General features: G+C 39.2%; 2 protein-coding genes, 1 long non-coding RNA gene and 1 other non-coding gene across 18 annotated transcripts in view; 3 read left to right on the top strand and 1 right to left on the bottom strand.

The window, feature by feature from the left end:
* The window catches only part of YME1L1 (YME1 like 1 ATPase), a 44,048-nt gene extending 31,748 nt beyond the window's left edge, over positions 1-12,300 (top strand). Inside the window, exons 12-19 of one of the 2 annotated variants that reach the window (XM_032243816.1) lie at positions 468-530; positions 1,353-1,465; positions 2,691-2,846; positions 5,689-5,840; positions 6,943-7,069; positions 7,153-7,226; positions 9,007-9,093; positions 10,637-12,300. In XM_032243816.1, the coding sequence (XP_032099707.1) occupies positions 468-530; positions 1,353-1,465; positions 2,691-2,846; positions 5,689-5,840; positions 6,943-7,069; positions 7,153-7,226; positions 9,007-9,093; positions 10,637-10,780 (916 nt within the window). In that variant the 3' untranslated portion in view covers positions 10,781-12,300. Of the gene's footprint in view, positions 1-467; positions 531-1,352; positions 1,466-2,690; positions 2,847-5,688; positions 5,841-6,942; positions 7,070-7,152; positions 7,291-7,602; positions 8,078-9,006; positions 9,094-10,636 lie in introns of those variants that run through there. The other variant, XM_032243817.1, reaches the window with a different exon arrangement.
* A 13,896-nt stretch (positions 12,301-26,196) lies between these two features.
* ANKRD26 (ankyrin repeat domain 26) lies at positions 26,197-119,651 on the top strand. 14 transcript variants are annotated; one of them, XM_032243804.1, is made up of 34 exons: positions 26,198-26,615; positions 31,893-32,007; positions 32,170-32,343; positions 33,004-33,110; positions 41,569-41,639; positions 48,376-48,406; positions 51,909-51,981; positions 53,357-53,417; positions 53,510-53,712; positions 58,238-58,277; positions 59,014-59,075; positions 61,719-61,812; positions 64,844-64,942; positions 65,541-65,572; positions 65,664-65,736; positions 69,557-69,627; positions 73,975-74,159; positions 76,676-76,837; positions 79,341-79,374; positions 80,164-80,305; positions 85,232-85,445; positions 87,050-87,233; positions 87,788-87,925; positions 89,233-90,189; positions 91,891-92,043; positions 95,328-95,398; positions 95,740-95,833; positions 98,109-98,221; positions 100,282-100,411; positions 110,547-110,837; positions 112,227-112,444; positions 113,841-114,069; positions 116,885-116,930; positions 118,083-119,651. In XM_032243804.1, the coding sequence occupies exons 1-34, from the start codon at positions 26,374-26,376 to the stop codon at positions 118,214-118,216; spliced, it is 5,043 nt and encodes a 1,680-aa protein (XP_032099695.1). In that variant the 5' UTR covers positions 26,198-26,373; the 3' UTR covers positions 118,217-119,651. The 14 variants fall into 14 exon arrangements, with proteins under 14 accessions (XP_032099703.1, XP_032099704.1, XP_032099695.1 ...); XM_032243803.1 differs by having other exon boundaries at positions 58,238-58,361; XM_032243801.1 differs by having other exon boundaries at positions 58,238-58,367; positions 76,679-76,837.
* LOC116527269 lies at positions 40,067-40,172 on the top strand. The gene has a single exon (XR_004258463.1). It is a non-coding gene; the product is annotated as a U6 spliceosomal RNA (small nuclear RNA).
* A 2,564-nt stretch (positions 119,652-122,215) lies between the features above and the next one.
* Positions 122,216-125,249, bottom strand: LOC116527072. The gene is made up of 2 exons (XR_004258375.1): positions 124,256-125,249; positions 122,216-122,305 (listed from the first exon to the last, which is right to left on the bottom strand). It is a non-coding gene; the product is annotated as an uncharacterized LOC116527072 (long non-coding RNA).
* Positions 125,250-144,179: the final 18,930 nt, after the last annotated feature.

The raw sequence follows: 144,179 nt of genomic DNA, 5'->3' as shown, positions 1-144,179 counted from the left end.
CATTTCTACCAAAAATAGAAAAATTAGCTGAGTATGGTGGCAGGCGCCTATAACCTGGCTACTTGGGAGGCTGAGACATGAGAATTGCTTGAACCTGGAAGGTAGAGTTTGCAATGAGTGCTGTTGTACTCCAGCCTGGGCGACAGTGAGACTCCGTCTCAAAAAAAAAGTCAGTGGCTTGTACCTGGAAATTAGGGAGAAATTAAAAAAAAAAAAATGAAAAATAAAAATAAATTAGTCAGGTATGGTGGCATGCACCTGTTGTTCTAGCTACTTGAAAGGTTGAGGCAGAAGTTTAGCCCAGGAGTTTGAGGCTGTAGTGAGCTATGTTTGCACCTGTGCACTCCAGCCTAGGCCACAAAGCGAGTCCCAGTCTCAAGAAAACAAACCAGTTTTGTGTAGAGCATTTCTACATGTGTGCTGTGCTTCAATGTTAGTGAAAAGATACTATTTTTTTTCCTATATAGTTTTAAACCCAATGAAGGAGTTATCATAATAGGAGCCACAAACTTCCCAGAGGCATTAGATAAGTAAGTATTAAAAGAAGATTTTTGTGAAATAGTGTTACATGCTAGAAGAAGTCCATTGCAAAAGATCACATTGTATGATTCCATTTATATGCAACGTCCAGAATAAGCAAATCCACAGAGACAAGTTAGCGGTTACCAGAGGTTAGGGAGAATGGGGAATGGCTGCCATTGGATATGGGATTTCTTGTGGGGGGATGGGAATATTCTAAAATTAGATTGTGGTGATGGTTGTGCAATTCTGAATACATTAAAAACCACTGAAGTATCCACTTTAAATTCTGTTACATGAATTACATCTCAATAAAACTGTTAAAATATTTTTGTGGTATGTCATGAAAGCTTTGTATAGAGAGCATTTTAAAAATAAATTGACTATAGTATTGTAACTAGGTTTAAAGTTACTATGAAAAAAGTTTTATTGTAGAAGTTACTCATATTTTCATTTGATCAGTAGTTTGTCACTGCCTAACACTGTAGTCTAATAGTCTGTACTTAGCACTCGAGATGGATGTGTGGTTCTCGTAATAGTTTATTGTAGAATTATTTGTTCCTGGACTTAGTTACTTACATGCTTTTGTTTCTGAGGGGTAGGCTACCTAGGTACACACATGTGTCTGAATGAACCTTTGTTCTACCTTCTGGTTATTGACACTGTTACTTAAGCCATGTTTTAAAAGGAACTATCTGAATATTTATGTACAAAAGTCCATCTGTTCTCTGGCTGCCATTGGGTTCCCATTCATGTTATTAGGGCGTTAATCTTGTTGAGCTTTAGCATAGTCAGTTTATTAATTTATATTTTCCTTGTCATTCTTCCTGTAGTGCCTTAATACGTCCTGGTCGTTTTGACATGCAAGTTACAGTTCCAAGACCAGATGTAAAAGGTCGCACAGAAATTTTGAAATGGTATCTCAATAAAATAAAGTTCGATCAATGTAAGTCTAATTCTATCGAAGCAAACATTATGATTTCTATAAAGTGGTAATATACCACTCTCCCTGTTTGTGGTTCTTTCATGATAAATGTATTAATATTAAAAGGCCAGTTCATTTTTATCTTTTGTTTTTCCATCAGTATGTTCATTTAAGTCTATCCCTTAGTGTATACTCAGGAGATGCTATTGTTTTAAACTCTGATTCTAAAGAAAGGTTTTTTAGAGTATTCAGAAAGATAATATTTGAGGAGATATATATATACATATATATAAATACACATTTTTAAGATGAATATAAAATGCAAAATAACAGAAAAAGCTGCCGAAACAGTAGCTCATGATATATTCAATATGGGGCCAAAAGAGAAGAAAGCAAATTATAAAACAAAACACAATTGAATTTATTTATTTATTTATTTATTTATTTATTTATTTTGAGACAGAGTTTCACTCTTGTTACCCAGGCTGAGTGCAATGGCACGATCTCGGCTCACCGCAACTTCCGCCTCCTGGGTTCAGGCAATTCTCCTGCCTCAGCCTCCCGAGTAGCTGGGACTACAGGCGCATGCCACCATGCCCAGCTAATTTTTGTATTTTTAGTAGAGACGGGGTTTCACCTTGTTGACCAGGATGGTCTCGATCTCTTGACCTCGTGATCCACCCCACAATTGAATTTATTACCCACTTGAGTAATAAATGAAATTATTAAAGCTGCAGTAGTTTCAGAGATACTGAATCAATTCATTAAATGATATGTTTCCTACAATAAAGGCAATTTTTAGTCCAAAGTATTTCCAAATGAAATTGAGAGAAAAAAAATATCTAAACTATGTCTCAGAATAGCTAGGTATTTTCTCTCAGAATTTTTTTTTTTTCTTTTTTTTGAGACAGGGTTTCACTCTTTTGCACAGGTTGGAGTGCAATGGCACAACCTCCATCTCCTGGGTTCAAGCAAATCTCCTGCCTCAGCCTCCCGAGTAGCTGGAATTGCAGGTGCATGCCACCATGTCCAGCTAATTTTTCTATTTTTAGTAGAGACAGGGTTTCACCATGTTGGCCAGGCTGGTCTGGAACTCCTGACCTCAGGTGATCCACTTGCCTCAGCCTCCCAAAGTGTTGGGATTACAGGCATGAGCCACCTGGCCTGGCAGGAATGTGAGTTCTTTGTGAAGAGCTTTCTTTTACCTGTTTTGGACTTTTAGTGTTATGTTTTCTTTTTACATTAGCCATTGATCCAGAAATTATAGCTCGAGGTACCGTTGGCTTTTCTGGAGCAGAGTTGGAGAATCTTGTGAACCAGGCTGCATTAAAGGCAGCTGTTGATGGAAAAGAAATGGTTACCATGAAGGAGCTGGAGTTTTCCAAAGACAAAATTCTAATGGGTAGGTTTCCTTCTTTTTTTTTCTGTCTTTTACTTTTCATTGTGTTAGATAATTCATTTGGGGGCAAATACTCTATTCAAACAGCTAAAGCCATGTTGAATCTAATCTTACTGTAAAACTTCACTGTCTGGGTTTTCAAGATTTGTAACAAATGATTTTACAAAATTCCTAATTTAACAGTCAAACAAAATGCCAGTAAACTAACATTTTCTTGACAATACTCCTGTCAGTGATACAGACTGATTTTATAGTGTACCACATTTATTAGTTTTGTCTCTTTCTTAGAATACCTTTTTTTTCTGACTGGAAAGGTTAAAAAAGTGATGGGAACATGAAAATACATACTTGACAACACCATAATTTGGCCCCTTATAAAACAAATATATACTAATGGCTTATATAATTATGTAGTTATACTGCTGGTGGGGAGATGGGGCACATATACATTTCCTCTTTTCTGACGTTGCTGATAAAAAGAATGCTTAACTTTATCCCGTGCTTAATTTTGATTTTAAATCTTGGATTGGCTTTAAAAACAGGTTAAGATATTCTTGTTGAATTGGAAGTTTATTTTATAAAAATAGAATTAAGTTTTCCCTTTTGATGTAAGAATTAAGATGATAGTTTTGACAGTTTTGGTTTGCAGATAAACTGTTACAGTTTGTATGTGTTACAGAATGAATTCTGCCCATTTAAAAAAATGTTTACTCTGTTTAAAATATTTATAGGTTGGGCGTGTGATGGCTCACACCTGTAATCCCAGCATTTTGGGAGTCTGAGGCAGGAGGACCACTTGAGCCCAGAATTGTTGGAGCCCAAGATCAGCTGGGCAACATAGCAAGACTCTATCTCTACCAAAAATTTTAAAAATTAGCTGGGCAGTGTAGCATGCGCCTGTGGTCCCATCTACTCAGGAGTCTGAGGTGGGAGGATTGCTTAAGTCCAAGAAGTTGAAGCTACAGTGAGCTGTGGTCACACAACTGAACTCCAGCCTGTTTAAAAAGAAAAACAGAAAAATACTAAAGCTAGGCACAGTGGCTCACAGCTGTAATCTCAGCACTTTGGGAGGCCAAGATGGGCAGATTACTTGAGGCCAAGAGTTCAAGGTTGTAGTGAGCTATTATTATTATTATTTTTTTTTTTTTGAGACGGAGTTTCACTCTTGTTACCCAGGCTGGAGTGCAATGGCGCGATCTCGGCTCACCGCAACCTCCGCCTCCTGGGCTCAGGCAATTCTCCTGCCTCGACCTCCTGAGTCGCTGGGATTACAGGCATGCGCCACCATGCCCAGCTAATGTTTTGTATTTTTAGTAGAGACGGGGTTTCACCATGTTGACTAGGATGGTCTCGATCTCTTGACCTCGTGATCCACCCGCCTCGGCCCCCCTAAGTGCTGGGATTACAGGCGTGAGCCACCGCGCCCGGCGTACTGAGCTATTATAAAAGTGACTTTAGGCTAGGTGCAATGGCTTATGCCTATAATCCCAGCACTTTGGGAGGCTGAGGCAGGTGGATCATGAGGTCAGGACTTTGAGACCAGCCTGGCCAACATGGTGAAACCCTGTCTCTACTAAAAATACAAAAATTAGCCAGGCCTGGTGGTGGGTGCCTATAATCGCAGCTACTTGTGAGGCTGAGGCAGAAGAATCACTTGAACCCAGGAGGCAGAGGTTGCAGTGAGCCAAAATTGAGCCATTATACTCCAGCCTAGGCGACAAGAGCAAGGACTCCGTCTTTTTTTTTTGAGATAGAGTCTTGCCCTGATGCCCAGGCTGGAGTGCAATGGTGCAATCTTGGCTCACTGTAACCTCTGCCTCCCGGGTTCAAGTGATTCTCCTGCCTCAGGCTCCCGAGTAGTTTGGGATTACACTTGCGCGCCACCATGCCTGGCTAATTTTTTGTATCTTTAGTAGAGATGGGATTTCACCATGTTAGCCAGGCTAGTCTCGAACTCCTGACCTTGTGATCCACCCACCTCGACCTCCCAAAGTGTTAGTGTTGGATTACAGGCATGAGCCACCATTCCTGGCCAGGACTCTGTCTTTAAAAAAAAAAAAAAAAAAAAAAAAATGACTTTAAGGAGAATTCATTTTTTATTTTTTAATTTTATTTTTATTTTTTGAGACAGTGTCTTGCTCTGTCACCCAGGCTGGAATGCAGTGGCGCCATCTCAGCTCACTGCAACCTCTGCCGCCCAGATTCAAGCAATTCTCATGTCTCAGCCTCCAGAATAGCTAGGACTACAGGCACACTCCTCCACACACAGCTAATTTTTGTATTTTAGTAGAGACGGGATTTCACCATGTTGGTCTGGCTGGTCTCGAACTCCTGACCTCAGGTGATCCACCCGCGTCAGCCTCCCAGAGTGCTGGGATTACAGGCATGAGCCACCGCGCCCGAGAATTAGTTTTTTGTTTTTTAATATTAATCCCATGTCAGATACAGTCACACCTCAGTATCCACTGAGGGGGCGGGGATTGGTTCCAGGACCCATGTAGATACTAGAAGTTAAGCATGCTCAGTGTCTTTTATAAAATGGTATACTATTTGCATATAACCTACACAATTCTCCTGTATACTTCAAATCATCTGTAGATTACTAATACAATATAAATGCTCTAAATAGTTTTGTTATACTGTTGTTGTTTTTTTTAATTTGTATTATTTTTTATTGTTCCTCTTCCCCATACTTTTAATCCTTTCTTGGTTGGATCTGTGGATGCACAGCCTACTGATAGGAAGGGTGGAGTGTGTTTGATTTGCAGACAAGAATGTGTTTTGTTGATTTAAATATACCTTTCTAGTGGAGTATTTTATTTACTTAATTAAATTTTTATCTTAGGTCCTGAAAGAAGAAGCGTGGAAATTGATAACAAAAACAAAACGATCACAGCGTATCATGAATCTGGTCATGCCATTATTGCATATTACACAAAAGATGCAATGCCTATCAACAAAGCTACAATCATGCCACGGGGGCCAACACTTGGACATGTAAGTTTTTTGTAGTTTTTTTGTTTTCAAACATAACTTTACAGAAGCTTTTGTAAGAATAGCTGATTAAAACATTTACAAAGAAAATTTGACTACATCCTACATTTTTGATACTTCTTTCACTTTCTGATTTGTGAATTTTATAAAGACTATTTTCTTAATATTGTTCATATTATATATTTACATTATAAAATTTGAGTAATGACAGCAAACTTTAATTTTTTTTTTTTTTTGACACGGAATTTTGCTCTTGTTGCTCAGGCTGGAGTGCAATGGCACAATCTCGGCTCACTGCAACCTCCGCCTCCTGGGTTCAAGCAGTTCTCCTGCCTCATTCTCTTGAATAGCTGGGATTACAGGTGCCTGCCATCATGCCCAGCTAGTTTTTGTACTTTTGGTAGAGATGGGGTTTCACCATGTTGGCCTGGCTGGTCTGGAACTCCTGACCTCAGGTGATCCACCCGCCTCAGCCTTCCCAAGCGCAGGGATTACAGGTGTGAGGCACCACACCCTGCATTCTTAAATATCTAATTGCTCTGCTGCCCCCAAAGAGAAGACATTAGTAAGTGATTCAGTAGTTTCTCTAAGATTTTTCTCATTTAGTACAGGTTTATCAGATCTTTCAAAATTGTAAACATTTAAAAAATTTCTATGCACTTGGGGAGAAAACAGTGCTATTGTAGCATTATCCACCTATTGTTACTGCTTTATAATGGATTTTTAAATTTTCTAATTGCTGATTTTTCATCAATCCCCTGATGACCAGCTTTCAGCAACATGGTATAAAGTACTTTAGTGAGAGCTAAATGATCATTCTCATTTTTATTTTTTTATTTCCCCCAGTCTTATGGTGCTGAAATTCTGATTTTTTAATGTAACTATCTCAGAACTGTATTAGAATTTCTTTTCTTTAAATTTTTATGTTGTTTTATAGAGATGGGCTCTCATGATGTTGCCCAGGCAGGTCTCAAACTCCTGAGCTCAAGTGTTCCTCCCACCTCAGCCTCCCAAAGTGCTGACACTACAGGAATGAGCCACTGCACACAGCCTGTATCTGAATTTCTTTTCTTATTTTTTATCTGATTGATTTTTAATTGTCTAGGTGTCCCTGTTACCTGAGAATGACAGATGGAATGAAACGAGATCCCAGCTGCTTGCACAAATGGATGTTAGTATGGGAGGAAGAGTGGCTGAGGAGCTTATATTTGGAACTGACCATATTACAACAGGTTAGCTTTAAAGAATGGTTTTAGTTCAAATTGTATGTGATCTTAAAGATGTTTTAAAAAATTGTTGTATGTTTTTATTTTAGGTGCTTCCAGTGATTTTGATAATGCCACTAAAATAGCAAAGCGGATGGTTACCAAATTTGGAATGAGTGAAAAGGTAATAGGTTATTTCAATCATTTTCACGTATCAAATTACATGCCAAGTGTTGATTTAAGAGATGGTTCTGGGCCGGGCGCGGTGGCTCAAGCCTGTAATCCCAGCACTTTGGGAGGCCGAGGCGGGTGAATCACGAGGTCAAGAGATCGAGACCATCCTGGTCAACATGGTGAAACCCCGTCTCTACTAAAAATACAAAAAATCAGCTGGGCATGGTGGCACGTGCCTGTAATCCCAGCTACTCAGGAGGCTGAGGCAGGAGAATTGCCTGAACCCAGGAGGCGGAGGTTGCGGTGAGCCGAGATCGCGCCATTGCACTCCAGCCTGGGTAACATGAGTGAAACTCCGTCTCAAAAAAAAAAAAAAAAAAGAGATGGTTCTGATTATAAATTGGTAACATTTACTTTTTCTCTCTCTTACTCTAATGGATTTGAGGCTGCTTATTCTGAGCATTGTTATTCTCCGAATAAGGAAAAGGAGGCTTTTCTTAGCTCCTCAGAATGAGCTGCCCAGACAGTAATGATTACTTCATGAGTTAAGTGATAAACCAAGGCGAATTCCTTAGCCTTTCCATATGGCATAAAAGAGCCTACTTTCAGAGTTGGTTACTTTACCATTTCCATATATTTCATATTTTCATCTTCTCATTGGTGTTGAAGTACCATTATACTCTGTGAATTACGGATTTCTATATTTGAAGTAGCTGCCAAGGTTTTTTAAGAAAGTACTGAGAACCAGACTTAAAATGATTTTAGGCTGGGTGCAGTGGCTCACACCTGTAATCCCAGCACTTTGGGAGGCTAAGGAAGGTGCATTGGTTTAGCCTAGGAGTTCTGGACCAGTCTGTGCAACATGGCACAACCCCATCTCTACAAAAAATACAAAAATTAGCCAGGTGTGGTGGTATGTACCTGTATTCCCAGCTACTTGGGAGTCTGAGGTAGGAGGACTGCCTGAATCCAGGAGGTCAAGGCTACAGTGAGTCATGGTCGTGCCACTGCACTCTACCCTGGGTAACAGAGCAAGACCCTATCTCAAAAAAAAAAAAAAAGATTTAAAATTTTCTCTTTTGCCCATACTTTTACTATTTTGATGTTAGTGGTTTTGTGGGGTGTTTTTGTTTTGTTTTGTTTTCAGATAGAGTCTTGCCCTGTTGTCCATACTGGAGTCCAGTGGCATGTTGTTGGCTCACCGGAGCCACTGCCTCCCGGGTTTAAGTGATTCTCCTGCCTCAGCTTCCGAATTAGCTGGGAATTACAGGCATCTACCACCACACTGGCTAAATGTTAGTCTTTATACTTTCAGAAGAATGTGGAAATTTCTTTTCCCTCAAACACTGTTTGTTTATTTTTTTAATTTTGAGATGGAGTCTTGCTCTGTTGCCCAGGCTGGAGTGCAGGGGCATAATCTTAGCTTACTGCAATCACTACCTCCTGGGTTCAAGTGATTCTCCTGCCTTAGCCTCCTGAGTAGCTGTGATTACAGGCACACACCACCATTCCCAGCCAGTTTTTGTGTTTTTAGAAGAGATGAGGTTTCACCATGTTGGCCAGGCTGGTCTTGAACTCCTGACCTCAGGTGATTCACCTGCCTCCGCCTCCCAAAGTGCTAGGATTACAGGCGTCAGCCACTGCTCCCGGCCTTAAATGCAGTTTTACATTATACTTCTTTCTTGTCTCCCATATATTTGCTTCCTTATATCTAGGATAGTACTTTGTCTTTTAAATATGTTGTTGTTTGGGGGTTTTCTGTTCAATCACTTTCTTCCTTTTGGTTTTAGCTTGGAGTTATGACCTACAGTGATACAGGGAAACTAAGTCCAGAAACTCAATCTGCCATTGAACAAGAAATAAGAATCCTTCTAAGGGTAACGATAATATTTTTCTGTGCTTATTTATTTTCTTAGGAGCAATGTACTTAAATAGTTAGGTTGTTAAAAAATAACAACTGAAGGCCCTCTGTTCACTAGAAACATCATTTTATAAAATAAAGATAATAGTAAGTCACCATGGTGCCTGGGGAAAACATTAAAAAATAAAGATAATAGGTGCACCATTTTAGCTATGATTTAAATGTTATTAAGGCACCTCTCTCTCTGTGCATAAAATGGGACTTATTTTCTCCTGGACATGGCCTAACAACAGTTATATATTGTGTGGTTGTAAAAATTCAGTCCTCAGTGTGAGGGATAAAATAACTACACATGAGGTACAGTGTACATTACATGGGTGTGGGTACACTAAACTCCTAGACTTTATCACTGTACAATTCATCCATGTAACCAAAAACCACTTGTACTCCATAAGCTGTTGAAATAACAACTACATATATAAAATTTTATATACATATAAAATTCAATTGTACTTTAGCTGCAAAAGTGTAAGAGGTAATGGAATGGGAAGAGTATTGTTTATTCAGTCTTGTTTTCTCACTCTGACATGTATTCAACGAATAATTTTTTGTCTTTTTTATATGGAGTCTTGCTCTGTTGCCCAGGCTGGAGTGCAGTGGTGTATGATCTCGGCTTATTGCAACCTCCGCCTCCTGGGTTCAAGTGATTCTCCTGCCTCAGCCTCCTGAGTAGCCGGGATTACAGGTGCATGCCACCATGCCTAATTTTGTATTTTTAGTAGAGATGGGGTTTCACCATGTTGGCCAGGCTAGTCTTGAACTCCTGACCTCAAGTGATCCACCCACCTCCCAAAGTGCTAGGATTACAGGCATGAGCCACCACGTCCAGCCAACAAATAATACTTTTTAAAAGTTTTAAAAAAGATTTACTAGAGATGAGGTTTTGCTGTTTTGCCCAGGGTGGTCTCAAATTCCTCAAGCAATCCTTCTGTCTTGGCCTCTCAAAGTGTTGGGATTATGGGCCTGAGCCATTGCACCCAGCCAACAAATATTGGTTATTCACTTTGGTCCCAGCAGTGTACATGTACTGATAATACAGTATAAATGAAATTCCCTTTTACTACAGTGTCCTTTATAGAATAATACAGAGAAATATGTAAGGGTAAATTCAGTGGGATCAGTTACAAGGTACTATGGTAAACCAGGCATGGTGTAATGGATGCTGGGATTAGATTGGTGAAAGTGGAAATGGAGAAATTTGGGTTGGTTCAGGAAATACTGAGTTAGAGTAGTTAAGGATGTGGAAAGTTTATACGATGGAAAGATTCAGAGAGTGTATAGAAGAGGTGGTCTCTGCCTTCTCAGAGGTTTATTCTCTTTTCCTTTCTATTTATGTTATAATGCACAAATTATCTCTACTGTAGAATTAAGATTCTTATGATTTTATAAATATAAGCAGATTTCATATTTTTTAGGGTACATACGGTTTTTCTTTTCCCATTGACTGTTTTTGCATGCTTACATTTGCTGCTGCTTATGTATGTCCTTTTCTATTTCAGGACTCATATGAACGAGCAAAACATATCTTGAAAACTCATGCAAAGGAGCATAAGAATCTCGCAGAAGCTTTATTGACCTATGAGACTTTGGATGCCAAAGAGATTCAAATTGTTCTTGAGGGGAAAAAGTTGGAAGTGAGATGATAACTCTCATGATATGGATGCTTGCTGGTTTTATTGCAAGAATATAAGTAGCATTGCAGTAGTCTACTTTTGCAACACTTTCCCCTCATTCTTGATGTGGTGTAATTGAAGGGTGTGAAATGCTTTGTCAATCATTTGTCACATTTATTCCGTTTCGGTTATTCTCATTATGACACCTATTGCAAATAAGCATCCAGTGGCAAATATATTTTTAAAAAATAAAGAACTATCAGGATTGAAAACAGTTGTTTGAGGAATGTCAATTAGTTATTAAATTGAAAGTAACTAATGATCTTTTGGTTGGTTACTCTACTAGATGGGATAAAATTGTGCCTTTAGCCTTCTATATTTATCAGTGGAAACTTAATTAAGATGCAGTAATTATGATCCAGATTGACCATAAATAAAATGTTTTTTAAACCTAAATGTAGAGAATTGTAAACATACAGTTGGGATCAAAAGCAGACTCGGAAACAGAGTCGGGCATGTAACCTTTTGGCATGGTGCAGTGGCTCACGCCTGTAATCCCAGCACTTTGGGAGGCTGAGGCGGGTGGATCGCTTGAGGCCAGGAGTTCAAGACCAGCCCTGCCAACATGGTGAAACCCTGTCTCTACTAAAATACAAAAAAATTGGGCTCAGCATGGTGACTCATGCCTGTAATCCCAAAACTTTGGGAGGCCAAGGCAGGCAAATCACCTGAGGTTGAGAGTTTGAGACTAGCCTGGCCAACATGGTGTAATCCTATCTCTACTAAAAATACAAAAATTAGCTGGGCGTGTGGCAGGTGCCTATTATCCCAGCTACTGTGGGGGCTGAGGCAGGAGAATTGCTTGAGCCCGGGAGGTGGAGGTTGCAGAGAGCCGAGATTGTGCCACTGCACTCCAGCCTGGGCAACAGAGTGAGACTCTGTCTCCAAAAGAAAAAAAAATTAAGTAAAAATTAAATACAAGAAAAAGCCAGATGTAATGTTGCACACCTGGGATCCCAGCTATTTGAAAGGCTGAGGCACAAGAATTGCTTGAACCTGGGAGGTGGAGGTTGCAGTCAGCCAAGATCACAAGAGCCACTGCATTCCAGCCTGGGCAAGAGTGAGACTCTGTCTCAAATGATTATAACCTTTCAGAAATACAATGTGCATTTTCGTGTTCTCTTTTTTTCAGCATTACTGTCACTCTCCCTAGTTAATTGTATTTCAGAGAAGCAGTATTTTGTTAAATAAATAACCTCATTCTGAATAATGTCCCTCATTTTGGCTATAATTATGCTTGGTTTCAAAAGCAAAATTAAACAAAAATCTTAGTCCCCTCCAGAGTGAACTTTCTGTTACCCTGGGTTGGAAATGCCAAGTTGTGTTTACTTTTTATTCAGATTTTGTGAATATGAACATTTTGTTACAGGATTTACAGATGAATATTTAACTCAATAGAAAAATTATTTTAGAGCACATTGTATTGGTTTTACAACCAGATTATATTCTTGATGTTGACTTTATTAAAATTATCTACAATTTCCTAATAACTTAAGCTGTATATGGTCTTCATTGAAGAAGATGGATATTGTTACAGGAAGTTTGTTTTCATTATATTCTTGACCTTTTGGGGATAATCTTAAATCTTAATGTAATTTCAAACTGACAGACATGTTGCCAGCATAATACATGGAACTCTCATATACCCTTTATCCAGATTTACCAATTGTTTTCATTTTGCCCGTTTTTTATTGCCCAAACCTGTTCTGTCTTCCTCTCTGTATGTACATACATACACATATACAATATTGATAAAGTCTTATCTGACTTAATTTTTTAAAATTATTTGAGAATCATGTTTTAAGCCTGCAGCAGCAGAACATGTGAATATTTTTAAGTGATAGAGATGATACTACCTTCTGATTACGTCCCATGAGTTAAAAATAGTTTTATATTTATGTGTGTGTGTGTGTGTGTATATATATATATATATATATATATTTTTTTTTTTTTTTGAGATGGATTCTCACTCTGTCGGCAGGCTGGAATGCAGTGGCACAAATTTGGCTCACTGTACCCTCCACCTCCCGGGTCCAAGTGATTCTTTTGCCTCAGCTTTCCAAGTAGCTGGGACTACAGGTACGTGCCACCATCCCAGCTAATTTTTGTATTTTTAGTAGAGACGGGGTTTCACCATGTTGGCCAGGATGGTCTCGATCTCTTGACCTCATGATCTGACTGCCTTGGCCTCCTAAAATGCTGGGATTACAGGTGTGAGCCACCATACCCACCCAGTAGTTACATATATATACAGATTTTTGTTTGAACTTTTTTGTTGATATAATTCCATTCAATGATTTTCCAAAATCAAAAATATTTCTGTAATCTCCGTTACAATAATCATGTATTTGGTATGTGCGTGAATATATATCACCTTTAACTTAAGATTATTCACTTTTTTTTTTTTTTTGAGACAGAGTTTTGCTCTTGTTGCCCAAGCTGGAGTGCAATGACGTGATCTCAGCTCACAGCAACCTCTGCCTCCCAGGTTCAAGCGATTCTTCTGCCTCCCAAGTAGCTGATTTACACAGGTGCATGCCACCACTTTAGTATTTTTTTTTTGACTATTTTTTTGAGATGGAGTTTTGCTGTTACCCAGGCTGGAGTGCAATAGCGTGATCTCGGCTCACCACAACCTCCGCCTCCTGGGTTCAGGCAATTCTCCTGCCTCAGCCTCCTGAGTAGCTGGGATTACAGGCACGCGCCACCATGCCCAGCTAATTTTTTGTATTTTTAGTAGAGATGGGGTTTCACCATGTTGACCAGGATGGTCTCGATCTCTTGACCTCATGATCCACCGGCCTCTGCCTCTCAAAGTGCTGGGATTACAGGCGTGAGCCACTGCGCCCGGCCACTTTAGTATTTTTAGTAGAAACAAGGTTTAACCATTTTAGCCAGGCTGGTCTCGAACTCCTGACTTAAGGTGATCTGCCTGCCTTGGCCTCACAAAGTGCTGGGATTATAAGCATGAGCCAGTGCATCTGGCCTACTTTTTTTTTTTTTTTTTTTTGAGACAGTCTCACTCTGTTACCCAGGCTGGAGTGCCGTGGTGTGATCTTGGCTCACTGCAACCTCCACCTTCCAGGTTCAAGTGATTGCCAGCTTCCTGAGTAGCTGGAATTACAGGCATGTGCCGCCACACCAGCTAGGTTTTGTTTTTTTGTTGTTGTTTTATTTTTAGTAGAGACAGGGTTTCACCATGTTGGCCAAGCTGGTCTCGAACTCCTAGCCCCAAGTGATCCTCCTGCCGCAGCCTCCCAAAGTGCTGGCATTATAGGTGTGAGCCTCTGTCCTCAGCCAAATTTACTATGTTTAACAAAGCATCTGTTATCTTGGTATTTCTTTTTCAATATGATTTTTGGTCGTGTAATATGGCTTAGTTTTTACGCACTAGTGTTAGGCTATTTAGTCATACTATTTGTCCATAATCATTATCAAAATTAACACTGTTAGTACTGGAGGAACTAATCCAGGGATTTAGAAGAATTATCTACACTATTGCTAAATTAATAATAGGGGCTGGGTGCAGTGGCTCACGCCTGTAATCCCAGCATTTTCGGAGGCTGAGGCGGGTTAGGAGGATCACTTGAGCCTACAAGTTTAAGATCAACCTTGGCAACATAGTGAGACCCAGTCTCTACAAAATAAAATATTAGCTGGGCGTGATATCATGTGCCTATAGTTTCAGCTACTCAGGAGGCTCAGGTGGGAGGATAGATTGAGCTCAGGAGGTCGAGTCTGCAGTAAGGAGTGGCACACCACATCACTCCAGCCTGGGTGACAGAGTGAGACCCTGTCTCAAAAAATACATGAATGGGGACACAGGTAAACCCTTTCTAGACTTTTGTTGATTAGAGCTGTTATTTCCCCTTTTATCCTGTTGAAAGCATTCTTAAATGATTACGCCAAAATTCAGGAATGACCTTGTGAGGTTCCTCTTTGCTGTCCTCATATTAGTTAACTGTGAGGTTATATCCTTGGTTCTTTTAGTTTCTCTCCATATTTCTCTCATCTGCTGATGCTTCTTAATCTTTCCTGCCAGCCCCTTTTTGTTCAGGATGTATTTCCAGCTACTTCCTCTGTTTCTCTGTAGCATTCGATTTATACTTTTGTAGCAAGCTGTTCTCTGTTGTTTTGATGTCTGCGTTTTCACATCTGATGAATTCTGGGAAGCTTATTTGAACACCTTTTCATCTCTAAGACTAAATGGAATGCTGTAAAGGTGGACGCCTAATACATTTTAGTAGGTATTTCCCTCACCATAAGGCAGAGCACTGGAACAGATGAAACAGACTTTCCAAGGAAGGTTAATATAATGCTATAGGGAATAGGAGTATTATATGACTTTTTCATCTCGAAAAGTATCCTAATGAGTATCACAGTAAAAAGGCCAATGGAATGTCTTCTTGGAAACTGATTTCTTTAAGAAGGGAAAAAAATACTGGATAGGATTATGAGCCAGTATAACATACTATCTGTCACTTAGAAGGGTTTATCAAATGGATATAAAGAAATTTAAGATCTCTAGCATGTGAAATTATTTAAGGTGTTTTAGATTGATTTCACACAAGATGTATTCTATCTTTGATCAGCCAGTTATTGCCATTCAGATTCTAAATGATGTATAAGTTCATTATTAATGAAAGTTCCTTAAAATTCAGCCTCACAGGACTAGAGTTACAGCAGTCTTTCATATACCTGTATCTTAATGCTGGAAGACTTAAGACTTGATTGTAAGACTAGAAAAATATGTTGGACTTACAGAGAGTGGGGCAGATGGAGAAGCAGTTACATGGGACTCATGATATTTAAAGACTTCTGGTGATTAATCATTAATTTGACATCCATGTCAAGTACTTTACGTACCAAGTTTGTACAATTAAAACCCACAGGTTGCCTGGACACGGTGCCTAACACCTGTAATCCCAGCACTTTGGGAGGCCGAGGCAGGCAGATCACATGAGGTCAGGAGTTCAAGACCAGCTTGGCCAACCTGGTGAAAGCCCGTCCCTACTGAAAATACAAAAATTAGCTGGGTGAGGTGGTGTGTGCCTGTAGTCCCAGCTACTCAGGAGGCTGAGGCATGAGAATTATTTGAACCCAGCAGGCGGAGGCTGCAGTGAGCTAAGATTGTGCCACCACACTCCAGCCTGGGTGACTGAGTGAGACGCTGTCTCAACAACAACAAAAAGGCCCACAGGTTCCATTGACTATTGATTATATAATAGTGACCATGTAATTAAAGTGGGTGACCATGTTCATGCTTTTCCTTAGGAAGAAAGTAGTATTTCTGGATTTTGTTTACTGGATACCTAATGGAGTCTTTAAGTTTAATAGATGTACCATTAGCAGTCAGATAAATAAGGAGGCTGCGTGCGGTGGCTCACGCCTGTAATCTCAGCACTTTGGGAGACTGAGACAGGTAAATCACAAAGTCAGGAGTTCAAGGCCAGCCTGGTCAACATGGTGAAACCCCATCTTTACTAAAAATACAAAAATTAGCTGGGCATGGTGGCAGGCGCCTGTAATCCCAGCTACTTGGGAGGCTGAGGCAGAGAATTGCTTGAACCCAGGAGGTAGAGGTTGCAGTAAGCTGAGAACATACCATTGCACTCCATCAGGGTGACAGAGTGAGACTCTGTCTCAAATAAATAAGAAAAAATAATAATAATGGGTTGGGCATGGTGGATGACACCTGTAATCCCAGCACGTCTGGAGGCTGAGGCAGGAGGATCTCCTGAGCCCTGGAGTTCAAGGCCAGTCTGGGCAACGTAATGAGACCCTGTGTCTATTTATAAAAATTAAAAAATGAAAATGAAATGGAGTATTTCATGTTATAAAGTGAAAAACGCTAGATGTGGTGGCTTATGCCTGTAATCTCAGCACCTGGGAGGCTGAGGCAGGAGGATCACTTGAGCCTAGGAGTTTGAGACCAGTCTGGGTAACATAGTGAGACCCTGTGTCTATTTATAAACATTAAAATGAAGGTCAGGCACGGTGGCTCACGCCTGTAATCCCAGCAGTTTGGGAGGCCAAGGCGGGCGGATCACTTGGGGTCAGGTTTTCAAAACCAGTCTGGCTAACGTGGTGAAACTCCATCTCTACTGAAGGTACAGAAAATAGCAAGGCATGGTGGCAGGCACCTGTAGCCCCAGCTACTTGGGAGACTGAGACAGGAGAATCAGTTCAACTTGGGAGGTGGAGGTTGCAGTGAGCCAAGATCGTGCCACTGCACTCTAGCCTGGGCAAGAAAGCAAGACTCCACCTCAAAAAATAATAATAAAATAAAAATGAAATGGAGTATTTCATGGTATGAAGACATAAAAAAAGCCGGGTATAGTGGCTCATGCTTGTAATCTCAGCACTTCGGGAGGCTGAAGCAGGAGGATCAGTTTAGCCCAGGAGTTTGAGGCAACCTGGGCAACATGGTGAAACCGTGTTTCTACAAAAAATACAAAAATTAGCTGGACATGGCAGCAGGTGCCTGTAATCCCAGCTAGTTGGGGGAGCTGAGGCAGCAGAATCACTTGAACCTGGAAGGCAGAGGTTGCAGTGAGCAGAGATCATGCCACTGCACACTAGCCTGGGTTAGAGAGCAAGATTTTGTCTCAAAAAGGAAAAAAATTATCTTATTTTCCTGTTTCCCATATCTCATGTTTCTTTTTATGTACTGTTCTCTGAACCTACCAAATGATCAAATCAAATGGAGAAATGTTTTTGTATTTGAGTAAATTGATGTCTACTGGCTAGGGCCTATATTTAAATAGGAATGGTTATAATGCAAAAAGGACGAATCATGTGGACTCTGAGGCGATGGATGGTGAGGGCCTCTCTGTAGTCCCCTTTTCTTACGGAAGAACTCTGTAAGTGGACACATTTTACTTAAATGTGCTTGTCTTTCATGCTGCTTCCTCTTTTCTGCTCTGCAGAAATGATTTTGCAATAAATCCTCAAATTTTGCCACTGTTGTCCTGAGGCACGTTAAAAACCAGTTTTTCTTGAGCCTGAGATGCTTTTTCAAAAAGAAAAAAAGATGCTACACTAAAGGAGCTGCAAGAATTCGTTGGCATGTAAAGGCATGAGCCAGGGCGAGTACCACTGGAATTGGATTTAGAGGGTGCTCGATCAACTAGGATGGAATATCAGACTGGATAAGCAAGAATTCATTTACATGGAAGGTTTTTGGGGGGGACACAGGATTTAATACTCTAGCAAGTGGCCCAGGGGATAGAGGAAACGCTTCTAGGTTCAATCTTAGAAGAAAGCAATTGCCAAAGCTGTGATGGGAGATCCCCACATTGCAGAGTTCCAGCACCTACCGAGTGTCCTACATTTTACTTTGATACTGACATTAACTACCCAGAGTTAGTGTAGACTCCACAGGTCAAATGTCTTTTTTCTTTTCTTTCTTTCTTTTTTGTTTTGAGACAGAGTCTTGCTCTGTTGCCCAGGCTGGAGTCAGTGGTGTGATCTCGGCTCACTGCAGTCTCTGCCTCATGGGTTCCAGTGATTCTCCTGCCTTAGCCTCCTGGGTAGCTGGGATTACAGGCATGTGCCACCACACCCGGCAATTTTTGTATTTTTAGTAGAGACAAGGTTTCACCATGTTGGGCAGGCTGGTCTGGAACTCCTGATCTCAGGTAATCTGCCTGCCTTGGCCTCCCAAAGTGCGAGGATTACAGGCGTGAGCCACCCCCCCACGCTGCCCCGGCCCACAGGTCAAATTTCTTAATCCAACAACACACCAGCTACAATCCTGGCTTCAGGCTACCTGTACTACTGCACAACTTGACTAGAAATTTGGGGGTTTCTGTGACTCCTCTTCATATTCAATAATGTACTAAAATGACTCAAAACTCAGGAAAGGGCTATACTTATGATCACTCACTGGCTTATTATGAAGATACCAATGAAAAACCAGATGAAGAGATACATAGGCCAGCAAGATCTGGGGGTGACGAAGGTAAAGCTTCCATGCCCTCTCCAGGCCGCCACTCTCTCAGCATATAGATGTTTTCACCAACCAGGAAGCTCCCTGAGCCTCTTGCTTCAGTTTTCACAGAGAGTTTTATTATTGTAAACATGATTAACTAAACCACTGGACTGAAATTGATGTCCAGTCCCTCTGCCCTCCTGGTAAATTATGGGGAATGAAGGGGACAGGACTGACAGCTCCAACCTTTTAGTCACATGTTTGCTGTCTCCCATGACTCTCCTCCTTCCTGAATCTGAATCTATCTAGGCCCTCTTTCCCTCAGTGAATCAGCTCATTAGCAAAAAATAAGTAATCGTCAAAGACATTCATTATGAATAACAAGGACACTAATTCCCTGTATCAGGAAATTTCAAGGGTTTTAGGAGCTCTATGCCAGGAACTGGGACAAAGACCAAATGTTTTTTATTATAATGTCCTTTGATAGGTATTTATTTATTTATTTAGAGATAGTTTCGTTCTTGTTGTCCAGGCTGGAGTGTGGTGGCGTGATTTTGGCTCATCACCTCTGCCTCCCAGGTTCAAGCAATTCTCCTGCCTCAGACTCCTGAGTAGCTGGGATTACAGGTGCCTTCCACCACATCCAGCTAATTTTGTATTTTTAGTAGAGACGGGCTCTCTCCATGTTGGTCAGGCTGGTCTCAAACTCCCAACCTCAGGTGATCAGCCCACCTCGGCCTCCCAAAGTGTTCAGATTACAGGTGTAAGCCACTGCGCCTGGCCTGACAGGTAATTATTAAGGAATAAAGAGGCTCAGGGAAGTGTCTATGTTGGAATGAGTATGTTATGTGAGGCCAGAAGATCCAACAAGGATTATGTTTCTGGGAGGGTCCAAGGAACACACCAAGGCCAGCAGAATGCAGTAAGGTTGGAGGGGAAGCCAAGGCAGTTGTGAAGACGGTGAAAAGAACATGGTGTCCCTAGACGAAACATAGATGTTTGTGCACTAAAGGTGCTGCTTAATACCTATAACCAGAAAAGGTAAAAATGGAGGAGCAAGAAAATGAGAGCAATTGACCCAATAAAAACTCATAATCCCTTGCCAGTTTTCAGATCAAGATCTAAGTGACTGAAGTAGATGCGTCCCACAAGGAAGGGCCCTGCAATACCATGGCCACTATATATTATGATCATTTCCCCAGTCTTTCTCTTTTTTTTTTTTTTTTTTTTGAGACGGAGTTTCGCTCTCGTTACCCAGGCTGGAGTGCAATGGCGCGGTCTCGGCTCACCGCAACCTCCGCCTCCTGGGTTCAGGCAATTCTCCTGCCTCAGCCTCCTGAGTAGCTGAGATTACAGGCACGTGCCACCATGCCCAGCTGATTTTTTGTATTTTTAGTAGAGACAGGGTTTCACCATGTTGACCAGGATGGTCTCGATCTCTTGACCTTGTGATCCACCCGCCTCGGCCTCCCAAAGTGCTGGGATTACAGGCGTGAGCCACCGCGCCCGGCCCTTCCCCAGTCTTTCTCTAAATGGACCTAAAGTCATTTACTTGGATGACTCTACACTGGGGAAAGGAAAACCCCTAGATATTTCAAGGACTTTTAGACATAGGGTCTGAGATGACATTAATACTGGGGTATCCAAAACATTATCATACCCTGTTGGAGTGGTGGTTTATGGGGACCAGGTAATAAATTTAAAGTCTGTTTCATAGGGTCTGAACACTCAGCAGTGGTCCTTTCCTGAGTCTCTGAGTGTATGACTGGAATGAATATACATGGCAATAGAAGTACCCCCATTGTGAGGTACTTGGTCTGTGAGATAAGCGTTACACAGTATAAAAGTCCAGGTGGAGGCTAGGTGTGGTGGCTCACGCCTGTAATACCAATACTTTGGGAGGCTGAGGTGCAGCATTGCTTGAGGCCAGTAGTTTCTGACCAGCCTAAGAAACAGTGAGACCCTATCTCTACAAAAAAAGAAAAAATTAAAAAATTGGCTAGTTATAGTGGCATGCAACCTAGCTACTTAAGAAGCTGAGGTGGGAGGATCCTTGAGCCTAGGAGTTCAAGGCTGCAGCAAGCTATGATCATGCCATTGCATATCTGGGCAATAGAGCAGGAAACGGTCTCAAAAAAAAAAAAAAAAAGTCCAAGTGGAAACTGCTAAAACTCTCTCAAACCTCAATCCCCAAAGTTAAGAAAATTAAGAAAATAAATTTTAAAAAAATTACATTACAGCTGGGCATGGTGGCTCACACCTGTAATCCCAGCACTTTGGGAGGCTGAGGTGGGTGGATCATGAGGTCAGGAGTTCAAGACCAGCCTGGCCAAGATGGTGAAACCCTGTCTCTACTAAAAATACAAAAAAATTTAGCTGGGCCTAGTGGTGGGTGCCTGTAATCCCCACTACTGGGGAGCCTGAGGCAGAGAATTGCTTAAACCCGGGAGGTGGAGTTTGCAGTGAGCCAAGATCACGCCACTGCACTCCAGCCTGGGCAACAGAAAAAGACTCCATCTCAAAACAAAAAAAATAGCATTACAGGAGAGATAGTGGGGATAGTGCTACCACTCAAGACGCAGGGATGGTAATCTCTGTCTTATTTCTATTTGATTCACAGGCTGGTTCCTTCAGCAGCTGTTGAAGTATGTCTGAAGACTATTGTAAACTCAATCAAATGGTAACCTCAATCATAGCTGCTGTTCTGGATGTGGTATTGCTGCCAGAACAGATTAGTACATGGTATATATATGTACATGGTCTATGACCATCGATTTAGCAAATGCATTGTTTTTTGTTTTTATTTTTATTTCGTGAGATGAGGTCACACTCTGTCACCAAGGCTGGAGTGCAGTGATGTGATCACAGTTCACTGCAGCCTCTACCTCCCACGGTCAAGCAATCCTCTCACCTCAGCCTCCCAAGTAGCTAGGATCACAGGTGCATGCCACCATGGCAGACTAATATTTGTATTTTTTGTAAAGATGGGGTCTCACCATGTTACCCAAGCTGGTTTCAAACTCCTGGGTTCAAGCGATCTGCTTACCTTGGCCTCCCAAAGTGCTAGTTACCGGCACGAGCCACCGCACCCAGCTACAAATGCATTCTTTTCTATTCCAATGATAAAAGAAGATCAGAAGCAATTTACATTCACATAGTATGGACAAACTCTTCTTTCACGTATAGTTTTGCCTCATGATTATTAAGTTTTTTATATATTAGTTTGCTGTCTTACAGGCTTTGATGCCTCATGATTTTATTAACTATTTCACCTCTGTCATATGACATTGCAAAAATATCTGGACCACCTGAACATCCCTAGAAGATCACACTGATTTGTTATGTTGATAGCATCATGCTGATTAAATAAGATGATCAACAAGTGGCTACAGTGCTGGAGGCCTTGGTAAGACACATGAGCTGTTACTTCAGTGAAGCTTCCAGGAATCCAGTGGTCAGGGGCCTGTCAGGATAATCCTTCAAAAGTGAAGGACAAATTGCTGCATCCTGAATACGTTTTTACAAAGAAGAAAACATAGCAACTGGTAGGCCCCACTGGGTTCTAGAGGCAGCATATTTTACACCAGTGATTCTCAATGTGCACAGGCAGGGGAGCAATTCGGGTCCCCAGGGAACATCTGGCAATATTTGGAGACATTTTTTATTGTCATAACTGAGTATGTCACTGATATCTAGTGAGTAGAGGCCAGAAACACTGCTAAACATTCTATCCTACACAGGAAATCCCCCTCTACCCCCACAACAAAGAATTATCCAACCTAATATGTCAATAATGCCAAAGTTGAGAAACCCTGGGTAATGTTTTGATGTATATTGGTTTTCATTCACATTTGCTGGCTCCTAACTCCCATAACCCTTGTTACAATCTTTTGTTAGAAGATTGAGGATGTTAAGCCTCAGGGTCAGGTCTCCGACCTTCTCCTGCCCTCCTTTCTCTCTAATGTTCCCCCACCTTTCTAATTCAGGGTCCCACTCTATACCCTGGGTAAAGAAGGCTGATGTCATAATGCTTGTGTAAAAACCCAGAAGACCAGGTTCAGGGAGCTTCCCAATAGATGAACACATGGAGGTTCCTGGAGGGTGGCACACCCAGGGAGAGCATGGTAACTCCACATCCCTTCCCCCATACCTCGCCCTATGCATCTCTTCATCTGCATCTTTTGTGATATCCTTTATAATAAACCAGTAAACGTAAGTAAGGATTTCCCTGAGTTCTGTGAGCTGCTCCAGGAGAATAATCAGACCCAAAGAGGTGGTTGTGGGAACCCCAACTTGAAGCTGGTTGGTCAGAAGTTTCAGAGACCCTGACTTGTGACTGGTGTGTGTTGGGAGCAGTCTTGGAGATGGAGCCCTCAATCTGTGGGATCTGATACTATCTCCAGGTAGACAGTGTTGGAACTGAAGCTGAGGATACCCAGCTGGTGTCTGCTCCGTGGTGTGTGGGGAAACCCCCCTCCCTCCTACCACATTTGGTCTCATAAGTCTTCTCCTGTGTTGAGGGTTGTTGTGATGTGACAGTAGAGGAGAAACATGGTTTGGGGAGAGTTTTTCCTCATACCCTCTGTCCGATACTTAGGAGTACCCCTTAGGTCATATGTGTGGTGACACTAAAGCCTGCAGGATTTGAGTGGGCCCAGAGCGCGAAAGAACTCTGTAGTAGGTCCAGATGTGTTGACATAGCCCTGCCACTTTGGCCAAAGGATCCAGTAGACATTAGGGTGTTAGTGGTATCAGTGGTGGGGGAAAGTTGCAGAGTGATCTTAGGGTAGGCCCCAGTGGGAGAATCCTAGAGCAGGCTCCCAGGGTTCTGACAGTGAGTCCCTGTCAGGGGATTGCCTGTAGAGGAGTCCTGTGCCTGACGGAAATGGCTTGGCTTTGTATCTGCTTTGTGCTCAGTCATTGGCTGGAAGCAGCCTGGCAGAATCAAGGCCCTGGGGAAAGCACCAGCTGGAGGCTACAGTTCAGTTGTGCTCTCCACAATACGGTCTCCTGAAGACAGATCTGAACAGTGCAACTCCCAGCCTCTGTATCAAACTGTATCAATCTGGATCCAGTGACAACACAGAAACCACACAGCAATTTAGTGTGGTTTAATATAAAGAATTACTAAGCTATGAGACGAGAGTAATTATAAAGATGGAAAGAGAAGTCTGAAGGGTACCTTAGAGGTGAAGGAGAGTACTCAAGAAAGGGTTAATTTCGGAGGGGGGTTCAAACACTGATGAATGAGGTGGGATTGCAGCCTGCTAGGTGGCAGAGAAGTTTGACTCCATTTGAATGTTTGACTTCTCCTTGTATCTGATGACCAACCTCATTTCATCTGCATCCCAGTAGGTTGTTTCTGCCTGTCCAGACATGGGGGCGTGGCCCTGGCCCAGGTTCTGGTGTGCTGCTGGGTAGCTTCTTCGTGTTCCTTCTACACGAAGGAACTGTGTAGTGCTCTGCCCAGGCTCTGCATTCCTAGAGCATGCAGTTCTTTGACTACCCTGAGCTCTGGCCCCAGTCAGTAACCTTTTTAACATGGACAACATGGTCTTTGTGAGCAGGCTCGTGACAGCTTCCTCCCCCTAGGCCTTGCACTGCTCTGTGGGGAAGAGGGCTTCCCGCCTCCTCACACCATCTATGCACCCATCTATCAGATTGGGCCCCTGGTACTCCAGAAAGGTGCTTCCTGCTTGCTGGGTGACTGTGGACCAGCTCTGGCCATGGCAACCACACCTTCTCCAAAAACACCTGAATCCTCAGCCTTGTGGAGCCACCCATTTTAAGTTGTTCCTACTTTGGCTATTATCTCGCCCTAAGAGAGTCTTTAGATTTCTCTTTTCACTTTTATACTACTGTTACAGTTAATAATTCTTTCTCTTTGAGATGGGGTCTTGCTATATTGCCCAAGCTGGTCTCAAACTCCCGTGCTCAAGTGATCCTCCTGCCTTAGCCTTCCAAGAGCCTGGAACTACAGGTGTGTGCCACTGAGCCTGGCTAATTTTTTTTTCTTTTTTGAGACAGAGTCTCACTCTGTCACTAGGCGTCAGGCTAGAGTGCAGGGGTGTGACCTTGGCTCACTGCAACCTCCACCTCCTGGGTTCAAGTGATTCCCCTGCCTCAGCCTCCCAAGAAGCTGGGACTACAGGTACGTGCCACCACACTCAGCTAATTTTTGTAATTTTAGTAGAGATGGGGTTTCACCATGTTGGCCAGGCTGGTCTCGAACTCCTGACCTCAGGTGATCTACCTGCCTCGGCCTCCCAAAATGCTGGGACTTGACTAATTTCATAGATCACGTTGGGGAATGTTTAGGAGGAAACAACTTTCTAGCTAGGCTAGTGTAGGAGGAAAATTCTTGGTGATCATATTGGGAAACACTCTCCCACATCAAAACCATTTGATCTAGCTAAGATGGAGAGGCCTGAGAAGTGTTTTGCTTTTGCTCATTTCCCTCTTGCCAATAAAGACACCTGCCCTAGGGCCAGCCACCTTCTCTGCAGGGACCCTAGAGCTGTCCAGAGCTACGGAGGTGCATTCCAGCAGCAATTTCTGCTGAGACTCAAAACACTTGGCATCTGCGTTGGTAATTCCAATTTGTTGTCAAATTATTCAATCTAGGCTGGGCACGGCGGCTCACAACTGTAATCCCAACACTTTGGGAGGCTGAGATGGGAGAATCGTTTGAGCCTTGGAGGTGGAGACCAGCCTGGGCAACATGGCGGTCTCTACAGAAAATGCAAAAATAACTGGGTGTGGTGGTGCGTCTGCAGTTGACTACTCGGGAGACTGAGGTGGGAGGATCGTTGAGTCCAGGAGGTGGAGGCTGCAGTGAGCCGTGACTGCACCACTGCACTACAGTCTGGGCGACAGAGCGAGACTGTCTGGAAAAAAAAAAAGAGACGCAATCTTCGAAAATTAAAAGCAAAAAATAAAACGTAAGGTTGGGCCCAAGGCAGAGGGGGTGGGCGGAGGCACGCAGAAACGCTTTTTCATTTCTTCTGGAGAATGTGCATTGGTTTCTCCTCGTAAGTTTGCACTTCACACTGCCACGATCTCCGAAATCCTGTGCCTTCTGTTGTTGCATCTGCTAAGTTCTGATGGAGACCAGCTGGGACCCAAAGGACGTGGAAAGGGAATAAACTGAGAGATACGGAGATTGAGGGAGTTTCTTAGGGGAGTTTTCTCGGAGACGAGGTTCCTTCGGCATCTTAACGCTACTCCAGTCCCATTCATGCGTAAAGGCTGCTTCCCCAACAGGCGCGAGGCTTCTTCTTGCAAACGTCCTGAACGCTCAGCCAAACTCCCACCGACGTTTGTTTGACGGGAACGCCGGGCTAGTCCCAAAGTCACCGAGATTTGCGAGTGACTGGGCCTTGCACATGCGCACGGAGCACCCTGGGCCGCCGGGCCTTCCTGCGCACGCGCAGGGACCCTGCCGTCTGGAGCGCGCACGCGCACTTGTGTCTAGCGGCACCGCTAGCTTAGTAACCCCGCCGGGGAGATTGGAAACCGCGGAGTTTCCGTGTGGAATCTGCGGCTAGCAGGGACTTGCTATGTTGGGCGCCGGAGGGCGTTAAGAGCCGAGAGAGAGACGAGGTGTCTCTGAAGACCGGTCGCCTGGACCATGAAGAGGATTTTTAGTAAGAAGGGCGAGTCCCCCTTGGGTTCCTTCGCGCGGCGGCGGAGGAGCAACTCGGGCGGCGGGGGCGAGCCCGGGGACGGCGCCTACTCGCAGCCCGGGTACCACGTCCGAGACCGAGATCTCGGCAAGATACACAAAGCTGCCAGCGCGGGTAATGTGGCGAAAGTGCAGCAGATTCTTCTGCTCAGGAAGAATGGCTTGAATGATAGAGACAAGATGAACAGGTAATAGGAACCACAAGCCCGGCGTGGGTTCCGCGGGAGCAGCCGGGCAGGAAGAGGAGCGCAGCCTGTGGGACCCTCCCCGCCCCGGCACCTGGGGCCTGGGTCAGATTCACGCGCGCTCCGCAGCCCCTGGGACGGGGACACCTTGCAGGGCTCCAGCGCTCAGGCCGCCTTTCTGAGCAGCAAAACAAAAACAACTCCATCTGGTTTCCGATCTCCCCTAATTCCCCTTAGAGAGGACTTCATTGACAATTTTAAAGTGAATTAGTGAACAAAAGTACATACAGCGTTTTATTTTTAAAGTACACATTTAAGACAGGGTCATATACTTTATTGAAAGGTGCATAATGAGATAAGTAGTTCCCGTAATATAGCAACTTCTGGGTTCAAAATTATTTCTATAAAATCTATTATCCTTCAGGCGCGGTGGCTCCCACCTGTAATCACAGCACTTTGGGAGGCTAAGGTGGGAGGATCGCTTGAGGCCAGGAGTTCGAGGACAGCCTGGACGTTATAGCGAGACTCCCCCATCTCTAATAGCCCCCGCTGCTTAGAAGGCTGAGGCAGGAGCATCATTTGAGCCCACGAGTTCTACGCTGCAGTGAGCTATGTTAGTGACAACATAGCAAGACCTTATTTTTCAAAAAGAAAAATAAAATGCCTTTAGGGAGTAGTTATACATGTAATTTATTTTTTTCAGCATTGCTTAAGCAATGTATTAAGAAGAACCCATAGAATGGATTTTATAAATAAATGTCAGTGCATACATGACCATTGACAGTGGCAATAGTGGCCTTGCATGGTGTCTCACGCCTGTAATCCCAGCACTTTGGGAGGCCAAGGTGGGCAGATATCCTGAGGTCAGAAGTTCGAGATTAGCTTGGCCAACATGGTGAAACCCCATCTCTACTAAAAATATAAAAATTAGTCAGACATGGTGGCAGGAACCTGTAATCCCAGCTACTCGGGAGGCTGAGGCAGGAGAATCGCTTGAACCTGAGAGGCAGAGGTTGCAGTGAGCCAGGACTCAGCAACTCAGAGACAGAGTGAAACTCTGTCTCAAAAAAAAAAAAAAAGTGGCAATAGATATAGGAAGTATGTTGGTATATGAGGATATACTTTGGTATCTCAAGTGAGAAAAAAATCAGTTTGATTACACATGCAAACAGACTGTGGTCTTGTGTTAGTTGAAAATATGTATGAAACGTAAAATTTGTTATTTCTGGGCATTTGTATAGTAATTCAAACTTTCCCCTTTTTCTTTTCTATGATTTCTGCAATGAGTGTATAGAAAAGTTCCAGTGAAAGTTTATTATTAATGAGTTAAATCCTTGGGAAGAGCAGGAATATGAATCTCACACAGATAAAAATAATTTCTTCTTTCTCTCTCTCTCTCTTTCTTCCTTTCTTAACTTTCGTGGATTGCTATCCAAATAAACAACTTTTATCCTTTTCAGAAGTAAAGGGAATCTTGGCTGGGCATGGTGGCCCACGACTGTAATCCCAGCATTTTGGGAGGCCAAGGCAGGAGAACTGCTTGAGCCCAGGAGTTTGAAACTACACTGGGCAACATAGCAAGACCCTGTCTCTATTAAAAAATAAAAATTAAAATTAAAGGTAAAGCAGATTTTTTTTTGTTCACACACCAAAAAGTAAGAAGATAAAAAACAAAATAAAAAGAAAGTAGAGGGGGCCGGGCTCGGTGGCTCAAGCCTGTAATCCCAGCACTTTGGGAGGCCGAGGTGGGTGGATCACGAGGTCAAGAGATCGAGACCATCCTGGTCAACATGGTGAAACCCCGTCTCTACTAAAATTACAAAAAATTAGCTGGGCATGGTGGCGTGTGCCTGTAATCCCAGCTACTCAGGAGGCTGAGGCAGGAGAATTGCCTGAACCCAGGAGGCGGAGGTTGCTGTGAGCCGAGATCGCGCCATTGCACTCCAGCCTGGGTAACAAGAGCGAAACTCCATCTCAAAAAAAAAAAAAAAAAAAAAAAAAAAAAGAAAGTAGAGGGAATCTTTTTACCTGTATTTATAGATTTTATGTATACATTTTATTATATACGTTTTTATTATAGATTTATTATATTCAAACAAGTACAATTATTTTAGTTGTGTCCTTATGACAATAAAAATACCAAATATAAATGATAATTAGGCTGGATGTGGTGGCTCATGCCTGTAATGTCAGCACTTTGTGGGGGCTGAGGAAGGTGGATCACTTGAGTCCAGGAGTTCGAGACCAGCCTGGCCAACATCTTGAAACCCTGTCTGTACTAAAAATACAAAAACTAGCCAGGCATGGTGGTGCACACCTGTAGTCCCAGCTACTTGGGAGACTGAGGCAGTAGAATAGTGTGAACCTGGGAGGGGGAGGCTACAGTGAGTTGAGATTGCACCACTGCAATCTACCCTGGGCGACAGAGCGAGACTCTCAAAAAAAAAAAAAATTGCAAAAGAATAAAACAATTGCTCTGCTTTATTTATTTATTTATTTTTAATATTTTTTTCTTCTTTATAAAGACGGGGTTTCACCATGTTGGTCAGGCTGATCTTGAACTCCTGACCTCAGGTGATCCGTCCGCCTTGGCCTCCAAAGCGCTTGAATTACAGGCGTGAGCCATCACTCCCGGCCAAGAATTGCTCTACTTTATAAAAGTTTTATTTAACAATATTGAACTCCCTAACGATTTTTCCATTCTTTCAATCCATTTATTCATCAAACATAACCTGAATATCTGTTCTGTAGCAGACATAGTCTGTCGCTTTTTTTGGTAATGGAGTCTCCCTTCTTTGCCCAGGCTGGAGTGCAATGGTGTGATCTTGGCCCACTGCAACCTCCACCTCCTGGGTTTAAGCAATTCTCCTGCCTCAGCTCCCCAGTACTGGGATTATAGGCACGTGCCACCATGCCCAGCTAATTTTTGTGTTTGTAGTAGAGATGGGGTTCTACCATGTTGGCCAGGCTGGTCTCAAACTCCAGACCTCAAGTGATCCGACCGCCTTGGCCTCCCAAAGTGCTGGGATTACAGGCCTGAGCCACCGCGCTCAGCAACATAGTCTACTATCTCTCAAGACCTTTCCATCCTCAAAAACTTCGTGTTTACATACCTGTCCAACCTGAGCAAGTTGAGAGATTTAAAATTAGACTGTTAGAACAATCTCAATCGAAACTTTTCCTCCCTCCTCTTATTTATTTTTTTGAGATGGAGTCTTGCTCTGCCACCCAGGCTGGAGTGCAGTGGTGTGATCTTGGCTCACTGCAACTCTGCCTCCCAGGTTCAGAGATTCTCCTCCCTCAGCCCCTGAGTAGCTGGGATTACAAGCCTGAGCCACCATGCCTGGCTACTTTTTGTATTTTTAGTAGAGATGGGGTTTCACCATATTGGCCAGGCTGGTCTTGAACTGCTGACCTCAACTGATCTGCCAGCCCTGGCCTCCCAAAGTGCTGGGATTACAGGTACGAGCCACCACGCCAAGCCCCTCCTTTTAAACAAGTGTTCCTGAAGGTAGAATATTGTAAGAGATAACCTTCAACTCCTTTTTGGAAAATTTATGTCTTAAATACTGATATTAGTCATTGGAAATAGCTGCATATATTCTATAAATATAAATATTGAATAAAATGAGCCAACCTCTTCATTTGAATCCTGAGTTTCCTTTGGCTTAAAGTTTTTGAAAACACATTAAGAATTACTTTGTTTAAAAATTTATTTTTGAATTTAAAAAATGCTCCCAATTATAGTTGTAATAAATCATGAATCACAAGTGGCATTCCAACGTCAGGGACGTTAAAATGTGAGAAAATGAGCATCTTAGAAAAACTGAAATACAGTGTTATCTCTGATTTTTTTTTTTTTTTTTTTTTGATAGACAGGATCTCTCTCTGTTGCCCAGGCTAGCATACAGTGGCACGATCACAGCTCACTGCAGCCTCATCCTCCTGTGCTCAAGCAATTCTTTGGCCTTAGCCTCCCTGGTAGCTGGGACCACAGGAGTGCACCACCATGCCTGGCTGATTTTTAAATTTTTTGTAGAGATGGAGTCTTAATATGTTGCCCCGGCTGGTCTCAAACTCTTGGACTCAAGCAGTCATTCCACCTCAGCCTCCCAAAGTGCTGGGATTCAGGCATGAGCCACCATGCCTGGCTTATCTCTGATCTTTAAAACATACTGCCAGCTAGGTATAATTTTATCATTTTATTTAATTAAAACATCTTTGTTAAATAGTAGTAATAGTAATTATATCTAACAATTGTTGAGCTGTTATTTGTGCTAGGAGCTGTTCTAAACATTTTGCATAAATTCTCATTTAAGCATCTGAGTGGTGTCTAATGACATAGCTACTGTTTTGATCCTCATTTTACTGATGAGGAAACTGAGGCACTTACTAAGCCATAAATGACAGAGCCTAAAGTAGGATTCAACTCCCAAGTTGAAGTGAATCCAAAGGCCAAGACTTTTTTTTTTTTTTTTTTTTTGAGGCGGGGTTTCCCTCTTTTTACCCAGGCTGGAGTGCAATGGCACGATCTCGGCTCACCGCAACCTCCGCCTCCTGGGTTCAGGCAATTCTCCTGCCTCAGCCTCCTGAGTAGCTGGGATTACAGGCACACGCCACCATGCCCAGCTGATTTTTTTTGTATTTTTAGTAGAGACGGGGTTTCACCATGTTGACCAGGATGGTCTCGATCTCTAGGCCAAGACTTTTCTATTCTAATAGGTTGCTCTTTCATTAATATGGTGAGTAGTTAGAGCTAATAAATATAGTACTTCTTTTAGAAGAAAATTAAATACTTGTTTTGAAGGCAGAGGAATAACGTGTATTAGTTCTCATGCTGCTAATAAAGACATACCTGTTAATATATGGGTAATTTATACGGAAAGAGGTTTAATTAACTCACAGTTCAGCATGGCTGGGGAGGCCTGAGGAAACTTACAATCATGGCAGAAGGAGAAGAAAACATGTCCTTAACATGGTGGCAGCAAGGAGAAGTGCCAACCAAGAGGGGCCCCTTTATAAAACCATCAGATCTCGTGAGAAACTTACTCACTATCACAAGAGCAGCAGCGTGGGGGAACCACCACCATGATTCACTTACCTCCCACGGAGTCCCTCTCACCACACGTAGGGATCATGGGAACTATAATTCAAGATGAGATTTGGATGGGGACACAGCCAAACTGTATCAACATGCTATTTAATGTTTATAATTTTGTGAATCATTGTATGTTTTGAGACAGTGCACTACAGTTTATAAAAGTCCTGTCACTCTCATAGGACAGCTCTGCATTTGGCCTGTGCAAGTGGTCATCCAGAAGTAGTAACTCTCCTGGTGGACAGAAAATGCCAGCTCAATGTCTGTGACAATGAAAACAGGACAGCTCTGATGAAGGTATATAGTAGCCAGCTTTTTCAGCATGAGATGAATTTGATTTAAATATATAGAATGAAAATGAATTTATCTCATTAAAATATAACTAACTGGTGAAACCTGTGGAATGCTTATTTTGCATTCCTAGAATTTACGATCTATTTCTTGGTCTAATACTGGCAGGCTGTTCAATGCCAGGAAGAGGAATGTGCAACTATTCTGCTAGAACATGGGGCTGATCCAAATCTTGCCGATGTCCATGGCAACACTGCTCTCCACTATGCAGTCTATAACGAGGACATGTCAGTAGCAACAAAGCTGCTTTTGCATGATGCAAATATCGAAGCAAGAAACAAGGTATAAATCAACCAGCTTTATTTTTACAGTATTTGAAATGCATTTGTTTCAACAGTGACATATGTAAGGGTTAGTTTTTCATATTTGGAAGCTCAAGCATTCCCTGAAGAGAAGTATTTTAAAGTAACTTAATTGTCTAAGATTTTACTTTAAATGTTGATACTTTTAAAGAAACATTGGGCAGTACACCTTTCTTTTATGCATTTATTGTAAATATTTGTGAAAACACAATTTGTTAAAGGCAATTTTTTATTTTTTTATTTTTTCCGAGGCAGAGTCTCTCTCTGTTGCCCAGGCTGGAGTGCAGTGGTGCAGTCTTGGCTTACCACAACCTCCACCTCGTGAGTTCAAGTGATTCTCCTGCCTCAGCCTCCGGAGTAGCTGGGACTACAGGCATGTGCCACCACACCTGGCTAATTTTTTGTATTTTTAGTAGAGACGGGCTTCACTATGTTAGCCAGGATAGTCTCGATCTGCTGACCTCATGATCCACCTGCCTCAGCCTCCCAAAGTGCTGGAATTACAGGCATGAGCCACCGTGCCTGGCCTTATTTGTTTTCTATTTTATATGTTTCAGTTCATAGGATCTGACATAAGGTTTTCAGTTCAGCTGAGAAATAGGTAATTTTGTGCATTTTAAATTGTTTCGCTGTCTTACAGGATGACCTCACGCCACTTTTACTTGCAGTAAGTGGAAAAAAGCAGCCAATGGTGGAATTTTTAATAAAGAAAAAAGCAAATGCGAATGGAGTAGATAAATTGGAAAGGTACAGTCTTTTTTTTTTTTCTTTTTTTAAACCTGCATGTTGCATGTTAGAGGTTTTTTAAACCTGCGTGTTTTGTGTTAGAGTTTTTTAAACCTGCCTGTTGTTCTAGAGGGGCAACAGTGATTCTGTTGCTGTTTCTCAAGTTAGAAATATTAAATTAATAAGGTTAACACAATTATGGGAATATAGTGACAAATAGCAACACAAATCAGGTAGAAAAGCAGTTTGCTTGGATTGGGCAATATAAAAGAAGATTGTACAGTAGGATTCATCTTACAATATTGACTGATGTTTGTTATTTGTAAACTCATGTTTTTGGTCATGTGATCTGTTAGCTCCAGAGCTTTCTTATCAGTTTTATTAGTTTTATAAAATGTGGAGTTTAACTTTTGGTTTACTTTTTAACTCAATATTGAATTTCGTAACCCTTTTATGGTGGTGTTCTAATCTCTGCTTTTGTACTTTTCCTTTAGAAATGCTGTATTCAACATGAATAGGAGTTTGAAATCATTTTGTCTTTTGGGTGCTTCTTTGCCTTAAGTTCCTTTCTTTGAAGAATACCAATGTTAAGTTATCCCTAAGTGATTATTAATTGCTATTACCAGATACTATAGTTTCATTATTTTTTTCCTTTTCTATTTCTAGTATATTTTGATGTTTTTATTTTTAGTTGGTGTGGGCATAGGGAAGAAAAACAGCTTTAATTGAATAAGCTTTTCCTTTACTGAAGACAAGTCATAGATGGGTGATAAAAAGAAAAGAGGCTTTAAAAATCACACAAGACTGGATTTAATTCCTTGCTTTCCCACTTGCTAACTGTGTAAATTTGGGGACCTTACTTATCTCCATATATGTTCTCTGATATGAAAAGGAGGATACTAAATATATCCTTGAAGGCAGTTGTATTTAAGTAAGACTATATAGCATTTGATTCATTGCCTAGCCCACACTTATTGGCATTATTATTATTATTTTTGAGACAGAGTCTCTGTCGCCCAGGCTGGAGTGCAGTGGCGTGATCTTGGCTCACTGCAGCCTCTGCCTCTCAGGCTCAAGAAGTCCTCCTTTCTCAGTCTCTCGAGTAGCTGGGACTATAGGCACATGCCACCACATCCGGCTAATTTTCATATTTTTTGTATAGATGGGATTTTGCCATGTTACCCAGGCTGGCCTGAACTCCTGGGTTCTAGTGATCCGCCTACCTTGGCCTCCCAAAGTGCTGGGATTATAGGTATCAGCTGCTGCACCTGGCCACCATTATTATTGATACTGTTTTAAGCCTGCAGATAGCTCTTATCTGACCCCTAGCTGACTTTGAATTGTAATATGTTATATCAGACTAGAGAAGAAATCGAGAATTCTTTATTTAAATCTTTGTCTACTTTATTTTTATTTTTTGAAAAAGAAAGAGAGAAAGAAAAAGAATGAAAGAGAAAAAGAAAGAGAAAGAGGTAGAGAGAACGGGAGTCTTGCTTTATTGCCCAGGCTAGAATGCAGTCTAAAAATGGGATTAAAAACCTCTTTTATGCCAATAATTGTGCTTAACAATGGAGACAGGAAGAATTAACGGAGGAAAAAAACAAGCAGCCAACCAATATTTCATTTAAACCTGTGAAATGCTATGCAATTACTGAGGAGTGATTTACTTCCAATTATGTAGTCACTTTTAGAGTAGGTGTGATGTGGTACTGAGAAGAATATATGTTTTGTGGATTTGGGGTGGAGAGTTCTGTAAATGTTTATTAAGTTTACTTATTCCAGGTCTGAGTTCAAGTCCTGGATATCCTTGTTAATTTTCTGAGTCGTTGATCTGTCTAATATTGACAATGTGATGTTAAAGTCTCCCACTATTATTGTGTGGGAGTCTAAGCCTCTTTATAAGTCTTTAAGAACTTGCCTTATGTATCTGGGTGCTCCTGTATTGGGTGCATATATATTTAGGATCGTTAGCTCTTCTTGTTGCATTGATCCTTTTAACATTATGTAATGTCCTTCTTTGCCTCTTTTGATCTTTGTTGCTTTAAAGCCTGTTTTATCAGAGGAGAGAATTGCAACTCCTGCTTTTTATTTATTTATTTATTTTTGCTCTCCATTTGGTTGGTAAATCTTCCTCCATCCCTTTGTTTTGAATTTTGTGTATCCTTGCATGTGAGATGGGTCTGGATGCAGCATACCGATGGGTTTTGGCTTTTTATCCCATTTGCCTATCTGTGTCTTTTGATTGGGGCATTTAGTCGATTTAAATTAAGGATTAATATTAATATTAATATATGTGAGTTTAAGACTGCCATTTAATGCTAGCTGGCTGTTTTGCCCATTAGTTGATGTAGATTCTTCATTATGTTGATGCTCTTTAGCTTTTGGTATATTTTTGGAATGGCTGATACTGGTTGTCCCTTTCTATGTGTAGTGCTTCTGTCAGAAGCCTGGTGGTGATGAAATCTCTGAGCAATTGCTTGCTCATAAAGGATTTTATTTTTCCTTCACTTATGAAGCTTAGTTTGGCTGGATATGAAATTCTGGGTTGAAAGTTATTATTATTATTTTTTTTTGAGACGGAGTTTCACTCATGTTACCCAGGCTGGAGTGCAATGGCGTGGTCTCGGCTCACCGCAACCTCCGCCTCCTGGGTTCAGGCAATTCTCCTGCCTCAGCCTCCTGAGTCGCTGGGATTACAGGCACACGCCACCATGCCCAGCTAATTTTTTTTTGTATTTTTAGTGGAGACGGGGTTTCACCATGTTGACCAGGATGGTCTCGATCTTTTGAACTTGTGATCCACCCGCCTCGGCCTCCCAAAGTGCTGGGATTACAGGCTTGAGCCACTGCGCCTGGCTGGAAAGTTATTTTCTTTAAGGATGCTGAATATTGGCCCCCAGTCTCTTCTGGCTTATAGGGTTTCTGCTGAGAGATCTGCTGTGAGTCTGATAGGCTTCCCTTTATGAGTAACCTGACCTTTCTTTCTGGCTCTCCTTAGCATTTTCTCCTTCATTTCAACCCTGGTGAATCTGACGATTATGTGCCTTGGGATTGCTCTTCTTGAGGAATATCTTTGTGGTGTTCTCTGTATTACATGGAGTTGAATATTGTCCTGCCTTGCTAGGTTGGGAAAGTTTTCCTGAATAATATCCTGAAGAATATTTTCCAGCGTGGATTCATTCTCTTTGTCACATACAGGTACACCTATCAAACGTAGATTGGGTCTTTTCACATAGTCCCATATTTCTTGGAGACTTTGCTCATTCCTTTTTACCCTTTTTTCTCTAATCTTGTCTTCTCGTTTTATTTCATTGAGTTGGTCTTCGACCTCTGATATCCTTTCTTCTGCTTGGTCAATTTGACTGTTAACACTTGTGCATGCTTTGCGAAGTTCTCGTATTGTGTTTTTCAGCTCCATTAATTCACTTATGTTTCTCTCTAAATTGTCTATTCTCGTTAGCATTTCATCAAACCTTTTTTCAAGGTTCTTAGTTTCTTTGCATTGGGTTAGAACATGTTCTTTTAGCTCACAGAAGTTTCTTATTATCCACCTTCTGAAGCCTGATTCTGACAATTCATCACACTTATTCTCCATCAGGCCTTGTTCTCTGGCTGATGAGGAGCTGCCATCCATTGAAGGAGGAGAGGCATTCTGATTTCGGATGTTTTCAGCCTTTTTGCGCTGGTTTCGTTCCATCTTTGTGGATTTATCCACCTGTCGTCTTTGTAATTGCTGACTTTCAGATTGGGTCTCTGAGTGGGCGTACAGCTTGTTGGTGATGATGTTATTTCTGTTTGTTTTCCTTCGGTGGATGCCCCTCCCCCACAGAGCTGGACCTTCCCGGGTTCAGCTGTGTTTGCTGTGAAAATCTCAACAGTCAGCGTTTCCAATTGCTGCTTTTTTGTGGGAGTGGGACCAGCTGAGCCTGATCACCTGGCTCCCCGCCTCGCAGCCCCCTTTTTTTCTTTTCTTAATTGAATGGTCGATTCTCTCCCAGGTGCCCCAGTCGCCCACCGGAAAGGAGCCGGGATCTATGCAATTTTCCGTGTTGCAACTGCGCTGGCTGAAACAGCGGCGCTGAGATTCGTGGGGCTTTTCTGCCCGGTAATCTCCTGGTCTGGCTCCCCGCTTCAGTCCCCTTTTCAGTCAGCTGAATGGGCAACCCGGAGCTCCAAACACCAACCAAAAGGGCACCCAGTCCTGCATACTCTGTACTGATTGCTGCCCCGCCGGAACGCCATTTAGCCGCGCTGGCCAAAAGAGTTGTGCTGGTGACCCGTAGGGCTCCTCCGCTGGTAATCCCCTGGTCCATGGGCAACAATAATTCATCTGGAAGTCTGGCATCTGCTCACTCCCTGCGCCTTCACTGGGAGCTGCAATCCTGAGCTGCTGCTAAACGGCAATCTTGGATCCCTCTCCTGTCTAGATAAGTAAACTCAGCATAGGTTTTTGCCCATCAAAAGACTTCTATTGGCCGGGCGCGGTGGCTCACGCCTGTAATCCCAGCACTTTGGGAGGCCGAGGCGGGTGGATCACAAGGTCAAGAGATCAAGACCATCCTGGTCAACATGGTGAAACCCCCGTCTCTACTAAAACTACAAAAAATTAGCTGGGCATGGTGGCACGTGCCTGTAATCCTAGCTACTCAGGAGGCTGAGGCAGGAGAATTGCCTGAACCCAGGAGGTGGAGGTTGCGGTGAGCCGAGATCGCGCCATTGCACTCCAGTCTGGGTAACAAGAGCGAAACTCCGTCTCAAAAAAAAAAAAAGGCTTCTATTATATTATACCCCAGTGAGACAACAGGCCTCTTTTTTGTCCTTTCCTTTTAGCCTTGGTGATAATTTACAAAGATGAACACTTGAGCACCCAAGATGCCTATGTCTATTAGTAGATGTAAACAGTTAATTCTACACAGACAGGCAAGATGGTAAATTGATAAAGTATATAAAATTATCTATATATATAACTTTATCAAAGTTTCTAAGTGTGAAATTAACTCTTTTATTTTGTTTTTATTTATTTATTTTTTGAGACGGAGTCTTGCTCGGTTGCCCAGGCTGGAGTGCAGTGGCACGATTGACTCACTGCAACCTCTGCCTCCCGCATTGAAGCGATTTCCTGCTAATTTTTGTATTTTTAGTAGAGATGGGGTTTCACCGTGTTGGACAGGCTGGTCTTGAACTCCTGACCTCAAGTGACCTGCCTGCCTTGGCCTCCTAAAGTGCTAGGATTATAGGGATGAGCCACGATGCCTGGCCATATCTCTCTTATTTTAGAGCACCCCTCATGCCTGCTCTATTTTATGAATCATCAAGTATAGTCAGGCTTTTTATTCGGCAGAGTTTTGATATTTTTTCTTAATATGTCTAGGGATGGACTACAGAAAAATGGTGTTGTTAGTGGTTTAGTATGTAAATATTTACCATAAAAGGCTAGTTAACACTAAATAGAGGTTTAAAATAATTATAATGATTGCATCTTATACATCAGTTGAGATTTCATAGTTTGGTTCAGGTAATTTTGGAATGGCAGTGAATTAGTCTGCTTCATTAGCTAGAAATCAAGCAAAAGGATAGACTAGTTAGAAGCAGCAATGACTGTAGGATTCTTTTGTTTTGTTTTGTTTCTGAGACGCAGTCTCACTCCGTCACCCAGCCTGGAGTGTGTGGCATGATCAGAGCCTACCACAGCCTCAACCCCTGGACTAAGGAGATTCTTCCACCTCAGCCTCCCAAGTAGCTGAGACTACAGGCACATACCACCATGCCTGGCTAATTTTATGTATTTTTTGTAGAGATGGGGTTTTGCCATGTTGCTTAGGTTGGTCTTGAACTCCTAGGCTCAAGCAATTGGCCTGCCTCTGCTTTCCAAAGTGCTGGAATTACAGGCATGAGCCACTGTGTCCAACTGGGTATATGTAGGATTTTTTCTCTCTGGATTTTTACGAACTTACTCCATAGGGACCCCAATATTGTTAATTTCATTCCAATTATAACCCCTATGCATGGGATAAAAATAGTATCACATGTTTAATTTTTCTAATTGGTTATTTGAGTCTTGAAATGTCCAGTTTAGCAGAAAATCTTGAACTGTCCCATGGGGGCCATCTGCTATGCCCTCCACCTTAAATTTTTCAAGAACCGAAGGGGTTCCTTTAAGTGCAAGGAAGGCAGTCCTCTTTTGTAAGTCAGAAGGAGGGGAAAAAAGGACATTCTAATCATTTTTTTGTTACCAGTGATTCTATGGCTGCATTGTTGCCATTGAAACTGGTCCTGCAGTCTGGAAATGACTGACCTTTGCTACCAGGATGCTCTTACTGATTGAGATCGCTCAGTCTTCGTGGTGATTCATATGTAGACTTCGAAGTTAGGACTTTTTTTTAAAGTTCACATATGTGTGTTTATAGGCTCAGCCATTGTTCCCAAAGCACTAGCACCCTGCTCTGGCAGCTGGCCTCCTAGCTTTAGCCACACACGGATTGATCCTTCCCTCCACACTCAAACGCTTAATGTGGAGACCATATCTGAGCCTTGACTTTCATGGTAAGTTAGCCATTGAGGCTTTTGTTTGTCTTTTCTTTAGCAAATATTAGTTGGGATTGTTCTGTCAGAGAGGTTCAAATCGTGTTTCAGGAAGAGAACAGAGTTTCCTTTCTTCTTCGCTAACAGGTCTGTACTTCAAAGCCCTTTTATATTCTGTGTAGCACCTTTTCTTAGGCAGTGAAAGGTTCTGTATTGCCTTTCCCTAGAGCAGTGGGTACCAACTTGTGGTTGGCCCCTCAAGTGATCTGTTTTTCATAATGAAAATCTCCCAAGCTACTTGCATCTCTACCTTAAATTTTAAAAATATTTTACAATTGTACCTCACAAGGAAGCCATTCAACAGAATTCTCTGAGCCTAAAGTAGGTTAGTTGGATTGAACAGAGCTAAGCTTCTTCCATGACTCATCAGTGTCCACGTATAAAAGTAGGGCTTTGTGCTTGCTTCAGCAGCACGTATACTAAAATTGGAACAATACAGAGAAATTAGCATGGCCCCTGTATAAGGATGACACACACATTCTTGAAGCATTCCATATTTTGCACAGTCCCTGGAAGGCCATTTTACTATTTGCTAACAGTGTGAGTTAAAGCAGAAGAGTGGCACCCAGTATTGAAATTGTGATTTTCATGACAAAAATATTCATTTATAAGGTGACCTATGAAATGAGAATGGAGTTAACACGTGGGATGTTATGTGTAAATATGTTGTTAGTAGGTATCGCAGAAATGAGAAAATGTCAATTTGTGTCTCCTTCATGAAACTTAAAAGTAGGGGCCTGGTGCAGTGGCTCATGTCTGTAATTCCAGCACTTTGGGAGGCCAAGGTAGGAGAATTGCTTGAGGCCAGGAGTTTGAGACCAGCCTGAGCAACATAGCAAGACGTTAACAGCACAACAAAATAATAAAAATGAGCCAGGTGTGATGGCATGCTCCTGTAGGCCTAGCTACTCAGGGGGCTGAGTCAGGAGGATTGCTTGAGCCCAGGAGTTTCAGGCTGCAGTGGATTATGACAGTGATAGAAGCACTCCAGCCTGGATGATAGAATGACGGCCTGTCTCTAAATAAAAGTAGGGTTTGTTTTCCACATCAGTTGGAATGATGGACATGAAAATTAAGCATCATTCTAACAAAGATCTGCTGGTTCAGAGTTTGAGGAGGTAGATAGAGAAGGAATAGTCATCATCTAAGCCAGGTCTTGACGTCTGTTAGTTTTCTGCCCTTGCTATGATCAATTAGTTCACTAATAGGGGGCAATTATGTTATCTAATTTAATGAGATACTATATTTAAAAGTGAATTCGGTTACAAATTATGAAATTCACTGAGATTGGAAACCATAAAGAATGGAATAACTAATAACCAAAATTAGGACTTAGTAAATTTTCTGAAAATGGCAACATTTGAATATTAGAACTTTTGGAGAAACACTCAATGGGTTTTATTTGGGACTCCAAAATAGTTTTAGCAATAAAATTCAGGAACAAATTATTCCATTTCTTTACTATTTCTCTGAGCATTTAAAAAATGTTATCTTGTTAAGTCTTTATAACCCTGGTGAAATAAGGCAGTAAAATCCTTATTTTTTAGAAGAAGATATTGAGCCTAAGAGAAGCGTCTTGTCCAAGAACCAACAGCTGTTGGTTACAGAGCTAGGACTTCTGGGATCAGGACACTTTCCATTATGTCAAGCTAACTCTAGCTAGTTTGCTCGGCGACACTGCCCTCACTTCATAACTGTTTCTCATTACTCTTCTTCTTATTTAATTTGAAGCTTAACAAGAAATTTTGTAGAGCTTATATATTTGAAGTATATGGGATAAAGTTCTGCTATTAGCTCTGATATTGGCTGAAATACTTTTAAGAATTTGAGATATTTGGTAAGTATTTTTTGTATCAGTATTAAAATAATTTTATTTATTACATTTTTCTGTATGTAGCAGTCACTACCTGATTTCAGAATGCAAAGAAGAAAGGATACCTAAAAATTCTTCTCAAAATAGTGTTTCAGGTAAGACTTCTGATAGTGAATTACTCTTGGTAATAGTATCATGGATAAAATAGTAAAAGTAAGGGAGTGTTGATCACAGAAAAGCAGTTTTAAAAAAATCAGTGTATAAGGTACATGTATATTTTTTCTTAATTTCTCTTAGTAATCTAGAATTCAGAATTATTTAAGAAGTTACATCGGCCGGGTGCAGTGACTCACACCTGTAATCCCAGCACTTTTGGGAGGCCGAGGTGGTGGATCATCTAAAGTTGGGAGTTTGAGACCAGCCTGACCAACGTGGAGAAACCTCATCTCTACTAAAAATACAAAAAATTAGCTGGGTGTGGTGGCACATGCCTGTAATCCCAGCTGCTCGGGATGCTGAGGTAGGAGAATTGCTTGAACCCGGGAGGCAGAGACGTCAGTGAGCTAAGATTGCGCCATTGCACTCCAGCCTGGGCAACAAGGGCAAAACTCTGTCTCAAAAAAAAAAAAAAAAAAAAGTTATTTGTAGATATTTATGATGTCAAATGGTACTTTGTGAAAAAATTCATTTACTTAATTATCATCCCTAAATTCCTATATGAAATTTTTGTATAAATAAGAAAAAAGGTTTTTAAGTTAGTATGTTTTTTTTTTTTTTTTTTGAGACGGAGTTTCGCTCCTGTTACCCAGGCTGGAGTGCAATGGCGCGATCTCGGCTCACCGCAACCTCCGCCTCCTGGGTTCAGGCAATTCTCCTGCCTCAACCTCCTGAGTAGCTGGGATTACAGGCATGCACCACCATGCCCAGCTAATTTTTGTTTTTTTAGTAGAGACGGGGTTTCACCAGTTGACCAGGATGGTCTCGATCTCTTGACCTCGTGATCCACCTGCCTCGGCCTCCCAAAGTGCTGGGATTACAGGCTTGAGCCACCGTGCCCGGCTAAGTTAGTATGTTTTATGTTTTCTTTATAATCACATCATGATGAACTGGACTTGTTATAAAAATGGATCTTTAATTTTTATAATAAATGGTTTGTGTTTATTAAATGAATATTAATTACAATTGACCCTTGAGCAGTGTGCATGCTAGGACTGGTGATCCCCTGTGCAGTTGAAAATCTGCATTAGTTTTTGACTCCCCCAAAACTTAACTACTAATTGGCTACTGTTGACTGCAGGCCTTATGATAATGTAAACAGCCAATTAACATGTGTTTTGTATATGTAGTATTATAGTAAAGTAAGCTACAAGAAAGAAATTATGATTAAGAAAATCATAAAGAAGAAACATATATTTACTACTCATTGAGTGGAAGTGGATTATCATAGAGGTCTTCATCCTGGTTGTCATCATGTTGAGTAGGCAAGAAGTAGGAGGAAGAGGAGAGTTGGTCTTGCTGTCTTGGGGTGGCAGAGATGAAGAAAATCCACATATAGGTGTACTTGTGCAGTTCAAACCTGTGTTGTTCAAGGGTCATTACATAGTGATTTGTGTCACTAAAGATGAACTATCTTTAAAACTGGGAACTCAACAATACCTTTCTGGTACCATAAACAAATGGCAATAAGAATTGCAGAACTTAGCTAGTGTGCACCAATATCAATAGGAGATTATTATTATTATTATTTTTTGAGACAGAGCCTTGGTCTATTGCCCAGGCTAGAGTGCAGTGGGGCGATATCGACTCACTGCAACCTCTGCCTCGCCAGTCCAAGCGATTCTTCTCAGCCTCATAAGTAACTGGGATTACAGGCGCATACCACCATGCCCAGCTAATTTTTGTATTTTTAGTAGAGTCAGGGTTTCGCCATGTTGGTCAGGCTGGTGTCAAACTCCTGACCTCGTGCTCCGCCCACCTTGGCCTCCCAACATGCTGTGATTATAGGAGTGAGCCACTGTGCCCAGCCAGGAGATTATTTTTTAAAGATACTGAATACAGAAGTCAGAAAAGCAATTCCTTGTTGAGAAGTACAAGTCATGTTGCATATTCTTATACCAACAAAATCTCATTATTACTGACTTTATTCAGCATAAGTTGAAATAGAATGAGGTATATTTACTTTGTTAGAACAAGAAGTGTTCTTCTGTCTGCTGGATAATTGTCGTAATAACAGTAATTTTGTTAGAACAAGACACTGTTCTCATTAGCCAAAAGATTATCATAATCAATATTCAAATATCCCAAGTCTGGGCTCAATGAATAATAATGAAAGTGCAAAAATGTCCAATGAGAGACTCTAAAAAAAGATGGGAAATTATTAAAGTAAGTAAGAAATGTTTCTTTCTTTTCTTTTTTTTTTTTGAAGTAGAGTCTCACTCTGTTGCCCAGGCTGGAGTGCAGTGGCACGATGTTGGCTCACTGCAGCCTTCGCTTTTCCAGTTCAAGCAGTTCTGCTTCAGGCTTCCAACTAGCTGGGATTACAGGTGTGTACCACCATGCCCAGCTAATTTTTTTTTTTTGTATTTTTAGCAGAGATGGGGTTTTACTATGTTGGCCAGGCTGGTCTTGAACTCCTGATCTCAGGCAGTCCACCCACCTTGGCTTCCCAAAGTGCTGCGATTACAGTTGTTTGCCACTGTGCTGGGCAGAAATGTTTTCTTTCCCTTTTTTTTTTTTTTTTTTTTTTTGAGATGGAGTTTGTCACCCAGGCTGAAGTGCAGTGGCATGATCTCGGCTCACTGCAACCTCCACCACCCAGGTTCAAGCAATTCTCCTGCCTCAGCCTCCTGAGTAGCTGGGATTACAGGTGACTGCCACCAGGCCTAGCCAATTTTTGTTAGTTTTAGTATTTTTGTATTTTTAGTAGAGATGGGATTTTACCACGTTGGCCAGGCTGGCATCAAACTCCTGACCCCAGGTAATCCACCCGCCTCAGCCTCCCAAAATGTTGGGATTACAGGCATGAACCACTGCGCCCAGCCAGAAATGTTTCATCATAACAAAAATGCTACTATGCCACCTGGATGTAACACCTAATGCATTGGATAATCTGAACTGTTTGAGGACATCTTTAATTTAGTATATATTTGTCAAAGGACTTTTATTTTTATTTTATTTTTTTGTTGATGCACAAAAGCAGAAAAGAACTTTTATAGGTTAGGTTTTGCAAGTTTCAAGAAACATGAATATGGAACAGATATAGTTTTGGTCTTTAAAGTTTTCATAATGGAATAGAGCTGTTCCTATTTTATTTGTGTTTTTTCAATGGAAATATTTTAATTGATTTCTATAATTGTTTACTTAACAAATAACCATCAAGTGTCTTTTAGGTACCAAGCATTTTTTTAATATTGCAGAATGGAAACATTTTATTTCTTTTTTCTTTTTTTGAGAAGTAGTTTCACTCTTGCTGCCCAGGCTGGAGTACAGTGGCATGATCTCAGCTCACTGCAACCTCTGCCTCCCAGGTTCAAGCTATTTTCCTGCCTCTCGAGTAGCTGGGATTCCAGGCATGCACCACCATGCCTGGCTAATTTTGTGTTTTTAGTAGAGATAGAGTTTCACCAAGTTGGTCAGGCTGGTCTCGAACTTCTGATCTCAGGTGATCCACCCACCTCGACCTCCCAAAATGCTGGGATTATAGGTATGAGCCACCATGCCCAGGATATTTTTTATTTTTTTCAAATCAACAACAGCTAACCACAAAATAAAAACATTTAAAAAATAGAATCAGGCGCTTTTCACAATCGTTGTAATTTTTATTATTTACTACTTTATTCAGGGCTCATTGTGTGTAGATGTCCTCTGAGAGCTTATATTTATCATTTATTATGTATTTATTATGTTCAATATGTGCCAGACACTTTATGGTAAAGAATTAAAGGTTTAAAACAGTGTGTGGGATATAAGTTAAGCATGCAGAGTGAGTAGAAGTTTGCCAGGTAAAAAGTCAGAAGAATGATCCTGAACAGAAGGAACGTCTGACAAGATTGCATGTTTGGCAGAAGGAATAGCAAATGTAAAGCTCAGACGCTTGAGTAAACTTCACAGAGTTTATGGGTGTTCGATTTTGCGAGTGCAAAAAGTGTAATATGGAAGTGGTTGGGAATGAGGTTGATGCTTAGCTATGGCAACCTTGTGAAAGATGTTTTTTTTTTTTTTTTTTTTTTTTTTTTTTTTTTTTTTTGAGACGGAGTTTTGCTCAGGCTGGAGTGCAATGGCGCGATCTCGGCTCACCGCAACCTCTGCCTCCTGGGTTCAGGCAATTCTCCTGCCCCAGCCTCCTGAGTCGCTGGGATTACAGGCACACGCCACCATGCCCAGATAATTTTTTGTATTTTTAGTAGAGACGGGGTTTCACCATGTTGACCAGGATGGTCTCGATCTCTTGACCTCGTGATCCACCCGCCTCAGCCTCCCAAAGTGCTGGGATTACAGGCTTGAGCCACCGCGCCCGGCGAAAGATGTTTTTTAATAGTTCAGTGTAGATCTTAGCCTGTAGGCCATGGGAAATTTATCAGTTAGAATGCTTTTGGCTGCAAATAATGGGTGACCTAACTAGAAGTGGTAAAGTAATAAGAACCAGAGTTGTTTTGGTGGTTCAGTGATGTCATTGTATCCCACTTGTTGTCCCTCTTTTAGCTGTGCCATTGGCAGTGTTTTGTTCACATCTCCTTTCATGGTTGGTTGATTAGCAACAGCTCTAAACATCATGTTCTCACAAAACAATAGCTCTAACAGCTAGAAGGGCTGCTTTTCTTCACATTTCTTTTAAATAGGAAGAAAACTCAGAAGCTTACAGTGGACTTCCTATTTCATTTTATTATTTTATTTTTTTCAAGACAGGGTCTCACTTTGTCACCCAGGCAGGAGTACGGTGGCCCAATCACAGCTCACTACAGCCTTGACTACCGGGCTCAAGTGGTCCTCTCACCTGAGCCTCCCAGGTAGCTGGGACTACAGGTGCACACCACTACGTCTGGCTAATTTTTTATAGAGACAAGGTTTTGTCATGTTGCCCAGACTAGTCTCAAACTCCTAAGCTGAAGCCATCCACACCCCCCTTTGCCTCCCAGAGTGCTGAGATTATAGGCATGAGCCACCATTCCCAGCCTCCTATCACATTTTATTAGCTGGGTTACATCACATGCTCATTTTTAAACCAGTCACTGGGAAAGCAAATGTAGTTACTTTGATTAACTTAGAATAATCATTTCTCTTGTGGAGCTGGGGATGGTATTGGGATGATAAATATCCAAGTAGACTTGTGTTTTTCCAGCAAGAAAGATTAAAGAATGGCTATTGGATAGGGAGTCAGCAATGTTTGCTGCAGGGATTCATTGGAGAATTTTGAGCAGGGGAGTCACAAGATTAGACCTGAGCATGAGGCATTCTGGCTGTGGTATAAAGCAGGGATGGACAGCTTTTCTGTAAAGTGCCAGACAGAAAATATTTTAGGCCATGTAGTCTTTGTCATAGCTATTCCCTCTGCCATTGTAATGTGAAAGCAGTCATAGATAATACGTAAGTGAATAACATGACTGTGCCTCAATAAAACTTTATTTATAAAACCTTATGGCTGGCTGAGTTTGGCTTGTGGCCTCTAGTTTGCTGGCCCCTCATATACAGGATAGATGGAAGGTAACCAGGTAAAGAGACTGGTAAACAAAGGAAGGTTTTGCAGTAGTCAAAGCCACAGTTTCCTTGTCACTAATCCTTGGATTAGTATTCATCCATTATGAGGTTTTTACCATCCATGGTGAAATACATAAAGTTAGGAAGCTCAGTTTATTCATTTTATATTATTTATTCTTTTAGAGATAGGCTCTCACTATGTTGGGCTAGGCTGGTCTCAAACTTCTGGCCTCAAGTGATCCTCTGGCATTGGCCTCCCAAAGTGCTGGGATTATAGGCATGAGGCACCATGCCTGACCAGTTTATTCATTGTAAAATGTTGGTCTTTCTCTTCACGTTATGACTTTTTAAATTAGTTTTGCTTAAATTTTTTTTTTTCATTTAAGAAATAACATTAAGAGTGCATTTTTTTTTTTTTTTTTTTTTTTTTTTTTTGTGAAAGTCATCAGTTAAGATTCCATGTTTAAGAGATATAAACGGCCGGGCACAGCGGCTCATGCCTATAATCCCAGCACTTTGGGAGGCTGAGGCGGGTGGATCACAAGGTCAAGAGATCGAGACCATCCTGGTCAATATGGTGAAACCCCGTCTCTACTAAAAATACAAAAAAATTAGCTGGGCATGGTGGTGCACGCCTGTAGTCCCAGCTACTCGGGAGACTGAGGCAGAATTGCTTTAACCCGGGAGGCGGAGGTTGCGGTGAGCCGAAATTGCGCCATTGCACTCCAGTATGGGTAAAAAGAGTGAAACTCCGTCACAAAAAAAAAAAAAAATAGATATACTAAGTAAATATTATATTAAGTAAATAAGTAACATAAAGTAAATGTTTATATTTCCAGGGGTAGTGGAAATGTAAGGCAGAGGCAGAAAAGAGGTTAGTTAGTAGGATTTCGTGATTATTGAGTGTAAAAAGTTAGGGGGCAGAGAGAAATCTCAGATGATTCATAGGTTTCTAGGCTGTTCACAAGCATTTAAACTGAAATTGTCAGGTGAGTAGAGAAGAGCAGCAGGTCTGCAGGGAAGATTAACTTTTTTCTATGCATGTGAATATTTATATAGGATATTAATTCTATTATAGCGTCCAGATACGGTCTCAGAGGAATGCTTTATAACAAAGCACGACAGTCTTATGCTTTCTATATTATATGTTTTTCTATTGTTGATTTAAAATGTGTTTTACTTTTCTCTTTTTTGTAGCGGATGAGAGCTCTGAAGATTCCTTAAGCAGGTAGTATTTTACAGATTAAAAAAATATATTAACTAAAGGAATACAGAGAAAAGAAACTTATCTGTTGAGTACCCTACTCTGAGCTAGACACCTTATTATGTGCTTCTCCATATAGTCATCCCAACAGCTTTGCAAAGTATCTGTGCTATTATAACCCAATGGTGTAGTTCAGAGAGGTTCATTAATTGGCCCATGACCTCACGTTAGCAAGCAACTGACCCATGATTTGACCATCAGCTCGCTTGGCTCCCAAATCCCTTCTCTTGCCCCTCAACATAGATTGATAGAGACCTATGCAGCACTGGATCAAGGTACAGGTCCAAATCAGATCAATTCAGAGAGCTACATTTAGTTACATGTTAACTGTTAGAGTTTTTCTTAGGAGCCTGGTCAGTCCAACAGTTTGTCTTAATATGTTTGATAATTGCTGTAGTAACTAGTACTTTGTCTTTATCATCAAAGGTTTTAGGCCAGATCTCACCTAACTGTGGCCACAGGGCCATACAGTTTACATAAGCAAACGAGACAAGTCTTAGAAAGGAATTATTTTACTGTAAGTGAAGGCTGTCTACATATAGACCATATTGTGTTAATTATACTTAGCATCTAGTTAGAGGATGTTTCTGATTTATGTCTCTACCTACTGACTTCTCAGTTTGGCGTTCCTTTAGGCTAGTACCCCAGCTCCATCTGAGTTGTGTAAAAGATATGATTTTGTTTCTCTTTAAAAAAAAAAAGAAAACTGCATAGTATTCTATGGGGTGAGTTGTGTGTGTGCGTGTGTGTGTGTGTGTGTGTGTGTGTGTGTATGTATATATATACACACACATATATACACACACACCCACCCACCATATATATATAAAACATATATATGTAACATATGTATATAAAATGTTTTATATATATATGTGTGTATATATATATATATAAATATGTGTGTATATATATATATAAATATGTGTATATATATATATATATATATATATATATAAAACGTTTTCTTTATTCAGCCAACAGTGTTCTATTATTTTTTTCAATTTCTGCCAGCTAAGTATTTCTCATTTTCCTATCAACAGAATCAAAAGCATATGGAATTTTAGGATTTTAAGGAATCAGACTAATCAAAATGCCATTTAGTACTGCAATCTGTATTTAACATTTTGGTCAAATGGTTCAGATGGAGAACCTGAAACTCAAAGAGATTAAATTGATTTATTTGGATATGACATCCAAACTCATTTCAGAGCACAGTACTCTTCCTTCTTTATCATCCTACAGGTTAATATTTGAATAATAGAAGGGTGAGTGGGCCAGGTGCAGTGGCTCACACCTGTAATCACAGCACATTGGGAGGCCAAGGAGGGTGGATCACAAAGTCAGGAGATTGAGACCATACTGGCTAAAATGGTGAAACCCCCTTTGCTACTAAAAATACAAAACATTAGGCTGGCATGGTGATGTAGTATTCTCAGCTACTTGGAAGGCTGAGGCAGGAGAATTGCTTGAACCTGGGAGGCGGAGATTGCGGTGAGCCAAGATGGTGCCACTGTACTCCAGCTTGGGCGACAGAGCGAGACTCCATCTCAAAAAAAATAAAATAAAATAAAAATAAAGGGTGAGTAGATATAGTGAATCCAGTGGAAGAGCAAAGAATGGAATTAGCAGAGGAAGGCCAAGTTTGAAGAGAAACAACACTGGGTTGGATAGGAACAGGGCTTTTGGAAAAGAGATCAGAATATTGAGGTTTCTGACAAATTTGATAATGATAAATGATAGGAATGAAGCATAAAGGATATTGGGAATTATCTAGAAAGGCATATTAAAATAGGGGGTTCAGGGGAGTCCTGAACAGGTTGCTGCTTTTTTGTATAATAGGAAGAACTGACAAACTTTCAAGGTTTCTACGGAAAAATGTTAAAATAATTTGAGCCACTGGGGAGAGTCTCTACAGCCAATAGGAATGTGCTATAACTACTTCGACCTCAATTTATAGAGTGGTGGCTTAAGTACTTTGGAGCTGGAGGGTGCTGAACTACATAGATCTGTGGCCCAGGGAAGGTGTCCCCTCACCTCTGCCTCATTTCCCAATTCTCTGATGTCCTTCCCATGGGCATGTAGGGTAGTGCAGGAGTAGGATTGGCTGGCAAGTCAGTCATGGAGCTTCAGTTGGGTAGTTGGTAACATGGCTATGCTGGTGGCGGATGACTGAGACTCCATTTAGCTTGTTTTCCAGGAGCAGGAAATAGAGAGCTCCTACTCTTGGGCATTTGAGACCATCCTTTCAGGAATTTGTGCTTTCGTAGGATGAATACTTAAAGGTTAGAGATGCCAGGGACCCCTGCAGAAGAGGGAGCCCATAGGAGGAAAGGTATTTAGATACTTAGAGAAATATAGGTGCAACTACCAGGACCCTTTCTCCAGCAGTCTTTTCTTTGGGTATCTGAGTTCCTATGAAGATTTTTAAGGGCTTGGTAGTTTATGTGGTCCGGAATAAGGCAGGACCTCTGTAGGGAAAATAATGGATTTTATAACTTTTAATGTTTTAATGTTTCTGGGATGAGTAGTCCCAATAATAGCACATACATTTGTATTTTGACTTTTGTCCTTCTAGCTTTCAGACATTTCAGACATTTCAAGGGACTCCCTATCCTGTTTTAGGGTAAAGGGAAGCAGTGAGGCCTTAAGTGGTTTCCATGTCGAAGAACTGCCATTTTTGAGTGACACAGATTAGTCTTTGAACTGGAGATAGATAGTGGAGAAGGGACAGTGTATCTTTCTACCTGGCTTTTTTTTTTTATATTTTTTGAGACAGTGTCTTGCTCTGTCACCCAGGCTGGAATGCAGTGGTGCAGTCTCACCTCACTGCAACTTCTGCCTCCTGAGTTCAAGCAATTCTCTTGCCCCATCATCCTGAATAGCTGGGATTACAAGCATGTGTCACCACGCCTGGTTAATTTTTGTATTGTAATAGAAACAGAGTTTCACCACATTGGCCAGGCTGGTCTCGAACTCCTGGGCTCAGGTTATCTTCCTGCCTCCACCTCTCAAAGTTATGGGATTACAGCCGTGAGCCACTGCATCTGGTCTCCACCTTGTTTTAGATTATCAGGTTTGTTCTGGTTCAGGTAACAAAAGTTATATCAGCCATTAATTGGATTTTCAGTTCAGTCTTCAGGACGGACAATTTGTGAAGACAAAATATTCCCAGGCTCTGCCAATATCTTGGCTGTCACTATTTGTTATAGAACTAAGATTGAGTCTTTATTGAATATTTAATAGGTTTGGAGAGGTGGAGGTAGCAATAGGTAACTAAAATCTTTTTCAAAAACCGAATTTTAATTATATCAAGAAACATCACTTAATAGTTGACCTTTCACCATATTTTTGTTCTTATTTTTTTGGAGAGGGCATCCAGATTGAACTAGGAGGTTTTTGTTTTGTTTTTAAAGAAATTTAAAGAAATTAATTCACTCATTTTTTGTATATTTTTATTCTAAAGGCTTTCTGGCAAACCAGGTATTGATGATTCATGGCCTACCTCAGATGATGAAGATGTCAATTTTGATATCAAGGTAAAGTGCTCTCTCATGAAATTCATGTTTTCACTCTGAATCTAGTTTCGTATAGTATTCTCTTAAAATTTGGCAGTGGTCTACTTATCACCGTTTTCTATTTGTAATGGAAAAGTGGTCAGAGGAAGCCATTTTATAGAAATATAACCAGCTGAATTCTTTTTTTTTAAACTTTGCTAAATAACAAAGGATTGATAAATAATGTGATAGAGTGGGGATTGCAAAAAAAAAAAAAGAACGCACTGGAAAATACGTAGTGATAGGAAAATTGTATTGGGAAAAGATTTCCTACAGTAGAGGAAATACAAAATTTGGTCAAAATTTGTATGGATAAGCACTCCTACTATGATTTTAAAATCTTTTTTCATTTTTCTCTGTGGTAAGAATGTTACAGCTTTCAGGAAGTAGTAGATGACCATGTTTAACTAATTGGATGACTTAAAATTAAACTCTTTACTACAGAAGTGTTTTTTAAAAACTGATTCTAAATCCTAATCAGTATTATCAGGGATCTCTTATGAACCAAAGTCTGTGTTACAGATCTGTGCTTCTGCATGTGCCTTAGTATGCTTAAAGCTTTTCCTTTTCTTCCTTGACTTAAGCTCACACTCGATTAGTCATGCCTCTCTTTTTCTTTCCCCCTACACTTTCATCTTTTAAAAATGATTTATCTCAGCCTAGACTTTTCCTCGCAGCATACATTTCTTCAGTGACTGTTATTTCAGTCCATGTTTGTCTTCATTTGTAGCATATTTAGGTGCACCTTTCTATTTTGTAGCGATGTGTGGCTTTTATTCAGCAACCATTGACTCACAAGGATTATTTTTGTTTTTTTCTCTCTTTCTTGTAAGGAGCTGAATTTATATAATCATTTTTTTTTTAGCTTTTTGACAAACAGAATAGAACCAGCCTATAGTATTTGCAATGCCAACCCACTTAAGTAAGATATACTAAGAACAAAATGCTTACAGTTTCTCTCACAAGAAGTAATTCATGCAAATATAAATCATGCATACACATTTCAGAAAATATGTAATTAATTTAAATGTCTTAATGTTTGAATTTTATAATACTCTACCTAGGAATAAATTTTTATTCTAGGCTAATGTGGTTAAGAAAATAATTGAACAGATATCATAGTATTTATGTAATAATCAGCTATGGGTAAAGGTAATAACCTTTGGAGAATATCTGTATCGTCTCACATAATCCTTACCCCATGAGAAGATGTAGTAAATAGCAGAATTGAGGTTTAAAGCTACATCTGAGTGACTCCAAAATCTGTTTTTTGTGTTAATTGTGACTATTACAATTATTTTATCAAATTTGATACTTGTTATTTTTAAAACTTGTTATTCTTATTTTTGTTTTCTAGAATGTCCCAAAACCAAGCTTAGCAAAGCTAATGACTGCTTCTCAGCAATCCAAGAAAAACTGTAAGCTGTTTGAAGACTGCTTATTCTTTTGTTACTCATTGAGTCTTAATTACATATGTTTTCATTTACTCTGTATTTTGTTTTTACTGTAGTAGAAGCAACATATGACATTGTGAGAACAGGAAATAGAACTTCGTTTGAGGATAGAGATTCTGATAGTCAAGATGAAGTTGTGATTGAAAGCCTTCCTACAACATCAATCAAAGTCCAGGGCTTTTCTCATCCTACCAATCCATTACCTGACCCTCTTCCGAAACTTTCCCACAAGTCGTTAGCAAACCCTGGTCTTACAAAGGTACGTTGTTTTTAAAAAAACTTTTTTCCCATACCCTTCCCTTGCCCCCACAATCCACATAATGATGCATCTATTGAGATGATCATATGGTTTTTGTTTCTCATTCTGTTTATGTGATGAATCACATTTATTGACTTGCATAAGTTGAACCATCCCTTCATCCTTGGAATGAAACCCACTTGACCATGGTGAATTATTGCTTTTTGATATGCTGTTGGATTTGTTTTGCTAGTATTTTCTTGAGGATTTTTGTATCTTTATTCATCAGAGATATTGGTCTGCAGTTTTCTTTTATTGTTATGTCCTTTCTTGGCTTTGGTATTAGGATGATACTGGCTTCATAGAATGAGTAGGAAGGATTTCCCCCTTCTCAGTCTTTCGGAATAGTTTCAGTAGAATTCTTACCAGTTCTTCTTTGAATGTCTGGTAGAATTTAGCTGTGATTCAGTGTGGCCCTGGGCTTTTTTCTTGTTGGCAGTTTTAAAATTACTGATTCAGTCTCACTGCTTATTACTGGTCTATTCATGATTTCTATTTCTTCCTGATACAAGCTAGAGGAATTATGTGTTTCTAAGAATTTATTCATTTCCTGTAGATTTTCTAGTTTGTGTTCATAGAGGTATTCACAGTAGTTTTGATCTTTTGTGTTTCTGTGGTATCAGTTGTAATATCTCCACATTCATTCCTACTTGAGCTTATTTGAATCATCTCTCTTTTCTCAGTTAACGTAGCTTGTGGTCTATCAACTGTGTATCTTAAAAAAAAAAAAAAACTGCCGGGCGTGGTGCCTCACGCCTGTAATCCCAGCACTTTGGAAGGCCTAGGCGGGCGGATCACCTGAGGTCAGGAGTTCGAGACCAGCCTGGCCAACGTGGTGAAAATGTGTCTCTACTAAAAATACAAAAAAATTAGCCGGGCATGGTGGCGGGTGCCTGTAATCCCAGCTACTCAGGAGGCTGAGGCAGGAGAATCACTTGAACCTGGGAGGTAGAGGTTATAGTGAGCCAAGATCATGCCATTACACTTCAGCCTGGGCAACAAGAGTGAAACTCCAACTCAAAAAAAACCCCAAAAAACCCAACTTTCGTTTCATTTTGTTTTGTTTCATTTTGTATTGTTTTTGGTTATAAATACATTTAGTTCTGCTCTGATCTTTGTTATTTCTTTTCTTCTCCTAGTTTTGGGTTTGGTTTATTCTTGTTTTTCTAGTTTCCTAAGGTGTGATGTTAGCACTGATTTTCTATGTCACAGAGGTTTTGATAATTCATGGCATTGTTACTTATTTCAAAACATTTTTATTTTTTATTTTTTTATTGTTTTTGAGATGAAGTCTCGCTCTTGTCCCCCTGGCCTCCCATTCATCATCTTAGGAAAAAAAAGAGAGAAAATAAATTTCAGTATAAACTTTCTTAGAGAAATGAATCCAGCAATTATTTGTTTCTGTAGATATTTTGATTTATCTTGTGCTCGTAATTAATATCTGTATGTAATGGACACATATGCACACACAAAATGAAAGTGATCAAAATTTATTATTGTTTTCTAAAATAAACTACCTCTTATAAAAGGAAAGATTGCCAAGGAAATTTATGAAATTGTCTCTGGAAGATATTTTTTACTTTTAAAAGTGTCTCCAGCAATGAGGACATTTTATATTATCATCAGGAAGCTTTGTTAACTTTAGTATCATAGTTATTAAACTTTGCTTATAAATTTGTTCATCTCTAAAACTCAGAATCCTGCCGACTTGATTTCTTAGTCCTTTTCTCTCTTCATGTAAATACTGGTCTTGCTTGATAATCATAGCTGTATTTGAAGACTCTTAAATCTTCATCTTGGATAATCATAGCTTTCTTTTCTTTCCTTTTGTTTTTTTTGAGACGGAGTCTTGCTCTGTCGCCCAGGCTGGAGTGTGGTGGCAGGTCTCAGCTTACTGCAACCTCTGTTTCCCGGGTTGAAGCAATTCTTGCGCCTCAGCCTCCTTAGTAACTGGAACTACAGGTGTGCACCACCACACGTGGCTAATTTTTGTATTTTTAGTAGAGATGGGGTTTTGCTATGTTGGCTGGTCTCTAACTCTTGGCATTCAGTGATCTGCCCACCTCAGCCTCCCAAAGTGCTGAGATTACAGGCATGAGCCACTGCACCTGGCCTTGTTTTTTTTTTTTAAATACAGAGTTTCTGTCAGCCAGGTTGGAGTGCAGTGGCATGATCAAAGCTCACTGAAGCTTAAATCTTCTGGGTCTGGCTTTAGCCTCCCATGGGACCATGGGCATGCACCACCATGCCCAGCTAGTTATTTATTTTTTGTAGAAATGGGGTCTCGATATGTTACCCAGGCTGGTTTCGAACTCCTGGACCCAAGTGATCCTCCCACGTTGGCCTCCCAAAGTCCTAAGATTGCAGGTGGGGCCCACTGCACCCAGCCTCAAATGTTGAAATACGCAACTGAAACCTTGAATCCCATGTTTTTTTCCTTTTTGTCTTTTCATTTTCAAAAGTTCAGAGTTCTGTTTAGGTTCATATTATTCTACCAGTTTACTGTATTTTACAAATATTTATCTTCTTAAGACCATATGCTTTTCCTGAAGTCATCTACTTCTACTCCAAATGTATTTATCGAAATCTGTCTTCTAAGTCCCCTGGGTGGGCTGGGTGCAGTGGCTCATGCCTGTAATTCCAGCACTTGGGGAGGCTGAGGCTGGCGGAGCACTTGAGCTTGGGAGTTGGTGACCAGCCTGGGTAACACGGTGAAACCTTGTCTCTTAAAAAAAAATCCTGAAATTTTTCTTTTTTTTTTTTTTAACATATTTTTATTTATAATTCTATTTCCCAGTGATATTTTCTTTTTTTTTTTTTTTTCCATTTATTTATTTTATTGCATTTTAGGTTTTGGGGTACATGTGAAGAACATGCAAGATCGTTGCATAGGTACACATGTGGCAGTGTGATTTGCTGCCTTCCTCCCCATCACCTACATCTGGCATCTCTCCCCTTGCTATCTCTTCCCAACTCCTCACCCCCCACCGTCCCTCCCCTTTTTCCCCCTAACTGACCCCAGTGTGTAGTGCTCCCCTCCCTGTGTCCATGTGTTCTCATTGTTCAACATCCGCCTGTGAGTGAGAACACCTCCACAGCTTCTGCACGGCAAAAGAAACAGTCATTAGAGTGAATCGGCAACCAATAGAATGGGAAAAAATTTTTGCAATTTACCCATCTGACAAAGGGCTGATATCCAGAATTTACAAAGAACTAAAACAGATTTACAAGAAAAAAGCCCATTCAAAAGTGGGCAAAGGATATGAACAGATACTTTACAAAAGAAATTTTTCTAAGTCTCCTGGATGCCTTGAATTTTATATTAATATGTCCCAACTGAAGACATTGTTTCTGACCCTTTCCCGACTCTTTGTAAACTACTCTGTCCACTGGTTTCCCTATCCCGGTAAATTACACATAGGAAGTAGCACTGAAACATTGAAGCAGGAGAAATCTTGCACTACAGTTTTCCCTCAAATTATGAATCCAGTCACTCACCAAGTTCCTTATTTTCTACCTGCTTACTATTTCTCATATCTTACTACTACAACTTACTTTTTTTTTGAGGTTGCCAAAAGAAAATGTGACCACTCCACTGGTCTCTCCCTTGACACATGAGGATTACAATTTGAGATGAGATTTGGGTGGGGACACAGGGCCAAACCATATCACTGCACTGGGTCTATCTCATAGTATGGACCTGTCTTTGCAGCATTTCCTGAGCTTCCCAGGTGGAACTCACTGTTCTCTTTTGTGCCGTTACTGTCCTTTATTCACTTCAATTTTAGAACTAATGAATTATACTTTTCTGTTCTTCTTGTTTTTGTTTATCTCTATCCCCACTTGATTACTATAGGGAAGAATCTGTCCTCTGATTCTATTTTTAGTTTTTCCCAGGATAGTGCCTGTGATGTGATAGACACAATAAGTGCTTATTGTCTTACTGACTGGTATCATTTGGATGTGTGTCCTGCCCGAAATCTTATATTGAAATGTAATCCCCAGTGTTGGAGGTGGGACCTTGTGGGAGGTAATTGGATCATACAGGCAGATTTGTAGTGAATGGTTTAGCACCATCCCCATTGGTAATGTCTTTGAGATAGCAAGTGAGTTCTCATGGGATCTGCTTCTTTAAAAGTGTGTAGCACCTCTGATCTTGCTCTCTTGCCCTGGCCCTGCCATGTGAGACACCTGCCCCCTCTTTGCCTTCTGCCATGATTATAAGCTTCCTGAGGCCTCCCCAGAAGCAGAAGCTGCTATGCTTCCTATACAGCCTGCAGAACCATGAGCCAATGAAACCTCTTTTTTGCATAAATTACCCAGTCAGGTGTTTCTTTTAAAAAAAAGTATGCCCCCATCTTGGATGACCAGGTATTTCTTTATGGTAGTTTAAGAACCGACTAGTACAGTGACTGATTGAATGGGTAAGTGAATAAATATAGTGTTTTCTGAAGTTTTTTTTTTTTGTTTGTTTGTTTTTAAATAGGAAGGAACAACAAAGCCAGCCACTGGAAAAAAAGAAAATGGTCTTGATACTATTGAAAGTCCTCCACTAGAGCAAACAGATAATGACAATTTGACTTATGTTGATGAAGTGCCCAAAAATAATAGAAGTGGTAAGTTAGTGGATGTCTCTGAATATTTTTCTATCCTTAAATTCTATTGTAGGGGCCAGGTCATGGTGGCTCACACCTGTAATCCCAGCACTTTGGGAGACCAAGATCAGCAGATCACCTGAGGTCAGGAGTTCGAGACCAGCCTGGCCAACATGGTGAAACCCTGTCTCTAATAAAAATACAAAAATTAGCTGGCGGTGGTGGTGTGTGCTTATAATCCCAGCTACTCAGGAGGCTAAGGCAGGAGAGTTGCTTGAACCTGGGAGATGGAAGTTACAGTGGGCTGAGATCACTCTACTGCAGTCCAGCCTGGGCAACAGAGCAAGAATCTGTCTCAAAAGAAAAAAAAATTCTATTCTAAGACAACCAATTAACATATGCAGACTCAAATATTATATTCATTTAAAAATATTTTTATTTTGCTGTCTTTATTCATACTGCCAATTTTTTCCTGAGACTGTGTCAACCTTGTGAAATGCTTTTTTGCTATTATTTTTATTTTATTGAAATGTTCATGAATGGAGATAGACTTGTATATATATTTAATTTTTTTGTTAATTTTATTTTCTATTTTTGTATATATATGTGTTTAAAACTTGTAATACTAAATATTCTCATGAATATATCTGTGTATAACATTTTATAGATATGATGACCGCATTAGGATTAGGACAAGAGGAAGACATAGAATCACCTTGGGATTCTGAGGTACTATCTATTGTTACTGTTATTTTAAAATATAAGCATTGGGTGATGTTAAAACATAAAAGGGATACTTTGACTTGACTTTTTTACCTCTGTGTAGATCCATAAGGAACTTCTTTCTTATATTTTTCAATTGGTAATTAATAAAGTATGTGCTAAGTATATGACTGCAGCATAGTATAAATTCTGCTAATTTGCAAGATTCATTTAAGAATCCAGTGTATTCAATAACAGGTGTCATAAAATTAAAAAAAAAAAAAGAATCCAGTGTAAAACAAAATAAAAACAAACAAACAAACAAAATAGAATCCAGAGTAGGAAAGTGCAAAAAAAAGAAAAAAGAAAAAAAAGGCTTAGAAATCACAGTGGATCAGTGTGCATTCTGAAGTTGTTTATCTAAAAACTAGAGAATTATTTCAGGTCAACCTATGGTCAAATGTATGACTCTATGTTATGTATGGATGAGTAAAAGTCCTAATGAAATTCAGAGAGAAACAGTTTGGAATGCAGTTTTTTTTTGGATAACTTGGAATTTGAAAAGATAACACCTGGGCCTTTAAAGTATTAATATATACTTGTATGGATCTGCAAGGAACATTTCAACATTTCAAGAGAAGGAAGAATGTGGAGAATGCTGACAGTTTGGTTGAGTGGTGTTGTAATAAGTAGAAATGATTTTCAAAATCATTTTCAATGACTTAATAAATATTGAGGGTACTTTTTGTAAACCTGTAGGCAGTACTGTCAAGAAAAGAATGGGAGGCCGGGCACGGTGGCTTAAGCCTGTAATCCCAGCAGTTTGGGAGGCCGAGGCGGGTGGATCACGAGGTCAAGAGATCAAGACCATCCTGGTCAACATGGTGAAACCCCGTCTCTATAAAACTACAAAAAATTAGCTGGGCATGGTGGCGCGTGTCTGTAATCCCAGCTACTCAGGAGGCTGAGGCAGGAGAATCGCCTGAACCCAGGAGGCGGAGGTTGCGGTGAGCCGAGATCGCACCATTGCACTCCAGCCTGGGTAACAAGAGCGAAACTCCATCTCAAAAAAAAAAAAAAAAAAAAGAAAGAAAAGAATGGGAAAGTTGGAACAGGCCTGTGGATTTCTAATTTGGAGTATAAGTTTCAGTAGACAGTTACTGGAGATATCCTATAGGAATATAGTGAATTGACACTTGAGACCTTCCTAATGAGATTTTCAATGTTTGACCTTGAATAAATTTCTGTTTATTGAGTACTGACTATGTGCTAGGCTGTTAGACACCGAATGTACAAGGTGAGGGCTTATGCTCTAGCAGCATAAACTGAAAAACAAGTAAACCACAAACACTTACAAGTCACTGTAAGTACTTCAGATGAAGAAAACAGAGAGCATTAGGTTAGGGAAAATTGAGGGAGTTTGTAGTTAGGATGGGGATTGGAGTGGGAGTGAAGCTCTGTAGTCAGAGAAGATCTTTCTGAGTGTGACCTTAGATTGCCAACTAAAGGAAGAGAAGGAGCAGCCATGTGAAAGGCTAGCAGGAGGGCATTCTGGACAGAGGGCACAATCATCACATCTGTTTATCATTTTGCTCTTAACATCTTGGAATGACCACGAAGCAGGAAGTGGAGTAACTCATCATTATTTTTATTATTATACTGCATAGAAAAGAAAATGTGCAAATAAATACCTGGCACATTTCAGATGCTTAATACATAAATGTTATTATTATTCTATTTTTATGAAAGCTTGCTATACTTTGAAATTATTATTATTATTTTTGTTATACTTTAAGTTCTAGGGTATATGTGCAGAACGTGCAGGTTTGTTACATAGGTATACACGTGCCATGGTGGTTTGCCACATCTGTCACCCTGTCATCTGCATTAGGTATTTTTCCTAATGCTATCCCTCCCCTAGAAATTATTTCTTAATTGGGAAAGAGTTGTATACTATATCTTATATTTGCTTGTTTTTCTTTAAACATAAAGAAAAGTTTTTCTTACTGCTTTGTCATTTTAGTCAACCACTTTCCTATCAGTAAAAGTTTTATCACAAAGTATTTAGATTTTTCCAAGCTTTTGTTTACCTAAATGAAGCAGCTTTTGCAGTGTTCTGTTTATACTTACCATGACATATTCCAAAGTTTTTTATTATGCCAAATATCTTAACACTAAAAATTTCTGTAATTAGAAATATTTTAAATGTTTAATGCTGTAGTATAGCAAGAATGTTCTATTTTTTAAAATACACTTTTTTCCCCCTCTTAATCAGGCAGCCTCTGAACCAGAATAGGTTCAGAGAAGCTCCCCTGAATGCCATCTTATTTTTGGTGGGGAATATAAAGTAGAATTAAGTCTTTTGATATTAGTTCCTTGTTGGACTATGCACATAAGTGAATATTTTATCTGTTAATATGTGTCCTTGGTCATTCTGTGTTTGGTGTGCAGAGTCAATAGCCATCTAAAGATGAAAGATAAGCTTAATCTAGAGAGCATATGTGAGGTTCTTTGTTGAAATGTTTTGGTTTTCAGTACACACTTATCTCATTTTTAAGTCTAATTGCTTTTAAAATAGGAAATTCATATTATATTTGAAAGTGATTAAAGATCTTTAGTGACTCATTCTTCTTGTAAAATTGAAACTCATTATTGATATAATTTTAACAGAGTATCTCTGAGAATTTTCCACAGAAGTATGTTGATCCTTTAGCTGGGGCTGCAGATCAAAAAGAAAAAAATATAGGAAATGAACAAGCAGAAGGTAAGAGATATATTTTATTTTAATAAGGCCATTGGACAGAGTGTTTATATAAAAACATGATTGTTGATATATTCTAATAGCCAAAGAAAATCACCTATTAAATGGATAGTAAGAATAAAGAGAGGTGAAATTGTGATAAGTTGTATATCTTAGGTGTCAGCAACAGGTTAAATTGCCACTGTCACTAAAGGAGCTGAATTGTTAGATCTATTTCAAAATACATTAAGACATGAGGAGAGCCAGGAAGTAAGGAAGAGGAGATGAGTAAAAGAGGAAATGAGAATGAGGAAGGCAGAGAGTATAGAGAGTGAATGAAGAACAAAGACGCAATATATGAAATGGAGAGTGGCAAAATAAAATAATTATAATAGTACATCAGGCCGGGTGCGGTGCTCACGCCTGTAATCCCAGCACTTTGGGAGGCTGAGGTGGGCATATCACTTGAGGTCAGGAGTTTGAGACCAGCCTGGCCAACATGGTGAAACCCCATCTCTATTAAAGATACAAAAATTAGCTGAGTGTGGCGGCATGCACCTGTAATCCCAGTTACTCGGGAGACTGAGGCAGGAGAATTGCTTGAACCTGGGAGGCGAAGGTTGCTGTGAGCTGAGATTGCATCACTGCACTCTAGCCTGGGTGACAGAGTGAGGCTTTGTCTCAAAAAAATAAAAAATAAAATAAATTAATTCTTTAGAAAATGGAAAGGCAGGGTATTAGAAAGGTAGGAAGAGTTTAAAATGAGCTTCCAGTACCAAAACTTGTCAGAGAAGTAGAGCAAAATTTTTGCACTCTTTCTATCCTCCTCACTGTTGGGAAGGCAAGGATGGAGGTACTGGACCATCTTTCTGACCTAGATGAATACAAGCATATGTGGTCAGCCATATGTGTCTATAATTTGATGTTATAGAAAATGTAATTTCAGGCTGGGCATAGTGGCTCATGCCTGTAATCCCAGAACTTTGGGAGGCCGAAATGGGTAGATCACCTGAGGTTAGGAGTTTGAGACCAGCCTGGCCAACATGGTGAAACCACTGTCTCTACTAAAAATACAAAAATTAGCCAGGCATGGTGGTGCATGCCTGTAATCCCAGCTACTTGGGAGGCTCGGGTAGGAGAATAGCTTAAACCCCGGAGACGGAAGTTGTAGTGAGTCGAGATTGCACCACTGCACTCCAGCCTGGGCAACAGAGCGAGATTGTCTCAAAAAAAAAAGAAAGTGTTGCTTTATAGGATAATGTCTCAAAGGCCAAAAGAAGGTAATTGGAAAGAAGAGAGTAGGGTTGCTTATGGAGAGATCAAGGAAGCCATACTCTGATAAAAAGCCCATGGCAACTCTATGTCTTGTAATACAGTTTCAGTTTGGGGGACATGATAGGGAGGAACTTGATGCCAGATTCCAGAAGGATACGCTAATTTGAAAGAATGTCGGGCTGGGCATGGTGGCTGACAGCTGTAATCCCAGCACTTGGAAGGCCGAAGTAGGTGGATCACGAGGTCAAGAGATTGACACCATCCTGGCCAACATGGTGAAACCCCATCTCTACTAAAATACAAAAAATTAGCCGGGTGTGGTTCTGCATGCCTATAGTCCCAGCTACTTGGAAGGGCAAGGCAGGGGAATCACTTGAACTCTGGAGGTGGAGGTTACAGTGAACCGAGATTGCGCCACTGCACTCTAGCCTAGTGACAGAGCAAGACTTTGTCTCAAAAAAAAAAAAAAAACAAAAGAATGTGGAGGTACAGTCGGTATAGACCAGAGCTTCTTAAAATTTAATAAATCAGCTGAGAATCTTGTTAAAAATGCACATTTTGATTCAGCAGGCCTGGAGTTCTACATTTCTAATAAGTTCTCACGTAACGCTGATGCTTCTGGTCCTTGGACCACACTCTGAGTAGTAAGGGTGTAGACTTCCCTGTAGAGAAATCTGAAAGAAGAGTCACTGGACAACAATTCAAGGCATAACAGATCAAGTTAAAACATTATTTTTCTTTTATTTCTGAGCACGTTTCTAGCTAGAGGGTTAGGAACAAAGAGATGGAGAAATAGAAATTATAGCTATAAGATACTATTGTTAAATGAAGAAGAAAGAAGTGCTGAAAATATTCCATGAAAAGAATGTAGAAGGGGAGGAATCAAGACCACAGATCTAGAGATTACTTTTGCAAAAGAAGAGACATTGTCAGTGGGGAAAGAGAGAGGAAAGAAAAAAGTTAGCTAGGTTATTTTGGAGTTAATAGTGAGGAAACTCGAAACAACTCATTTCAGATGGCTTCAGTATATTTACACTTAGATGATTAGATCATTTCTGCTTCAGAAATTATGGGAAGCATGCTAGAATTGGGGTAAACTCCAGTGATTCATGTCTCCTCTCTATAACTGTCAGATATCAAAGATATATGTTGCTTTGGGCTGGTTATGGTGGTTCACCTGTCATTCAGCACTTTGGGAGGCCAAGGTGGGTGGATTGCTGGAGCCCAGGAGTTTGAGATCAGCCTGGACAACATGGCAAGACCCCATCTCTACAAAAAAATTCGAAAATTAGGCATGGTGGTGCATGGGCCTGTAGTTCCAGCTATTCAGGAGGCTAAGGTGGGAAGATTGCTTGAGCCTGTAGGTTGAGGCTGCAGTGATTGATGAGCCATGATTGTGTCACTGACTACAGTCTGGGTGACAGAGTGAGATTCTATCAAAAAAAAAAAAAAAAGGTCTGTGTTGCACTGATATTAATTAATCAAATGAGTTTAATTTAAATATAGAAGCATTGACTTTTTTCTTAAGGAAAGTTACTTTTTGATATGATAGCTGTTTCATAAAATCCTTTAGAGGCTAACATATTTTAGAAATGAAAAAATTACAGTTAATAATTCTTTGAATACTAAAATTGTTATTTTCAATAAACACTGCATTGATTTTAAAAACTGCACTAATTTTGAAATATAAAATATTAATAGCTAATAATTCTGTGGCAATTCAATTTTTTCTTTTGATAAATATTTTAATATCGAAAGCTTATTGTACATTATTTCTTAGGTATGTTTTATATACCTTCTTGCATGAGTGGATCAAGAAACTTTAAGATGGCTAAACTAGAGGATACAAGAAATGTAGGCATGCCAGTAGCCCACATGGGTATGGAAAAAAATGAGTATTTTTGTTAACTGTTATTCTACAAGTGTATATCCAAGCTGATCAGTTCACAACGCTTTCTCTAATGAGAAATGAGTTATATATTCAGCTAAAGTGGCATCACAACTGTGTGCTTCCCAAATTATAGGACAAATTGAAGAACATGATAAATACTTGTAGTATAATGGTATAAATGATTCTGATGTGTTGCATTAAAGATATTCTGTAGCATTTTACCATCGGCCTTGACATTTTTCCTCTCAGGATCATGCTTTGCTCCTCTGATTAAAGATCACTTTTCTCCGCATTGATGAGCCTGCTCACATTGGCATATGTGCACTTTTCTATTTTAGTTATAGTCACTTGGGACAGAATCCCATGTTCAAATCAAAACTGCATGTTTTATTAGACCTATGTTCCTATGTTTTTCTTCAGTACACTTCTGTCATGTTGCTGTTCTAACCAAAATGAAAAACATCCCAACAGTTAATCATTTTCAAACCAAGCATGATGATTCACGTCAATACTAACACTGCATGAATTTATGATTGACTTTGTCATATTTGCATATAATTGATTATATGTCCCTTTTGCTTTTTAGAGTCTCCTGAGAGATATCATCACTTGACGGTAATAAGTTTTATATTTTTATCTTGAATTATCAAATGCATATTGTATAAAATATAAATTATTTGTTAATCATTTTGTTTCAAAACCCATTCAGCCTACCATTGAAATGAAAGATTCTGTTCCAAATAAAGCAGGAGGAATGAAGAATGTACAAACACCCAAAGCAGGTAAATGTTGCAATACATATTTACTCTGGAAGGAAGTACATTAAAATATTTGAAATGTTTGAAATGCTCACAGTTTTCCTATTCCTAATTCTTTTTACCCTGAAATTTGATGGAAGGATTTCTTTTTTTTCTTTTAAATTGAGACAGAGTCTCACTCTGTTGCTCAGGCTGGAATGCAGTGATGTGATCTCAGCTCACTGCAGCGTCTGCCTCCCAAGTTCAAGGGATGGATTCTCCTGCCTCAGCCTCCAGAGTAGCTGGGACTACAGGCATGGCCACCACACCCGGCTTATTTTTGTATTTTTAGTAGAGATGGGGTTTCACATTGTTGGCCAGGCTAATCTTGAACTTCTGACCTCAGGTGTTCTGCCCACCTTGGCCTCCCAAAGTGCTGAGATTACAGATGTGAGCCACTGCACCTGGCCTGATGGAATGATTTCACATAAACAATGTAGATGATATTGTTGGTATTCACATTTGAATAAAATATATTTACAAGCAGAAGAATAAGAAATTTTTAAAATGTAATCTCTAACTTAGATGTTCCCACTTTTATGTTTTATACCCTAAAGTTTCCAGTTTGGAATCTCTATGCTTGTTAGGGATTCACAGAGGTAAATTATGAGACACTAAGATTTCCCCAGTGTTTCAAATGCTTATTGGAATTCTAATCTTTACCTGGAGGAAAACTTTACTTGCAAACATGTCAATAATTATATTTTAGCATTAATCATTTCATCTTAGTGTTATTAAACTGATGATCTAAAGCCAATCAGGAGTTCTGATTAGCAGATTATGTGTGTGTGTGTGTGTGTTACCTTTGATTATTAAAAATAATGAAAGTAATTTTTTTTTTTTTTTTGAGACAGAGTCTCACTTTGTCACCCAGGCTGAAGTGCAGTGGTGTGATCTCAGCTCACTGCAACCTCTGCCTTCCACGTTCCAGCAATTCTCCTGCCTCAGGCTCCCAAGTAGTTGGGATTACAGGCATGCATCACCATGCCTGGCTAATTTTTGTATTTTTGTTAGAGACAAGGTTTCATCATGTTGGCCAGGCTGGTCTTTAACTCCTGACCTCAGGTAATCTGCCCACCTCAACCTCCCAAAGTCTAAGATTACAGGCATGAGCCACCATGCCTGGCCAGTAATTATTATTATTTTTATATATATTTTAGGTTTTGGGGTACATGTGAAGAACATGCAGGATTATTGCATAGGTACATACATGGCAATGCGGTTTGCTGCCTTCCTACCTATACATATGCTTGTTTGCTCTTATTTCTTCATGAGCTTGGTAGATCCAAGAAGCAAGACTTTTTTTTTTTTTTTTTTTGAGATGGAGTCTTGCTCTGTCACCAGACTGGAGTACAGTGGTGCGATCTTGGCTCACTGCAACCTCCGCCTCCTGGGTTTAAGCAATTCTCCTGTCTTGGCCTCCCGAGTAACTGGGACTACAGGCCCATGCTACCACACACACCCGGCTTCTTTTTTGTATTTTAGTAGATACAGGGTTTCACCATGTTGGCCAGAATCGTCCCGATCTCCTGACCTTGTGATTTGCCTGCGTTGGCCTCCCAGAGTGCTAGGATTACAGGCATGAGCTACTGCACCTGGCTGAAACAGGACTTTTAAAACAAAATACTTTAAATGGAATCCCTCAACACAGGAAGACATGAAACAGAAAAAGCATGAAGGAAACAACTTAAACAGTTCCTGTAGATCATTTCACTTCTCATTTAATACCTTTTATAAAGTAATGAATAGAGTCTAGTTCTCTACGGACCCAGATATATACATTTATTCATTTAATAAGAATTCACTTTATATTGTGCACTGATATTGTATATCCTAAATATTTTTGGAAACATTCCCTCAGTTTAGGCCTGCATTATCCTTGTTTTACAATATTGTCTTCTAATTCATTTCCCTTTATTTATTCATATGCACCTGAAATTCATCCTCCCCACAGTATTTAGGGTGGTCTGTCTCCAGTGCAGATAGGACCATGAGTCCCTCTTGAAAACATAAATATTCAAACATCGTAAGATTACATATCAGGCTATTATCATCTGACTTCTGCCTAACTCTCCATCTTTAGCCCTTCCCCTTTCTGCCCTTTTCTCTGGGATTTCTCAACTGATGGTGATGCTCTCCTCTCCAGTGCTTGTATTTTAGACAAATACATACGCTATTTGAGGCTTCTTTCCCTCTGTCATTGCTGTCTTGCATGCTGTTACCCTTTCCTGCCCTCTACTCCCTTTAGCCTGGCTAACCTCACTTTATAAGTCTCAACTCAGGCATGATCTCTAGAAAAGCCATCTTTGACGCCTTTTATTTACATTCTTTTTTTTTTTTTGTGATGGAATCTCACTGGAGTGCGGTGGCATGATCTCGGCTTTCTGCAACTTCGGCCTCCCAGGTTCAAGTGATTCTCCTGACTCAGCCTCCTCAAGTAGCTGGGATCACAGGCACCCATCACGACACCCGGCTCATTTTTGTATTTTTGTATTTATAGTAGACAGGGGTTTTGCCATGTTGACTAGGCTGGTCTGGAACTTCTGGCCTCAAGTGATCCACCCACGTCAGCCTCCCAAAGTGCTGGGATTACAGACATGAGCCACCGTGCCCGGTCTTCCTTACATTCTTTAAACCCCAGTGCTTAGCACTTAGCAGGAACTCAATAAATAATTATCAAGTAAAATAGATAGACTTTTTATAAGATAACTTGAAAGATCGTCCCCTACAGTCTGAGAGCAAGGGCATAGACATATGGAGAAATAATTGACAGTTCAGGTGGAAAAGATACAGTACAAAGATAAGGTACGAAGGCAGCCCCAAGGAAAGAGACACCTGTTTATCTGGGGAAAGATAGCTATAATAGAAGAAAACTTCACATAGCAGTCTGAGTCTTAAAAGATGAAAAGAAATTTGTCAAAATTTCAGATATAAGGAGCGGGATGTACAGTGATAAAGATGTAAAAAGTAATAGTAATTTTGGAACTCATTAATAATGAACAACACTCTGTACCTTGTTAAAAAGGTACTGTTGGCCAGGTGCAGTGGCTCATGCCTGTAATCCTGGCACTTTGGGAGGTCAAGGTGGGTAGATTTTCTGAGCTCAGGAGTTTGAGATCAGCAGGGCCAACATGGCGAAACCCTGTCTCTACTAAAATACAAAAGAAATTAGCTGGACGTGGTGGCGTGCGCCTGTAGTCCCAGCTACTCAGGAGGCTGAGGCAGGTGAATCGCTTGAACCCAGGAGGCGGAGGTTGCAGTGAGCTGAGATTGAGCCACTGCACTCCAGCCTGGGTGACAGAGCAAGACTCTGTCTCTACATTAAAAAAAAAAAAAAAGGTACTGTTAGAGAGAACATTTACAGTGTTACTTTATGTATTTCCACTATGTCTTAAGATTTTGTTTTGTTTCTGACAGTTTTGCTCATTTACGTTGGGTGAATGAATTTGTGAGGCATTAACCTGGTATCATCTAGTGTTGCTAGTCTCCCCAAGTGGTTTGTTGAAGTTTTGGATAATGGTTGAAGTTTTAATTAGATACTTCATTAAGTTGATAGTTAAAATTATTTCTTACTGGGAAGTAAATGTTCCACTAAAGATTAGGCTTCATTGAAACTTTTTGTGATTGCGCCACTGCACTCCAGCTAGGGTGACAGAGTGAGACCCTGTCTCGAAAACAAATAGAAAAAAAACCCCTCTCAGTTTATAAAATACAAATAAATGTTATTTTCTGTTTCTATAAAGACTATACCTTTTACCTAACTGCTCTAAGTAGTTCATTTAACTAAACATTTGGATTTTTTCAGCTGAACATGACTTAGAAGTAACATCAGAAGAAGAGCAAGAAAGGAAAGGAAGTGAAAATAACCAGTCACAGGTATTCAATTTTTTAAAAAACTTCTGGTTTAATATTGTTTTCTTTGCCTTAATGATGTAACATAGTCCAAATGAAATTGCCTTTCAGACTAGCCTTTTAGAATCAATAGATCATTATTTAATACTTAGTATTAAAAACATTTTGACCAGATAAATATTCTTAGAATGTCTAGTAAACTATAGCTAATCTTTTGTTTTTGTTATCGTTACTTTTTACCCTTGAAATTGAAGCCAGAAATTTCCTGAGTATTGTTTCCTCTTTCATTTTTATAACTTCCTTACGTGATAAAGATGGTAGCATCAAATATTAATAATAATCAAATTATTATTAATAATATGATCAAATAGAATCATATTATTGAGCAGTAGAAAATATGAACAATTTAACACTGATGGCCACTGAGTTGGATTTATTTTAAAAGAGGAATCATTCCCAGTGGTTTAGGATTTACATTCTTTTTGTTTTTGGATGGAGTTGCCCTCTTGTTGCCCAGGCTGCAGTGCAATGGCATGATCTTGGCTCACCACAACCTCTACCTCCTGGGTTCAAGCAATTCTCCTGCCTCAGCCTTCCAAGTAGCTGGGGTCACGGGCATGTGCCACCATGCCCAGCTAATTTTGTATTTTTAGTAGAGATGGGGTTTCTCCGTGTTGGTCAGGCTGGTCTTGAACTTCCGACCTCAGGTGATCTGCCCACCTCGGCCTCCCAAAGTGCTGGGATTACAGGCAAGAGCCACCGTGCCCAGCCAGGATTTATATTCTTATATTACTGGTCACTAATTCCAAGGTTAAAGGTTTATTCTGCTTTGTGGTCTCTGTTGACTTCAGCTCCTACATTCAGGGAAAGAATGGGGTCATAAAATCAACCCAGTTATTAAGAGAATCAGAATTAATTAATAACTGAATTAATTCCTTTCAGAATGGGATCTTTCCATTGTTAGGATATAAACAATAACTTCTGATTATTTCCATCTAGGAAATCAGTAAATACTACGGAATTTTTTAATCTACTATTAATGAAGCTTATGTAAGAATTGGACTTAAGCGGATAGTCAATTCAGATTCATAACACCACATTATAGTATATAATTTCAATTAAAATGTAAGAATTTGCTTTTTGTTCTGATTGGTGTTTATTTTGGCTCCTAATAATTTAAAGTTTCTCTGCTCTCCAGTGAGAAATCTTTAGAAAAAGTACTTAAATACACTGTAGGGGCTCAGTATTTGATGTATGATAAGATAAAATCTTTTTAAGTCAGGATGCCTTTATAATACTACAAATCATCTGCTAATTTATTTTCAGTAGATTTAACACATAATTAATTAAGTTTAATCCAAAGGAACAGTGATAAAGTTAACTTTGCTGGTTCATGTTTTTCTCCTATTTTAGGCTAAGGCAAATTAGTTTTTGCTTCTTAGTTACAATCCAGTGATTTAGGAGTAACTAAACATAGATGAAGAAGTTTAACAGTTCAGTTTTAATTATTTCCTAATTTTTCTTTGTTTATACCTGATTACTTAAGGATAAAGTTATTTTAAAAACATGCACCCTGACAGAAGAGACATCTGAAAAACAAAACAAGCAAAGTAATCTTCCACTTTCACAATGTCTGCAAAACATGTCTCAAGAACCAGAACTGAATAAGGAGTGTGATAGAGAGGATATATCTTTATATTCAGGACTTCCTTGTGTGCAAAATGATGAAGAAATACCGACCAAACAAGGCAAATTAGAGTGGAAAAATAATTTAAAACTCATCACAAATGAGTTAAAGCAGAGCTGTGGTGCAACTTATGAAAAATACAAAATTACTGCTTGTCCTGGGAAAGAGCCACTACATGATAGCTCTAAAGGAGGTGCAGATTTTAAGGAAATACCCTCTTCTTTGACAAATAATATACTTGATTGTGATGAAAAAGATTCTACTATCTCTGTAGTATTCCACGCATTGCCTGAACAAAAAGAACCCAGTCTTGAAAATGTCTTTCCATCTCTTTCATACTCTGGGTCCCCAGAATATGTTTGCCAGTCATTTTCTAAGCCTTATTTAAATGAAAATAAATTAGTCGGAGGAAATAACAAACCAGACACTGAGCATGTTTTTAACACAGATGAGAATTTTTATAATGATACAGAAAATAAAAAAGTAAGGAGCCCACAAGTAGTTACAGGTGAAATGAAAGAAGAGTTTGATATACAAATAACAAAAAATATGAACCAAAATGCCACTAATTGGAAATTAGACATTGGACATGTGCCTCGGTCTAGTGATCCAAAAAGACCTTTTGATTTGATCTGCTCCAAAGAAATGAAGCATATGATTCAAATAAAAAGGCATAGTATTTCTGCTGGTACAGATGCTTACAAGAAAACAAAACCAATACAGAACTTGTTCCAGAAGCCGTTATATGATAATTGCAGTGCTAATAACTATCAAAGCATGGAACCTGAATTAGAAAATGTGAGGTCTTCTCCACCACAAAGTGACAGAACATCAAAAGTATCTCTAAAAGAAGAATTACAGCAAGATATTCAAAGGTTTAAAAATGAGATAGCCATATTAAAAGTAGAGTTCCGGGCTTTGGAGAAAGAAAAATTTCAACTTCAAAAAGAGGTAGAGGTTTGCTTGCTGCTAACTCTTTGTTTTTTCTCTATCAATTATCTGATCCATTCTGATTTTCTGCTTATGAAGAGCTCATGTATAAAATGGCGTTACCTAAATAGGTAATCGTATGTAGAAATAATTATTTCTGTTAAGTAACGGGAGTTAAGGAAAACATTCTCACAATCATTGTTCCTTAATCAACCTAAGAAGTCTATCAGTCTTCCAAGTGGCATATGGACTGGGAAAACTAATTTAGCCATATATCATGTGACCTTGTGAACCAGGATAAGCGTAAAGGAAATTACTTTATGAAAGGTAACAAGTGCTAGGGTGTTTTTCCCCTATTGACCTAAAGATGAATCTTGTATTTAAACAACATGGCAATACAGTGGGAAAGAAGCAGTGACTGAGAAGAGATGTAAAAACGTATCTAGCCTTGAGTGTTATAACAAATATTCCCAGGCAAAAGAACCTATTTAATGTGCTTTCATGTGTGCAAGTTTATCTTTTTGACTCAAACTGTTGGAACTTATAATTCCATTATGATCACTTTAAAGATTTTTGGCAACAAATACATATACTTTCACATATTTTAAAATCATCAGTCAGATATTTCTATTGAATCAGACCTTTACATTAGGTTGTTTAATAAAGTATGATAAGTTTGGGGATGTAAACCATATAACTAGCATAAATCCTTGGCCAGAAATTTAGTATTTAACTCCAAAGTAGAAAGCTGAGTTCTGTACATTGAGTCTTAAAGATAAACAATAATCTGCAGATAATCTTCTTTAGAAGTAAAAGTAGATGAGGCCTCCCACACTATGGATTAAATTACCTCCCTGCTATGGCATTAAATTACTTTGCCAGTGTCACACTTTTAATTCATCTGATTAAATGTGATGATTTTATCTGGTAATTTATCTGATTCAGCATTATGGAGTTATAGCATCGCTTTTGGTGCCATAAAATGCTAGATAATGCCACTTTAGGAGCTCTGGATGGATCATTTAATCTTTCTTGTTTTACTCTCATTATCAGTAGATAATGGGGCTAATGTAGATAATTAATACTTATAGTGTATATTTTCCAGCTATAAAATTGTATGGTTATTGAATGTGAAATTTGGAAAGCATCTCATTTCCCAGAATTCCACACCAGCAACTCAGCAGTTTCACTCTGTTTTTTATGTTGTGGCAAACTTTTGTTTCTGTATTTCACTGAACACCTTCACTTTGTTGATATCCCAGGATCCAAATGAAAAAAGAATTATAAAAGACACTGGGGAAAACAACAGCTGAGGGCAGAAAGGGGAAAGATTGCTTTCTTTTCCTGGAGCAGTGTTACATCCTCTAAATCTGGCTGTGTAGTATGAAATCAAGGCGGTAAAGGCAGAAGATGCATCTTGTATCTTTTTTCTCTATTTCTACCAGTAAAATGGGGTGAAAATTCATAGTAGATAGTGAAGATTGGTTGGGAATAAAAGCGCAAAATTAAGAAGAGCCCTTGAAATTTTGGAAAATTCTGTTTCACTCAAACAGAAATGAAGCAGAATTTATAAAAATTTCATGGATAAAATTCTGAGAATTATAGCTTATAATTGTATAACACTTATATATACAATGATCCTATTTTTATTGGCTAAAGTCACCACAGTTAAACTGAGTCAAATGATAAACTCAATGAAAACAAATTATTTAATAAAGCAATAGCAGTTCCTTAGTATCAAACTTTCATTAAAGGTTGAAGAAGAAAGGAAAAAACACAGAAATAATGAAATGGAAGTATCAGCAAACATATATGATAGTGCTACTGATGATGAAGATGATGAAGATGTTGATGATAATGATGGATTAATTCAAGAAAGAAGGAGTAGAAAAACTGATGATCAACAATTTCCTAGGAAGGAAAATAAAGAGTATGTTAGGTAAGCCAGTAGCATATTTAACAGCAGAGAATTGTTACTGTGCTATAAAACTAATTCTAATTTGGACTAAGATTCATGATTAATAAATTTTATACTTTTACCATGCAAGGGATATGCAACCATGCCTTGTAATTAGAAAAATGCAAATTGGCCGGGCGCGGTGGCTCAAGCCTGTAATCCCACCACTTTGGGAGGCCGAGGCGGGTGGATCACGAGGTCAAGAGATCGAGACCATCCTGGTCAACATGGTGAAACCCCGTCTCTACTAAAAATACAAAAAATTAGCTGGGCATGGTGGTGCGTGCCTGTAATCCCAGCTACTCAGGAGGCTGAGGCAGGAGAATTGCCTGAACCCAGGAGGCGGAGGTTGCGGTGAGCTGAGATCACGCCATTGCACTCCAGCCTGGGTAACAAGAGCAAAACTCCGTCTCAAAAAAAAAAAAAAAAAAGAAAAGAAAAATGCAAATTAACAAACAATGAGATACTTGTTTTTCTAATTTTATTGATATTTTATTTAAAAAATAATACCCAGTGATGGCAAATGTGAGAAAAAAGGCATTCTTATACACTGTTGGTAAATGAAATTGATAAATCCTTTTTGAAGGATAATTTGGCATATATCAAAATTTCAAATATTCCCTGTCTTTAACCTAACAGCTTCACTTCTGGAACTAGATTGTACAGGAAAATATGGCTTACATAAAAAAACACACACACACACACACACAAGTTAAGGACATTTATTATATATTATGGATAATATACAGTAAGCCTATATATAATATGTACATAACATGTTAAAAATAAATAATATATGTATGTTAAGAATATTTATATAAACATGTTACATAAATACATATGTATCTTAAGGATATTTATTATAGTATCCCTAATGTTGGACTCTCAAATTAATCTGAATAGTGCCAAGGGATTGCACAGAGGGATCTGTAGTCCATGTAAACATTTCAGTATATTGAGTATCTTTAGGGGCTCATGCTCAACTCTTAACATAATACAGTGGGAAATTTCAGTCTCTGTAAATTATGTAGGTGTGTGATAGTGATATCCTTGTGCATGTTTTTACCCTATAAAAAAGTAGTTATGCCTGGGCACAGTGGCTCATGCCTGTAATCCCAGCACTTTGTGAGGCTGAGGCAGGTGGATCACTTGAGGTCAGAGTTCCAGACACTTAGGCAGGAGGATCACCTGAACCCTGGAGGTAGAGATTGCAGTGAGCCAAGATTGTGCCACTGCACTCCAAACTGGGTGACAGGGTGACACTTCATCTCCAAAAAAAAAAAAAAAAAAATTATAATTTTTCTGCTGGTAAATCCAACTTTTTATATTAGGATTAGATACTAGGCTAAAAGTCTATAACAGTTACCAATTCTTTATTTTTTAGATAAGAGTTTTGCTCTTGTCGCCCAGGATGGAATGCAGTGTCGCAATCTCAGCTCACTGCAACCTTTATCTCCCAGGCTCAAGTGAATCTCCTGCCTCAGCCTCCCGAGCAGCTTGGATTACAGACCTGCACTACTACACCAGGCTAATTTTTTTGTATTTTTAGTAGTGACAGGATTTCACCATCTTGGCCAGGCTGGTTTTGCACTCCTGACCTCGAGATCCACCTGCCTTGGCTTGCCAAAGTGCCAGGATTACAGGCGTGAGCCACTGTGCCTGCCCATTATTTTATTTTCAAACAAAATCATAACTAATCAGAATATAGCTATTTTAGAACTGCATATATTAGCATATAGGGTATTCTAAAAGTAAGGTTTTTTCCCCTACCCAGGATATTTTCCTGATTTCTTCTTCATGTTACATGTGCCTCATGCTATTTTAAAAACTTCATTAAAAAAAAACCGCTTTGTTTAAATGAAACATTATCATATTTAAAAACAAAACCAAAGATTAGCCTAAATCTAATTGCTACTTCCATGTCTGAAGGTCATTGCTTGTAGGCAGTGAGCTCCAGCCTTTTACTGTAGCATTCAAGTTTAGCGTAGCATTCATCTCTGTCTAGTTTCTTTCTCTTTTCTTTTCAAGCTCCTGGGAAACATCTAGATGTCATATGCCTAATCTATGCTCACCTTCTACTCTCTAAGTAGAATGGTTTTCTCCCACTTTTTTGTCTTGTGAATTCTTCGTTTATTTTGCCTTTTCTGTTTTAACGCTGTCCTTGTGCTTAGATATAACTTTTCATATATCAACTCTTACATATCACATTTCATCATAATGGTATTATAAAATTGTGGTTTTCGAAGTGAGGAATATACATTTCCTCTTATGTTGCTGATAACATAAGTTGATAATTCGTAAGTTTTTGAATTAATGAGTGAATTGAGGTGGGGCAAATGTTGGAATTTTATAAACATTATTTTTTTATTCTTTGTCAGAATTATTAGAAAACATTGGCTTTTAAATGGATTTTTAATTTTAATTTTTTTTCCTTAACTCTTTCTGCATTTTGTTTCTTTTTTCTTATATAACTGTCATTTCCCATGGATTTTTTAAAGTAGTGGTCCTGCCTTGCAAATGAAGGAAGTAAAGAAAGGAAAACCTACCTCAAAAGAATCTGTGAATTCACTGGTGTTTGAGAATGCCAGCTTACTAACTGGTGGCCTGCTACAAGTGGATGATGACAGCAGTTTAAGTGAAATAGATGAGGATGAAAGAAGGTAAAATCTATAATTTCTTTATTTCTCTATGGAGGAAAAACAAAACACAAGCAAAATAAAATATTTTTCTATGGAGGAAGGTTAGCGGTCATTTTTTTGCTGAAAATAGAATAATGTAGCCTCCCAAAGCCAGAGAATACTCTTCTATATCCAGACTGCTGAAAGGTTAAGATGAGGACGAGTGACTTTGATAAGGAGCAGTTTCAATAAATGGTCACCTTGGAGCCCTGACTGTCGTGGATGAGCATAGACAGCATTTGAGAGAACTTGGATGGAAAGGCAATAGGTAAACGGGTGGTAACTGAAGAAGAATGTGGGATTCAAGGGAGTCTTCCTCCTTTTTTATTTTAAAATGGAAGCTTTTAGAGTATATTTATATGCTTTTGGGAGTGAGCCAGTAGCAAAGGAAATGCTTATGAAATTTAGTTTTGTTTGCATGTTTAATCATCAGAAAGCTTGAACCATTATCTTTTAAAGATTTATAATAAACTAATTGTCCTTAGAACTTCTGTTTATGTAGTTTTTCACTAAGAGGTTGTTCATTTAGAACTGTTTCAGAAATTGAATATTCTAATATAATAGAATGTGTCAATGATATAACAGTTAAACTCTCATATATGAATTTTAAAAAATTATAATAAACATACAAACATGTAGGCTATACTGAATTGAATTTAAACATTTCTTGATGATTGAAGATATCAGAGTACTTTTGACAGTAGTATCACAAACAGCTATGATTTTCTAAGACTAAAAGATCAGATATATTAACTTAATAGTTGTTTAGATTCTGGGGAGAAGGGGAGGATTTTGTTTATATACTGTAGAAAATTAAACTATTGACAACCTATCACAGACTATTACTTTTAGATTATAAAGTTCTAAAATATTAAAAACCATGTTGCCTTATGCCAATAGTGTCATTAACATGTATTGTATGCTCAATAAAGATTTTTTTTTTTTTTTTTTTTTTTTTTGAGTTAGAGTCTTGCTCTGTTTCCCAGGCTAGAAGGCAGTGATGTGATGTCAGCTCACGACAACCTCCATCTCCCAGGTTCAACCAATTCTCATGCCTTAGCCTCCGGAGTAGCTGGGACTACAGGTGTATGCCACCATACCTGACTATTTTTTGTATTTGTAGTAGAGACAGGGTTTCGTCATGTTGGCCAGGCTTGTCTTGAACTCCTGACCTCAAGTGATCTGCCCACCTCAGCGTCCCAAAGTGCTAGGATTACAGGCGTGAGCCACCACACCCGGCCTCAATAAGGATTTTTGAATGCACGAATCGAGTTGAGTAGATGAATGAATGAACGTTGATGAATTTCTTTAGAAAAAATAAATGTTTAGCTTATTGAAAGTAGGTTTCCAACTTGGCTAGATACAAGGTCTTTTATTTTTTTTTTTTTTGAGATAGAGTTTTGCTTTTGTTGCCCAGGTTGGAGTACAATGGCGCGATCTCTGCTCACTGCAACCTCCGCTTCCTGGGTTCAAGCGATTCTCCTGCTGCAGCCTCCCGAATAGCTGGGATTACAGGCGTGTGCCACCACTCCTGGCTAATTTTGTATTTTTAGTAGAGGTGGGGTTTCTCCATGTTGGTCAGGCTTGTCCCAAACTCCTGACCTCAGGAGATCTGCCCACCTCAGCCTCCCAAAGTGTTGGGATTACAGGCGTGAGCCACCGCCCCTGGCAGGTTTTTTTATTTTAAAAAACATTTGCAAGATTCAGAAATTACTATTTATAATTATAGCTGGAAATAGAATGATAATATAGATTCATCTGCTGTCATATCGCTTAAAAATACCTGAAACTAAACATTACTTTCACAGGACAGCAAAATTTGTTTTGGAGCTAGAATTGTTGGGTTTGAATTTTGGGTCTGCTACTGACCAGCTATATGTGGTTGAGCAAGTTACTTGGCTTTTCTGTGCCTAGTTTCTTCCTTTATAAAATACTTAATATGTTATCAACCTCACAGAATTGTTACAAGGATTAAAATGAGTTTAACATATGTACAGTGCTCAGAATAATGCATAGTACTTGCATCGTGAGTTCCGAAAAAATCTACCTAATATCATCATTCAAAAAGGGTTACATGAGGAGTCATGTAAGGATGTTAAGTAATATGTTCCAAATAGGTTCTAGTGCCAGTAAAAGCTTGTTTTTATTGAAAAGGACAGTAGCAAAGAAACCTGGGATGTTTCTGTTGAATAATGCAAGTAACACTATGGTTCCTTTTGCTTTGACTGTCAGAAAGCTTGAACTAAATTTGTTATGATATTATTAGTGTATTTTTCTTGTCCCTTACTGTTACTCTTTCTCTTTATAGTTTAATACCTCTTGTAGAAAGTTATTATATATCTGTAAAAAAGATTCCTGTAAACTTTATAAATAGGGTAAATAAATTATAAATGCAGAGATTTTATTTAAAAAAATAATAGTTTTAGATATTCCTTGTATTTTACATATTAACTATTTACCTGAAAGGTATTTTTTTTCTTTTTAGGCTTACTAAGAAAACATCTAATGAAAAGAACAAGGTACTGTAAAAAATAAATTATCAAAATCATTGTTTAAAAAAACACATTATAAAAGATAAAGTGGGCAGGGCACAGGGCTCACACCTATAATCCCAGCACTTTGGAAGCTAAAGCAGGAGGATTGCTGTCCAGGAGTTTGAGACCAGCTTAGGCAACATGGTGGGAGCCCTGTATCTACAAAAATTAAGAAAAAATTAACCAGGCATGATGAGTACACCTATAGTCCCAGCTACTTGGGAAGCTGAGGTGAGAGGATTGCTTGAGCCCAGGTGTTTGAAGCTGCAGTGAGCTGTGATCATGCCACTGTACTCCAGCCTGGGTGATAGAGCAAGACCCAATACCACAAAAAAAAAAAAGAAATGAAAAAAAAACCAGATAATCTTTTGTTGTAAAGACATTTACTTTAAAAAAGTTATTAAGAAGCATTAGCCATTGATAAAAATATCCTTTTTTTTTTTTTTTGAGATGGATTCGCAGGCTGAAGTACAGGTGCCCATCACCACCGGCTAATTTTTTTGTATTTTTACTAGAGACAGGGTTTCGCAGATTGGTCAGGCTGGTCTCAAACTTCTGACCTCAGGTGATCCGCCTGCCTTGGCCTCCCAAAGTGTTGGGATTACAGGTGTGAGCCACTGTGCCCGGCTTAAAGATAACTATCCTTTTAACAAAAATGAGTTCTTTTAAGAAATACATGTGTTTTTGCTCATATAGAAAGATGGATAATTACCACTTCTGTATGTGCTATAAATATTTTGGGGACATTTTCAAACAGTGTTACTTATTTTATAGGTCAAAAACCAAATACAGTCTATGAATGATGTTGATGACTTAACTCAGTCATCTGAAACAGCCTCAGAGGATTGTGAACTGCTCCACTCTAATTACAAGAATTTTATGTTGCTCATTGAACAACTTGGAATGGAGTGTAAAGGTGGGACCATTGCATAAATTTAAGGTCTTTTTATGTATCCCATTGTAATGTATGTACACTTTGCGTGCATTATGTTATGCTTAGCATAATGTATGTAATGTAATAAAGTGTAATGTATGTGCACTTAGCATACATTATGCTATGCTTAGCACACTTAGCATGGCACCCTTTACCTTAGAGCGCTGATGTGTTTTAGCGATGTTGATCTAACAAATATGCTTTATGTTAAAATAGGATGAAAACAATTGAATATTGTACACTCTTAGCCAAAGACCTAGGAAAATTCCTCTGTACTTTTCTCAGTGTGAATGGCACTCCCAGTCTATTTGTTGACTCTGCTTCTCTCCTGTATCTTTACCCAAGGTCAGGCTACCATCGTCTCCCCACTGGAATACTACAATAAGCTTATAACTGTTTTCCCTGCCACTCTACCTCCTGAAACTATGTCTACTCTGTAACCATAATTATAAATTTCCCAAAATTCAGACCTGATCATAATTACCCCCTTGCTTAAAACCCAGCTATCACTTCTCATTGCTGTAACGTTAAAGATCTGAATCATCTGGCTTCACCCTGAATTATTTCATACCCTTCTTTCTCTGTGTTCCAGCCACTTTCTTAGAAGTTTGTTCTTGTAAGCAATAGCTTTAGTTATGTGTAATTGATAAATGATGAACTGCACATATATAAAATGTTCAATTTGCTAAGTTTTGACCTATGTATACACATGGGAAACCATCACCGTAAGCAAGAGAGTTAACATAGCCATCATCCACAAAAGTTCCCTTATTCCCCTTTATGTTTACTTATTAAACTGCTAAATTGTTCTCTAAGTATTTGTATGTACTATTTGCCATTTCCATCAGCAGTATATGACAAGTACATTTGCTCTGTATTCTCGCAAACACCTAGTTTGCTGTTTTTAAAATTTTAAAATTTTTAGCCATTCTATTCTGATAGGTGTATATTGTGGATATCATTATGGTTTCAATATATGTTACCTTAATGACTAATAATGTTGAGCATCTTTCCATGTGCTTATTTGCCATCTGTAAATCTTCCTTGGTGAATTGTCTTTTCAAATCTTTTACTGTTTAAAAAATGAGGTGGTTGGGGCTGGGTGAGATGGCTCACACCTGTAATCCCAGCACTTTGAGAGGCCGAGGTGGGTGGCTCACCAGAGGTCAGGAGTTTAAGACCAGCCTGACCAACACGGAGAAACCCCATCTCTACTAAAGATACAAAATTAGCCGGGCGTGGTGGTGCATGCCTGTAATCCCAGCTACTCAGGAGGCTGAGGCAGGTGAATCACTTGAACCCAGGAGGTAGAGGTTGCAGTGAGCCAAGATCGTGCCATTGTACCCCACCCTGGGCAGCAAGAGCGAAACTCTGTCTCAAAAAAAAAAAAAATTATGTTGTTGGGCTGGCATGGTGGCTCACACCTGTAATCCCAGCACTTTGGGAGGCTGAGGTGGGCGGATCATGAGGTCAAAAGATTGAGACTATCCTGGCCAACATGATGAAACCCCATCTGTAATAAAAAAATACAAAAATTAGCTGGACATGGTGGTACACACCTGTAGTTCCAGTTACTAGGGAGGCCAGGGCAGAAGAGTCACTTGGACCCCCCCCAGGAGGCGGAGTTTGCAGTGAGCCAAGATTGCGCCACTGTACTCCAGCCTAGTGACAGAGCAAGACTTTGTCCTCTCTACCCCCCCCAAAAAAGTAGGTTGTTTTCTTACTGGTTGCATTTTAAGAGTTCCTTTAAAAATTTATTATTATTATTTTTTCTAATGGAAAAGTTTTTAGTTAACAATAATCATGCCTTGGATGGACCTCATTGGTGGCCCGGCATGGTGGCTCACGTCTGTAATCCCAGCACTTTGGGAGGCCGAGGTGGGCTGGTGACTTGAGGTCAGGAGTTTGAGACCAGCCTGGCCAACATGGTGAAACCCCGTCTCTACTAAAATTACAAAAATTAGCTGGGCATAGTGGCAGATGCCTGTAATCCTAGCTACATGGGAGGCTGAGACAAGAGAATCGCTTGAACCTGGGAGGCAGAGGTCTCAGTGAGCAGAGGTTGTAGTGAGCCGAGCTGGAGCCACTTTACTCCAGTCTGGGTGATAGAGTGAGACTCTGACTCAAAACAAACAAACAAAAAACCTCATTGGCTACGATGCTGCCACTGTGCAAAGCTGAAGAGTTCTTTATATAATATATTCTTGATGTTATTCCCTTTTTAGATATGTTTTTTTGCAAAGATTTGTTCCCCCAGTTTGTGGCTTGACTTTTCATTCTCTTTTTTAAATTTAGATTTTTAATTTTTTTTGTTGACTTTTCATTTTCTTAATGGTATCTTTTGGAGACCTGAAGTTTTTAATTTTGATGAAGTCCAATTTATCTGTTCAATTATGGATTTTGCTTTTTGTATCGTATTTAAGAAGTCTTTGCTTAACACAGGGTCACAAAGATTTTCTTCTATGCTTTTTTCTAGAAGTTTTATAGTTTTAGGTCTTTTTATTTATTTATTTTTTTTGAGACAGAATCTCATCCTCTGTCACCCAGGCTGGAGGGCACTGTCACTACAACCTCTACCTCCTGGGTTCAAGTGATTCTTGTGTCTCAGCCTCCCGAGTAGCTGGGATTTGCAGGCATGCACCATCACACCCAGCTAATTTTTTTTTATGCTTTTTAATAAAGGTGAGGTATCGTCATGTTGGCCAGGCTGGTCTCAAACTCCTGACCTCAGTGATCCACCCACCTCAGCCTCCCAAAGTGCTGTGATTACAGGTGTGAGTCACTGCGCCCGGCCAGGTTTAGGTCTAATATTTAGATCTGTGATCCATTTTGAGTTCATATTTTTGTGTGGATTGAAGTATGGATTCAAGTTCGTTTTTTTTGGAATATCCAGTTGTTCCAGCATCGTATGTCAAAAAGGCTAGTGTTTTTTCACTGCATTTGCCATTGTGCCTTTGTCAAAAATAAGTTGGCTCCATACATGTGGGTCTACTTCTGGACTCTGTTGTGTTTCATTGATCTACAGATGCTCCTGAGTTATCTCAGTTTTTTTTTTTTTTTTTTTTTTGGCTTATTAGCTATGACTCTTAGTTTTGCTGTCTTAGTGGTTGCTTTAGGATTTATAGTATATGAGTTGAACTTACCACAGTCCACCTTCAAGTAGTATTATAACATCATATATGCTTTAATTTTGTTATAGTTCTGGTGTATGGTATAATTATAATAGTATGCTTTCATTTTTTTCTGTCCCAGCCATATCCTTTCTGAATCTGTGGGATTACAATTTTTATTAAGTTTAGAAAGTTTTGGCCAATTTTTCTTCACATTTTTTTTCTGTCTGTCTTCCTCCATTTTTGGGGGCTTACATATTAGCTGCTTGGATTTTTTTCCATAGTTCACTGATGTCTCAAAGTTATGAATCTTTTCTTTTGTGATGGTTAATCTGTGTTTATTTTCATCTAATTTAGTTTTCATCTTTGACATTGTAATTTGCATCTCTACAACTGCAATTTGGTTTTTAAAAACTATCTTCCATGCCTCTACTTATCTTCTTGAGCTTTATTGTGGGGTACAGTTGAGTTACGTATAAACAGCTTGACTTTTTTCAATCTTGCTTTTATGATTTGGGCTAATTCCCCACCCCTGAGGCAATATCTTTCTGATTATTCACTGTCCTGAGAAGTATGAGTTTTTCCAGCCTGACCATGGGAATGAACACTTTTCCTGGTGCTGTGGGAACACCAGGCAGGATTTCCTCTCCTTTTTTTAGGTGGGGTTTCTTTGCTTTCAGGTAGTTTCCTAGCATACATTCACTGTTCATTACTCTGCTCAGTACCCAAGAGGGGATCTCCGCAGATCTCCAGGGTTCTTCCTCTGTACCTGTCGCTCCTCTCCAGTATCCTGTGATCTTTATCTACTTTGTGTTTATTAGACTCTCAGCTTCATCACTTCAACTCAGGGAGTCTGCTGGACTCTATGTAAGTTTTTCCTCCCTGCGTCATGGCCTGGAAACTCTGAAGGCCAGGCTCTGGGCTTTCCTAAGACTTACTTCCTTTGTTTGTTTGTTTCTTTTTTTTGAGACAGTCTTGCTCTGTCATCCAGGCTGGAGTGCAGTGGTACAATCTCGGCTCACTGCAACCTCTGCCTCCGGGGTTCAAGCGATTCTCCTGCCCCAACCTCCTAAGTAGCTAGCATTACAGGTGTCTGCCACCACACCTGTCTAATTTTTGTGTTTTTAGTAGAGACAGGGTTTCACTACGTTGGCCAGGCTGGTCTCAAACTCCTGACCTCAGGTGATCCACCTGCCTTGGCTTCCCAGAGTGCTGGGATTACAGGCATGAGCCATTGTGCCTGGCCACTTCCTTTGTTTCTTGTCTGTCAGGGATCATTGTGTTCATTGCCTGAGTCCACTGTCTCGAAACTCAGTGTTTCATGTATTTTGTCTGTTTTGTTTTTGGTCGTTTCAGAAAAGAAGGAAAGTCAGTTCTTGAAGCAGACTGCAGTAGAGTGTCAGCACATGCCCCAGACTGGCTGGAATGCTTTCCCCCCCTTTGCTTAACTGCTGCCTTCTCATGCTTCATTTCTCAGTGTAGCCACCTCTCCCTTAGGGAAATCTTTCCTGGGCCCAGTATAGGTCAAATTCTCTTTTGTGGTCATTAGAACTCTTGTTTTTGTACAGCATCTATCTGAATTTATAATTGTCACTTTTTTTGTCCTTGTTTCTTCACTGTACTTGAAGCTTAAACAAGAGCAGAGGTCTTGTCTGTTTTGTCTGTAGAGCTTAGTTTAATGTCTTCCACATTGTAGGCCCTCAGTATATATTTGGTCAGTGAATGTTATAGTATACAGTTTGTTATACTTGAAAAGTACTCATATATTTATTCCTATCTTGTTTTCTCTCTGTTACAGATTCTGTTACCCTATTGAAAATCCAGGATGCAGCTCTTTCATGTGAAAGATTATTAGAACTTAAAAAAAATCACTGTGAACTGCTTACAGTAAAAATTAAAAAAATGGAAGATAAGGTTAATGTACTACAGAAGGAGCTATCTGAAACAAAAGAAATAAAATCACAGTTAGAGCATCAGAAAGTTGAATGGGAACGAGAACTGTGCTCTTTAAGGTACAATAGCCTAGTTTTAAAGAAATGTTTATTTACTTTGTACTAAAGATATATAGGAGTATTCTTGTAATTGCTGACTTACCTTCTGGGGCTTAGCAGGGAGGAAGACTTCTTAGTCTTGTGAAGTGTGAAATTCTTGGAAATAATATAACTAGTTCTTAACTATGTACTTCTACTAAATATATATTCTTTTAAATCATTTTAATGGGTATGTAGAAGTCTACCGTATGGAAATCTCATTATTTATTTAATAGAATGAGTTTTGGGTTGGAAATTTTTTGTATTATAGTTAATGGTGGAAGGAATACTTTTTTATAAATCTTTTTCTATATTTCTAATTATTTACTTTGAATACATTCTTCAATATAGAATTATTTGTTTAAAATATAGGAATTTTTTTCAAAGAGGCCTTTGATCCAAATTTTTTAATTGTTCTCAAGAAAGTTTATGTTAATTCACATTTCAATCAATAGAGAATGAAATGGCCATTTTTTTTCAACCCAGAATACTAAGAAAATTTTTATAGCTTTACTCTTAAGATGCATGAATTAAAAAATAGAATGGTTAAGTGATTACGAAAGTGATCTCTCTCTCATACACAGATAAAACGAATTCAAAGTTCTATGTTGAAAACACATATTATTCTTTATGGGTTACCTAAATATTAGATCCTGTTTTGTTCTAAAAGAGATTTTAAAATTGTTTATGCAATATGTAATAAGAAGATAAGTTGAAAGTGTTACTAGAAAAAGAAACATAGAAAGAAAGTATGGGGTAACCAATATTAGGCTCCGTAGCCCAATCTTTAATTATACTAATCTGTAGATATATGTTGTAAGAAAGACATCTGAGGGTGTTTTCTTAACTATAATAATTTTTAGGGACACTTGCAATATTTCATAAAAACAAAAATTTATTTCTATTGAATATATAAATATTTAAATAAACAGTAACTTATTTTTAGTAAACTGTAAATTATCTTTCCTAATTGAGGGGTAATTATGACTGTTTTAAGAAAGGATAATTTGCTTTTTTTTTTGAGATAGAATCTCACTCTATTGCCCAGGCTGGCAGTGGCGCGATCTTGGCTCACTACAACCTCTGCCTCCTGGGCTCAAGTGATTCTCTTGCCTCAGCCCTGCCACCACATCAGCTAATGTTTTGTATTTTTAGCAGATATGTGGTTTCACCATATTGGCCAGGCTCGTCTGGAACTCCTGACCTCAAGTGGTCAGCCCATCTTCCACCTCCCAAAGTGCTGGGATTACAGACATGAACCACCAGCACCCAGCCAAAAAGATAATTTTCAACTTGTATCTTTACTGAATAATTTCCAATATCCTTTTCCATAATATTTACCAGAGGTACTCGTAACAGAAACTTACCAGTTGGCAGAATGTCTCTTCATCACTTCCTTTCAAGTATATATGTTCTGTGGAAAAGACCGAAGTGAGAAATTAAAAACCTGAGAACTAGAAAGGAAAAATATTCAATAACATAGAAATTTTATTAGGGTAATAAACCAACATATGAAGTGGCAGATCACACATGAACTTTTTGTTTTCTAACAAAACAAATTTTAAGATAAGCATATTTAACTGCAGATTTAGCTTAAACCAAGAAGAAGAGAAGAGAAGAAATGCTGATATGTTGTATGAAAAAATTAGGGAACAGTTAAGAGGGAAAGAAGAGCAATATAGGAAAGAAGTTGAAGTGAAACAACAACTTGAACTGACTCTCCAAACACTGGAGATGGAATTAAGGACTGTAAAAAGTAATTTGAATCAGGTAAATTAATTTTTGGTAAAAATTTTATATTCTTAACCTTATTTCATCAGTATTACTTGTAACATCCTTTTGATTTAAAATATATTATGTAGGTTTAAAACAAAATATTATCTCATCTTAAACTGAACTATTACATTTATAACTAAAATTATTCATGATAAATCTTGGCACATAATAGATGCTCAGCCTCTGTTTTCTGAATGAAGGAATGGAGGATACTTTGAGTATAATCACTAAAATAGATGTTAATTTAGGCATTTTATGTTAAAATACAGGCTAAATAGCTCTAAAATTATGGTGAAACTAGTAAAATGTTTTGTGAAGACATTTTATTTTGCAATTCTATATTTGTCTGCATTTAAGAACTGTTTTTGCTCTTTGATGAATTTAGCTGTCATTTATGCGATTAAATTTGAGTAATTCTTGAGTAATAAAGGTTCTTGTGTTTTACTATGCTATTTCCTTTTTATAATATTTTTTTAAAATTCTGCTCTTGATTAACCTTTTAGACTTTAAAACAATGCTCATAGGCCAAAAACTTAATGTATCTCTAGGTCGTACAAGAGCGAAATGACACTCAGAGGCAACTTTCTCGAGAACAGAATGCCAGAGTGTTACAAGATGGAATTCTGACCAATCACCTTTCCAAACAAAAGGAGATTGAAATGACTCAAAAGAAAATGAATTCTGAGGTATTTTTTGTAGTCATTTTCAAATATGTGTGTGTATGTATTTGTATGTGTATATATTTTAAAAACCAACTATCTGCAGTAGTCAAGTAATGGCATTCAGAATGGCCTCATCCAAAGGAGAAGCTTTTAATAGTATCTTCCATAGGAATGGATGGTCTTTCCACATTCTCAAAACCTTTGCTACTAACAATAGATGCTCAAGTTTTTGGAATTGATTTCATCACCTTGTTATACTAATGGAGAGGTTAGTTTATTACTTCTACCCATAGGAAGGGAGGAAAAGTACAGCTAGTTCAGTGACCATATTGTGGCTGTTATTCTTCTCACTTTTGAGAAGAGTAATAGTTTGCTGCAAGTAGTATCTTACTTCAGTAATAAGAGCTTTTGAAACAGTGATATACCATGATATATACTTAGTGATAAGTATTTTGTTCCTAGTAAAACAGTTGAGCCATTTCTACCTGTTTCACATTATTACGTTTTCAAACAATATGAAGGGGAAACAAAAGTTATTGCAACAACAAATAATCTCATGATTGTCTCAGAGGAGCTCTACAAATTTTGTCTTATTTACCATTAGTGTTCTGAAATAAAAGGCTTCTTTTGTATTTAAATATTTATACCACAGAAGTAATTGTGCTTTAGCGGAAGAACACTGCAAATAGAGTCAGAAGACCTGGGAAAGTCGTACAGTTTGCTTATATTTTCTTAACCTTTCCTTTTCAGAATTGTGATACTAAATGAGTTCATCGATATATGTAGAAGTGCTTAGTACAGTGCCTAGATTTATTATTCATCAATAAATGTAATTGTTATAACTGACTATAAAGATGTTAGAAAAATAGAATATCTCTAGAATGTTCTCAGAAAAAAGGAACGTAAAGAACTTTGGGAAATTTGGTCTGTCTAAATATATGCAGAGCCAAGTCTCTTACTATGGGGTGGTGTATGGGTTAGATATCAGAGCATAAACCCAATTTTTTAATGTAGTCAGATTATTAATCTTTTATGCTTTTGAATTTGTTGTAATTCAGGGAAAGGCCTTTCCAATTCTGAGATTCTTAAAAATTCTCTAGTGGTTTTTTTTTTTTTGCTTTCATTAATTAATTATCTTCAAATAAATTTTTGAACTTTTGGGAGTTTATGCTCTATAAGGTTTGAGTTTTGATCCAATTTTTTTTTTCAATTGGATATATACTTATTTTAACCCTTTATTATAAAATGTACAAGTGATTCTTTAATGTCAGAGGAAATCATGATATGTCATTTTCTTGGGTGCTAGCTAAAAGTTTCCTTTGTTTTACTAGAATTTTCATAGTCATGAAGAAGAAAAAGACTTATTGCATAAAAATAGTGTGTTGCAGGAAGAAATTGCTATGCTAAGACTAGAAATAGACACAATAAAAAATCAAAACCAGGAAAAAGAAAAGAAATGTTTTGAGGACATTGAAACTGCAAAAGAAAAGAATGAAGACCTTCAGAAGACTATAAAACAGAATGAGGAAACGTTAACACAAACAATATCCCAGTATAATGGACGACTTAATGTTCTGACAGCAGAGAATGCAATGCTAAATTCTAAACTGGAGAATGAAAAGCAAAGCAAGGACAGACTGGAAACAGAAGTTGAATCATACCGTGCTAGACTGGCTGCTGCTATACATGATCGTGATCAAAGTGAGACATCAAAAAGAGACCTAGAACTTGCTTTCCAGAGAGCAAGAGATGAGTGGTCTCGTTTACAGGACAGAATGAATTTTGATGTGTCCAACCTAAAAGATAACAATGAGATTCTTTCTCAACAACTTTCTAAAACTGAAAGTAAACTCAATAGCCTAGAAATTGAGCTGCATCACGCGAGAAATGCCCTCAGAGAAAAGACTTTGGGTTTAGAACGGGTACAAACAGACCTAAGCCAAACACAGTGTCAAATGAAGGAAATGGAACAGAAGTATCAAAATGAACAAGTTAAAGTGAATAAATACATTGGAAAACAGGAGTCTGTAGAGGAGAGATTGTCTCAACTACAAAGTGAAAATATGTTGCTTCGACAACAACTGGACGATGCCCACAACAAGGCTGACAGTAAAGAGAAGACAGTGATTAATATCCAAGAGCAGTTTCATGCTATTGTGCAAAAACTTCAAGCTGAGAGCGAAAAGCAAAGTCTTCTATTAGAAGAAAGAAATAAGGAGTTAATCAGTGAATGTAATCACCTAAAAGAAAGACAGTATCAATATGAAAATGAAAAGGCAGAAAGAGAAGTAAGTATCAAGACAGATAAATATTTTTCAAACCTCCTGAAAGAAAATTTAAAATAATATTTGGGGCCGGGTGCAGTGGCTCACGCCTGTAATTCCAGCACTTTGGGAGGTTGAGGTGGGTGGATCACGAGGTCAGAAGTTCAAGACCAGCCTGGCCAAGATGGTGAAACCCCCTTTCTATTAAAAATACAAAAATTAGCCGGGCATGGTGTCAGGCGCCTATAATCCCAACTACTCAGGAGGCTGAGGCAGGAGAATTGCTTGAACCCAGGCAGCAGAGGTTGCAGTAAGCCGAGATCACGCCACTGCACTTCAGCTTGGGCAATAGAGTGAGACTCCGTTTAAAAAAAAAAAATTTGATTATGGCTAAAGATTGGATGTAGTTAAATATTAAAAATAAATAGATGATAAATTTATCCGTTTAGAAACATCTCTTGTTTTCAGCAAATAAAAGAGCTGAGAGATGCTTTACTTTGAGTAAAGACATTATATTGTCTACGAAATTTTGAATTTTAAGTTATGAATTGTTAATAGAGACTAGTATGAATAGTAAACTAATGTGAATGTAGTCTTTTACTGCTGAAGTAGTAACTTTAATGTCTTTATATTGCTACATCTTAAGAACATTTCCATTTTTCTGCCACCATGAAGCAGATAAATGGAAATGCTCATACCTGAAATGAGTATTTTGAAATTAAGATTGAATTAAGTGTGTTATTTTGGCAGTTAATAGATTTCCTAAATAAACTGAAGTATATTGGTATATCTCTTAATACTTTTCTGTCAGTAGCTTTTTATATATTTCAGTTGATGTGATTTTATTTTTATTCTTGTCAATTTGACAAGTCTAAAAATATTTCAATCTCAAATTACATATTGTTATGATCTCTCAATTCTTTAAAGCATGTACTTTTTATTAAACCATAATTTAGGAAAAATGTGGTGAATTTTAGCAAACATATTTGATTTAATCTCCCCACTGGTATTTATGATTTACTTTGAATATATTAGGAGCAAATAACTTGCTGATAATTTTCATTTCAAGGCTCAGTGACTATCATTTGGGTGTAACTTTGTTCAGTACAGAGGTAAGTGTAGTGATTTGTGATTTACTAGTTTTGTATTGGATCATCATTTTCAGTGTGTAGGGGATCACCAGTGGAGTGAGTAGGGGAGAGTCATAGCAGCTGAGGTCAGGGAGGCAGGTGGAGGTCAGGTTACCTAGGGCCTCTAAGGCCATTGGAATTTACCTGCATTCTGAGATAGGAATCTGTTGGAAGAATTTCAGCAAGCAATTGAATATGTGAGGAGCTCTGAAGTTGATTTGAGTTTCTAATAAAAAAGAGAGAAAATGTTTCATAGCGTACAGTTAATCAGTACCAGTTCCATTCACTTAATTATTTCGAGGCTTCAGGAGGTTGTTAAGTATTGTAAATTCATCAGGGGATGAATGAATAGTGAGCTGAATCTGTTGTTTAAGTAACATCAGACCTATTTGGCAGGAAGATAACACTTTCTGTGTCCTTAACTGAATTCAGGAATAAACAGGAATGTGTAAATAAGAGGACAAGAAGGTGAATCAATGTATATGGTAATAGTTTTTAAGTTATATATATCACAGTTAAATATTATTAACATTATTTTTAATATAACTTAATAATAAGGCGATTTACAAAATCAGTAACAAAAATGTCTTATCAGGTTGTTGTGAGACAGCTTCAACAAGAACTGGCTGATACCCTAAAAAAACAGTCTATGTCAGAGGCTTCACTGGAGGTTACATCACGTTATCGTATTAATTTAGAAGATGAGACACAGGATTTAAAGAAGAAATTAGGTCAAATCAGAAATCAAGTATGTATGAAATTTAACAGTTAATATTTATATACATGGCTGAATATAAAGTGTTTTATCATACTCATTTCAATGGATAGCCTTCTTTTGAATTTTCATTATAATTAATTTAAATTTTATTATCGTTATAATACACTTGCTTCTTTTTTTTTTTTTTTTTTTTTTGAGACAGAGTCTCACTCTGTTGCCGAGGCTGGAGTGCAGTGGCACGATCTCAGCTCACTGCAACCTCTGCCTCCCGGATTCCAGCAATTCTCCTGCCTCAGCCTCCCAAGTAGCTGGGCATTACAGGCATGTGCCAGTATGCCCAGCTAATTTTTGTATTTTTAATAGAGCTGGGTTTTCACCATGTTGGCCAGGCTGATCTCAAATTCCTGACCTAGGTGTTCCGCCCTCTTGGGCCTCCCAAAGTGCTGGGATTACAGACATGAGCCACCACACCCATCTTGTTTATTAAACTATGACTTTCATTCTGCCATGTTTTCTTATAAGTGCACATTTAAAAAAATAATATTTAGCCTTAGGAAACTTGAGAATAACACATCATTCCTCACGGAAGTTGAGAGAGTTTTTGTTTACTATTAAACAGTATTTCATAGTGATTTTTCTATTGTCATGGTGAAGCAAGCCAGATTAAGTTAGAGGATAATGTTTAATGGAATGTACCAGAAAATTGTCTTATTTCTTATTTTCACTTTTGTGAATGGATGCAGAGTCTGTGTCGATTTATTTTATGGATTTCAAGTTAATTTGTACAGAAAGGCCATTAACTTTTCTCCAAAATGCAAATGTTTTAGGTTAATTTATAAACTATTTGAAATTGGCATTTCCTTTATTTTCCTTTCATTTAAAATGTATTACAAAAACATAGAAATGTTTAGATCATGTATTGTATGTACTTCTAAACTAGAGAATTAAGAAAATTACCTAGATCCCACCATTGGATTTTTAAAAAAAACAACATTATTGACATATAATTTACATACCATACAGTTCATTCAAGGTGTACAATTCAGTGTCTCTTAGATTATTTGCAGATTCGTGTAACCATCACCACAGTCAATTTTAGAACATCGTTATCACCCTGAAAAGAAACCCCACATCCCTTAGCCATTACCACCATCCCCATCTATGTCCCTCCACCTTGCCCAGTCCTAGACAACCACCGTCTACTTTTTGTCTCCTTAAATTTGCCTATTCTAGGCTGGATGCAGTGGCTCATGCCTGTAATCCCAGCACTTTGGGAGGTTGAGGCAGGCAGATCCTGAGGTCAGGAGTTTGAAACCAGCCTGATCAACATGGTGAAACCCCGTCTCTACTAAAAATGCAAAAATTAGCAGGGCATGGTGGTGCGTATCTGTGGTCCCAGCTACTCAGGAAGCTGAGGCAGAATCGCTTGAACCTGGGAAGCGGAGGTTGTAGTGAGCTGAGATCATGTCACTGCACTCCAGCCTGGGTAACAGAGCAAGACTCCGTCTCAAAAAAAAAAAAAATTTGCCTGTTCTGAACATTTTATATAAATAGAGTCATACAATATGCAGTCTTTTATTCGTGGCTTCTTTTACTTAGCATGTTTTTGGATTTCACCTGTGTTGTAGCACATATCAGTACTTTATTTCTTTTTATTGTTGAATAATATTCTATTGTATGGCTGTACCAGTTATCCATTCATCAGTGGATGGGCCTTTAGATTGTTTCTACTTCTTGGCTACTGTAAATAATGCTAGTGTGAACATTTATTTATAAGACATATGTTTTTATTATCCTGCCACTGGATTTTATCCTCAGGGTTAATTGGGCTGATTTCACCATCTCTCTGCTTTACTCCTGCTGTTCTTCTTGCCTTTGCAGTTTCTGTTCATCTAGCCTCATTTATTCGTTCTTCCTGCCTTTGCAGTTTCTGTTCATCTAGCCTCATTTATTCAGACCTGGCGCACTGGTGCACAATTCCCCCTCCTTTGGGAAGCTTTCTCTGACTGTTCTGGCTCTCATTGACCTTACACTTTAGCATTTTTTGTCCAGTCTGTGTAGAACAATTTGTCCTTAATTTAACTTCACTTTTATTTTTTTCATGAGAAAGAATCGTGTCTAATTATAAATTTGCCTACAAGGGGAATAATGTCTGATATGCATGTCACTTAATCTTTGTATAAATTGAAAATATTTTAGCAGCTGTTAGAAGAAAATTACTTTATATGATACTAAGAATTTCTTCTTTGAGGCATTGATATAATAAAGCTTTTATTCTATTTTCGTTATTTATTATTTTATTCTTTTTACAAGCCCACAGCTAACCTAGATGGTTATTCTAAATATATTTTAAGTAATTAAATACAAATAGAAACTACTTAATCTAATAAAGGAGTTATTCAATCAAATGCTCATGTTTTTCTCACTATATAAAAAAAATCTAAATTTACCTTTAATGTGTAGCCAGAGCTGGGATTCATAGATTGATAACACTTTATGTGGTATCAATCTTAAAATATATTTAGAATAACCATCTAGGTTAGCTCTGGGCTTGTAAAAAAAAATAACAAAATAGAATAAAAGCTTTATTATATCAATGTCTCAAAGAAGAAATATAGCTCACTATATGCTATGTATTCATCTAAGTACTTTATATGTGTATTCCTTGACTGAGTCTTCTTACCATTCCAGTGAAGTAGATACTATTACTGTCTCTATTTTACCAATGAAGAAACTGAGACATTGAATGTTAATTTGCTCAAGGTCACCCAAGGTAACTGGTGGAGCTGAGATTCCCACCCATCCATTCCAGCTTCTGTGTGGATACGGCCTCTCAATTTCATGAAACGTCTAGTTGTCATCTAACATGTCATATTAATTTTTATTATCACTGGCATAGCCATGGTCATTCACATCTATAAGTATTTACAATTATAGTTGATGTGGTGGTACTTGGAATTCAAAAATATAAATGCATACCATAAGGTAATTTCCTTTCTCCCTTTTACCAATTTTGTAAGTTTGAGTATTTATCTGATAAAATATAGTTTGAAAACAAGAATAATGTGTTTTAGTTCTAGAACGCAGGTTGTTAAACGTCTCTGTAAAGGGCCAGATGGTATTATTTTAGGCTTTGGGAGCCGTAAGATACCTGCTGCAACTAATCAGCTCTACAGTAACAGCACAAAAGTAGCTATAAACAATATGCACATTGAAGGGGTGTGACTGCATTCCAATAAGGTTTAGTTACAAAAACATGTGATAAGCAGATTTGTACTAGATTATTAGTAAATTTTTTTTATTCTTTGTTTTAGTTGCAGGAAGCACAGGATCAACATACAGAAGCTGTCAGATGTGTTGAGAAGATGCAAGATCACAAGCAAAAGTAACAATTTAAAGCAGCACACAGAATAACATGATTATTTATAGAGCAAATAAGCAGTGTAGTATGAGAATTGTATCAGCTATGATCATAAGTACATCTGTGTGAAGTTAAGGAAAAATTTCAGCATTAAGCTATGTTGAAATGCATAATTTTTTATATTATCCTAGAATTTTGTGCATTATCTGCAAACCACAACTAGAAAAACGATAGAGTTGCCAAATGACCTACTTTTCAAATCTTAAAGAATTTATGTAATTATACTTTCAGGTGTTTTTTAAGAAATTACACAGCATTTAAAAAATTTATCTGTGAGAATAATTATTTTAAAATATACATTGCAGGCTTGAAAAAGATAATGCCAAGTTAAAAGTTAAAATCAAAAAGCAAATGGACAAAATTGAAGAGCTTCAGAAAAACCTGTTAAATGCAAATTTGGTAAGTCAACCTCTTAATTTCTTTCATCCTGTAAAGGAATTTTATTGTTTAGTGGTAGAATAAGTTGAGTATTACTTATTTAAAATGCTTGAGACCACAAATGTTTCAGATTTTGGATTTTTTTGGATTTTGGAATATTTGTACATACATAATGAGATATCTGGGAGATAGGACCCAAGTCTGAAATTTATTTATGCTTCATCCATACCTTATATAAATAGCTTGAAGTTAATTTTATGTAATGTTTTAAAAGTACTTTTATGCATGAAAAAAAAAAAACAAAGTACGTTGGTCAACATCCCAAGGGTGAGTGTGCCCACCCAAGATGAGAAAATAACACTATACTCAAAGTAACACCAATCTAAGAGTCAACATAAAATGTACAAGACTAGCTATCTACAAAATGAATCCGTATCAAGTAATAGTTTATGGGTGTGTGGTTGAGAATATTGTTTATGAGAAGTGAACCAGAAGGAAGAGACCTCAGGAAAGAGGTCTGGGCTGGAAATCTAGATTAGGGAATCTGGGATGAAGCCTTGAGATTTAAGGAGCTCTTAGAGAATTTACAGAGAGGAATGGAAGGGGACAGGACTCAGCATGAGGAGTTGCTGCATTTAAAAATGAAGTGGGGTCAGAAGAGCCGAGGGGAGGGATGTTAACTGTTAGTAGTTGCTGCTGAGAAGTAAAGCAGATTAAGGACTAAAAAATAGGGCCTTGATGACTTTTGGAATTTTAAAATGAGAATTTTAAGATTGAAAATTAGATTTTAATATAAAAGAAGACAAGTGTTGAAAAAATAGATCTCTAGATGAGACTATGTATTAAAAAATATTAGAGTCTGGGTAGCACAGTGGCTGACACCTGTAATCCCAGTGCTTTAGGAGGCTGAAGCAGGAGGATCGCTTCAGACCAGGAGTTCAAGACCAGCCTGGGCAACATAGCAAGACTCTGTCTCTAAAAAAATATAAAATAGATGAGCTTGACCAACTATAGGCCGTTGTAAGTGTTCTGAGCATGTTTAAGGCAGTCTAGGCTAAGCTATCTGATTCAGTAGGTTAGGTGGATTAAATGCATTTTTTATATATGACATTTTCAGTTTATGATGGATTTATCAGGAAGAAACCCCATAGTAAGTTGAGGAGCATTTGTGTTTATTAAGCAGTAGGTGCTGAATAATTCATCATTGTTAACAATAAGAATAGCTCATTTTTCCTATCCTCCTTCCAGGTACCAGACACTGTTTATATAAAACATATGTATTAACACATTTAATCTTCATAACACACCTGTAAGGCACTTTATCTAACACACAGCCTATTTTATAATAAAGTGTTGGAAAGCTTGGTAATTTATTGAAGTGTGCTGAAAGTGAAAAACAATGATTGTATGAGTACTCCCAAGTACAGCTTCTACTGATTGTGTATCATTTCTGCACCACCTAAATTAAAATATTGGAGGTGAACTGTAAAAAAAAAAAAAAAACAACAACAACAAAAAAATAAAATAAATTAGCTGGTGTGGTGGTGCATGCCTGTTATCCTAGCTACTCAGGAGGCTGAGTGGGAGGATCGCTTGAGCCCTGGAGTTTGAGGCTACAGTGAGCTGTGATTGCACCATTGTACCCCAGCTTGGTTGACAGAGTTAGACCCTGCCACAAACAAACACAAACAAACAAGAGAGTCCAGTGGAAAAACAGGATGATTAAAAAAGCCACAAGAATCAGGAAAAAGTTATGTTTTTGTTTATTGTGGAGAAGTATTTAAAGAGAAATGGTTAATAAAAAACGAAAAATTGAAACCCATGGAAGAATGTTTATAGAGAATAACAAATAGCTCATCTTAAAGTCAGGTGAGTCAAAAATGTAACAGGAACCAGATTAAGGTTTTCTAAAAATTGTCTTAGTATTATTTGATTTAACAAAACCTGGAATAGCTTGAACTATTGATGACAATGTTTCTAGAGCAACTTTAGAAATAAGAATGTACATCTAAAATAACTTTTTTGAAAAAGAATTTTCATTAATTTTATTATTTTATGTGTAAACACTTATATTTTTAATAAATAAATTTTGGTAATTTAAATTCCAGAAAAGAAATGTAAGCTGTTTTAAGAAAAGACATTTTTGAAATCTGTTCTAGTTGGCATCAGGTTTATAAACTCCGTTTTAAAACTTGCCTAAACATATGTTACTTATGAGCTTATGAGAAATAATAGTTTTAAGAAGAAAGAGTGTTTCTAGAGTTTTAAAAATAATTGAAAATTTTTTGTTTCAAAGTCTGAGGATGAAAAGGAACAATTAAAGAAACTTACGGAATTAAAGCAGTCTCTGGAATGTAATTTGGATCAAGAAATGAAAAAAAATGTTGAATTAGAAAGAGAGATAACTAGGTAAGAATTTAATATTTCAGATCAATTTTAACCATTTGTTAATTGATTTAACTATAATTTTACTTATTTCAAACCTAGATACAAATTCATTTAATATCTGCTTTTTCTTTTTCTTCTTCTTGTTATTTATTTATTTATTTTTTGAGATGGAGTCTTGCTCTGTTGCCCAGGCTGAAGTGCAGTGGCACAATCTTGGCTCACTGCAACCTCCGCCTCCCTGGTTCAAGCAGTTCTCCTGCCTCAGCCTCCTGAGTAGCTAGGATTACAGGTGCTCGCCACCACGCCCAGCTAATTTTTGTATTTTTAGTAGAGATGGGGTTTCATCATGTTGGTCAGGCTGGTCTTGAACTCCTGACCTTGTGATCTGCCCTCCTCGGCCTCCCAGAGTGCTGGAATTACAGGCTTGAGCGCCTGTGCCCAGCTAACATCAGTTTTTTCTTAATGAAACAGGTTGTAGCACAATCTGAAACTTTTTGAATGCCTAAATATTACACTTATTCTTTAATGATTTTGAAAACAGTAACAATGCCTTTGGCATATAATGTCAACTTTACTCTTCATCTTTTACTTTCAATTTTTATTTCTGAATATATTTTTGCTCTCTTTGGTAATATTTCTCTCTTTGGTAGTGTCCTTCCTTTCAAAGAAGATATTCAAATCTTTTAATATCTAAAAACCTATCTGTGTCATTCTTTGGAAGCATCAAAAATTATCTTGATTTAGCTTATGCTTTCTTTCTCTTTTTTTATAATTATAAAATATATCATGGAAATTTACTCATTTCCCATGGCTATCTCCCTTGTATACCTGAGATATATGTGTTATTAAACTTCTGTTTGTTTTAAAACATATATGCCTCATAAATATACAAACATATGTATGATTTAAGAGTAAAATGAGCAATCGTGTTTCTACTATCCAGATTTAAAAATGGAATGTTACCCCTTGCCTTGGAAGCCCTCAACGTGGCTGCCTTTCTATTTATTTGCTAAGTACTTAACGTTTGTTCTGATTGTAATCACTATTTTTCTCTCATTGTCTTTCTCTAACATGGTTTGCATCCCTTTTACTTTAACATTCTGCTAGCAAAGATTTCTAGATCTCTTCTGAAAGCAGCCTTTGAGTATACGTGCTCTGTCTGCTTATTTCCTTTCTTCTGAAACTCTGCCTGTTTCCCGTTCCCCTTTACCTCAGACATCAAAGATGTTTTCTTTCCTGTCTCTTTTCTACTTTGAATGATCTTGATATTTTTTGTGCGTACTTTCTTTATTTTTGTACTTTTCTTCTTACAAACAGTGCTCAACGGATATCAAATGTATTTTTGTGTCTTTTTCAACCATTCGTGTATAAGTGTGTATATGCTTTTCCGCCTCCCCTCCCCTCCCCTCCTTGCCTTTCTCCTCTTTCCTTTTTCTTTCCTTTCTCTTTTGAGACGAAGTCTCTCTCTGTTGCTCAGGCTGCAGTGCAGTGGCGCAGTCCTCCACCTCCTGGGTTCAAGCAATTCTTCTGCCTCAGCCTCCCGGGTAGCTGGAATTACAGACATGTACCACCATGCCTGGCTGGTTTTCATATTTTCAGTAGAGACAGGGTTTCACCATGTTGGCCAGGCTGGTCTTGAACTCCTGAGCTCAAGTGATCCGCCTGGCTTGGCCTCCCAAAGTACTGGGATTACAGGCATGAACCACTGAGCCTGGCCTAAGCATGCTTTTCCTCTTCAACTTGGACATTGATCTCTGAGTTATAGCTAATATTTAATAACAGGTTAGTGTTTTATATTAACATACTAAAATGGATAGTAATAATTTATTTATAAAAACTCCATGTGATTACAATATTAACTCTTTATCTGCCATATATGTCATACAGTTTTTCTTCACGTTATTTACCTGAGATTGTAATTTCATTAGAGTATTTTCAAACTACGCCAGATTGAAATAAATGAGAGGATCATGATTTATACATTTGTTTCTCTTATGTGCTAAAACATAGTATCTGTTCAAATAATTATTAAATGTTTGCCTTTTAAAAACCTGACTTACTCATTTTGTACCTCCCTGCAGATTTAAGAACCTCTTAAAAATGACAAGAAAGAAGTTAAATGAATATGAAAATGGAGAGTTTAGTTTCCATGGAGATTTAAAAACTAGTCCATTTGAAATGGATATTCAGATTAATAAGCTAAAACATAAGGTAATTTTTAATAAGTTTTGGAACCAAAAAAAATGACTTAATTTTGGGAAATATAGACCTCTCAATGCTTTTAACAGCTAAATAAAGATTTTTTTTTTTTAAACTTTTTGAGGGACTTGATACTAATAAAAAGAGCTTTTTTTTTTTTTTTTTTAAACTTTTAAGTTCAGGGGTAGATGGGCACGTTTGTTCTATAGTTAAACTTGTGTCATGGGGGTTTGTTTTACAGATTATTTTGTCACCCGGGTATTAAGCATAGTGCCCATTAGTTATTTTTCCTGATTCTTCTCCCTTCTCTCACCCTCCATCCTCTAATAGGCCCCAGTGAGTGTAGTTCCCCTCCATGTGTCCATGTGTTCTCATCATTTAGCTCCCACTTAGTAGTGAGAACTTGAAGTATTTGGTTTTCTGTTCCTGTGTTAGGTTACTAAGGATAATGGCTCCTAGCTCTGGACATAGGAATAGGCAAAGATTTCATGGCCAAGACACCAAAAGCAATTGTAACAAAAGCAAAAATTGACAAGTGAAATCTAATTAAATCAAAGAGCTTCTACAGCGCAAAAGGAAGTATCAATAGAGTAAACAGACAACCTACAGAATGGGAGAAAATTTTTTGCAAACCATGCATCTGACAGAGGTCTAATATCTGGCATCTATAAGGAACTTAAACAAATTTACAAGCAAAAAACAACCCCACTAAAAAGTGGGCAAAATACATGAATAGACACTTCTCAAAAGAAGACATACATGCTGCCCAACAAACATGAAAAAAAGGTCATCATTATTGATCATTAGAGAAATGCAAATCAAAACCACAATGAGATGTCATCTCACACCAGCCAGAATGGCTATTATTAAAAAGTAAAAAAATAACAGATGTTGGTGAGGTTGCAGAGTAAAAGGAACACTTATACACTGTTGATTGGAGTATAAATTAGTTCAACCATTGTGGAAAAAACATTGTGGCAATTCCTAAGACCTAAAAACAGAGCTACCATTCAACCTAGTGATCCCATTTCTGGTTATATACCCAAAGGATAGAAATCATTCTATCATAAGGATACAAACACACATATGTTCATTGCAGCACTATTCACAATAGCAAATACATGGAATTGACCTAAACGTCTATCATTAGTAGACTGGGTAAAGAAAATGTGGTACATATGCACCGTAGAATACCATGCAGCCATAAAAAAGATAGCTTTGTAATATATCATTTTTATATAAAAGAGGCATGCTGCTGATTCTCTTATGTCTTGAACCCTGGCCAATTATCTAAAAACAAGCAATACACCATTACATGACCCCAAGTCACTAGTACTAGATCAATTTTTTTGGTAACAGCTTTATTGAGATATAATTAACATATGATGCAATTCACTCATTTAAAGTACACAATTCAGTGGCTTTTAGTATATTCAGAGTTATACAGTGATCACCACAGTCAATTTTAGGACATTGTCATCATGCTAAAAAGAAACCCTTTAGTTATTGCCTACCTGTTTCCCCTTCCCGGTTCAACCTCTTTATTTCTATAGATTTGCCTACTCTGGACAATCACAATGTGTGGTCTTTTGGGACTGACTTCTTTCCCTTAGCATAACAACGTCCATCTGTGTTGTAGCATGTATCAGTACTTCATTTCTTCTTATTGCTGAGTAATATTCCATTGTATGGATAAATCATTTTATTTACCCACTCATCAGTTAATGCACTTTTAGGTTGTTGCCACTTTTTGGCTGTTACTGGTAACACTGCTGTGAACTGTTATGTGCAAGTTTTTGCATATATTTTCATTTCTCTTGGGTTTATGCTTACTAGTGGAATTGGTAATTGGAATTAGACGTGGTCATATGGTAATTCTATGCTTAATATTTTAAAAAACTTGTATAAATGTAGGGGGCACAACTGTTCTTTTGTTACATGGCTGTATTGGGCAGTGGTGAATGAAGTCTGGGCTTGTAGTGTCACCATTACCCAAATAGTATACATTGTACCCATTAAGTAATTTCTCATTCTCCTCCCACCCTTCCAAGTCTCCAATGACTATTATTCCAAACTCTAAGTTCATATGTGCACATTATTTAGCACTCACTTATAAGTGAGAACATGTGGTATTTGGCTTTGTGTTTTTGAGTTGTTTTACTTAAGATAATGGCCTCCAGTTCCCCCCATGTTGCTACAAAAGACATGATTTTATTCTTTTTTATGGGCAATAGTTTTCCATTGTAGGTATATACCACATTATCTTTATCCAGTCATTCATTGATAGACATTTAGGTTGATTTCCTATCTTTGCTATTGTGAATAGTGCTGTCTATGTGTAACTTTTAAGGAGCTGCCAGTCTGTTTTCCAAAGTGGCCGCATCATTTTACATTTCCATCAGCATATGAAGGTTCTGATTTTTCCACATCCTTGTTAACAATTATTTTCTACCTTTTTGATTGGAAAAAGATACCATCCTACTGGTGTGAAGTGGTTTGATTTGCCTTTCTCTAATGCAAATTATCTTTTATGTGCTTATTAGCCATGTGTATATTCTTGTAGAAATGTCTGTTCAAATCCTTTGCCCATTTTTTAGCTTGGTATCTTTTCATTTTTGAATTGTAAGGCTTTTTTGTTTCCTAGATGTAAATCCTATGTCAAATGTGTGCTTTTCAAATATTTTCTCCCTCTTGGTGGCTTGCCTTTTCACCTTCTACATAGTGTCTTTTCAAACCATAGCAGTTTCAACGTTTTGATGAGTTCCATTTAATTTGTTTTTTCTTGTGATCTAAGAAACCACTGCTAAGTGTAGTCACAAGATTTATACCTGTGTTTTCTGCTGTGAGTTTTATAGTTTTAGCTCTTACCTCTAGCTGTTTTATTTTGAGCTAAATATTTGAGCTAAATTTATAGTTTTTATGTATGGTATTTGGTGGGAGTGCAACTTTATTCTTTACTTACGGGTATTCAGTTGTCCCGGCACCATTTGTTGGAAAGGTAGTTCTTTTGCCATTTAATTGTTTTGTTACCCTTTTGAAAATTAGTCAACCCTGAATGTGTGGGTTTATTTTTGGATTCTCAATTCTAATTTTAATTTTTTTTCACTTTGTCGCCCAGGCTGGAGTGCAGTGTCGCGATCTTGGCTCACTGCAACCTCCACTTCCCAGGTTCAAGCAATTCTCCTGCCTCAGCCTCCTGAATAGCTGGGACTACAGGCACGCGCCACCACACTTGGCTAATTTTTATATTTTTTTAAGCAGAGACAGGGTTTCACCATATTGGACAGGCTGATCTCGAACGCCTGACCTTGTGATCTGCCTGCCTTGGCCTCCCAAAGTGCTGGGATTACAGGCCTGAGCCACTGCTCCCGGCTTGGATTCTCAATTCTAATATGTTGATCTATGTTATTCTTATGCCACTACGAAACCAAGTTTAATGAGAACTCTTTTTCAGTCTTCTTGCATATTATGTATATTATTTATGTAATAATACTCAGTGTACTGCAGTGTCTTAACTTCACTTTTTGCTGGGGTCCATCCTGCAGACCCCAGCTGCACAATGGATGAATATTGTACCCAGACACAGATATTCAGTGAAAGAACGGACTAGGGAGCCAGACCGCTGACCAAAAGAGTTGTAGCAGCCATGGTGGCCCTGACTAGCTGGCCTCACCGGCCATTTATTCAGCACACATTAAATGACAAGGCTTTGAGTCAACACCACTAGAGGGTAATTAACCTGGTCCCCCTCCCCCAGAGAGAGCCATCCTGCCTGCAAGTGATCGAAGTTTAGTTTTAGGACCAAATGAGTAAACATGTCATTTAGATAAACTCTCCCACATTCCCTTATTATGTGTTTTTCTGCTGTTAATTCAAGGTAAAGAGGATTAGGCTTCCTTCAGCCAAACCTTTTACTGAGGCTGTGCAACCCCCCTGGCCTTTCAAGGTTTGTGACTACTTCCTATAATTTTACAATTTCTCTCACCATCTTGACTGAATCCCTACAGCTTTTTGCTTCTTGAAGGAGCCTGTGGCTCATGCCTTGCAGACCCTATTACATGATGGAAAGTGAGGCTTACAAAGCTAGAGTTCATTCCTTTTCTTCTTTCAAACCTTTAGTCTCACCCACTGCCTCTCTCTCCAGTCCCATTTGCATCAAATCCTGATCACAGAATCTGCTGACATAGTCTATTATTTACTACATTATGTTTTATTAACTCATTATAATTCATAGAATCATCTATGAATTCTACGAATTCATCATCTTAAATGTTTACTGTCTAGGAAGGAGAGATAAAGTTGGCGTTGTCAGCTTTCCCCATTGGAAATTGAGCTAATCGATCATCTTTCAGTTTACAGTTAAATCCTCTTATGATCTGGTACCTGGGATTTTCAAGGTATAACATTGAGTCTGATCTTTTCTTGGCACAGATCCTACATTCTTGGAAACTGCAGTTTCTGGTGTTTCCCTTTGTTTGCTTAAACAGAAATGCACAGCTGTACTGTACAGCTTGGTACATGGTTCATGGAATCAATAGTTCAACCCATTCAAAGAAGAGTTTTCATAAGTGCAGCACTTAAAAATCATGTAGTGTTTAGGTAATTTTTTTTTTTTGAGACAGTCTCCCTCTGTCGCCAGGCTGGAGTGCAGTGGCATGATCTCGGCTCACTGCAACCTCTGTCTCCCAGGGTCAAGCAGTTCTCCTGCCTCAGCCTCCCAGTAGGTGGGATTCCAGGCACCTGCCACCACACCTGGCTAATTTTTTGTATTTTTGCTAGAGACAGGGTTTCACCGTGTTAGCCAGGATGGTCTGGAATTCCTGACCTCGTGATCAGCCGCCTCGGCCTCCCAAAGTGCTGGGATTACAGGCGTGAGCCACTACACCTGGCTATGTTTAGGTAATTAATGAGAGATAAGTAATAGCCACATTAGTCATTTGAGTTTCAAAATTTCAGAACCAGTTTGTAACATATGGAGAAGCATTGTGGTCCAACATAAAGATGAGATGGTCTTTATACAGATTGGCTTAAAGTAAGGTAAAGGAGAAATTGTATTTAACTTATTAACATTCAAAGGGTACTGCATTTATTTTACTACTAAGAAGATTAGAAATGATTTTGTAATGTTCTCTGTACTTCCTCATTGAGGAAAGGAAAATGAAGATTGAACACTAGATTGTGAGGAGTTTGTTAGGGTTAATTAGAATAATCAGATGAATATAAGAGGATAAAACAGTTAACATTCTCATAATAATAAACTCATTAGACATAGATTTGAATACAGTTTTAAGAAATCACTGTAGAGGATATATACCCTTGATTGATTATCTTAGTTTCACTATTCAGTGTGCAATTGTAATATATTTGACTTTCAAAAATATTTTCAGCAACTGATTTATAATAAAACGTATACATGTATGGCAATATTATAAGGATGATAAGCTATAATTAAAAATGCTAACAGCATGTTTAAAATGGCATAACTTTTTTTTTTTTTTTTTGAGATGGATTTTTACTCTTTTGCACTGGCTGGAGTGCTGTGGCAGGATCTCAGCTCACTGCAATCTCTGCCTCCTGGGTTCAAGCAGTTCTCCTGCCTCAGCTTCCCAAGTTGCTGGGGTTACAGGCACCTGCCACCATGCCTGGCTAATTTTTGTATTTTTAGTTGAGATGAGGTTTTGCCGTGTTGGCCAGGCTGGTCTCAAACTCCTGACCTCAAGTGATCCGCCCACCTCAGCCTTGCAAAGTGCTGGGATTATAGGCATGAGCCACAGCACCAGGTCTGGTATGAATCGTTTACCTGCATCATTAATCGAAGACTTCATTCAAGTGCCTGAAGTTATAAGATCAGATGATTTCATTTTCTTTACCTATTTTCATAGATATAGCTAAACTTGTAGCAGTGATGGCAGTATGTATTGGTTGCACTTTAAAAAATATGTCTCGTGGTTAAGTTCATAGCATTATTGGTTCTCCTTTGAATTTGGCTACTCTTGCAACTTCTATAATTCAAATTCTTGGAGCAGAAAAGGCACATTTCAGAGCCCTCAAACCTAGATGGGATATCCCTAAGTATGGTGTCATTTATCTTGCTTCACTTGTAGGCCAGACAAGTCCCAAGCACAAAGGAAAGACTTCTTGAATGCTTGCAGCCAAAACTGTTGTGGCTATCCATTATGATGCTTTTGGTGAGGATTCCAGTTCTGCGATGGGAGTTGAGAACAGAGCCAAATTAGAGGCCAGGTTAAGAACTTTGGAAGATAGAGGGATAAGAAAAATAAGTGGAACAGGAAAGGTGTTAGCAAAAACAGAAAAATGTGAACACAAAAGTGAAGACTTATGATCCTTCTAGTGACTCCACACTTCCAACCGGTTCTAAAAAATGCAAAATAGAACAGGTAGATAAAGAGGATGATATTACTGAAAAGAAAGCAAAGGAAGCCAAAATTAAAGTTGAAGAAGAGGGGGAAGAAGAAAAAGTGGTAGAAGAAGAAACATCTGTGAAGAAGAAGAAGGGTAAAAAGAAAAACATTAAGGAAGAACCACTTTGTGAGGAAGAACATGTACCAGCACAACAATTCCTAGTCCAGAGAGAAAGAAGAAAAAGAAAAAAGAAAGAGAGAACGAGGACTAAGAAAGGAATTACAACTGTATCACCTGGACCCATCATGCTTAAGATTCCATTGTGAGCATGCCAGGGATGTACTCTAATGTAATCAGGGGAAGGTTCAATGAAACAGAAGTGTTTATCATCTGTAACTTCAAACCTATTTGTTTCTTGACATCAACTTTTTTAACCTTATATCATCATTTCTTAGAGTCTTTGATATACAAATAAAATTTTCTTTGTATTTAAAAAAATACTCAAAGCTGCTTTTTTTTTTTTTTTTTTTTTAGAATTTCAGTTAATTGAAATCAGACAGGACTCCTGATTTTGGTTATTAAAATAAATATTTCTAGTTGTTTTTCAGCTGTTATATTTTTGTCTCCTTGCTTCTTAGTGTTATTTCTTTAGGGAAAATTCTGGAGGTACGCTTGTTTAGTTATAAAAATTTCTAATTGGAGGGAACTTTAGAAAAAACTTTCTCAATAGCTCTTACACTTTCTCCTGGTTATCTGCTTGTCATTGTTTGCCATTAATAAATTAATCTCTACATTTATTAGGTTCTACTTTAAATGAGACTAATTCCTTTGATATTAGTTATGTTTCTTATTGTCTCTTTTTGTAAAATACATTTTTTCTGCTTATTGCTTCCTAACAAAGTACCCAAAATTTACTGGCTTAAAACAACAACCTTTATTCTGTTCAGGAACCTGTGTTTTGGGAAAATCTCGGCCAGGACAGCTTGTCTCTGTTCCCCTCAGGTTCCCTGGCTCAGAGCCTGGGGGACTGGAGTCTTCTGCTTTGTGTACTAATGTGTCCAAGTCCTGAGCTTCCTCACAAGATCAGGGCTGGGTTCCAAGGGCAAAGAGTCTGAGATAGAGAATCTCTTCTAACCTAATGCCAAAGTCACGTGCTGTTACCTGTACCACATTCTATTCATGAGAAATGAGTCACTGAGGTTGGCCCATGTTCTATTTTATCATGGGATGAATATTTTTCCTTTTATTTTTAGTTGACACAAAATTATACATATTTATGGCTACAGAATGATATTTCAGTAGATGTATACAATGTAAGCTAATTAGCATATCCATCATCTCAAACATTTATCATTTCTTTGTCTTGTGAACATTCAAAATCCTCTCTTTTTAGCTTTTGAAAATACACAATAATAAATTATAGTTAACTTTATTCACCTTGTGGTGCTGTAGAACACCAGAACACATTCCTCCTAGCTAGCTCTAATTTGGTAGCCATCAACCCAACACCTCCTCCCTTCCCCACCCCTTTGTCCGCCTCTCCTTCCTCCTGCTTTTCCCAGCCTCTAATACCCATGATTCTACTGTCTACTTCCATGAACTTGGTTTTCATTTTAGCACTTGCATATGAGTGAGAACCTGAGATGTTTGTCTTCCTGTGGCTGACCTATTTTATTTAACATAATGTTACTGACATGATTTCATTCTTTTTTTGTAATGGCTGAATAGTATTCCATCCTATGTATACAACACAATTTTTTTTTTTTCTGAGACAGAGTTTTGCTCTTGTCATCCATGCTGGAGTGCAGTGGCGCAGTCTCAGCTCACTGTAACCTCTGCCTCCTGTGTTCAAGCAATTCCCCTGCCTCAGCCACCCGAGAAGGTGGGACTACAGGTGTGGGCCACTATGCCTGACTAATTTTTGTATTTTTAGTAGAGATGGGATTTCACCATTTTGTCCAGGCTGGTCTCGAACTCCTGACCTCAGGTGATCCGCCCACCTTGGCTTCCAAAGTGCTGGAGTTACAGGAGTGAGCCACTGTACCTGGCCCCCACAACCTCCCTCCCTTCCTTTTTATTTTTTTTAAAAAACAATTTCCATTTTCATTTTACATTCAAAGGGTAGATGTGCAGGTTTGTTACAAGAGTATACTGCATGATGCCAAGGTTTGGACTTCTGTTGATCCTGTCACCCAGATTCTGAACATAGACCCAACAGGAAGTTCTTCAGCCCTGGCCCCCCTCTCTCCCTCCCTCCTTTTGGAGTCCTCAGTGTCTGTTGTTTTCGTCTTTATGTATCTCTATACACCACATTTTCTTATCCATTGTCTATTGATGGACATTTAGGTTGATTCCATATCTTAGCTATTGTGAATAGTACTGCAATAAACATGGAAATGCAGCTATCCCTTTGGTATCCTGATTTCCTTTCTCCTGGATAAATACCCTGTAGTGGAATAGCTATATCATATGGCAGTAATATTTTTAGCTTTTTGAAAAACTTCACATATTTTAAAATCATGGCTGTACTACTTTACATCCCCACCAACAATATCTAAGAGTTCCCTGTTCTCTGCACCCTTGCTGGCATTTGTTATTTTTTGTCTTTTGATAGTAGCCATTCTAACTAGAATAAGATAGTATCACTTGCTGGTTTTGATTTGCATTTCTATGATGATTAGTGATGTTGAACATTTTTTCCATATACTTTTGGCCATTGGTATGTCTTATGAGAAATGTCTGTTTCAGATTTTTGCCTACTTTTGAATTGGATTATTTATTCTTTTTGCTGTTGGGTTGAGTTCCTTGTATATTCTGGATATTAGTCCCTGGTCAGATGAATAGTTTGCAAAAGATTGTCTCTTCACTCTGTTAATTATTTCTGTTGCTGTGCAGCTTTTTAGTTTAATATTGTCCCATTTGTCTATTTTTGTTTTCTTGCCTATGCGTTTGAAAATACCCATAAAATCTTTGCCTAGACCAATGTCCTGAAGCATTTTCCCTCTCTTCTAGTAGATTTACATCTTCAAGGTCTTAGTATTTTACATCTTTAATGAATTTTGAGTTGACCTTAGTATATGATGTTAGGGGTCTAGTTTCATTCTTCTGTATATGGATATCCAATTTACTAGCACTATTTATTAAAGAAGATGTCCGTTCCCCAACATATGTTCTTAGCACCTTTATTTAAAATCAATTGGCTGTAAGTACGTGAATTTATTTCAAGGTTCTTTATTCTGTGGCCTTAACCCCAAGAATTATTACGCCTTAGAATGCAACTCAAATTAGCATAAAAAATTTGCAGCTTAGAAAAAGGCTTATGGCATTAGAATCTGTATTACAAGATTTATTAATTAGAATCGTATTTTAAAAGTCTTATTCTGGGAGCCATTTTTTTTTTTACGATGCCTAGATAATAGGATGTCCCCAGAACTTTTTTGGAAATTCTAGGGCATTTTTATGGGGGAAGCAGTAAGAGACTTTCTACTACATCTTAGAGCCATGTAAGGAAGAAAGACATGAAACAATCATAGAAGAATGTAAGTTGAAGATCAAGTGTAGCAAAGATGATGAAAATAAGAAATATATTTTTGTAACTCCTGGTGGCTTTAATTTTGTTTTTTATTTTCTGAGTAATTTAAGGGCCCACATTGGTAGAATATTTTATAGTTCAAATGACATTTTGTGGCAACTGAATTTATTTCAGAATTTGTTCTTGGCTTTATGTTATGCTGTTCTCAGGCTACTTCCTTCATTATCGCACTGTATTCTTATCTTCATTCAGATTGGTGATCTTACAGCAGAACTGGAGACTGCAGGTTCAAAATGTCTGCATCTGGATACAAAGAATCAAGTTCTTCAACAGGAGTTGTTATCTATGAAAACAATACAGAAGAAGTGTGAAAAACTACAGAAGAATAAAGAGAAGTTGGAACAAGAAGTGGTCAACCTCAGAAGTCATATAGAAAGGAATATGGTAGAACATGGTCAAGTCAAACAGTATAAACAGGAGATTGAAGAAAGAGCAAGACAGGAAATAGTAGAAAAATTAAAAGAAGTCAATCTCTTTTTACAGGTTAGTTTATATGTAGTGTGCTTTCATTCATTCACTGCAAATTGTATTTTGGACATATACACTGTATGTGTTTCTTCTACATCCCTTATAGCAATTTGTTCTATAGATTTCTAGAAGGAAAATGGCATCTGTTTCTCCCTTTAGATATTTCAATTCCCATCATTATTATAACTAAATTAATCATTCAGGATAATGATTCTCACTAGAGAATTATTTGGCTATTAAGACCAGTTGGCATAAAACAAAACCATCAGGAAAAGAAAAAATTGTGATTTAGAAATTATACCATACTCTTCCATTGTTCTTAAATTATGTTGTTCACTTTTTGAAAGTTTTAATTAATATCATTATTCTTTATATTATCAGAGTTCATGAGTACAAATGTTTATTACTCAGCCTCCTGGATAGCTGGGACTACAGAAGCATGTCATAATGCCTAGCTGACTTTTTAATTCTTATTTTTAGTAGAAACAGAGTCTTGCTTTGTTGCCCAGGCTGGTCTTGAATTCTTGGCTTCAAGTGATCCCAAAGTGCTAAAAATTACAGGCATGAACCTACATGTTAGCTCTTAGAGACATGGAATGAGAATAGGGAGAAATCTTAGTGATAAGCCAGTATAATTTCTCATTTTACAGATGAAGAGAAGAACTACGGAAAGGTTAAACAGCAGGGCCCAAGCCATAGAGCTAGTCAGGAAGGCTCAGGATCACATTCCAAATTCCTTTACTTGTACTCCAGGTGATTCCATAACCTTGTGCTCTAGCAGGTAGAATTACTGTAAGAGATCCAAGATCTTGGCCTTTTTTCTCAACATATGTATTGATGTGCACAGCATTTATCCCTAAGTTAGAACATGCAATATTCTACTTAACACACATGTAGTTACTAAGCCCTAAGGTCCTGTATGTTCCATACAGATGATTGCTTTAATTTTATCACATCAAAAATTGTAAGCATATTCAAGTCTTCCCACAAATATTGTATTTTAACACAAAAATAATTTTTATACAATTTTCATTAGAAAATATATAGAAATTTGTACTCGTTTTCTTTCTTAGGTTTTCATGTTACCAGTTATCATTTTATTTCCCCCATCATTAGACATCTGGATTGCCAGTCAGCCTTTATTGTTTTGATTACTTCATCAAGGATCAAAATGCTTCTCTAGTAGAAACTCACTTTTTCATTTCTTTGGAAGGTGTATTTGGGTTCCCTTTTCAGTTAGAGTCCTGGAGTGTCCTCTTATCTCTTTGACCAATGCGTATTGACACAGAGATCTGTTTTTGTAGTTTGGCTTAAAAACAAAGCAGCCCTTAGATACCGAGGAGGTGGCCTTGGTCTTACTCAGGTTATATATTTTTAAAACATATGTTTTTAATTTATTATTAGGCACAAGCAGCATCTCAAGAAAACTTGGAACAGTTAAGAGAGAATAATTTTGCTTCAATGAAAAGTCAAATGGAACTCAGAATTAAAGATCTGGAATCTGAACTCTCCAAAATGAAAACTTCTCAAGAAGATTTTAATAAAACCGAACTGGAAAAATATAAACAACTGTATCTAGAAGAATTAAAAGTTAGAAAATCCTTGTCAAATAAACTAAACAAGTAAGTCAAAATATAGAATCATAGGAAATAAATTAAGCTCACTAATTTGCCTTGAAAGCATAATTCTTAGTGAGACAGGTTCATGAGATTAATGGTAAATGAAAGCTAACTAGGTAATATAATTTTGGAAAGTGATGCTAGTAAATTAACTTACCTTTAAAATATAGGTCCAGGACAGTTTGTTTTTCCCCTGTTTTTTAAATTTTATATGGCTTTTCCATTCGTATTCTCATGTAGTTAACTAGATCTGTCTTTATGCTTTGTGCTTTTGAAACTTTGTTAGACATTGATATTGTCATCAAACTGTTTGTAAGCATTACCATAAATAGAATTATTAATGAGTTGAGCTTTTTTTTTTGAAAATTACAACTTAAACCAGAAAGGTCAAGTATTACTACTACTCTGCACATTCTAGCACTCCGTAAATTAACTTTCCTTGATCTCTGGTGTTATCACTAGAGGGCTCCGTAAACAAACTAGCCTGTATAGTTTTTCTACTACATGAAGGCATGCTAGTGAAATAGGGAATGATTAACATAGGGATGAAGGGAAGTATAATTCATAAAGTGGTTAAAAATAACAACTTGGTCAGCTTTAGGGAGTGTGTGGAAAACAGAGGGCAGTCCCTGGCTCTGATGCCTTGGGAACAATGTTAGGAGCTAACTACCTTTGAGGCTCTTTAGTTCTTTTTGATCGCCAACTCAGCTGTCTCCTTTTTCCCTAGTATTTGTTGCTCTGAATTATTTCTTGGTGCCAGATGCCTAATGTTTTTCCAGATAATGAGTGAAATAAATGTAAAAGGGAAAGGGTGGTGAAAGCAAATGCTTGAACATGTCTTGAGGAATTTTTTTTTTTAATCTCTAAACTGGTTTACTAAATACAAGTAGTGTTAGCTGTTTTTTTTTTTTTTTGTTGTTGTTCTTAGTTTTGTTCATTGTATGTACTTAAGGAGTACATGATATTTTTGATATATTTGTACATAGTGAAATGGTTATTATAGTCAAGCAAATTAACATATTCATCATCTCACGTATTTGCCCTTTAAAGACAAGTATTTCTAATGGCATCCTCAGGAATCTTAGCAGTGGACCTGTTCCAGAAGGCAGCAGGTGTTATCTGTGAAGCCGTACATCATTGATAGCCATTTCCTCCTTTCCCTACTTTGCTTGAATTACTTGTTTGTTGGAAACTACCCTAGAAACATATGTGCTTCTTTAGAACAATCTAAAAACTGCAGTTGCTTATAGTAGGCATGCTCTGACACATTTTCAGTGTTATAATACTGTTTAGTGGGAAATTTCATTTACTCTTATAACTTTTTAAAAAATGCAAGTCTCTTAGGAATCATTTAGGGAAAAGTTAAATACTAAGCATGTGTCTTCTGCAATCTTCACAGAACTAATGAGAGGCTAGCAGAGGTCAACACCAAACTTCTTGTGGAAAAACAGCAGACCAGATCTTTATTCACCACTCTCACTACCAGGCCAGTCCTGGAGTCTCCTTGTGTTGGAAATCTTAATAATAGTTTAGATGTGAACAGAAAACTTATTCCAAGAGAAGACTTAGTGATCTCTACCTCAAATCCACGGACTTCAAATAATAGCATGGAGAAATACTTGACCAAGGTTAGTTATGTTGTCTTTTTCGCTTTGGGTTTCAGATTTCTCATATAATTCTTTTTTTATTTTTGTTTTTTTGAGACAGGGTAATGTTGGACTTCAGGCTACCCCCACCATCTGAAACATAGTTCCCACCTGGAAATAAACAGAAAGGCCACAGAGAAAGGAGGGGCATTTTATAAAACATAGTTTATTTTACTCCTAGTAGCTCTTAATTTTGTATTCTGCATTATTAGCATAAGAGATTACTAATTTATTAAGCTTTTTTATTTCCTCTAGCAGTGTTCAGTTTCTCCTTAGCTATTGCTTTATACATTTCAAAAACCATTGATGGGACCATGTCTATCTCAATAGGACAATTATTAATGCCACCAAGACATTTTTCTCTCCTTTTCCCTTCCATAGGCTGCATCAGGCACTGTGTTAAGTTATTTAACTGGAGACAATAATTCTAAATTTGTATTAAGGGAAATATGAGGAAAATGTGTGATTTAATGGAAAAGTAGGAATAAAATAAGAGACATATTTGCCAGTTTTCGGGTGTTCCTCCCGGAGCAACTCCCTCCTGGGTTTTGGGTCTTCCCCTTTTCCCTTTGAGCCTTCATGTCTGGCCTGGTGTCCTTTTCTCAAAGGTAGTCGCCCTCAACTGTCATTTATGTGGTAAAATATTCAAGGGTTGGCCAGGCGCAGTGGCTCACACCTGTAATCCCAGCACTTTGGGAGGCTGAGGCAGGCGGATCATGAGGTTAGGAGTTCAAGACCAGCCTGTCCAATGTGGTGAAACCCTGCCTCTACTAAAAAATACAAAATTTAGCTGGGTGTGGTGGCACATGCCCTAGTCCCATCTACTCGGGAAGCTGAGGCAGGAGAATTGCTTGAACCCAGAAGGTGGAGGTTGCAGTGAGCTGAGATTGCACCACTGCACTCCAGCCTGGGCAACAAAGTGAGACTCCATCTAAAATATATATATATATATATATATATTTTCAAGGGTCAATGAAGGCTGGAAGAGAATTTGTGTAGTGGGAGGCCACTCCAGGGCTGGAATAGAGGCAACAACTTCTTTCAGGTACCCTTTAAGTGTTAGGGGGAAAAAAATAACCTCTACTAAAATTTGTTATGCAAGAAGTATTTTCTTTCTAGAGTGTTTTCTTCAGCATAAGGTAAGCAATTTGTTAAGAGTATTTCATTTTTATCTAAGCAAAATGTACATGTTATGAAAGTGTAAATACAGTATAAAGAAATAATACAATTTACTACACATAGGAAGTAAATATTTAGGAGAAGAACTACATTACGTTAGTAGTTCCTTAATCCAAGTCATATAAAAATGTATATTTTACGTTGTGTTTATTACTGAATTGCAATATAAGATTAGTTCAATAAAGTCTTCTCCCTTTATTTGGTATTGAGTTATTACTTTTATAGGACCTACTAATGCTGTTGTCACATTATTCATTTTATAAGGCCTGTCTATAATGTAATTATATGGAAAACAGTCTTACAAAATATTGGGAAACCTGTTAGTCAAAAATTTTTTTCTTCATGCCTAACATTTTTAAAGGCATTGGATATCATATTGTCATCACCACAAAGTACCTATTATGCTCACTATATAGTCTACTATTTCCGACCATGTTCTGGGTGTTTAGTGAGAGAATACCTATTATAAAAAAGATTTAAATAAGAACGCTGTAAATGGGACACTTGCAATATAGTCAGAAATATTCCCACACATTTCGTAATTAAGTGTATAAATATAATTAGTCATGTTTAAAAAATTGGTACTAACGTCTGAAATCAAAATTACAATTAAAGAACTATGTATTTTTTGTTTATAATTCAAAGTTGTGAGTCAAAGAAACTAAGCTTGAAAACTAGCTGTAACTTATATTTATCGTTTTTTGAGCATATCTTCTGAAATCTTTGTGTTTACATGAAGAAATATTATTCATAATATATAGGTAGCATATTTATTTTTACATGCTTTATCAGAATTTTCACATGACATAGAACAGTATCACTTTCTTTCTGTATATGTTGATGATTCTGTACCAAAAAACAGCATAGAACATACTTAAAATTTTAATTTTCTAAAAGAGAATGGAAAATTTTTTTGCTTGTTATTTTGGAGATGGAGTCTCGCTCTGTTGCTCAGGCTGCAGTACAGTGGTGCGATCTCAGCTCACTGCAACCTCCACCTCCTGGGTTCAAGCAATTCTCCTGCCTCAGCCTCCCGAGTAGCTGGGATTACAAGTGCATGCCGCCACACCTGGCTAATTTTTTTTGTATTTTAGTAGAGACGGGGGTTTCACTGTGTTGCCCAGCTTGGTATTGAACTCCTGACCTCAATTTGCCTGCCTTGGTCTCCCAAAGTGCTAGGATTATAGGCATGAGCCACTGTGCCTGGCTGGAAAGTTTATTTTAAGGAAAAATCCGTTGAAGGGAAAAAACTAATTAGGCTTCATAAAGGTCAGAGTTTTGCTAAGAATTACATTCATTTACTAAGAATGCATTCATTGCAAACTATGACTTCAGTTACATTACCTTTGTATACTACTAAGAGAAAACATCACCTTTCTGAAATGATGTATATGCAATAGACCAATATTAATTGTACTTCTTATCAGATTAAACAACATTACACGTTTTTAAAATATAAACTTAAAACAAGTAGGAATTTTATTTATGTGATTATTTTGATATTTGAGCAATCAAGTGTAGTCTTTTAAGAATATTACAGGCCACATTTTGTAAGTTATATATCATTCCCATGATAATGGCTCTTGTCTAACTTAAACATAAATAACATTTATTTCAGATGCAGCAGGAGTTGGAAAAAAATATAACTAGAGAACTTGAAGAAGGTATGTTAACAAAATTCATGAATTAAATTTAATTTCTGAAGTAAACTTTACGTGAGTGGCTTCCCTTTCCATTGTTTGGCTAATAGATACTACCTTAAATATTCTTTCTTACACACATCTAAAGAAAGATGTGGAAACATAAACATTCATAGTGAAGAGTATACTTATTATGTCTCATGAATTCATCATGTTCCATAGCTTTAAAGTCTTTGCATCTTTTTTTTTTTTTTTTTTTTTGGCTCTACACTTTCACTTTTGCCATCCCCATAGAACTGTCAACCAGCATGTGGAAATTATTTTCAGAAAACACAGGCATCATCAACTTCTCAGGATTATGGTAGTGATTTAAGGCCTAAAGACCCCAGACTCATCAAGTAATACTTAGTCTGGAATTACAGTTCATTAGCAGTCACTTGACAGGCAACATTTTAAATCTTCAGCCATTTACTTTGTCATTGGTTTCCATTTGCCCTCAGGAGAAGTTCCAGATTCCTTAGCATGGATTAAAAACACTCATACCAATGTGGTCCCTGTCACCTTATTCAACCTTATTTCTCACCCCTTGCTATTCTCTGGGCCCCTTTGCTCTGGTGTCCAGCCACCCTAGACCACATGGAATTCCACAGCGATCTTCCTTCGGTCCAGCTCTGGGCATTTGCTTCTTCCTTCTATCTGGCCCATGTCTTCCTTGTCCTTCAGGTATCAGTCTACATATTATCTCCATCAAAAAGCCCACAGTATTGACTCAGAACTGGGATAGGTGTCCCTTCTTTGTGTTAGTACCCTGTCTTATGCCTGTTGTGGTGTGTGACTCTGTATGGAAATTGTATGTTTGTTTCTTCAGATTATAGCATATGTTTGTTAGAGGTGGACCGCATCATCTTCATCTTGTAATTCCAGTGCTTACTTTGCACATGGTTGTTGAATAAATGAATGAAGAGTGAGAGAAGCTCTGATAATTAACCACAAGGATAATTAATTCAATGTGCAACCATGGGCAAATTAATAGTAATCTTATATATATATATTAGTTGTATAAACAGATTTTTCTTTATTGACACTGACAAAATTCTCAACTCTTTTACTGACTTCCACTTAGTTAACTGTGCAGTCTTTTAGGTAATGAGTATAATTCCTTCTTTTTCATTCTAGCTGCTGCTGAATTGGAATCTGGATCAGTGGCTTCTCCTCTAGGATCTACTGCTGACTCAATTCTAAATCAAGATCTAGTTTGGAAAGCATCAAGAGAGTATGTACAGGTTTTAAAGAAAAATTATATGATCTGAAGGATAAAATTTTGTTACTGGGTTGTTTACGTGACATTTTAATAGTTTCTCATTAGATATTAATATATGACATATGAAAATCTTTATTAAAGGGAAATATTTTTATATTATGTGTGTCTGATCAAAATTTATATAGTATTTTAAACAATGTTACTTGGCGTCTTTAAGTGGACTTTGCCAGTGAAAACCAGGAATATTGAGTTTTACATACACAAACTGCCCAAATGTCAGCTGTTTAAAGAGCAAAATCACGAAGTTGTCATTAATACTTTATAGTGTGCAGTTAATTGATGACTTCTTTCTATTTTATAATTTTTATCACTGTAGTGGTAGAATTGGACTTAGACGTCATTTTGTTGTGCAAGAACTGTGGTCATTGTTCATGTGTGGATGTATTACAGTTGTTACAGTGCCATCGCATCAGATTTACATAATTTTAATTTTAAACACTGATTTATGTAGATCTTTTCTCAGGGAGAAATGAGATTTGCCTAATTCACCTTTTCTATTTTTTATTAACCTTTTGGAAATAGCCTTCAATTTTGAGATAATTTTCAAGTTTTAGTACAAAGACTTTTCCGCTAGAACTATTTGAGAGTAAATTGCTGACTATGCCATCATCCCTGATTTCTTTAGTGGGTTTTCTTACAAGTCAGGACTGTCTACATACTACAGTGCAAATCTTGCATTCAGAAAGTCAACATTAATACATTCTAGTTTTGTTACTTCTCTATAATGTCCTTTATAGCAAAAGGATCCCATTCCAATCCATGGCTTGTATTTAGTTGTTGTGTCTCTTAGATTCTTTCAGTCTGGAACAGTTCCTCAGTCTTTTCTTGACATTCGTGAGCTTGAATATTTTGAAGAGTAAAGTCCAGTAATGTAGAATGTCCCTCAGTTGGGTTTCATGGTGATTAGATTTAGGTTGTATGATTTTTTGGCAGGAGTATCACAGAAGTGACCCAGTGATCTCATTGCATGTTACCTGTGACCATACAGTTTTGATTTGCCCTGTTACTGGCGGTGTTAGCATTGATCACTAACAGTGGTATCTGCTGAATTTCTCCTCTGTAATGTTATTTTTTCACATTGTGGATAATTAGTATTTTATGGGGAGGTAATTTGAGACTATGTACATCTCTGTTCCTCATCAAACCCTCAATTTATTCATTTACTTGTATCAATATGGATTCATGGTTTATTCAATGGGTTATAGTTCATATCATTATGAAAAAAAGTTCTATTTTGACAATTTCAGACTTATAGAAAAATTATGAGAGGTAGTACAAAGAATTTTTGGATATTATTCCCCAAATATTAACATTTTACTACATTTACTTTATCCTTTCTCCTCCTTCTCCTCCTCTTTTTAGATAAATATGAATACAGTTAAATACAGATTTTTTTTTTCTGAATTGTTTGTAGGTTGCAGACATGATGCCTCTTTATTTCTAAATAATGTTTATTTCCTAAATGCAAGGAATTAGCTTACATAACTGTAGTATAATATTCAAAATCAGGATATTAACATTGGCTCAATATTACTATCTAATCTATAGACCTTATGCAGATTTTGCCAGTTGTCTCCAGAATACCCTTGATAGCCAAGCAAACTCAAGATGGGGGTTTTCATTATGTGTGATGTGTTGGTCTAATCGTCCCGTTTCTCTAGTCTCCTTTAATCGGGGACGGTTACTTGATTGTCATGACATTTATGTTTTTGGAGAGTATAGGTCTGCTGTTTTGTAGGGTTTCTCTCCATTTTTGTTTGTATGATATTTCCTCATGATTAGCTTCAGGTTATGCCCTTCAGGCAGGGCTGTCACACAGGTTCTTTCCAATGCAGCATCTGGAGTCATCTGCTGTTACTCGCTTTCATTACTGGCCAATGTTGACTTTGATTATTTGGTTTGTTCAAAGCTCATCTTTGCTCTGGAATAGGGAAATGACTCTAAATGACTTTTATTACTATTATTATCATTTTGAGTGGAGTCTTGCTCTGTTGCCCAGGCTGGAGTGCAGTGATGCCATCATCTTGGCTGGCTGCAACCTCTGCCTCCCCTGTTCAAGCAATTCTCCTGCCTCAGCCTCCCAAGTAGCTGGGATGACAGGCCTGTGCCACCACGCCAGGCTAATTTTGTTATTTTTAGTAGAGATAGGGTTTTGCTGTGTTGACCCAGGCTAGTCTTGAACTTCTGACCTCAAGTGATCTGCCTCGGCCTCCCAAAGTGCTGAGATTATAGGTGTGAGCCATCCTGCCCAGCCCCTTTTTTTTTTTTTTTGAGACAGGATCTTGCTGTGTCACCTAGGTTGGAGTGCAGCGGTGTGAGCTCAACTCACTTCAACCTCTGCCCCTGGGGCTCAGTGAGCCTCATGCCTCATCCTCCTGAGTAGCTGGGATGACAAGCACGTGGCACCACACCCAGCTAATTTTTGTATTTTTTGTAGAGATGGTTTTTTGGCATGTTGCTCAGGCTGGTCTCCAACTCCTGGGTTCAAGTGATCTGCCCACCTTGGACTCCCAAAGTGCTGGAGTTACAGATGAGCCACCTCACTTGGACAGCTTACCTTTCCTCAACTGCAAAAGTTGGCTGGTTCGCTGGGTATAAAATGGGCACCATAGTCCCTGTTTATGACCTGTGTCTCAGGTTGTGATGATATCAAATGAAATACATATGTAAGTTCTGAAAAGAAAAATCACCAGTGTGTGTTACTGGTAGAAACCAGAACGCCACATTTGGCTAAAGTCTAGTGGAGGTGTAGCCCTTCCTCTGCCAATACTGAAACAGATAATAATTTATATTTATATAATGAAATGTTCCCAGGCAGCTGGATTGAATCCCTCCTTTTTAGTGATAATTATCATTCCAGTTGTTTACATTTTATCAGGGTTCCAGTTTATTTCTTCCTCTGCCTCATAGCCTTTTACTACTGAAGATTAAATTTGGAAGTTTTTTCTAATACAGTGCCTTCTGATTTAGTCTCTATTTTGTTTATTTACTTAGCATGATAAGCTTAACCGGTGATGTACTTTTTAAAAAATTTCTGAACAGGTAGCTTGGGTATTGGCGTTCACATATAGTTTTGTGATTTCTATTCTGGTATTTTTATTTCTTTCAGCATTTTTAAATGCTTTCCTTTGCATATTGAAATAATGAAAATAATAGCTGAAAGTGCATTGCATGAAGAGATTGTCAGGCATGAGAAGATAAGAACATTAAGGAAATCCAACTTTTAAAGGCCTGCAGTGCTTTTCAGAATTTTAAGAAGTTCAATAAATACCAAGGTTTAATTGTTTTCAGCACTGGCTGATGGACAAAATGAAGGAGTAAGAGAAGTGAAAAATTGCTGAAGCTAAGCACCCTGCCTGTCCCAGCTCGGTGATATGCTATTGACATAGTTATTTAAGTTTTTCTGAATCACACATGAGAAATCTTCAACAGAATTTATACAGTCAACCAAGTGGTTATGAACTAGATCAGTAACTAAATCCAATTATTAGCTATGATTTTAATATAGATTTAAATGAATCGTCACTAATCTATTTGATTGAAAAAAATGTTATGAAGGATATCATTCCAATTTGGCTATTATCTTATAATGTATTTTCTCCTCCATCACCCTGAGGATGTATGTAGGACATTAATGGGAAAAATAGAAAATGTACCTTTTTTAGTGTAACCCTTTTTATCTTTTTCTTTTTTTAAGACAGAGTCTTTATCACCCAGGCTGGACTACAGTGGCACAATCACAGCTCTCTACAGCCATGAAATCCTGAGCTCAAGCAGTTCAAACACCTTAGGCTCCAGAGTAGTTAGAACCACAGGTGCACCCTACCATGCATGGATAATTCTTTGTTTTCTAGTAGCAAGGAGTTCTCCCTGTGTTGCCCAGACTGGTCTGGGACTCCCAAGCTCAAGCAGTTCTCCTGCTTCAGCTTTGTAAAGTGCTGGGATTACAGGCATGAGCCACTGCACCCAGACTATTTTCTCTTTTAAAAAAAGCGCAGTTATTGGAACAATGTGAATGGTTTAGAACATGGGCTTATGGGGGCCGGCTGGGTGGAATGTGTGTCAGCTGCTTGCTGGCCTTACCTTCCATATTTCAGCACAGAATGTGCGCTGACACACAATGCGTCTGGGCCTCCTGGAGAACAGCACTGACAGAATGTGTAGCCTCAGGCTTGCACCTAGGAGTTCAAGGCCAGCCTGGGCAACATGATGAAATCCCATCTCTACTAAAAACACAGATTAGCTGTGTGTGGTGGTGTGCCTGTAATCCCAGCTACTGGAGATTATAAATCCAGAGAATCGCTTGAACCCAGGTAGTGAAGTTTGTTGTGAGGCAAGATTGTGCCACTGTACTCCAGCCTGGGCAACAGATCAAGACTCTGTCTCCAAAGAAGAAAAAAAGGAAAGAAAGCAAACAAACAAAAAAGAAATGAGCTATCAAGCGGTGCAAAGATAAAGATATGGAGTACTATGCTTTGAATATAAATTGGCCCTTATGTTTAGTCTTGATTCCCAGTGTGGCAGTGCTGAGAGGTAGGTGGTTTAAGAGGTCATTAGGTCATTAAAATGAATTAATCTCTTTCAGGGTTAGTTCTCATGGGAATGGATTAGTTACCACAAGAGAGGGTTGACATAAGCAAGGTTGCCTCTCCAGGTTTGCCCCTCTTTTTGCATGCACCCACTTCTACTGATCCGCCATGTTGTGATGCAGTCAGTGGTCCTTCCCCAGACACTGGGACCATGCCCTTTGGACTTCACTGCCTCCAGAACCATGATCCAAAATAAATCTCTTTTCTTTATGAATTACCCAATCTCAGGTATTCTGTTATGGTTTTCTTTTATAGTCCATAAAAGAAAATATGGACTATTTTCTTTTACCATAACAGAATACCTGAGATTGGGTAATTCATAAAGAAAAGAGATTTAGTCTAAAACATGGAGGAACCATAAATGCATATACTCAGGAAAAGAAATCAATTTGAAATGGCTACATACTATGTGATTCCAACTATATGATATTTTGGAAAAGGGGTAATTACGGAGACAATAAAAAAGATCAGTGGGCCAGGTGCAGTGGCTTATGCCTGTCATCCTAGCAATTTGGGAGGCAGAGGTGGGTGGATCACCCGAGATCAGGAGTTTGAGAACAGCCTGGCCAACATAGTGAAACCTATTCTCTACTAAAAATACAAAAAAATAGCCAGGATGGCAGATGCCTGTAATCTCAGCTACTTGGGAGGCTGAGGCAGGAGAATCCTTTGAACCCTGGAGGTGTAGGTTGCAGCAAGTGGAGATCACACCATTGCATTCCAGGCTGGGCGACAGCGTGAGACTCTGTCTCAAAAAAAAAAAAGTAAGTCAGCTGTAACTCAAATACTAGCCAATAATGTGTGTGTGGTTTTTTTTTTGAAACCAAAGTGTTCCAAAGTCCATGTATTCTCTAGGTTAAAGTTGTTTAACTTGAGGTTATTAGTATAACTAGCCATTAAAAGAATAGACACAATATATAACTTTTCAACAAGAAGCTTAAAAAGGAGAGTAAGAGAAAAATCCTAATTACATGAAGTAGACAAGAAAGGAAGATAAAAACCCCAGACAAATCCAGGATAACAGGAAGTACAAAATAAGATGTTAAAAACCAATACAAATACATAATTACAGTAAGAGTAAAAAGAATAGACCAGAAGGGGTGGCTCATGCCAGTAATCCCAACACTTTGGGAGGCCAGGGCAGAAGGATTACTTGAGACCAGGAGTTAGAGACCAGCCTAGATGACATAGTGAGACTCCTATCTCTAAAAAAAAGTAACAATTAGCCAGGCTTGGTGGCATAAGCCTGTAGTCCCAGCTACTCAGGAGGCTGAGGCAAGAAGCTGGCTTCAGCCCAGAAGGTTGATGCTGCAGTGAGCCATGATCACACCACTGCATTCCAGCCTGGGTGAAAAGTTAAAAAATTCAAAAACGTAAAAAGAAACTTGCAGTTAAAAGACAATAATTCCTGAACTAGATATAAACACAACAAAATCCACCTCACCTTCCATGTTTCAGTACGTGTCTGGGCCTCTTGGAGAACAGCACTGACAGAATGTGCAGCCTGGGGCATCTGTCCATTGGGCTGAGGGGTACCTTTTACAGGTCCTGAGAGGCAGGAAGCCAGTAAAGAACAGTGTGCAAAGCATTTTCCACATTCTTGCAAGTTAATCTGAAAAATTCAAAGCAGTTTATATGTCTAAAGCAAAGAAAGATACTTGCTGGCTACTTCTTACAAAAAAATAAAAATATAGCAAAAAAAGCAATTCACAGGCATGACATGGTACACAAGACCTTATGAAAAATCTCAGGTTCTGTAACAAAACTTTATAAGAGATTCAGGAAGGTGAGTAATTTGATAAACCTCACTGAGGAGGATCTGGATTAACTGGGATCATGGACAGGAATAGTTTGACTTTAGAAAACCTTTTCACAATTGAAGAATAAACCTTGAAAACCTATTTCCGTTCAAAAAAATTACATTGTTGATTTTCCTAATCATACTACTCTGAGTACAGGAGCAACTTTTAAACATTGTCCTCAACACAATAGAGATTTGGGCAAAATGTGGGGTTTCCTGAAATAATCTGGAATTAGTTTTTTTTTTTTTTCTCACCAAAAGTCCTGGTGATCTTATTTTCTTGCCTTTCAATTTGTCCTTCTGACACAAAGCTTGACTCATGGAAGGTTTACATTTGGGAGAGAATCAGATAGAAGAAGCTCTATGTTGATTTCTGGGGCTCCTTAGAAAGCATCCAGTGGAGGATGGCCACCTCTCCACACTCGAGCTGTTTCTCCTGCAACTGAACTGCCACCCAGCCCATGCCAGAAGGTCTTCAGTTCCTCTCCCTGTGAATGCAGAGATGCTTTAGTCATGCTCAGCACCACTGTTCTGCCTGTTTATTTCTTAGTTATCCAGTAATTTGAGAAACCCATTAATCTATATGACAGTTCAAAGAATGAGTTCAGGACATTAGAAATAAACAAACAAACAAACAAAAAAAGGGAAAGTTTGGCTGGGCTCTGGTGGTTCATTCCTGTAATCTCAGCCCTAGGGCAGGCTGAGATTGGGGGGGAATCACTTGAGGCCAGGAGTTGGAGGACAGAGTGGCCAATTTGGTGAAACTGTCACTACTAAAAATACAAAAAAATATAGCCAGGTGTGGTGACCTGAAACTCTAATCCCAGCTACTTGGGAGGCTGAAGCAGGAGGATTGCTTGAACTTGGGAAGCAAGGATTGTAGCAAGCTGAGATTGTGACATAGCACCCCAGCCTCGGTGACAGAGTGAGACTCAGTCTCAAAAACAAAACAAAAACAAAACAATAATACAATGGCGTTTGGAAACTGAGGGGGAAACGGTGGGACGGGGGAGAAAGATAAGAGACTACAAATTGGGCTCCATGTGTACTGCTTGGGGTGACTGGTGCACTGAAACCTCACAAATCAACACTAAAGAAGTTAGTCAAGTAACTGAATACTACCTGTTTGCCAAAAGTTTATAAAAAGAAAAATATTTTTTTGAAAATTGAGTGCATTATTTTCAAGTTACAAAGACACATCTGTCATGAGGCTTAATTATTCTAATTTTAAAAGAAATGAAGAAAACCAAATTTAAATAGAGAAGCAGTCAGGCATTTCCTCTACAGCAATGAAATCTGTAGCATACATTTTGTATTTTGAAACTTAGTTTTCAGCCAGGCTGTGGGAAGAAGAGGGCCGAGAACTAGGCATTGGGGTAGGAAGGAGAAAATAAACCGTCTGGACACAGCAGGGAAAGAAGACTTGGGGTCTTGAGGCAGAGCCAGTCCTCCTGCTTGGGGCCTGGGCCTAGGAAAGCTAACTAGGAGTGGGGGGAGGATTTCCCAGGCTGTAGATGCCTCTAGGGGGAACCTTAGGTCAGCAGGGCAAGAGGAGGTCCTCAGGCCTAGGGGTATCCGTAGCCTTCTTACCTTTGGGTGTCTTCTGGTCGTGACCCTCGCTGGCTTCCAAATCCGACTGGGCAGCCTCCAAAGCAGTGGGGTCTGGCGCTACTGTCACCTCTACCTCGTAGATCTCAGACCTGCAGGACGACTGTCTTCACCGCATCCTGAGCTGGCCCTGCTTGCGGCTGGCAATGGGGGACAGCATGTTCCAGGCACTTCTGCTCCTTTCTGCTGGGATCTGTGCCTTTACTGGCCGCTCACTCATAGATGTCAGAGCACCAGGATGGCTTCGCAGAACCCCTGCGGGAGCTCTGCCTAGGGCTGACTTTGGTGCACATGTGACAGGTCAGCGTGGTCCCCATAGGGCAACTCTGCTTTTCTTGGGCCACTTGGGCCTCAGCCTGCCCATATGTCTGCAGAGCTCCACACCTACCGACTCTTCCTGGCAAGGCACTGCTGGCACGGGCAGCCCAGGCCCATGGGGCTGTACCCACTTGCAGCTGGCACCCTGCCTCACCTACCCACTGAGAGCTGACTTCTCTGCAACAGTCGGAACCTGCCTGGTTGATTTAGAATGGGTCCGGATGCACCAAACCCGACAGCTATGACTGCGGGAGGAGAGAGCACAGACAGCTCCTCATCCTCCACTACCACCCATAAACTGAAGACCCCCTACTGAAGACCCCCACTCACCCTGAGCTGGGGCCTGGATGCAACAAGCCTGAGAGATGTGGCTACGGGAGGAGAGAACATCGATGGAGCTCCTTCCGCTGTTGCCCAACAACTCAAGGCAACAAAATGAAGACCACCAGCTGAGGGCGCCAACCCAAGGCAACCAATGAGGGCACCCAGTGAAGGTCACTAGGTAAAGCCAGTTGCCCTGCTATTCAGACTGCATCCTGGTTAAGAGGAAACAATCAGGCCCAGAGTCCCCTGCATGCCTCTCCCTAAACTTGGAACTTGAGAGCACAGGCACATGGCTCCAAGGCCCCGCCCTGTCATTGGCCCCACCCTGCTATTGGCCCTGCCCCACCTTTCATTCATTGATGGCTGCTAGGAGATTTCAGGTTTCTCACTGTGCTGACATTCCTAGGGATCATCACTTTACAATGAGTGATGTTAAAATTACTGAAACCAAATCTGCCTCATGCACAACCTCGCATTTCTAGAACCTCTTTCCCCCATAATCTCTGAGCTTCACAGAACTAGAAAAATGACAGATTTCTGCATGTGCTTTCAGAAAAGCACATTGCCATGACTTAAGGCTACCGTATAAAGTTTTATACATACACATATATATATATACACACACACACGCAAATGTATTCAATACATATATGTTCAATTTGTCTTTTCAAAATAACACATTCAAGCAAATTAAGACTAATAGAAGAAATTTTCTAAAATTTATACATTAAGTTTCATCACAATTTTCTATTGACCACTTTCATAGAGCAACTTAAAATTCATGGTTTCAACAAAGAAAGAGGCTTATGTAAGAGAAAAGCACCACATAATTTAATATTTTAAATGTGATCCTCATTGCTGCTAACAATTACCCAGTATGTATTGTGAACTGCTTTGTGACTATGGCGACTTATTTAATCTCTGTGATTCTTGGTTTGATTAACTACAAAATATAACAATTTTATAAACTTCCTCTAAAAATTAGATGAGAGAAAAGGAATCCTCCTTCTGCATATATTGAATACTTACAAGTTTATAGGCATCGTACCCGGATTTTTACACACTTACCTTATGGAAGCCACATAACAACCCATGTTTTAAATTACAGGTATTTGGCCAGATTTTTACCCATGTACCTTATGAAAGTCACATAACACTCACATCCTTTATAGATGAGCAAACTGAGGCTTAGCGGAGTTAGAAACACATTCACCACCACATCATAATGTGTGATGGAACTGGGATTCAAATCCAGTTCTTTCTGACATGAAAGGTTTTGCACTATAATGAAGATTAAGTTGTACCCAGCATATGGAGGGAGTCAAAACATGTGGATTCCCTTTCTCTACCCTTTTATGTGTGAATTTCATTGGTTTTTACGGCCTAAGAACAATCCTAAGCTCCCTCCCAGGTTGCCTTCCAGTGGTCCCCTTTCTCTTGGGGATGATAACTAAGCTGCATATTTAGACCACATATTTAGCTCTTCATAAACAGGTGCTTTAAGAAAAGACATTTTTTAGGCCAAGAGATTTGTTGATCAAGAAATAAAATTTTCTAGGCCCTAGGTTACTAACTGTGAACTGTCTAGTTTTTCTATAAAACGTAGGGCTATTCCATGTTAAAAAAATCACAGGATCCACTAAATTTACAGAAAGATTTAGAACTATGCTGCAGGAGCATCTTCCTGACAGCTGTGCAGGAAGACCAGACACACAAAGCAACAGCACCTCCAAAGGCCAGGTGTGGTGGTTCCTGCCTGTCACCTTAGCAATGTGGGTGGCTAAGGTGGGTGGGTCACTTGAGGCCAGGAGTTCGAGACTAGCCTGGGCAACACAGTGAGATCCTGTCTCTACAAAAAAATCATTTTATATGGTTAGAATCAAGAATAGTGCCTCTAACATTGCTTTATGATAAAGAGGTCTGGTCTAGAATTCAAGATATGAAATTTTGAGTCTCACTGTTGCTACTTAAGTATAACTAGAAAAGTTGCAGATATTTTCTCTACAGCAATGAAATTTGTAGCTTACATTTTTTTATCTTGAATGCTTAGTATTCAGGTAGCCTGGGGCAAGATGAAGAGGAAACAGAACAGCATTGGGATAGGAAGAAAGAAGAATGGGTGGGGACTCGAGGCAGAGCCAGTCTTCCTCCTTGGGGACTGGGGCTGGGAAAGCTAAGCATAGTCAGGAGGCAGAGCCCCAGGCTGTGGATGTCTTTGGGGGGAACCTTGAGTCAGCAGTGGCCTCAGGAGCTCCCGCTATATCCAATCTTTTATAGATCAGCATAAAATAACATATAGATGAGCCAAGCAGTATTCGCTGCCTCCCTACCTTTGGTTGTCTTCTGGTCACCAATGTGCTGCAAGTCAGGACCCTGGCCAGCTCCCAAACCCAAGTGGGCAGGCTCCAAAGCAGTGGGGTCAGGAGCTACTGCCACCTCCACTTTGTAGATCTTGGAGCATCAGGATTGTCCTGCTCACCACACTCTGAGCTGCCCCTGCCTAGGGCTGGCATTGTGGGACAGCATGTTCTGGGCTCTTCTGCTTCTCTCTGCTGGTGTCTCTGCCTTTTTTGGCCCTTCACTCATGGATGTCAGAGCCCCAGGATGGCTTCACAGAACCCCTGCTTCGTCCCTGTCTGGTGCTGCCTTTGGTTCACATGAGATACTTCAGCGTGCTCTCCTTGGGGCAATTCTGCTCTTCTCAGGCAGCTTGGGCCTTCACTTGCTTCCATGTCTGCAGAGCTCAGAACATGCCGTCTCTTCCCAGCAAAGGCACACTGGCACCAGCAACCCCCAGGCTATGGGGCTGCATCCCTCTGGGATTTCGCACCTTACCTTACCACCTACCTTGAGCTGACTTGTCTGTAAAAGTCGCAAACCTGCCTGGTTTATTTAGAATGGGCCTAGGTGCAACAAGCCTGAGAACTGTGACTGTGGGAGGAGAGAGCACAGACGGAGCTCCTTCTCCTTCCACCACTGCCAAACCAACTCAAGGCCAACAACTGAAGAGCACCAGCTGAGGGCACTAAACAAAGGCAGCCAATGAAAGCACCCACTGAAGGCCACCAGGTGAAGGCAGGTTGCCCTGCCACCCAGGCCATATCCTGGTTAAGAGGAAACAATCAGGCCCAGAGTCCCCTCTATGTGTCCCTTACCAAGTTGGAACTCAAGATACCAGGCAATGGCTCACAAGGCCCCGTCCTGCCAGCCACCGCATCCCACCTTTCACTCATTCCTTTCATTCATTCCTGGCTGCTAAGAGCTTTCAGGTTTCTCACTGTCTTGAAGTTCCTAGGGATCATCACCTTACAACAAATTATGCTAAAATTACTGAAACCAAATCTGGCTCTTGCACTAGCTGGAATTCATAGAACCTCCTTTCCCGTATAACCTCTGAGTTTTTTACAAACTGCAAAAGTGACAGATTTCTGCAGGTGCTTTCAGAAAAAACATTGCCACGAGCTAAATCTAGCTCGTGTGTGGTGTCAAATTATATTTCACATATATATATACATATGCATTGAATCCATATATATTCCATTTATGTTTTTGAAAATAACCCACAGTCATTCAAATTAACAAGGGTAATAGAGGACATTTTCTAAGATTTATACGCTAAGTATATCACAGTTTCCTAATGATCACTTTGATACATCAACTTAGAATCTATGGCTTCAACAAACAAAGAGGTTTATGTAAGAGAAAAGCATTCTCAGTTGAAGATTTTAAATGTGATCATCATTGCTACTTTTATCTGCAATTACCCAGTAAATGTATTATGAACTGCTTTGTGACAATAGTGACTCATTTAATCTTTTGGATCCTTGGTTTGTTTATCTCAAAAATATAAGTAACACCAGTTTTTATAAACTTGCTCTAAAACTTAAAGACAAATAATCCTCTTTCTCTATATAATGAAGACTTACAAAACTATAGGCACTGTGTCCAGATTTTTACACACTTACCTTATTGAAGCCTTAAAACAACCCTATCCTTTAAATTACAGTCATTTTGCCCACACCAATTTTTACACCCTTACATTATGAAAGCCTCATAATAATCCCATTTTTATAGATGAGCAAACAGGTTCAGAACAGTTAAAAACGCATTCACCATGACGTCCTAATGAGTGATGGAACTGGGATTTAAATACAGTTCTCCCTGATGCCAAAGGTAGTGCAACATAATCAAGACCAAGTTATACTGAGCACATGGAGGCAGTCAAAACCTGTGGATTCCCTTTCTGTACCCTCTTATGTGTGAATCTGAATGGCTTTTATGGCCTCAGAACCAACCTAAACTCCCTCCCAGGTTGCCTTGCAGTGGTTCACTTCCTCTTGGAAATGACTAGGAATCTGCATATTTAGACTACAAGCATCTCCTTAGAAACAGGTTTGTTGCTCAAGAAATGAAATTTTTGGCCAGGGATGGTGGCTCTTGCCTGTACTTTGGGAATCCAAGGCGGGCAGATCTCCTGAGGTCAGGAGTTCAAGACAAGCCTGACCAACATGGTGATACCCCATCTCTAAAAAAAGGACAAAATTAGCCGAGTATGTAGTAAATGCCTCTAATCCCAGCTACTCAGAAGGCTACGGCAGGAGAATCACTTGATCCCAGGAGGCAGAGGTTGCAATGACCCAAGATCATGTCATTGCACTCCAGCCTGGGCAACAAGAGCAAAATTTTATCTCAAAAAAGAAAGATATGAAAATTTCTAGAACTTAGGTTACTAACTGAATTGTCTAGCTTATCTGTAATAAGCAGATGTATTATTACATGTAAAACATTACAGGATTCACTGAATTTATCCAGAAAGATTTGGAATGATGCTCAAGGAGCATCTTACTGACAGCTGGATAGTAGGAGCAGTGGAAACACACAAAGCAAGGGTACCTCCAAAGTCCAGGTGTGGTGGTTCTTGCCTGTCAGTCCAGCAATGTGTAAAGCAAGGGTGAGTTGATCACTTGACATCAGGAGTTTGAGGCCAGCCTGGGGAACACAGCGAGACCCTGTCTCTACAAAAAAAACAACAAAACAAAACAAAAATACTCAATTTTGTAATGACTGTAATCAAGAAGAGTACCTCTGACCCTCTAACTTGCTTCAAAATACAGAGCTGCAGTTCAGAAATCAAGATATGAAGTTGTGAGTCACATTAGGGCTATTTAAGTTTAAATAGAAGAAATGTCAGACATTTCCTCTACAGCAATGAAATCTGTAGCATTCATTTTGTAGTTTAGAAACTTAGTTTCTGGCCAGCCTGGGGGAAGCAGAAGAGGTCCCAGAACTCAGCATTGGGGTAGGAAGGAAACTGGATGGACCCAACAGGGAAGCAAGATAAGCTGGGAAGGCAAGGCAGGCCCAGTCCTTTTGCTTGTGGCCTAAGCCTAAGAAAGCTACCTAGGGGAAGGAGGGAGGAGCCCCATACTGTGGATGCCTCCAGGTGCAACGTTGGGTCAGCAATGGCCAGAGAAGCTCCTGAGGTCCAGCAGCGTCTGTCACCTCTCTACCTTTGGGTGTCTTCTGGTCGCCAATGTGCTGCAAGTCAGAACCCTTTCTGGCTCCCAAATCCAACTGTGCAGGCTCCAAAGCAGTGAGGTTTGGACATACTGCCACCTCCGCGGGGTAGATCTCAGGACGTCTCTTCCCACTGCACCCTGAGCTGGTCCTGCTTGTCACTGGCATTGGGGTACAGTGTGTTCCAGGCACCTCTGCTCCTCTCTGCTGGGGCTTGGCTCTTTATTTGCCACCAACTCAGATGTAAGAGCCCAGATTGGCTCTGATGAATCCCTGTCCAGCCATGTCTCGGGCTGTCTTTGGTGCACGTGGTCAGCGAGATCCACAAGGGGCAGCTCAGCACATCTCAGGCAGCTTGGGCCTTCACTGGCCCCCACTTCTGCAGAGTTTAGTACCCGCCGCCTCTTCCCAGCATAGGCAAAGCTGGCACAGGTAGCACCAGGCCGTGGAGCTGCACACCACTGGCAGCCCCCACCCTGCCTCACCTGCTCACTCTGAGCTGACTTATCTGCAACAGCCACCACCCTGCCTACTTTATTCAGAATGGGCCTTTATTCAGAACAAGCCTGAGAGCTGTGACTGTGGGAGGAGAGAATATAGACCGGGCTCCTTCCTCTGTTGCCCAACAACTCAAGGCCACCAACTGAACACCACCAGCTGAGGGTGCCAAGCCAAGGCAGCCAATGAGGGCACCCAGTGAAGGTCACCAGGTGAAGGCCAGTTGCCCTGCCATTCAGACTGCATCCTGGTTAAGAGGAAACAATCAGGCCCAGAGTCCCCTGCATGCCTCCCCCTAAACTTGGAACTTGAGAGCACAAGCATATGATTCCAAGGCCCTGCTCTGCCATTGGCCCCACCCTGCCAATGGCCCCGCCCCACCTTTCATTCATTGCTGGCTCCTGGGACCTTTCAGGTTTCTCACTGTGATGATGTTCCTAGGGATCATCACCTTAACAATGAATGATGCTGCAATTACTGAAATCAAATCTGCCTCATGCACAATCTCGGATTCATAGAACTCCTTTTGCCCCATAACCTCTGAGCTTCAAAGAAACTACAAAAATGACAGATTTCTGCATGTGCTTTCAGAAAAAAACATTGCCATGACTTAAGGCTACCCTATAATGTAAAGCTTTGTACATATATATACACACAAATGTGTTCAATACATATGTGTTCAATTTACATTTTTTGAAAATACACTCATAAACTAGACTAATAGAAGAAATTTTCTAAAATTTATACACTAAGTTTCATCACAATTTTCTATTGATCATTTTCATAGAGCAACTTAAAATTCATGGTTTCAACAAAGAAAGAGGCTTATGTAAGAGAAAAGCACCACATAATACAATATTTTAAATGTGATCCTCATTGCTGCTAATAAATAACAATTACCCAGTATGTACTGTGAACTGCTTTGTGACTATGGTGACTTATTTAATCTCTGTGATTCTTGGTTTGATTAACTACAAAATATAACAGTTTTATAAACTTGCTCTAAAAATTAGACGAGAGAAAATTAATTCTCCTTCTGCATATATTGAACACTTATAAATTTATAGGCACCGTGTCCAGATTTTTACACACTTACCTTACAGAAGCCACATAACACTGCCATGTTTTAAATTACAGTTATTATGCCCAGATTTTACAGACTTACCTTACAGAAGCCACATAAGAACCTCATGTTTTAAATTACAGGCATTATGGCCAGATTTTTACACATGTACCTTATGGAAGTCAGGTAACACTCCCATCCTTTATAGATGAGGAAACTGAGGCTCAGTGGAGTAAGAAACACATTCCCCACCACGTCATAATGAGTGATTGAATTGGGGTTCAAATCCAGCTCTTTCTGACACCAAAGGTTGTGCAACATAGCAAAGATTAAGTTGTACCGAGCATACGGAGGGAGTCACAACGTGGATTCCCTTTCTCTACCCTTTTATGTGTGAATTTCATTGGTTTTCAGGTCCTCAGAACAATCCTAAACTCTCTCCCAGGTTCCCTTGCAGTGATCCCATCCCTCTTGGGGATGATTACTTAGTTGCATATTTAGACCACGTATTTAGCTCCTTATAAACAGGTGCTTTGATTAAGAAAAAACATTTTTTAGGCCAAGAGATGGGTTGATCATGAAATAATATTTTCTAGGCCCTAGGTTACTAACTGTGAATTGTCTAGCTTCTCTAAAAAATATATTGCTATTGCACGTAAAAAAAATAACAGTATCCACTGAATTTGCAGAAAGATTTAGAACTATGCTGCAGGAGCATCTTCCTGACAGCTGTGCAGGAAGACCAGACTATACACACAAAGCAAGAGCACCTCCAAAGGCCAGGTGTGGTGGTTCCTGCTTGTCACCTTAGCAATGTGGGAGGCCAAGGTGGGTGGATCACTTGAGGCCAGGAGTTCGAGACTAGCCGGGACAACACAGTGAGATCCTGTCTCTACAAAAAATCATTTTATATGATTAGAATCAAGAAGAGTACCTCTAACATTGCTTTATGATAAAGAGGTCTGGTCTAGAATTCAAGATATGAAATTTTGAGTCTCACCGTGGTACTTAAGTTTAACTAGAAAAGCTGTGAGACACTTTCTCTACAACAATGAAATCTATAGTTTACATTTTGTATTTTGAAAACTCAGTTTTCAGGCCGCCTGGGGCAAGATGAAGAGGAAACAGAACTGGGCATTGGGATGGGAAGAAAGAAGAATGGGTGAGGACTTGAGGCAGAGCCAGTCCTCCTGCTTGGGGCCTGGGTCTGGGAAAACTAAGTAGGGTCAGGAGGGAGAACCCCAGGCTCTGGATGTCTTTGGGGGAAGCTTTAGTCAAGAGTGGCCAGAGGAGCTCCCGCTGTATCCAGTCTTTTATAGATGAGTGTAACATAACATATAGATGAGCCAAGCAGTATTTGTTGCCTCCCTACCTTTGGTCGTCTTCTGGTCACCAATGTGCTGCAAGTCAGGACCCTGGCCAGCTCCCAAACCCAACTGGGCTGGCTCCAAAGCGGTTGGGTCAGGAGCTACTGCCACCTCCACCTCATAGATGTTGGAGCATCAGGATGGTTCTGCTCACCACACTCTGAGCTGCCCCTGCCTGGGGTTAGCACTGTGGGACAGCATGTTCTATTTGCCTCTGCTTCTCTCTGCTGGTGTCTCTGCCTTTTCCGTCCATTCACTCATAGATGTCAGAGTCCCAGGACGGCTTCACAGAACCCCTGCTTCGGCCCTGCCTGGTGCTGCCTTTGGTTCATATGAGATAATTCAGCGTGGTCCCTTTGGGGCAACTCTGCACTTCTCAGGCAGCTTGGGCCTTCACTTGCTTCTATGTCTGCAGAGCTCAGAACATGCCACCTCTTCCCAGCAAAGTCACGCTGGCACGCGAACCTCAGCCATAGGGCTGCATCCCACTGGCAGCACACAGCTTACCTCACCACCTACCTTGAGCTGACTTGTCTGTAAAAGTCACAACCCTGCCTGGTTTATTAAGAGTGGGCCTAGGTGCAACAAGTCTCAGAACTGTGACTGTAGGAGGAGAGAGCACAGAGCTCTTCCTCCTTCTACCACTGCCAAACCAACTGAAGACCAACAACTGAAGAGCACCAACTGAGGGCACTAAACAAAGACAACCAATGAAGGCACCCACTGAAGGCCACCAGGTGAAGGCAGGTTGCCCTGCCAACCAGGCCGCATCCTGCTTAAGAGGGAACAATCAGGCCCAGAGTCCCCTCCATGTGTCCCTGCCAACTTGGAACTTGAGAGACCAGGCATGTGGCTCACAAGGCCCTGCCCTGCCAGCCACTGCATCCCAGATTTCATTCATTCCTTTCATTCATTCCTGGCTGCTAAGTTTTCAGGTTTCTCACTGTCTTGGAGTTCCTAGGGTTTATCACCTTACAATGAATTATGCTAAAGTTACTGAAGCCAAATCTGGCTCTTGCACTAGCTGGAATTCATAGAAACTCCTTTCCCCCATAACCTCTGAGTTTTTTACAAACTACAAAAAGGACAGATTTCTCCAGGTGCTTTCAGAAAAAACATTGCCATGAGCTAAGTCTACTGTGTGATGTCTAATTATATTTCACATATATGCACATACACATTCAATCCATACATATTCCTTTTACATTTTTGAAATTAACTTATATATTCAATCAAATTAACAAGAGCAATAGAGGACATTGTCTAAATTTATACACTAAGTATATCACAGTTTCCTAATGATCACTTTACACGGCAACTGAGAATTGATGGCTTCAACAAAGAGGCTTATGTAAGAGAAAAGCATTCTCTTATTACAAGATTTTAAATGTGATCATCATTGTTACTTTCAACAGGCGGTTACCCAGTAAATGTATTGTGAACTGCTTTGTAACTATGGTGACTCATTGAATCTTTCAGATTCTTGGTTGATTATGTCAAAAATATGAGTAACACCAGTTTTATAAACTTGCTCTAAAAATGAAATGAGAAAAATAATCCTCCTTCTGTATAGAATGAAGGCTTACAAAATTATAGGCATTGTGTCCAGATTTTTACACACTTCCCTTATGGAAGCCACACAACAACCTCGTCTTTTAAATTACATACATTATGCCCAGATTTTTACACACTTACCTTATGGAAGCCGCTATTGGGTTGAAAAATGTTATGGAGGATATCATTCCAATTTAACTATTATTTTAAAAGGTATTTTTCCTCCATCCCCCTTGGGATGTATGTAGGATATTAATGTGGAAAATAGAAAGTGCACATTTTTAGTGTAATCCTTTTTTTCTATTTTTAAGAGAGGGCCTTTATCTATCACAGTTCACTGCAGCCTTGAAATCGTGGGCAGAAACAATTCAAACACCGCAGGCTTTTGAGTACCTAGGAGCACAGGTGCACCCCACCACGCGTGGCTAAGTTTTCTATTTCTAGGAGATAGGATCTCTCACTATGTCACCCAGGCTGGTCTGGAACTCTGGAGCTCAAGGAATTCTCCTGCTTCGGCCTCCCAAAGTGCTGGGATTACAGGTGTGAGCCACCACACCCAGCCTATTTTCTCTTTTTAAAAGAACAGTTATTGGAACAATTTGAATGCTTTAGGACATGGGCTTGGGTGGAATGTGTGTAAGCTGCTTGCTGGCCTCACCCTCCATGTTTCAGCACGTGTCTGGGCCTCTTGGAGAACAGCACTGACAGAATGTGCAGCCTGGGGCATCTGTCCATTGAGCTGGGGGGTGCCTTTTACAGGTCCTGAGAGGGAGGAAGCGAGAAAACAACAGTGAGCAAAGCATTTTCAACATTCTTGCAAGTTAATCTGAAAATACAAAGCAGTTTACATGTCTAAAGCAAAGAAAGATACTTGCTGGCTACTTCTTTAAAAAAAAGTAATAATAAAAACAAAGCAAAGAAAGCAATTTACAGGTAATAGCATGGTACACAAGACCTTATGAAAAATCTGACGTTCTGTGGCAAAACTTTTAAGAGATTCAGCAAAAGGTTCAGGAAGGTGAGGATGGTATTTTATAAACCCTAGCGATGAGGGTCTGGATTAACTGGGATCGTGGAGAGGAATAGTTTGTTTTACTTTAGAAAACCTTTTCATAATTGAAGAATAAACCTTGAAAACCTATTTACCTTCAAAATAATTATATTGTTGTTTTCCCTGAAATGTATTTATCTAGTCTCATACCACACTGAGTACAGGAACAACTTTTGAACATTGTCCTCAACAAAGAGTACACTGGACAGAGACATAATAGACAGAGATTTGGGCAAAATGCGGGGTTTCCTGAAATAATCTGTTATTAGATGTGCTCCCCTACCCCAAAGTCCTGGTATTGCAATTTTATTTTCTTGCCTTTTAATTTGTCCTTTTGACACAAAGCTTGACTCATGGAAGGTTTACAGCTGTGACAGAATCAGATAGAAGAAGCTCTACATTGATTTCTTGGGTTCTTTACAAAGTATCCTGCAGAGGATGGCCACCTCTCCACATTTGAGCTGTTTCTCCTGCAACTGAACTGCCATCCACCCCATGCTGGAAGGTCTTCAGCTCCTCTCCCTGTGAACACAGAGATGCTTTGGCCATGCTCAGCACCACTGTTCTGCCTGTTTATTTCTTAAACTAGTTTTCCAGTAATTTGAGAAACCCATTAATCTACATGACAACTCAAAGAATGAGTTCAGGAGATTAGAAAATAAAGGAAAAAAAAAAGGAAAGTTTGGCTGGACTCTGGTGGTTCATTCCCATAATCTCAGCCCTAGGGCAGGCTGAGGTGGGCGGATCACTTGAAGTCAGGAGTTCGAGAACAGAGTGGCCCATTTGGTGAAACCCCATCACTGCTAAAAATACAAAAAATATAAGACCTACAGCCATAATCCCAGCTGCTCAGGAGGCTGAAGCAGGAGAATTGCATGAACGTGGAAAGCAAGGGTTGCAGTGAGCTGAGATCATGACACAGCACCCTAGCTTGGGTGACAGAGTGAAACTCAGTCTCAGGAAAAAAAGAATGATACAATGGCCTTTGGAAACTCAGGGGAAAACTATGGGAATGGGGAGAAAGATGAGAGACTACAAATTGGATTCCGTGTGTACTGCTTGGGTGACATGCACTAAAACCTCACAAATCAACACTAAAGAAGTTAGTCAAGTAACTGAATACTACCTGTTTGCCAAAAATCTATCAAAAGAAACATTAAATTTTTTTTTGAAAACTGAAAATTTAGTACAGTGTTTTCGAGTTACAAAGGCACATCTATCATGAGGCTTAATTATTCTAATGTTAAAAGAAATGAAGAGAACAAACAAAGTTTAAATAGAGAAGCAGTCAGACATTTCCTGTACAGCAATGAAATCTGTAGCATACATGTTGTAATCTGAAACTTAGCTTTCAGCCAGCCTGTGGGAAAAAAGAAGAGAGCCCAGGACTGGGCACTGGGGTAGGAAGGAGGAGAGAAACCATCTGGACACATCAGGGAAAGAGAAGGGGTAGGGACTCGAGGCAGAGCCAGTCCTCCTGCTTGGGACCTGGGCCTAGGAAAGTTAACTAGGGGCAGAGGGAGGAGCCCCAGGCTGTGGATGCCTCTGGGGGGGAACTTTACATCAGTAGGGCAAGGGGAGGTCCTGAGGCCTAGGGGTATCCATAGCCTCCCCACCTTTGGTTGTCTTCTGGTCACCAATGTGCTGCAAGTCACGACCCTCACTGGCTCCCAAATCCTACTGGGCAGGCTCCAAAGCAGTGGAGTCTGGCGCTACTGTCACCTCCACCTCGTAGATCTCAGAGCTGCAGGATGGCTCCCTTCATGTCATCCTGAGCTGGCCCCGCATGGGCCTGGCATTGGGGTACAGCATGTTCCAGGCACTTCTGCTCCTTTCTGCTGGGGTCTGTGCCTTTGCTGGCTGTCCACTCATAGATGTCTTGAGTCCCAGGATGGCTCCACAGAACCCCTGCGCTGGCTCTGCCTGGGGTTGACTTTGGTGCACATGTGACAGGTCAGTGTGGTCCCCATGGGGCAACTCTGATTTTCTTGGGCGCTTGGGCCTCAGCCTGCCCATATGTCTGCAGAGCTCCGCACCTACCAACTCTTCCTGGCAAGGCACGGCTGGCATGGACAGCCCTGGACCATGGGGCTGTACCCTACTTGCAGCCGGCACCCTGCCTCACCTGTCCACCCTAAGCTGACTTCTCTGCAGCAGTCAGAACCTGCCTGGTTGATTTAGAATGGGCCTGGATGCACCAAACCTGACAGCTATGACTGCGGGAGGAGAGAGCACAAACGGAGCTCTTCATCCTCCGCCACCACCCACGAACTGAAGATCCCTCGCTGAAGTCCCCCAGCTGAAGACCACCAAATGAGGGTACCTACTGAGGGCACAAAACAAAGGCAACCAATGAGGGCAGCCACTGAAGGCCACCAGGGGAAGGCCGCTTGACCTGCCGACCAGACCGCATCCTGGTTAAGAGGAAACAATCAGGCCCAGGGCACCTCCATACTTCCCCCGAACTTGGAACTTGAGGGAATAGGCACAAGGCTCACTAAGCCCCACCCTGCCAGCGGTCCCGCCCACCTTTCATTCATTACTGGCTGCTGGGAACTTTCAGGTTTCTCACTGTGCTGACGTTCCTAGGGATCATCACCTTACAATGAAGGATGCTAAAATAACTGAAACCAAATCTGCCTCATGCACTAGCTGAGATTCATAGAACCTCCTTTCCCCCATAACGTCTGAGCTTTATAGAAACTAGAAAAATGACAGATTTCTGCATGTGCTTTCAGAAAAACACACTGCCATGACTTAAGGCTACCCTACAATGTAAAGTTTTTTTATATATTCAATACATATATATTCAATTTACCTTTTTTGAAAATAACACACATATTCCACCTAATTAACAAGACTAATAGAGAAAATTTCCTAAATTTTGTACACTAAGTTCATCACAATTTTCTAATGCTCACTTTCATAGAGCAACTTAAAATTTGTGGTTTCAACAAAGAAAGAGGCTTATGGAAGAGAAAACCACCCTGTTAATACAAGATTTTAATGTGATCCTCATTGCTACTGATAACATAATAATTACCCAGTATGTATTGTGAACTGCTTTGTGAATACGGTGACTTACTTAATCTCTCTGACTCTTGGTTTGATTATCTACAAAATATCACACCAATTTTATAAGCTTGATCTAAAAATTAGATGAGAGAAAAAGAATCTTCCTTCTCTATATATTGAACACTTACAAATTTATAGGCATTGTGCCCAGATTGTTACACACGTACCTTATGGAACTCACATAGCACTCCCATCTTTTATTGACGAGGAAACTGAGGCACAGTGAAGTTAAAAACACATTTCCCACCACATCATAATGAGTGATGGAAATGGGATGCAAATTCCATTCTCTCCGACATCAAAGGTTGTGCAACATAACAAAGACTGAGTTGTATCCAGTATATGGAGGGAGTCAAAACATGTGGATTCCCTTTTTCTACCCTTTTATGTGTGAATTTCATTGGTTTTTACAGCCTCAGAACAATCCTAAACTCCCTCCCAGGTTCCCTTGCAGTGATCCCTTTTTTCTTGTGGATGATTACTAAGCTGCATGTTTAGACCACATATTTAGCTCCTTATAAACAGGTGCTTTGATTAAGAAAAAACATTTTTTAGGCCAAGAGATGGGTTGATCATGAAATAAAATTTTCTATGCCCTAGGTTACTAACTGTGAATTGTCTAGCTTCTCTAAAAAATATATCGCTACTGCATGTAAAAAAAAAAAAAAAAATCACAGGATCCACTGAATTTGGAGAAAGATTTAGAACTATGCTGCAGGAGCATCTTCCTGACAGCTGTGCAGGAAGACCAGACTATACACACAAAGCAAGAGCACCTCCAAAGGCCAGGTGTGGTGGTTCCTGCCTGTCACCTTAGCAATGTGGGAGGCCAAGGTGGGTGGATCACTGGAGGCCAGGAGTTCGAGACTAGCCAGGACAACACAGTGAGATCCTGTCCGTACAAAAAATCATTTTATATGGTTAGAATCAAGAAGAGTGCCTCTAAAATTGCTTTACGATAAAGAGGTCTGGTGCAGAATTCAAGATATGAAATTTTGAGTCTCACCGTGGTACTTAAGTTTAACTAGAAAAGCTGTGAGACAGTTTCTCTACAGCAATGAAATCTATAGTTTACATTTTGTATTTTGAAAACTCAGCTTTCAGGCCGCCTGGGGCAAGATGAAGAGGAAACAGAACTGGGCATTGGGATAGGAAGAAAGAAGAATGGGTGGGGACTTGAGGCAGAGCCAGTCCTCCTGCTTGGGGCCTGGGGCTGGGAAAGTTAACTAGAGGCAGGAGGGAGAGCCACAGGCTGTAAATGTCTTTGGGGGGGAACCTTTAGTCAGCAGTGGCCAGAGGAGCTCTTGCTGTATTCAATCTTTTACACATGAGCATAACATAACATATAGATAAGCCAAGCAGTATTCGTTGCCTCCCTACCTTTGGTCGTCTTCTGGTCACCAATATATTGCAAGTCAGGACCCTGGCCAGTTCCAAAGGACCCTGGCAGGCCCCAAAGCAAGTCAGGAACCTGGCAGGTTCCAAAGCAGTGGGGTCTGGAGCTACTGCCACCTCCTCCACCTCGTAGATCTTGGAGCATCAGGATGGTCCTGCTCACCACACTCTGAGCTGCCCCTGCCTGGGGTTGGCACTGTGGGACAGCATGTTGGGGCATTTCTGCTTCTCTCTGCTGGCATCTGTCTTTTCTGGCTGCTCCCTCATGGATGTCAGAGCCCCAGGACGGCTTCACAGAACCCCTGCTTCGGTCGTGCCTGGTGCTGCCTTTGGTTCACATGAGGTACTTCAGCGTGGTCCCCTTGGGGCAACTCTGCTCTTCTCAGGCAGCTTGAGCCTTCACTTGCTTCCTTGTGGCAGAGCTCAGAACATGCTGCCTGTTCCCAGCAAAGTCATGCTGGCACAGGCAAGCCCCCGGCCATAGGGCTGTATCCCACTAGCAGCTCACACCTTACCTCACCCACCTACCTTGAGCTGACTTGTCTGTAAAAGTCACAAACCTGCCTGGTTTATTTAGAGAGGGCCTAGGTGCAGCAATCCTGAGAACTGGGACTTTAGGAGGACAGAGCACAGACGGAGCTCCTTCTCCTTCCACCACTGCCAAACCAACCGAAGGCCAACAACTGAAGAGCAACAGCTGAGGGCACAAAATGAGGCAACCAATGAGGGCAAGCACTGAAGGCCACCAGGTGAATGCTGGTTGCCCTGCCAACCAGACTGCATCCTGATTAATAGGAAACAATCAGGCCCAGAGTCCCCTCCATGTGTCCCTGCCAACTTGGAACTTGAGAGACCAGGCACGTGGCTCACAAGGTCCCGCTCTGCCAGCCATGGCATCCCACATTTCATTCATTCCTTTAATTAATTTGTGGCTGCTAAGAGCTTTCAGGCTTCTCACTGTCTTGGAGTTCCTAGGGATTATCACCTTACAATGAATTATGCTAAAGTTACTGAAGGCAAATCTGGCTCTTGCACTAGCTGGAATTCATAGAAACTCCTTTCCCCCATAACCTCTGAGTTTTTTACAAACTACAAAAGTGACAGATTTCTCCAGGTGCTTTCAGAAAAAAAATTGCCATGAGCTCAGTCTACTGTGTGATGTCTAATTATATTTCACATATATATACACATATGCATTCAAACCATACATATACTATTTACATTTTTAAAATTAACATATATATTCTATCAAATTAACAAGAGTCATAGAGTACATTTTCTAAATTTACACACTAAGTATATCAGTTTCCTAATGATCACTTTATACAGCAACTTAGAATTGATGGCTTCAACAAACAAGGAGGCTTATTTAAGAGAAAAGCATTCTCTTAATACATTTTAAATGTGATCGCCATTGTTACTTTCAATGACCCAGTAAATGTATTGTGAACTCCACTGTAACTATAGTGACTCATTTAATCTTTTAGATCCTTGGTTTGATTATCTCAAAAATATAAGTAACACCAGTTTTTATAAATTTGCTCTAAAAATTAACTGAAAGAAAATTAATCCTCCTTCTGTATATAATGAAGACTTACAAAATTATAGGCATTGTGTCCAGATTTTTACATACTTACCTTATTGAAGCCTTAAACCCTATCCTTTAAATTACAGTCATTTTGTTCACACCAATTTTTACACCCTAATATTATGGAAGACTCATAATCATCCCATTTTTTATAGATGAGCAAACTGTGGTTCAGAGGAGTTAAAAACACATTCACCATCACAT

Source organism: Sapajus apella, unplaced genomic scaffold (genome assembly GCF_009761245.1).
Source record: "Sapajus apella isolate SASKATOON/1434 unplaced genomic scaffold, GSC_monkey_1.0 scaffold53, whole genome shotgun sequence".
Lineage (NCBI taxonomy): Eukaryota > Metazoa > Chordata > Mammalia > Primates > Cebidae > Sapajus > Sapajus apella.
Note: the sequence above shows the minus strand (reverse complement) of the source record. Positions and strands in the feature narration are given on the sequence as shown.

Excerpts from the sequence above, each read along its gene's own strand:
- ANKRD26 (XM_032243798.1), top strand. The coding sequence starts at position 26,374 with ATGAAGAGGATTTTTAGTAAGAAGGGCGAGTCCCCCTTGGGTTCCTTC. Across the intron at positions 53,418-53,509 it reads TCAGCAATCCAAGAAAAACT|TAGAAGCAACATATGACATT; the intron begins GTAAGCTGTTTG and ends TTTTTACTGTAG. Across the intron at positions 87,926-89,232 it reads AAAAGAAAATGAATTCTGAG|AATTTTCATAGTCATGAAGA; the intron begins GTATTTTTTGTA and ends TTGTTTTACTAG.